The 144,179-nt window shown below is 35.8% G+C and overlaps 1 protein-coding gene and 1 long non-coding RNA gene across 7 annotated transcripts in view; both read left to right on the top strand.

The window, feature by feature from the left end:
• Nucleotides 1-51,193: 51,193 nt before the first annotated feature.
• LOC110661564 (phosphatase IMPL1, chloroplastic) lies at nucleotides 51,194-130,736 on the top strand. 6 transcript variants are annotated; one of them, XM_021820223.2, is made up of 10 exons: nucleotides 51,209-51,663; nucleotides 52,105-52,172; nucleotides 53,537-53,670; nucleotides 95,449-95,537; nucleotides 97,281-97,338; nucleotides 97,435-97,469; nucleotides 102,259-102,357; nucleotides 102,479-102,592; nucleotides 129,347-129,448; nucleotides 130,347-130,736. In XM_021820223.2, the coding sequence occupies exons 1-10, from the start codon at nucleotides 51,337-51,339 to the stop codon at nucleotides 130,443-130,445; spliced, it is 1,125 nt and encodes a 374-aa protein (XP_021675915.2). In that variant the 5' UTR covers nucleotides 51,209-51,336; the 3' UTR covers nucleotides 130,446-130,736. The 6 variants fall into 6 exon arrangements, with proteins under 6 accessions (XP_057986001.1, XP_021675915.2, XP_021675914.2 ...); XM_021820222.2 differs by having other exon boundaries at nucleotides 97,435-97,487; XM_058130018.1 differs by lacking the exons at nucleotides 95,449-95,537; nucleotides 97,281-97,338; nucleotides 97,435-97,469; ... (2 more) ...; nucleotides 129,347-129,448; nucleotides 130,347-130,736 and adding an exon at nucleotides 84,939-85,993 and having other exon boundaries at nucleotides 51,194-51,663.
• Nucleotides 130,737-142,227: 11,491 nt separating this feature from the next.
• The window catches only part of LOC131170430 (uncharacterized), a 2,210-nt gene continuing 258 nt past the window's right edge, over nucleotides 142,228-144,179 (top strand). The window contains exon 1 of the long non-coding RNA XR_009141180.1: nucleotides 142,228-143,579. This is a non-coding gene — a long non-coding RNA (uncharacterized LOC131170430). The remainder of the gene's footprint in view (nucleotides 143,580-144,179) is intronic.

The raw sequence follows: 144,179 nt of genomic DNA, 5'->3' as shown, positions 1-144,179 counted from the left end.
GCTAGCTATATAATGAGAACTCATCCATACTCACCTCAGACTAGGAAGTCAAAGAGGGAGGAACATAATCATACTCACCCCAGACTAATAAGTCAAAGAGGGAGGAATAATCACACTCACCCCATTAATGGAGGAGGAACATATTATCAATGTCATGCCAATTGTGAGTCAAAACAATTCCAAACATTTTATTCAAATGATCCGTAAGAATCCAATCAATTTCCAAAGTTATAATTTCATTCACAAAATGGCAACACAATTCGTAATTCACTTCAATTTCCACAAAAACCATTTACAGTGCTTTTCAATCAATAAGTATCCATCAAATACCATTCAAACAATTTTCACGATTTCAAACCATTCACAATGTTTTTCAATCAATAAGTGTCCACCAAACACATTTCCACAATTTAAAACAATGATATGCAAATAGTCAATATTTATTTCCATTGAAAATAATTCAAAAGAAAGCGATTGTTGTGCACAAACCTCGATGACTGTCCCACGATCCTGGACTCGGTGTTTCCTTCCCTTTTCTGAGTCTTTGGTAGCGAAACACAATTTGAAGTGTTTTGATTACTAATTTAAACTGTCTCTATCGATGGTGTTTGGTAAATAATGCACTGAACTCAATTATTCACTTAATCACCTAATATACCGACCCTCGTTGCGTTTTAGGTAAATTAGGTTTTAGTGTCGTTAATATGTCACATTCGATAAGATTTTAGGTTTGGTATGTTTTACCAAAGTCATTTCCTTGCTTAGTGCATTTTAATGCAAATTGCTAGATTCCGGGACACTGGTTTGACCTAACCGGACGATCTAGTTCCCTCGATTTTCGGGTCTCGGTCGAAACTACAAACTTGTAGATTTAGGTCTTATGGACCGCGGTGCAAAATTTCAGGTCAATCCGAGTTAAGTAGACCGAGTTATGGTCATTACACTCTTGCTGGTCAAATGGTACCATTTTAGGTCAATTTTAGGTCAAATTGGTCAATTCTGGTTCGGCCAGTTTTTGGACCCGAACTTGTGCAAGTTGTTTGACTTGCTTATGGTCATTTCTGGGCTTTGGTGTCTTCATAAGACTTGTAGGTATGGGTCTTAACTATTCTTGGTCAAAATTTCAGGTCAATTGGACCTGGTTTGAGTGAGTTATGGCCTAAACACTCACTGCTGCCCAATTGGTCATTTTTCAGGTCCTAATTGCACCTAATCCGAATTGGTCAAATTTTTAGGTCACCTTGCAAGCAGAATTTTGGCATGGTTTCTCAATGAAAGTTGGCACATTTTGTGCCTAGTTTCACCCAAATTGGTCTCATACCAATTGAGGTTACACATTCAAGGTTATAGGCCAAAATATACACTGCCCTCACTATGCATTACACACCCAAACTTCAAACACACACTTACCTTTGCAAGGTTCACTTCCATACCCTATCAAACTGTTTTGGCACATTACCAACAACATTTCCTACATTACATTAGCATTATTTTGGGCAGATTCCAATCACCATCAACACACCAATTATCATTCACAATCACAATTCCTAAGTACCATTACAAACACACCTAAACATTACAAACTTTACATACACTTTACAACATTAATTTACATACATAACATCCATCCTTCTAGGTCAATATGCTGCCCACACTTCCTTCAATATACACCATTTCTCAAGTGTCCACAAGCTGCCACAAATCACTCATCAACATCACATTGCCGTACCATATGCTAATACCCATCAAAGTGCATAATTCACCATATATACATGCATTAAATCATTAGGTTACTAAATCACCATGAACAACATTATTTCTCAACAATTATATGCACAATTTCCTCATAAAAAACGTGACCATGGCTGTCCAAAATGACAACAACAATAACCCTTCAAACTCAAAATTTTCCTTCACCAAACTAACACCCATAACATGAACATAAACTTTAACAAAGGATTTCTCAAAAATACAAACTTACCTTTATTTGTAACTTGCTAAACCTTCACCAAACTTCTCAAAATTGGTATCAATATCTTCCTTGTGATGTGTAGACAAAGTTTAATGAAGGACACTAAGAGAATGGAGTTGAAAATGGAGGATGGATCAAGCTTTGCCCAAAACGGCCATGGAGGTTTTGTGTTCTTCAATTCGGCATTCTTGAGAGAATATGAGGAAAATGGAATTTCAGATGGTGAGTGGACCATATCAGCCACATTTCAATATTAAATTAATCCTATAGTGGTCCACTAAGAAGAATTAAATCATATATTAAGTTAACTTTCCCATAATCCACATTTAACCCATGATTTCCACTATTTATTTTAGGTACCACCAAATTAATTTTTCATTTTATTTTCTAAGTGTAATACTAATTATTTTTAATGGACATTTAGGTCAAAAGACACTTCGGGATGTCAAATGACCATAATGCCCCTGTTCGGGTGGCTTTCCCGATTTTTCGGTAACACCGTATTTTATCTGTTTTTCGATTTCTCACTTTTCTTTGTACTAATTATTTAATTTTTTCTTTGATATTTCTAATGATATTTATTCTTCAACAAGGGTCTATTTATGTCCCAAAAATGTTTTCCAGGGTTCCATGATCCGAGGCGATCCAACGGTCCACGTGACTTCCCAAGTCTGATCACCCATCGTTAGGTTTCCCGGCTCGTTTAACTTGATCACATTTCTTTGCAATCATTTTTCCTTTGTTTTTCTTGTACTTTCTTTTCTTTTATTTCATTATTTTATGTCTCCTCACTCTCATTGAAGTGTGGTTCTAGGCATCTTAGCTGTCCGGACAACACTGGTCACTGGAGCAGCAGAACGCACTACCGAACTTAGGGGTGTTACATGAAATTTTACCAGAAATTAGATAAGATATAGACCTAAAACTTTCATGAAGAAACCATCCCAAATTATGCCATTAACCTAGTCAAATTATTGAGCAAAGTGGAGTTACTGTACCTGCAATTCTGCAGAATTGCCATTGAGCAGTAAAGTTCCAATGGCTATAACTCTCTCTAGAAAACTCTGATTTAGGCGATTCTTAAACCGATGGAAACCTAAGACATAGTATAACATTTCATATGAAGAAAGTTAGACCAAATTATGAACTTAACTTGATCAAATTACTGAACAAAATTGGACCAAAAATCTGCCAGAACCAAAATCTCAGCGTGAACAGTGCACGTGAACAGTAATTATATTTTGGCCATTACTTGAGCTAAAAAACTCCGATTGGAGTGATCCAAAAAAGAGAATACACTTAAGACAATAAGGAACACTTTCTATGAAGGAAGTTTTGCCAAATTCTAACAGTAGATTGACCAATGGAACAGTGCAACTTCGGAGCACCAAAACCGAAAATTGGCAATTTTGCCAAAATGACTTAAGCTTTGAGAAAATGACCAAAACCAACAAGTTTAATGGCCAAAATGTGGTATGTGGGTGAAGTTGGAGTTCCCATACCTATTAAGCCTTAAAAAGTCAACAATTTGACTTGAATAGTGTAGTGAATAGTAACCCGAAACACAAAAATTTCAAGAACGTCGAAATTAGCACGTTAGAGCTAGGTATAAGTGAAGTTAAATTTATTTTCGGATTTATGTTAAATTATGGTACTGAAACACTATAAAATTGTGTGTTTCAGTGGAAAAGAATACCGGGACAGAACCCGAGGAGTCGAGTTAAGGCCAAAAGACGACTCATTTGAGGTTTGTGCACAACATCACTATGCTTTAAAATGTGTTGATAAAGTGAATGAAATATGTATTTTACATTTGCTTTGAATTATTGAGAATTTATTTGTGACATTAGTTATGATGTTTTGACTTAAATTGTTGGAAGTTGTTGTGTATATTTGAAATGACAATGTTTAACAAATTATTAAGATAAGTTTTGAAACCACAGTATCATGACCATATATTTGAACACCTCACTAACACGATTAGTGGGGGTAATTAGTTTCGAATTTTGATTCCTTCTCTGGAGAAGTGTTAAGGTGTGCCAGTAGAAGAGGATGTGAATGGATATCCATATATTTGAGCTAGCTAGCCTTGTGATGTGATTTCTCTTTAGCCTCTGGCTATTGAGATTCTATTTGTTTCGAATGGCATGATCTAACTGTGGGATTTATGAAACGTGTTTTGATACTTTGAAATGAACTTAGTTTGCATTAAAACCTCATAATTCATGTTTTGTGTTTAATGCTCATGTTTAACCAAATTTTTGAATAAGTGTGATTTATATTTTTCATAAAGATTATTTTAGTATGTTGTGCACCACTGAGTCCTAATACTCAGCGATAGCTTCTATTCTTTGTCAGAATCTGAGAGACTAGAGGAAGCGTGTGAAATTTCTTGAGGTGTGAGGAGTCATCAGCTTGAAGTCTTCGGGTATAATTTATACCCTAACTATAATTATTTCTTTTGATGTATATATTGCACATAAATGTATGGACATGTAAATGGGTTTTGAGCAGCTGTACAAAAATTTGTATGAAGTTGGTAATAAAGTTTAGTTGTATTTCTTTTGATGTAAATTTTATAAGAATGTATATAAATTATTTTGTCCCTAATGAAAAATGAGTACAACTATTTTATTTAATTTGAATGAAATGGATTGCTAATATTTTGATGACCATTGGATAGTGGATTTGAAATTTGAAAGTTGATAAACGTGTTGAGAAATTGATTGGGATTGAGTATGAAATTGGAGTAGTGGTTGAGAAAAATTTTTAGAAGTGCTTTTTACAGGTATTTGAAGAACGGTTTCTCAAAATACAGAGGAAACTCTGTCAAAATTTTTATAGAAATTGCGGAAAATTAAAATGGACAAAAATTTTTACTAGTATTTAAACTTGAATAAATGGTTTTTAATTCCTACCAAAATGCTCACCACTTCCAAAATGTAAGAAAATTATTTTAAAATCCCTTGTAGGGTACTTAATGAGTTATCGGTAGGTGAAGTTCGGTAGTTCATTAAGTATTCTACAGGATCATGTTATGCCTTATGGAGGAGTAAGGTGTGACATGTTTTAGTGGTATCAGAGCAAATTTTTGAAGTATGTTTTAACCTATGAATTTGTGTCTTTTCTTTGTTAAGTACAACTGCTCAATGTCCATAATTGTTACATACAGTGCATTACATCATGAATATGAACTAACGGAGGGAAATCTCCATGTGTTACTTGTTCAGGAGCTACCCTAACTTCAGACTGAAATGGAAGAAGGGGATCGCTCAGTTGAGCAGTCTGTTGAAGCTGAGGCACAAGGGGAAGCCACAGCTTTACCGAATGTTAGTGGGTCAGCAGCACCAGCCCCACAAATGCCGCAGTTCCCTGCACAGTTTGCACAGCAGATGGCTGCGATGTTTCAACAAATGGCTGGGGGTATGCCTGCTCAAGCTCCACCCCAACCACCTATGGCACAACCACTGCCTCCAGCCAGACAATATGATAAATTACTGAAGCATGGGGCTGCAGAATTTAAGAGTACAGTGGACCCTTTAGAGGTAGAGCAATGGCTTGAAAGAATGGACAGAGTATTTAAAAGCTACATTGCCAAGATGAACTGAAGTTTGAGTACTCTGTGTCGCTATTGCAAGGGGATGCGTATGATTGGTGGAAGACCATCCCCCACAGCTTGGCTGAACCACCAGTGTTGACCTGGGATGACTTCATCAGAGAATTCAGACAGAAATACATCCCAGATGTTAGTAGTATGCCCTAAAGCATATCATTTAGTATGTATCTTGTACATATTTTTATTAATAAAAGGCATTTCCACTTTTCCGTTTACATAATATATTTATGTGTAATAGAAAATCTCCATTGATATTTTGTTAGAAATATTATTCTTAAGTTGTTAAGAATATGAGTGACAATATTTCTAGCACAAAGTATCATAAATAGGTTCACAATCGAGGATACTTCATAATAAGGACATGACTTATCCAGAAAGATTGTATTCATGTTTGTTCCCAAGTTATTTATATGAGATAAAAATAAGATGGAATGGTGAGTCTCATGCCATATAACAAATATGATAGGTACTTATAAATGATAAGTAGGCCGAACCAGTGACACTTATGACAAGCACATGGAGTTTACTCTTGTCAATGTTTTGTCATAAATCATATCAGTGCATATAATCTTTAGACCTGAGATAGCACAGTTATCTTGTATATAGGTAGTTTGAGTTTGATACTGCTTTCATACTTGTACTGTGTATGGGTATATGGGCATGTGTTAGCTCCTACTAGTTATATATGGAGGTAGGTGTTGATCAAGATGGAATCTGTTCCTCTAAGTAAATAGAGATAAAATCCTATGTTCATTTAATTGTTCTTGATGTTTCAAGTTCCTGGCCAGGACAGATAGATTTATTCAGAAAGGAGTTTCTGATGAGAAAATCTTTTTAATCAAGAACTGGAATTAAAAGAGAACATAATATTCATAGCAAATGGAGTTTGACATAAACCATGACTCGGCTTGAGTTGGGATTTTGTAATGAGAGAGATTCTAGTGCATGGTAACATATGATTATAGGTTCATTTAAGGTAAACCTTATTACTAATTGGGTGGCCATGGCATGCTATGCTAGGTGTTAACCATGGTCTATGAGATTCATAAAATGATTTAGAGAAATCATTTATGGTAAGAAAGAGTTCTGATGATATTAAGAGTTGATATCATGTCTCATTGCCAATTAGTGATGAGCCTAGTAAGTCACACACATACACAAGTTATCACCTATTTAAATATGATTTAATTAATTAATTAAAGAGTTTAATTGATTAATTAAACAGGTTTGGTTTGCAATTAGATTGCAAAGTCCCTAGCATGACTTGAAACCAAATCTAGATTATTGGATGTATAATATAAGTTAAATTTATATTTAAAGTGTTTAAATATGAATTTAATTAATGAGAAATTAATTAATAGAGATTAATTAATTAATTTATATTTGATATAAATTAATTAGAAGAAGAAAATAATTATTTTGGGTTAAGAACTCAAAATTAAGACACAGGGGCATTTTGGTCATTTTGCAGTGTGACACATGGCACCATGAGATGGTGACACATGGCATAACACATAAGCTTGCCAAATGTTTTTTAATCATGTAAGATGATTAAAATCAAGATTAAATATAGGTTTGACACTTGGCACAATGTGATTGGGTCACTTAAACCTAGAGCTAATCAAAGGGTGACATGTGGCAAGGGTTTAATGTGTTAACCTAGCTATTTAAGTGTTGTTATGAAAAGAAAAGCAACTAGCAGCCACTCCTCTCCTTTGTCACGCCACTTTGAGGGTTTTCATCTATTCTTCTTCATCTCTCATCAATTCAAAGAGATTAGCCATCAATCTCTTGAATTAAGAACACTAGAAATTGTTTCTAGTGTCCTGTTTACATCTTTAATCTCTTAAAAGGTAGAACTTGATTTTCTAATTAATAGAAAAAGCTTTAGAAGCTATTCAAGGGCTGCCATAGGTGTACTTGGTGTGGACAAGCTAGAGGGACAATATCTGGTGTCCTGAAGACGAATCTCAAAGGCGCAGACATTTGCGATTGCATCAAGAGGTTAGTATAATCGTTCTTGATTTAATCTAGGGTTCTAAAATTAATCTGATTAATTTTAAAATCTTAAATGGCAAATACAGATCCAAAAACATATTAAAAGAGTTTTAATATGTTGTTTATCATTGAAATCAAATAGATAAAAATAAATCTTGCATGATGCATGTGACCCTAGGTGAAAATTTTTGAATTCAATGGTATAAACTTGTGTTTTTTACGCTTCCGTTCCTTCAATTGGTATCAGAGCCACTATATTTGCCATTTAGATTGATGTTTATATGATTTAATTGTGTGTTTGATCATGAGATCAAAAGTTTATTGCTGGTTGCAAAGTCAAGGTGGCGGCACAAATGATGAACACCATGGTGCGCATGGTTGATGCATCACAATGGTGTGCAAAGGTAAATGGATGGTGAATGTGCAATTGTTGTACGATCTAAGATCCATTTTATGTCTAATTAAATTGTTTAATTAGAATTTTAATCACACAATTAAATTATGATTCAAATCAGATTTTTAAAAATTGTTTGAATGTGATTCAAATCTGAATTTTAAAAGTTGTTTGAATGTGATTCAAATCTGAATTTTTAAAGTTGTTTGAATCATATTTAAATCTGATTTTTTAAAATTAATTGAATAAAATTCAGATCTGATTTTTTAAAAAAGGTTTGAATGTGATTCAAATCTGATTTTTTAAAAAATGTTTGAATGTGATTCAAATCTGAATTTTTAAAGTTGTTTGAATGTGATTCAAATCTGAATTTTTAAATTTGTTTGAATGAGATTCAAATCTGAATTTTTAAATTTATTTGAATCATATTCAAATCTGGATTTTTAAGTTGAATATGAGATATTCAATTTAATTTAAGTATGTATGTTTTATTTAATTGTTAAATAGTGATATGCATGATGGATGATCATGGACTATAAAAGACCAATGTGATTGGATTTATTTCTTTTATGTTTCTTTGGGATTGTAAATTAATTAATTTATTTTAATTTATTTTGGGCATGTATTATTAAGTTTGTAATAATTTTTGGGTTGTAATTTTATTTATTTAAGTTCTTGTAAATTCGCCTTGGTATGCCAAGGATTACTATGTAATATTGGATTGCAAGAAATTCAAGGAGGTCAAGAGCATTGGTGGGACCAGTGGGAGGAATTCAAGATCAAGTGTTGATTATGTACTCCTTCAGCAACTCTTGTAAAATGAATGAATGAAATGCACCTAGGAATGCCCTGATTCAATTCTTGGTGGCTCAGAATTGAATCCCTTAGAAAGTCCATGATCATACCATATTTACTGCTTATCCATGAATGCATGAGATGTATGGGAATGTATGCAATTATATGATATATGCATGCTAAATGGATAATGTGCAAAGTGAGACCTTAATAGTAATTAGAATGACCATAAAATCTTCTAAACAAATGATTAAGTTGGATATGCTATAATTAAAGTAATTATAACATAGGCCCTCCATTGGGGTAATTATTTTAAGAAATTTTAAATAGTTGCATGAGATGCAATTAATTTAAGAGATTTTCTTAAGAATAATTGTTAAGCATGAGATGTTGTAAATATATAAATGGTTTGGTGGCCAATATTGGATGTACCTGAGGACATTAAAATTATTTGCATAATTACTGGCTCAATGGGATCAACTTAACTAATGCAAGATAAGTCCATAATTGATGTACCTGAGATTTTGAGCATTAGGGGCTAGGTAAATGATTGAACCTCACATGAGTTGTGATGGGCAAAGAGTTGCTCACTTATAGTTTATTGTAATTCCAATAATGGATGTACCTGAGGATGATCAATAGAATTATAAGAATTCAATCACCCACTAGAAATCCATCCAACTAGGATTTCCGTTTTCTACTTTGGAAGTGTAGGATTCGCTAAGTTAGTGGGAGGACCAATTTGATTAAAAGACCATAATCATTTTGGTTAATTGCATGATACATTTACTAATTAATCTGGTTATTTTCTGCAGTTAATTTTCTGATAAAAATGAGCACAAAACAACCACCACCATCCAATATCCTTGCAAGCATACTTGATCACAATAGGTTGACAGGACCTAATCTGTCTGATTGGCTAAGAAATTTGAAACTTGTCCTGAACCTTGAACATATAGGATATGTTCTAGATTCAAATGTTCCTGGTCCCTTACCTCCAGAGGCCACACAAGAGGAACATGATACTCTGGACAAGTGGAAGGAGCATGATATGAGAGCTAAGTGTTACATGCTTGCTTCCATGAGTAAGGAGTTACAAAAGCAACATGAGAACATGCAGAGTGCGAGTGAGATCCTCCTTCACCTACAAGAGTTGTATGGTGAGCACAGCAGGAATGCTAGGTATGAGATATCTAGACAGCTATTCCGTATGAGGATGTCTGAGGGACAGAATGTTGGGGATCATGTCCACAAGATGATTCAGCTGATTGAGCAGTTGGAACATCTTGACTTCAACATGGATTTCCAACTACAGACGGATTTGATCCTTCAGTCCCTTCTTGAGTCTTTTGGGAATTTTGTGACAAATTTCCATATGACTAAACAGGAATGCACCTTAGCTGGTTTACTCAACATGCTGGTTATTGCCCAAAAGAATATGCCAGGCAATAAAGGAAAAGAGGTAGCTTTGGTTGCATCTTCTTTTGCTGGAAAGTCCAACAAGAAGAAGGGCAATAAGAAAAAGAAACTTGATTCTGGTCCTTCCAATAAAATAGATAAACAGAAATTGAAGACCAAAGCTGACAAAGGCAAAGGAAAGTGTTTCCACTGCCAATAGGAAAGTGTTTCCATTGCCAACAGGAAAGTGTTTCCATTGCCAGTAAGAAAGTGTTTCCACTGGCTAGAGTATAGCAATCTAAAAGAATGCAATGCCATGGTGAAAACCAACTCAAGTTCAAAATATATTTGGCACTTAAGGTTATGTCATGTTGCAGAAGATAGGATTGCAAAATTGGAGAAAATGGGGATTCTATCCTCATTGGGCTCTGAGCCTACTCCAACTTGTGAATCTTGCCTTTAGGGCAAAATGACTAGATCACCCTTTGTTGGACAGGGACTAAGAGCTGAAAATATTTTGGAGCTAATACATAGTGATGTATGTGGTCCATTTAAAGAAATGGCTAGAGGGGGCTTTCATTATTTTATTACCTTTACTGATGATAAATCAAGATTTTGGTATTTGTATTTGATGAAATACAAACATGAATCCTTTGAAAAGTTTAAGGAATTTAAATCTAAAGTAGAAAATCAAATAGGAAAGAGTATTAAAGCTCTTCGATCAGATCGTGGAGGTGAATATTTGAATACTGAATTTGATGAATACTTGAGAGAGCATGGAATTGTTTCTCAGCTGACTCCTCCAAGAACGCCACAGCTAAATGGTGTATCTGAAAGGAGAAATCGTACCCTATTGGATATGGCACGTAGTATGATGAGCTATACTGATATGCCAATCTCCTTTTGGGGATTTGCATTAGAATCAGCTTTGTATATTCTGAATAGGATTCCATCAAAATCAGTTTCTTCCACACCTTATGAGATATGGTGTGACACTCCTTACCCGACTACAGTGTAGCCGAGCAAGTTATGCTACTCAGTGTGCCGGAGCACTCTATTTTATCTTAATTCATTTTTATCATAGTTTTGAAAATAACTTGTGAAATATAATTCATTTATTGAAATTGTAATTTATTTGAGGTTCCGAGAATTTTATAGAAAATCCGGCAAAGTACCGGCTAAAAATGGAGAAAACAGTTCTTCGGAACCTGTGAAAAACACTTCCTATGATCTTATTCAATCATCTCATCACTCTCAAACTTCAATATCAAAATCTCAACATTTTTCACCATTCATTTCTCAATCATTCATCTCATGTGATATCATGTATAAATCACAGATAAACATTCACTTTTACATTCATTAATACGATTTTTCATTATTTACATGAACCTCAAAATACATTCCATAAGTTCAAATACATATGAGAAAATAGAAATTAGTTACAAAATGTCAAAATGAAACCTAGTGTCCTACCAATGCACTGTGGATGGTGAGGTGACACGGACACTATGCAAAACTGTGAATGGCCTTACCCAATCTGTGGTCTACCGGGCCCTCTGTCCAACTCTTCAGTACCTACGCGTTGCAAAAGCGACGCGCTAAGCATAAAGCTTAGTGGTGCCAATAATACAAGAAAATATAATATGCAAATAAAAATAATAATTTCCTTGCTATTGTGTTCATAAGAAATGAATAATTACTAACTTATTGTTTAGTCGAGGGCTAATCATGTTTTATGATATTAACTTCTTCATGCATTTCGTTAATTATTTTCTTCATGATCTTGAGTTTCTTTGTATTCTATCATAATCATTCCTGATATTTAATTTTCGTATTTTCTTAACAATCAGTTCAATTACAATTATACTTTTCCATGCCCAAGTAACCTATACAAATTGACCGGACTGGATAACGGGTCGTTGGCACTGGACACCGCGGTGCCTCGGGCCGTCATACCATGGGACGCAGAACGTCAACCACGTATGCAGTCAGTATGGCTAAAAAGCCATGATATCACATGATCGGGCATAAAAGCCATGAATACGGGCATAAAAGCCATGAATACGGGCATAAAGCCATGAATACAGGCATAAAGCCTTTCGCAGTACTGCTAAAACAATACCCTATTGGCATGCCAAACTATCCAAACCAATCTTGTTAGGAATACTAGGGCATTTAATACTTTAAAATGTTCATATATTGTGCTTTATGACTTCATTATTTCATGATAAATTTCAATCATAATTCATACATTCATTTGATCATTTATATGATCACAATTCACATCAATTATTCTTTTATACCATTGTACTCAAAATACTTCTCCTCTTTACAATAATGAGAACTAATGTCTCATTCATACATTAATATGGTTTATTTATCCATTCATTATGTTATTCATATTGATCACAATTCTAAACAATGGTTCACATGTACCATTGTATTCAAAACATTTTTCCTTTCTCATTTATACATTCAAGAATCTACTTATGTAATTACAAATTTTATATTTCAAGTTGAGTTACTAATATTTTATGAATTCCATTTGTGATGGGCATATATGCCCTAACTATCTATTCACATCAATTAGGTGACTTATTTTTCATGTTTCAAGTAATCCATGAATATTTCATGGATTTCAAATTTATGGCCTAAATTTCTTTTTAACAATTTTGACTAGGATGCATAGTCCACATTTGTCATACAATTCTAAGCATTTAAGCTTAGAATTGGTTCTAGGTCTTCATCTTAATTTACTAATCATTTTGATTACTATTCACCTTACTAGTCAACCAAAATGTTGACCTTTTTATACTTAATGGATATATTAATTCTAATTACACCAAGGTCCCACATTTTGAGTTTTACATTTACTAGTATTAATTGCCAATTGCAATTTAAAGTCCCCTAGATGCATTTCTAATTTCAAATTTTGAATTTCAAGTTTTGGTGTCACTATTCACCTCATTGGTCAACAAAAATGTTGACTTTTGCATAGACAATAGGTACATTGGTTTTAACACTCGATGTACCACATTTTGAATTTAAAAATTGTTGGAATCAATTACCAAATCCATTTCAAAGCTTATTTCAAGTTTTCATGTCACTATTCACTTCATTAGTCAACTAAAATGTTGACTTTTGCATAGAAAATATGTACATTGACTTTGGCACTTCCAACATACTACATTTTTCATTTAAAACTTGTTGGTTTTGGTCACTTTCTCAAAGCTTAGGTCATTTTGGCAAAATTGCCAATTTTCGCTTTGGTGCTCAAGTTGCACTGTTTCATTGGTCGATTTACTGTTGGAATTTGACAAAACTTCCTTCATAGAAAATGTTCCTTATTTTGTCTAGTTGAATTTCTTTTTTTGAATCACTCCATTTGGAGTTTTGTAGCTCAAGTTATGGCCAAAATAAGTTTACTGTTCACGTGTCTTCGTTCTGCTGAAATTTTGGGTTTTGGCAGATTTTGGTCCAACTTTGGTCAGTAATTTGACCAAGTTAAGTTCATAATTTGGTCTAACTTTCTTCATATGAAATGTTCTACCATGCCTTAGGTTTCCATCGGTTTAAGAATCGCCTAAATCCGAGTTTTCTAGAGAGAGTTATAGCCATCCAAACATTACTGCTCAAATGAAAATTCTGGAAATCTCAGTACAGTAAACTTCACTTTGCTCAATGATTTGATTAGGTTATGGTCATAATTTGGGGTAGGTTTCTTCATGAAAGTTGTTTGTCTATGTCTTAACTTATTGCTGTAAAAATTTCAGATCAATTGACCATTTCTACAGTGAGTTATGACCAAATGAACAGTTACTGTTCATTTGGTCATTCTGCAGGGGCTGTTTGCAGGGTATCCGGATTGGGGCCAACTTTTGGTCCTCTTGCTTTGGTCTTTTGGGCATGGTTTCTTCAGCAAAAATGTGCCTTTATAAGCCTAGTTTCATGTCCAATTGGCCAAACACCAATTGGACCAACACAGCCCAAGCTATGGCAGTCCAAGTGGACTGAAATTTCAGCTCACAAGGCAGCATGCTCCTTCACTTTGCCATGCTACATTTCAGTCCAATTTATGGCCAACTTACCTAAAATGGTCACTAATTGACCATTAAAATGTTCTCTAACAATTTCCTAAGCCAAGTCAAATTTTCACTTCTCAAACCCTAATTTCAAATTTCAAAACTTAATCAATTAAATTTCTATCACTTCTCATGCATATAACCTCATCAATCATCATCACTAATCATGTATATATGCAGGAATTCATCAAACCCCATAAGGTTCCCAAGGTTGCTGAATTAGGGATGTTTAATTCCTTAACTAATTCTTTGAATTTCTTGAATTTCTCACTTAATTTGGCATGTATACTACACCTAAAATTGAAAGAAAAGGTTTTAGTGCACTAACCTTGAATGGAGCCACTTCTAAGACTTCAAAACTTCACTTTCTTCCTTTCTTTTTGCTGTCCAAAACTTGCTCTAGGTGTGAGGACCAAGTTTTATGAAGGCATATAGGGGTTTTATGGTGTAATTAGCTAGGTTTTGGAGCTTGGGTGAGTGCATCAATGGAGGGAGATGGGGAGAGGTCACGTTTGAGGAAGAAGAAGAAGAAGATGACAAGAATTTCTGGTCCTCTTTGACTCTTTTAAGTGTTTTAAAAATGCTTATTTGAATGCAATTGGTGGAGACTTGTAAGTGACATCATAAAGATGTCATAAATTGCTTTTTATGGATTTTTCTTTCCTTTTCTTTTCTAATCATTTTCAATTCAATTTTTAACAATATTTATTCACATTTTATGTCATATTAATTATTTACTCGACTGGACAAGTCGGCCAAAAATCACCTTTGAAGGCGAAATGACCAAAATGCCCTCCGTTTGACTTAACGGGTCAAAATTGTCTGTACTGATTGAAAAATTTTTCTAAATATTTTCTTGGCATTCTAATGCCATAGGAACCTCAATGACCCTTCTCTGGAGTCCCAAAAATTATTTTATAAATTTTTCCCCGGGTCTAGGGCTCCTCGTTGCGAGAACCGCAACTTCACTCTGGTTGCCCATCGCTTGGGCACCGGCTCGTTTAACTTGGTTGTATTTTATTTCTAAAATTTTTACTATATTTTTCTTATTAATATTTGAGTTAATTATGGTTTCTCACTTTAGTTTAAATATTTTTCCAGAAGTTCTAGGTATCTGACCGACAGGTCACCGACGATGAAGCGTAATGGAATTGCTACCGGGAGGATGTTACAACTCTTCCCCTCTTATTTAAATTTCGTCCTCGAAATTTACTCAATGTAATTAGCCAAGGAGCTAATACCTTTTTATTTATTCATCTTTCTGTGTTATCTTACTTCACTTTCTCCTTAGTCTCAATCCTATCCTCAAACAGTTATGTACTCATCCTTTTTCATCTTAAATACAGTCTCCTTCTCATCTCCATTCACTATCTCATTGTCTCTTCACTCTCTTATTCCATACCCTAACCTAAAATAAACAGGAAATACAAATCTGCAATAGTGTCACCTCGACTCTTATGAATGCAATGCATGATATGCAATCTATCTAGGTCCAGAAACGCCTAAACCGCGCTCTGATACCACTAAATGTGACACCTCTTACCCGACTACAGTGTAGCCGAGCAAGTTATGCCACTCAGTGTGCCGGAGCACTCTATTTTATCTTAATTCATTTTTATCATAGTTTTGAAAATAACTTGTGAAATATAATTCATTTATTGAAATTGTAATTTATTTGAGGTTCCGAGAATTTTGTAGAAAATCCGGCAAAGTACCGGCTAAAAATGGAGAAAACAGTTCTTCGGAACCTGTGAAAAACACTTCCTATGATCTTATTCAATCATCTCATCACTCTCAAACTTCAATATCAAAATCTCAACATTTTTCACCATTCATTTCTCAATCATTCATCTCATGTGATATCAAAAAGCTGGATATCCAAAAATCTCAAAATCTCAAGATTTTATTGGAGACTGATAAATTGGGGTTGTCCAGCTTATATCAAAAAGCTGAACACTGATAAATTGGAGACCAGATCAGAAAAAGGTCGATTTGTTAGATATCCAAAAAATAGTTTTGGATATTATTTTTATTTGCCTACTTCATAAAAGGTTATGATAAGTAGAGATGCCACATTTCTTGAACAACAGTTTGTTCAAGAAGGAGGCAAAGGAAGGCAAATAGAGTTAGAATTGGAGAATTCTGACCAACCAACAGATCAGATGGATATAGATCCATCTAGTCAACCAATACCCGTTGATGAAACATCTACAGCTCTTCCTCATAGAACAACCAGGGTATCTCACCCACCAGTGAGATATGGTTTTCTTCATAAAGAAGAACAAGAGTTGTCTACTCATGAAGAAGTAGATCATGGAGATGATCCACTTACCTATGAAGAAGCTATATCAGATATAGACTCTTCAAAATGGATTGATGCTATGAAATCCGAGATTGATTCCATGTATAAGAATCAAGTTTGGGATCTTGTTGACCCACCTGAAGGTATTATACCTATAGGGAACAAATGGGTTTTCAAGAAGAAAATTGGTTCTGATGGAAAGGTAGAGACCTATAAGGCAAGGCTAGTAGCGAAAGGGTTTCACCAAAGGCAAGGAATCGACTATGAGGAGACTTTCTCGCCTGTTGCCATGCTTAAATCAATTAGGATTTTATTAGCAATAGCTGCGTACTATGATTATGAGATTTGGCCGATGGATGTCAAAACAGCTTTTCTCAATGGATACATTGAAGAAAACATTTTCATGGAACAACCTAGGGGATTAAAATCCCAAGATGGTTCCAAGGTATGCAAGCTAAAGCGATCCATTTATGGGTTTAAACAAGCTTCGAGGAGTTGGAACATCCATTTTGATGAAGCCATTAAATCCTTTGGTTTTATCAAAAATGAGGATGAGCCATGTGTATATAAGAAGGTTAGTGACAGTGCTATCACTTTCCTTGTCTTATATGTGGATGACATACTGTTGATGGGTAATGACACAGGTATGTTGACGACTATAAAGGTATGGCTGTCAAATACATTCTCCATGAAAGACTTAGGGGAGGCAACCTATATTCTTGGGATTCACATCTATAGAGATAGAGCGAAAAGAATAATTGATTTATCCCAAAGTCTATACTTGGAAAAGGTGTTAAAGAGGTTTAACATGCTTGATTCCAAGAGAGGATTGTTACCAGTGAGACATGGTATCCATCTTTCTAAAGAGATGTCTCCAAAGACACCTGAAGAAAGAGATAAGATGGCCAGGATTCCATGTGCTTCGGCTATTGGAAGTTTAATGTATGCAATGTTGTGTACTTGGCCGGATATCGCATATGCTGTTAGTTTGACTAGCAGGTATCAATCCAATCCAGGTTTGGAACACTGGATAGCTATCAAGAATATTCTTAAGTACTTGAGAAGAACTAAGGTTATACTGATTTAATAATATCCAGTGTTCTATCATCAAGAATATTCTTGATTTATGGAGATGGAGACTTGCAATTGGATGGTTATACTGATTCTGATTTCCAATCAGATATCGATGATAGAAAGTCTACCTCTGGATATGTGTTCATTTGTAATGGAGGTGCAGTCAGTTGGAAGAGTTCCAAGCGAGCACATTGCAGATTCCACTACTGAGGTCGAGTATATTCTTTGCATCGAGATCTTTGCAAAGGAAGTCGCTTGGATAAAGAAGTTTGTGATAGAACTTACAGTAGTTCCTTCCATTGAGTCAGCGGTTCCACTACTGCCGTGACAACAATGGAGCGATCATCTGAGCTAAGGAACTAAGGTCTCACCCAAAATCCAAACACATAGAAAGGCACTACCACATTATCGGAGAAATAGTTGGGCGGCGATATAACCATGCAGAAAAATAACATCAATTGAAAAATCCAACTGACCCATTCACTAAGCCTATGTCACAGACTCAATTAGACCGACATCTTAAGAAGATAGGTCTAAGGTATTGTAATGAATGGCTCTAGTGCTAGTGGGAGATTGTTAGTAGTATGCCCTAGAGCATATCATTTAGTATGTATCTTGTACATATTTTTATTAATAAAAGGCATTTCCACTTTTCCGTTTACATAATATATTTATGTGTAATAGAAAATGTCCATTGATATTTTGTTAGAAATATTATTCTTAAGTTGTTAAGAATATGAGTGACAATATTTCTAGCACAAAGTATCATAAATAGGTTCACAATCGAGGATACTTCATAATAAGGACATGACTTATCCAGAAAGATTGTATTCATGTTTGTTCCCAAGTTATTTATATGAGATAAAAATAAGATGGAATGGTGAGTCTCATGCCATATAACAAATATGATAGGCACTTATAAATGATAAGTAGGCCGAACCAGTGACACTTATGACAAGCACATGGAGTTTACTCTTGTCAATGTTTTGTCATAAATCATATCAGTGCATATAATCTTTAGACCTGAGATAGCACAGTTATCTTGTATATAGGTAGTTTGAGTTTGATACTGCTTTCATACTTGTACTGTGTATGGGTATATGGGCATGTGTTGGCTCCTACTAGTTATATATGGAGGTAGGTGTTGATCAAGATGGAATCTGTTCCTCTAAGTAAATAGAGATAAAATCCTATGTTCATTTAATTGTTCTTGATGTTTCAAGTTCCTGGTCAGGACAGATAGATTTATTCAGAAAGGAGTTTATGATGAGAAAATCTTTTTAATCAAGAACTGGAATTAAAAGAGAACATAATATTCATAGCAAATGGAGTTTGACATAAACCATGACTCCAGCTTGAGTTGGGATTTTGTAACAGAGAGATTCTAGTGCATGGTAACATATGATTATAGGTTCATTTAAGGTAAACCTTATTACTAATTGGGTGGCCATGGCATGCTATGCTAGGTGTTAACCATGGTCTATGAGGTTTATAAAATGATTTAGAGAAATCATTTATGGTAAGAAAGAGTTCTGATGATATTAAGAGTTGATATCATGTCTCATTGCCAATTAGTGATGAGCCTAGTAAGTCACACACATACACAAGTTATCACCTATTTAAATATGATTTAATTAATTAATTAAAGAGTTTAATTGATTAATTAAATAGGTTTGGTTTGCAATTAGATTGCAAAGTCCCTAGCATGACTTGAAACCAAATCTAGATTATTGGATGTATAATATAAGTTAAATTTATATTTAAAGTGTTTAAATATGAATTTAATTAATGAGAAATTAATTAATAGAGATTAATTAATTAATTTATATTTGATATAAATTAATTAGAAGAAGAAAATAATTATTTTGGGTTAAGAACTCAAAATTAAGACACAGGGGCATTTTGGTCATTTTGCAGTGTGACACATGGCATAATACAAAAGCTTGCCAAATGTTTTTTAATCATGTAAGATGATTAAAATCAAGATTAAATATAGGTTTGACACTTGGCACAATGTGATTGGGTCACTTAAACCTAGAGCTAATCAAAGGGTGACATGTGGCAAGGGTTTAATGTGTTAACCTAGCTATTTAAGTGTTGTTATGAAAAGAAAAGCAACTAGCAGCCACTCCTCTCCTTTGTCACGCCACTTTGATGGTTTTCATCTATTCTTCTTTATCTCTCATCAATTCAAAGAGATTAGCCATCAATCTCTTGAATTAAGAACACTAGAAATTGTTTCTAGTGTCCTGTTTACATCTTTAATCTCTTAAAAGGCAGAACTTGATTTTCTAATTAATAGAAAAAGCTTTAGAAGCTATTCAAGGGCTGCCATAGGTGTTCTTGGTGTGGACAAGCTAGAGGGACAATATCCGTGTCTGAAGACGAATCTCAAAGCGCAGACATTGCAGAGGCATCAAGAGGTTAGTATAATCGTTCTTGATTTAATCTAGGGTTCTAAAATTAATCTGATTAATTTTAAAATCTTAAATGGCAAATACAGATCCAAAAACATATTAAAAGAGTTTTAATATGTTGTTTATCATTGAAATCAAATAGATAAAAATAAATCTTGCATGATGCATGTGACCCTAGGTGAAAATTTTTGAATTCAATGGTATAAACTTGTGTTTTTCACGCTTCCGTTCCTTCACCAGATGCATATGTTGACTAGAAATTGCAAGAATTTTGTAGTCTGAAACAAGGGAACCGATCGGTGGCAGAGTATGAGAGGGAATTCTCCCGCCTGAGTCACTATGCGGGGAGTCTCCTTACTACCAGTAAGGCAAGATGTAAGAGATTTGATACGGGTTTGAAGCCCAGCATAAGGATGCAAGTTGTGGGATTCCGACACAGCAACTTTTCAGAGCTCATGTCTCAAGCACTTAAGTTGGAAAGAATAGAATCAGAAGCAACCCCAGTGAAAGAAAAATCAGAGAAAGCTGAGAAATCAGACAAAGACAAGGGGGAAAAGTGCAGAGAGCCGAGTTACGGTGGGACTTCTAGGAAAAGAAAAGTTTAGTGGACCCAGCGGGTCGAGGTGGAAAGATTTGGTAGGGCCGATTCTGCAGGCGAGACCCCTAGGTCCAGTCGGATCGGCGAGGGTTCACATTATGCCCGCCCCTGCGAGACTTGTGGCAAGATTCATGGGGGGGAGTGCTACTGGGCCACTGGAGCCTGCTTTAACTGCGGTGGCAAGGGCCATATAGCTAAAGACTGTACTATGCTCCGAGATATAGTCCAGCTCCTACTACTACCGAGAGATCTATTCAGAGTCCTGCTCTCAGAGGTTCACAGTCAGTTGGCAGAGGATGAGGTAGAGGTAGAGGCACTACTTGACGATCGAGGCACGATTGGTCGATCAGGACAAGGAAGTACTTCAACCAGAATCTACACAATGAGACAGCGAGAAGAGGCTGAGACTTCTGATGTGGAAACTGGTACATTCTCTATCTCTGATCAAGAAGTATTTGTGTTGTTTGATCCGGGTTCAACCCATTCATATGTTAGTACTAGCATAGTTAGTTCACTTACTGTTCCATGTGTGCAAATGGATTTTGAAGTGCTAGTAACTAGTCCGTTAGGACAAGAGGTCCGGGTCAACAGAATTTATAGAGACTGTCCTTTGGTGATCCAAGGACATATTTTCCTGTCAGACTTGATTGAAATGCCCTTCAGAGAGTATGATATTATCTTGGGCATGGATTGGTTAGCCAGGCATCATGCTATGATTGACTGTAGACTGAAGACAGTCACTTTTGGTCTCCCTTTGTACGGTGATGTGGTAATACATGGGGAGAGGCATTTACTGCCATCAAACATCATTTCGGCTGCACTAGCCAGAAGAATGATCAGAAAGGGGTGTGAAGCATACTTGGCACATGTGATAGACACCCAAATGGGTAGTCCAGCACTAAGGGACATCCCTACTGTATGTGATTTTTCGGATGTGTTTCCTGATGAATTGCCAGGATTACCTCCAGAAAGAGAGGTGCAGTTTGAGATTGATGTTATGCTTGGTGTGGACCCAATCTCCATAACACCATATAGAATGGCACCTGCAGAATTAAAAGAGTTGAAAGTGCAGTTGCAAGAATTACTTGACAAGGGCTTTATACGCCCTATTGTGTCACCTTGGGGAGCACCAGTGTTGTTTGTAAAGAAGAAAGATGGCACTCTCCGTTTGTGTATTGATTATCGGCAGTTGAATAAGGTGACAATAAAGAATAGATATCCATTGCCCCGCATTGATGACTTGTTTGATCAGTTAAGGGGTACAGCTGTGTTCTCCAAAATTGACCTGAGATTAGGTTATTATCAGCTGAAAGTACAAGAGCAGAGTATTCCTAAAACTACCTTCAGAACCCGCTATGGCCATTATGAATTCCTAGTCATGCCATTCAGGTTAACTAATGCTCCGGCTGCTTTTATGGATCTGATGAACATTATCTTCAGACCATACCTCGACCAGTTTGTTGTGGTATTCATAGATGATATATTGGTCTATTCGAGGAATGCAGAAGAGCATGATAGACATTTACGGATTGTACTATAGACTTTGAGAGAGAAACAGCTATATGCTAAATTGTCGAAGTGTGAATTTTGGCTGAAGGAGATATCCTTTTTGGGGCATGTAGTATCAGAAGAGGTATTAAAGTAGATCCAAGTAAGATTGAAGCTGTCCTTAATTGGAGGCCACCCAGAAATGTCACAGAGATTCGTAGTTTTCTGGGTTTAGCTGGATACTACCGTAGATTTGTGAAGGGATTCTCCATGTTGGCATCTCCATTGACCAAGCTGCTTAAAAAAGATGTAAAATTTCAGTGGACGGATAAATGCCAACAGAGTTTTGATGAATTGAAGAGATGTTTGACTGAAGCTCCAGTCCTGACTTTACCTACTCTAGGTAAAGAATATACAGTATATAGTGATGCTTCTCACAATGGGTTAGGCTGTGTATTGATGCAAGATCAAAATGTCATTGCCTATGCATCACGCTAGCTAAAACCGCATGAGAGGAATTATCCGACACATGACTTGGAGCTTGCAGCTATAGTGTTTGCTCTTAAGATCTGGAGACATTATTTGTATGGGGAAAAGTGTTACATTTATATAGATCATAAGAGTTTGAAGTATTTGGGCACCCAGAAAGAGCTGAATTTGAGACAGAGGAGATGGTTAGAGTTGATAGAAGACTATAATTGTCTGATAGACTATCAGCCAGGGAAAGCTAATGTTGTGGCTGATGCCTTAAGTCGCAAGACTATGGCAAGTCTACGGATTACTCCTTTGTCTTTGGTACATGAGTTGAGATCATTGCATGCCAGCTTAGAGATTAATGATGATGGGCAGACAGCAGTTGCATGGCATGTACAGCCAGTGCTGATTGATCAGATTAGAATGGCTGCTCAGAATGATCAGAAGTATCAGAAGCTGTTGGAAGAAGTTAGGCGGGGAAAAAAACCAGAATTCTCAATCAGAGATGATGGTCTACTGCTACACCAGGACAGAATATGTGTTCCTAATGATGTTGAATTGAGGAAGATCATTTTGAAGGAAGCACATGAGTCTCCTTTTGCCATGCACCCTGGTGGTACAAAAATGTATAGAGGGCTAAGGGAGCATTACTGGTGGATGGGTATGAAAAGAGATATGGCAGAGTTTGTATCTAAATGCCTAACTTGTCAGCAAGTAAAGGCAGAGCATCAAGTACCTGCTGGGTTATTACATCCACTACCAGTACCAGAGTGGAAATGGGAGAGAATAACGATGGATTTTGTGATGGGACTTCTGAGGACACAGAAGAGTCATGATGCAGTTTGGGTCATTGTCGACAGACTAACTAAGTATGCTCATTTTCTGCCAGTCCGGATGGATTACAGTTTAGAAAGATTGGCCAAGTTATACATCAATGAGATTGTGAGACTGCATGGAGTGCCAGTATCCATCGTGTCAGATAGAGATCCTAGGTTCACTTCTAGATTCTGAGGTAGTCTTCAGAGAGCCCTTGGAACTAGATTGAACTTCAGTATGGCATTCCACCCACAGATAGATGGCCAATCTGAAAGGTTAATTCAGATCTTGGAGGACATGCTACGGGTTTGTGTGATTGAGTTTGAGGGTAGTTGGGATACACACTTGCCTTTGATTGAGTTTGCTTACAACAACAGCTACCAATCAAGCATTGGGATGCCTCCATATGAAGCTTTGTATGGCAGGAAATGTAGAACCCCATTGTGTTGGGATGACATGGGTGAAAGAAAGATGATTGGACCCGAAATCGTTCAGCAAACTGAAGAGAAAATCAGGGTGATTAGAGGTCGACTTAAGACTGCATCAGACCGTCAGAAGTCCTACATTGATTTAAAAAGAAGGGATATTCAGTATGCAGTGGGTGAAAAAGTATTCCTCAAGGTTTCTCCTTGGAAAAGAATTATGAGATTCGGCAGAAAGGGGAAACTGAGTCCTCGTTTCATTGGGCCATATGAGGTATTGGAAAGAGTGGGTCCTTTGGCATATCGGTTGGCACTACCTCCAGAGTTGGAGAAGATACATAATGTCTTCCATGTGTCCATGTTGATGAGGTATCGATCAGACCCATCTCATGTACTACCAGTAGAGAAAATTGAAGTGAATCCAGACCTCACATATGAAGAAGAGCCCATACAAATTCTGGCTTATGAGGTGAAGTAGCTACGGAACAAGCAGATACCGTTGGTAAAAGTGCTGTGGAACCATCATTCGGGCCAGGATGCTACTTGGGAACGAGAGGAGGACATGAGGAGACAGCACCCACAGCTGTTCAAAGATTGATTCCAGGTAAAATTTCGAGATGAAATTTATTTAAGGGGGGGAGAATTGTAACACCCCCGTTTGCATAGCCTGGTAGATTTCACTGTTCCAGTGACCGGTGTCGGTCCGGACAATTAAGGGGATTAGAACCACACTTAAGACAACTTGAGAAGCCATAAACACAAATAATTAGTAATGTTTAATTAGTTAACTATAAATAAGAAAAACAGAATAGAAGAAGTTAAACGAGCCGAGAGTCATAGCGATGAGTGACCTCTTCGGGAACGATTGCGAAGTCGTTTTAAACTCAAATTTCGAACCGTAAAAAGTGACACTGCGGTCCTTAAGACCCTTATGAACACAGTGGAAAAGAGAAAATCACGAAAAATAACTATTAAGCCAGTCAAATAATTAGGTCAGGGAGCCGGAAGAAATATGGAATTATTTACAAACCGGGATGAACCGGCGAGGGGCAATTTGGTCAATTGACCAGGAGTGACTCGACCTAATCACAAATAAAAATGGAGAAAAAAAAATTTTGGAATCGAGAATTAAATTAAAGAACTAATAGAAAAAAATAAATAGAAAAAAAAAAAAGAAAGAAGTTAGAAAAGTCAAAGGTGATGACATCATGAATGATGTCATAAAAGATTAATTAACTTATTTTATTAATTTGGGATTTACCCCTCTGTAAGGCATAACATGATCCCGTAGTATACCTAATGAATTACCAACTCCGTCTACTGATAACCCATTAAATACACTACAAGGGATTTTAAAAACTTTTCTTACTTCTTTTACAGTGGTGAGCACTAATTACAGGTATTAAAAACCTTTTTGAATTGTAGTGATAGAACTAACATATTTGAATTATTTGGAATTTCTGTAAAAATTTTGGCAGAGTGCCATCTGTATTTTGGATAAAACAGTTCTTGAAAAACACTGTAAAAGCACTTCAATATTTTTCCAAATCTCAACTTCAACATATTTCTCAACACAACATATTTATCAACTCAAATCCACAGTGATTTTTCAAAGACTGAGATAAAAGAAATATAATACAATTTTTACAAGTCAAAATAACTCATAATTTACTTTACAACTTCAATGTACAATTTCAATTTACAACTGCTTAAAACCTAAAACAATATGTACATACAGTGGTCATACATTACAGTACAAAATGCAAAATGTTGGTATACTCATTATACCCGGTAATCTCTGGCTGGAGGTACTAGCAGCCTAGTCTGTTGCCCTGTCTGTCTATCTACCTGCGACAGCAATAAAAAGCTATCACTGAGACAATGTCTCAGTGGTGCACAACATTAACCAAATACAATTTAAATCACAATTCATAAATCATATAAATAGTGGATACTTAAAACCATAGTTAATTTCAAGACAGTAATTGTCAACAAGAATTTAAACTCCATTTCTCAATATCACAATAAATTTTAATAAGTCAGATCATGGTTGATTTCAAAAGATAGTATATGTCAATAAGAGTTTAAATTCATTTCACAATCTCACAGTACATATCAATAAATCAAACACAGCTTAAATCATGTTCCAAGGTTCAATTCGTCCCAAAAGCCGATGGCTAATGAGGTATTCAATTTGTCCCAAAAGTTGATGACTAATGAGGAATAACATAGCTAGCTAGCAAAAATATGAGTACTCATCTAATTCGTCCTCAACAGGCACACACCTCAACACTTCAGCCAGAGAGGGAATTCAATTCGTCCCACTAGACAAGCTAGCGAGGAATACAATCAATATACATGATAGTTGTGGTTTCAAACCATTTCCAATACTTTTCAATCAATAAGTATCCATCAATATCATTCAAATAATTTTTCACAGTTTCAAATCATTTCCAATGCTTTTCAAGCAATAAATATCCATTCAAACACATTTCCACAATTTAAAACAATAATGTACAATTAGTCATAATTCATTTCAATTGAAAAATTCAAAAGAAATAGTTGTTGTGCACAAACCTCTAATAACTGTCTCCTGGTCTGGACTCAGTGTTTCCTTCCCTTTCCCTGAGTCTTTACTAACTGAGAAACACAATTTGAAGTGTTTCAGTACTAAATTAAATTGTCTCTATCGATAATGCTTGATAAGTAATTCACTGAAAGCTATTATTTGCTTAATCACCTAATATATTGACCCTGTGACACCCCTTACCCGACTACAGTGTAGCCGAGCAAGTTATGCCACTCAGTGTGCCGAGCACTCTATTTTATCTTAATTAATTTATATCATGCTTTTGAATATAATTTGTGAAATATAATTTATTTAAGCCATTTATCGAAATTATAATTTATTTGAGGTTAGAATTTTATAGAAAATCCTAAGTGATCTGACTAAAAATAGAGAAAACAGTTCTTCGGAACCTGTGAAAAACACTTCCTATGATCATATTCAATCATCTCATCACTCTCAAACTTCAATATCAAAATCTCAACATTTTTCACCATTCATTTCTCAATCATTCATCTCATGTGATAATCATGTACAAGTCACAGTTATGTATTCACTTTTCCTTTCACAAACACAATTTTCTTAACAATTCATCTATTTGTCATTCATTCATTTCACATCATCATTAGACTCAAATCATAAATAAATTCTCACATGTGATTTATAATCACAATTTACTAGTACTTACATTAATACAAAATTATATTACATTTGTTTCAAATACACATGATAAAATAAGAGTTTAATTACAAAATTTGCAAAAACCTCAAAATACAAAATGGGACCTAGTGTCCTACCAATGCACTGTGGATGGTGAGGTCACACGGACACTATGCAGAACTGTGAACTGCCTTACCGAATCAGTGGTCTCTGGGCCTCTGTCCAAATCTTGATTACCTCACGCGTTGCAAATGCGACGGGCTAAGCATAAAGCTTAGTGGTGCCAATAATACAAGAAAATATAATATGCAAATAAAAATAATAATTTCCTTGCTATTGTGTTCACAAGAGATGAATAATTACTAACTTATTGTTTAGTCGAGGGCTAATCATGTTTTATGATATTAACTTCTTCATGCATTTCGTTAATTATTTTCTTCATGATCTTGAGCTTCTTTGTATTTTTGTAATCGTTCCTGATACTTAATTTTCGTATTTTCTTTAATAATCAGTTCAATCACGCTTATACTTTTCCATGCCCAAGTAACCTATCTTGGACGATTGGATCGATAACTGATCGTTGGCCTTTGGACACGCGGTGCCTCGGGCGTCATACCATGGGGCCTTGAGCGTCAACCATGTATGCGATCGATATGGCTAAAAAGCCATGATATCACATAATCGGGCATAAAAGCCATGAATACGGGCATAAAAGCCATGAATACGGGCATAAAGCCATGAACAAAGGCATAAAGCCTTTCGCAGTACTGCTAAAACAATACCCTATTGGCATGCCAAACTATCCAAACCAATCACATTAGGCCTACTAGGGCATTTTGCATTTTTAAGTTTCACATTTTTGAATTTCAAGTTTTGGTTTCACTATTCACTTCATTAGTCAAACAAAAAGTTGACTTTTGCATAGAAAGTAGGTACATTGGCTTTGGCACTTCAAACATACCACATTTTTTATTTAAAACTTGTTGGAAGTGATCACCATTACCATTTCTAGGCTTAAACCAAGGGAAACAAAATTTTCAGTTTTTGAAGCTTAAATTTACTATTCCATTAAGCACTGTTACAGTGGGAATTTGAGGAAATGGTAAACATGAAAGTTGTTCCTTATTTTGTCTAGTTGAATTTCCTTTTTTGAATCACTCCATTTGGAGTTTTGTAGCTCAAGTTATGGACAAAATAAGTTTCTTTGTTCACGTGTCTTGCTCATGCTGCAATTTTGGGTTTTGGCAGATTTTGGTCCAACTTTGGTCAGTAGTTTGATCAAGTTAAGTTCATAATTTGGTCTAACTTTCTTCATATGAAATGTTCTACCATGCCTTAGGTTTCCATCGGTTCAAGAATCGCCTAAATCCAAGTTTTCTAGAGAGAGTTATAGTCCTCCAAACATTACTGCTCAAATGAAAATCTGCAGAGTTGCAGGTTTGATAACTCAACTTTGCCCAATAATTTGAATGGGTTAATGGCATAATTTGGGGTGATGTTCTTCATGAAAGTTGTTTGTCTATATCCTATCTTGTTGTTGTAAAAATTTCAGGTCAATTGACCATATCTACAGTGAGTTATGGCCAAATGAACAGTTACTGTTCATTTGGTCATTTCTGCAGGTGCTGGTTGCAGGGTATCCGGAATGGGGCCAACTTTTGGTCCTCTTGCTTTGGTCTTTTGGGCATGATTTCTTCAGAAAAAATGTGCCATTACAAGCCTAGTTTCATGTCCAATTGGCCAAACACCAATTGGACCAACACAGCTCAAGATATGGCAGTCCAAGTGGACTGAAATTTGATCACCTCTTGCACTCATGGGGCAGCCTGCCCATTCCACTTTGCCATGCAATAATTCACTCCTAATTATGGTCAACTTACCTCAAATGGTCACTAATTGACTATTAGAATGTTCTTTAAAAATTTCATAAGCAAAGTCAAATTTTCACTCCTAAACCCTAGCTCAAAGTCATGGTTTTCACAATTTCTTTAGTTAACTCTTTCATTCTTGTATATATATATGTATACACTTTAAACATAATCTCCAATTCACTCTAAGTCCATTAATACAATCAAAATCATTCCTTCCTAGGGCTGCCGAAAATTCATAGGGTCCATGTACATAGATTCCATTCATTTAATTCACAAAACCTTACTCACTTTAAGTCTTTAACATGAATTAAAAGAGATTTAAGTGTAAATAGGCACTAACCTTGAATAGGGCAGAATTTCAAACTACCCAAACTCCTTCTTTCTTCTTCTTTTGGCTGCCTAGAGGTTACTCAAGTTGCTAGGTTAATTTTTTGTGAAGCTAGGTTATGATTTTGTTGGGTAGAAATGGGTGAATCAAGCTTTGAAAAGCTTGAATATACTTAGCTATGGAAGAAGAGGTTCACGTCCAAATGAAGAAGAAGAACCAGAAAATTTGTTTCTTTATTTGTCATTTTTCTCTTTTTAATTTGGCTTGTTGGGTTGTGATTGGTGGAAGCCTTCCAAATGACATCATGTGATGTCATATTTAGGTTTTTCTTTCATTTTCTTTTCTTCTTTTCTCTACTCATTTTCACTTTAATTTTTTTTAGTAATATTTATTCATATTTTATGTCATATTAATTATTTACTTAACTGGACAAGTTGGCCAAAAATCACCTCTGAAGGCGAAATGACCAAAATGCCCTCCGTTTGGCTTAACGGGTCAAAATTAGGTCTGGATTGAAAAATTTTTCTAAATATTTTCTTGGCATTCTAATGCCATGGGAACCTCAATAACCCTTCTCTGGAGTCCCAAAAATTATTTTATGAATTTTTTTCCGGGTCTAGGGCTCCTCGTTGCGAGAATCGCAACTTACCTCTGGTTACCCATCGCTTGGGCACCGGCTCGTTTAACTTGGTTGTATTTTATTTCTAAAATTTTTTCTAAATTTTTCTTATTAATATTTGAGCTAATTATGGTCCCTCACTTTGATTTAAATATTTTTTCGGACGTTTAAGGTGTCAGGACCGACACCGATCAGGAGCGATGGGAATGTACGGAGTGGCTACCGGGAGGGTGTTACAGACCCTCGATGCATTCTAGGTAAATTAGGTTTTAGTGTTACTAATATGTCACATTCGATAGTGTTTTAGGGTTGGTACACATTACCAATTTCATTTCCTTGTTTAGTGCATTTTATTGCAAATTGCTGGATTCCGGGATACTAGTTTGACCTAGCCGGACGACCTAGTTCTCTCGGTTTTCGGGTTTCGGTCAAAACTACAAACTTGTAGATCTATGTCTTACGGAACTCGAGGCAAAGTTTTAGGTCATTCTGAGTTATGTAGACCAAGTTATGGTCATTTTACTATTGCTGGTCAAATGGCATCAAATTAGGTCATTTTAGGTCAATTTTGGTCAACTTTGGTTCGGCCAGTTTTTGGACCTGAACTTGTGCAAGCTGTTTGACTTGCTTATGGTCATTTTTGGGCTTTGGTGTCTTCATAAGACTTGTAGATATGGGTCTTAACTATTCATGGTTAAAATTTCAGGTCAATTGGACCTGTTTTGAGTGAGTTATGGCCTAAACACTAACTGCTGCCCAATTGGTAAATTTTCAGGTCTCAATTGTACTTAATCCGGATTTGGTCATTTTTCAAGCTACCTTGCAAGCAGAATTTTGGTATGTTTTCTCAATGAAAGTTGGCACATTTTGTGCCTAGTTTCACCTCCAATTGGTCTCATACCAATTGGAGTTATATATTTAGAGTTATAGGCTAAAATGTACACTGCCCTTAAATACATTGCATAAACATGTATAAATTACACATTTGCCTTGCTACAAGTCCACTTCTCTTACCAATTCTGTAACACCCTAGGCAAATCCCACATCGACAAAACATGGGAGAGATGCTGGGTTCATAAGATGGAGGTTCCTAACCTCTAGTAATGCGTTTTAAAACCGTGCGGGCTTCAGCCTAGAGCGGACAATATCACTAGTGGGCCGGGCCATTACATTTATGGTATCAGAGCCGCTCCGCGTGCAACCTTGAACGATGGTGGGGCAAACCTCAGCGAGGACGCTGAGTCCCATAAGGGGGGTGGATTGTAACACCCTAGGCAAATCCCACATCGACAAAACACGGGAGAGATGCTGGGTTTATAAGTTGGTGGTTCGTAACCCCTATTGACGCGTTTTAAAACCGTGAGGGCTTTGGCCCAGAGCGGACAATATCACTAGTGGGCCGGGCCAGGGTTACGAACCACCAACTTATAAACCCAGCATCTCTCCCGTGTTTTGTCGATGTGGGATTTGCCTAGGGTGTTACAAATTCTGTTTTGGTACATTACCAAAACCATTTACTACTTCACATTAAGATCATTTTGGGCAGAATACAAACATCCTCAATACACCAAATATAACTCTAATTCATAAAGTCCAAATACAACTACATATACACATAAACATTTCTAATTCTTACATACACTTTACACAACCAATTTACATACATATTCATCAATCCTCAATATCACAATTTATCCAATATCTCCATGAATTCAAACATTCATTAAGGAGTCCCAAAGCTGCCGAATTGCTCCACCTTGCCAAAGTTTCACATAACTTCCTCCACTTCAATTTCAAATGCACAATTACCACATATACATGGGAATAACTTACTAGGACATTAAATCACCCTACTCAACATGAATCCACATCAAATATATGTAAGAATACTTCATCAAATATAGAACTCCATGGCTGTCCAAAATTGGACATATCAAGAACTCCTCAAAACTTAAAAATTCCTTCACAAAGCACACACCCATAACATGTATACAAAGTTTAATAAAGAAATATTCAAAAACTCAAACTTACCTATTGTTGGGACTTGCTTAATCTTCACTAAAACTTCTTAATATTGGTATCTACTTCTTCCTTGTGAAGTGGGGATAATTTTTAATGAAGCTAGGTGTGGGAAAAGGAGGCTTGATCATGGGATTGCTAAGCTTTGAAGGTGGGCGGCCATGGGAGCTTCTCACTCCATTTCGGCATGGGTGAACAATTGAAGAAGATGACATTTGAGTGGGAGTAATCTGCCCACTTATGATTAAATTTAATCCATATTATAATTCTTAGTGGTCTACTTACTCAAATTAATCATATAATAAGCTTAAAGTGCTAATTACACAATTTTCACTCCACTTTTGGCTATTTGCATTAGGTACCACTAAACTAATTTTTCATTTTATTTTCTAAGTGTAATATTATTTATTTTTAATGGATATTTAGGTCAAAAGACAATTCGGGATGTCAAATGACCATAATGCACCTGTTCGGGTTGCATTCCCGATTTTTCGGTAACACCGGGTTTTGTATGTTTTTCGATTTCTCACTTTTCCTTGTACTAATAATTTAATTTTTCTTTGATATTTCTAATGATATTTATACTTCAATTGATGTCTCTTTAAGTCCTAAAAATATTTTCCAGGGTTCCCCGCGGTCCAGGGCTAGTCAACGATCCATGCCTTGACTTCCCGGTGCGGTCACCCATCGCTAGGGTTCTCGGCTCGCTTAACTTGGTTACATTTCTTTACTATTATTTTTCCTTTGTTTTTCTTGTATTTTCTTTTCTTGTATTTCACTATTTTATGTCTCCTCACACATAACAAAGTGTAGTTCTAGGCATCCTAGCTGTCCGGACAACACTGGTCACCGAAACAGTAGAACGCACTACCGAACATAGGGGTGTTACATTCAAAAGGGATAAGAATAAAGAAAATAAAAGAAAAACAAAAATTATTTTAGCTTCCTTCTTCCTTGTTGTGCCGCCCCACCTTCTTCCTCTCTTCTCCATGAAAGTTTCTTCCATTAAGCTTACACTTAAACTTAATTTGCTCCACTTAATCTTCATAAATCCCCTAAAAACCTTGTTAGAACTTGCAATCTCAACTTAAGCACAAGGATTACAAGAAGAAAGAGGAGTTAAAGATAGGGTTTGGAGGATTTAAGAAAGGTTAGTGTGCTAACTTTCAATTTTCTACTTCAAATGCATGTTTAGGTATTTAAGTGAGCTTAGGACTTGATTAAATGAAACAAATATGGGGAAGGACCATTGCTGAAATTTCGTCCAGCTTAGAGGGAGTATGATTTTGTATGGCTTGAGGGTTTTGATTGAGTTTAGGAACCTTACTTAGTTGATTGATTAGCATTAAAACCATTAGATGTAGTTAATTGCATGAAATGTATGAGTTAGGGTTTGAATGCTAGGGTTTGTGAACCAAATTTTTGAGAAAGGCTTAAATGATGACTTTGGTCAATTATGAGATGAAAAATGGTCAACAATGACCAAAAGAGATGTGTGGGAATTGTTGGAATGAAAACCAAATTCGTAGGTCAAATGGTCATGCTGCTGGCAGCATGACCAAACCTACTTTGAAGGACCAAAACGGGAATTTTACAAGCCTAATTGATATGCCACCAATTGGAGATGAAAATAGACATAAAATAGCACAATTTTCATTAAGGAACCATGGCCAAAAACTGACTAAAACGTAGTGAACCAATTGACCAAAATGAAATGAGAGCAGGCTGCCACTGCACCAAACTGACCAAATGAATAGTAACTGTTCATTTGGTCATAACTAGAGCTAGGAAGGTCAAATTCACCTGAAATTTTACCAAAAATTAGATAAGATATAGACCTAAAACTTTCGTGAAGAACACCATCCCAAATTATGCCATTAACCTAGTCAAATTATTGAGCAAAGTGGAGTTACTGTACCTGCAATTCTGCAGAATTGCCATTGAACAGTAAAGTTCCAATGGCTATAACTCTCCCTAGAAAACTCCGATTTAGGCGATTCTTAAACCGATAGAAACATAAGACATAGTAGAACATTTCATATTAAGAAAGTTAGACCAAATTATGAACTTAACTTGATCAAATTACTGAACAAAGTTGGACCAAAAATCTGCCAGAACCAAAATCTCAGTGTGAACAGTGCACGTGAACAGTAATTATATTTTGGCCATAACTTGAGCTACAAAACTCCGATTGGGGTGATCCAAAAATGAGAATACACTTAAGACAATAAGGAACACTTTCTATGAAGGAAGTTTTGCCAAATTCCAACAGTAGATTGACCAATGGAACAGTGCAACTTCGGAGCACCAAAACCGAAAATTGGCAATTTTGCCAAAATGACTTAAGCTTTGAGAAAATGACCAAAACCAACAAGTTTAATGGCCAAAATGTGGTATGTGGGTGAAGTTGGAGTTTCCATACCTATTAAGCCTTAAAAAGTCAACAATTTGACTTAAATAGTGTAGTGAATAGTAACCTGAAACACAAAAATTTCAAGAACGTCGAAATTAGCACGTTAGAGCTAGGTATAAGTGAAGTTAAATTTATTTTTGGATTTATGTTAAATTATGGTACTGAAACACTATAAAATTGTGTGTTTCAGTGGAAAAGAATACCGGGACAGAACCCGAGGAGTCGAGTTAAGGCCAAAAGGCGACTCATTTGAGGTTTGTGCACAACATCACTATGCTTTAAAATGTGTTGATAAAGTGAATGAAATATGTATTTTACATTTGCTTTGAATTATTGAGAATTTATTTGTGACATTAGTTATGATGTTTTGACTTAAATTGTTGGAAGTTATTGTGTATATTTGAAATGATAATGTTTAACAAATTGTTAAGATAAGTTTTGAAACCACAGTATCATGACCATATATTTGAACACCTCACTAACACGATTAGTGGGGGTAATTAGTTTCGAATTTTGATTCCTTCTCTGGAGAAGTGTTGAGGTGTGCCAGTAGAAGAGGATGTGAATGGATATCCATATATTTGAGCTAGCTAGCCTTGTGATGTGATTTCTCTTTAGCCTCTGGCTATTGAGATTCTATTTATTTCGAATGGCATGATCTAACTGTGGGATTTATGAAACGTGTTTTGATACTTTGAAATGAACTTGGTTTGCATTAAAACCTCATAATTCATGTTTTGTGTTTAATGCTCATGTTTAACCAAATTTTTGAATAAGTGTGATTTATATTTTTCATAAAGATTATTTTAGTATGTTGTGCACCACTGAGTCCTAGTACTCAGCGATAGCTTATTCTTTGTCGTGAGATCAGAGACTAGAGGAAGCAGTGGTATTTCTTTGAGGTGTGAGGAGTCATCAGCTTGAAGTCTTTGGGTATAATTTATACCCTAACTGTAATTATTTCTTTTGATGTATATATTGCACATAAATGTATGGACATGTAAATGGGTTTTGAGCAGCTGTACAAAAATTTGTATGAAGTTGGTAATAAAGTTTAGTTGTATTTCTTTTGATGTAAATTTTATAAGAATGTATATAAATTATTTTGTCCCTAATGAAAAATGAGTACAACTATTTTATTTAATTTGAATGAAATGGATTGCTAATATTTTTATGATCATTGGATAGTGGATTTGAAATTTGAAAGTTGATAAATGTGTTGAGAAATTGATTGGGATTGAGTATGAAATTGGAGTAGTGGTTGAGAAAAATTTTTAGAAGTGCTTTTTACAGGTATTTGAAGAACGGTTTTCTCAAAATACAGAGGAAACTCTGTCAAAATTTTTATAGAAATTACGGAAAATTAAAATGGACAAAAATTTTTACTAGTATTTAAACTTGAATAAATGGTTTTTAATTCCTACCAAAATGCTCACCGCTTCCAAAATGTAAGAAAATTATTTTAAAATCCCTTGTAGGCTACTTAATGAGTTATCGGTAGGTGAAGTTCGGTAGTTCATTAAGTATTCTACGGGATCATGTTATGCCTTACGGAGGAGTAAGGTGTGACAAATCCGGCAGCCATGATTCAAATGGCTATAACTTGAGCTAAAAAACTTCAAATAGAGTGATTCAAAAAGGAGAATGAAGTTAAGACAATAGGGAACATTTTCTATGAAGAAAGTTTTGCCAAATTCTAACAGAAAAATGACCAATGGAACAGTGAAACATATGACACCAAAACTAAAAATTTGTAAATTTGCCAAAAAGACTTAAAATTTGAGAAAACAACCAAAACCAATAAATTTAGTAACCAAAATGTGGTATTTGAGTGAAGTTGGATTTCCCATACCTATTAAGCCTTAGAAAGTCAACAAATTGACTTGAATAGTGTAGTGTAGTGAATAATAACTCCGAAACACAAATTTTGAAGAACGTTAAGTTTAACATATATAAGCTAGATAAAAGTGAATTTGAATTTATTTTGGATTTATGATAAGTTATGACACTGAAACACTGTAAAACTGTGTGTTTCTGTGGAAAAGAATACCGGGAAAGAACTCGAGACATCGAGTCAAGGCCGAGAGGCGACTCGTATAAGGTTTGTGTATAACTAACTATTTTGTTACTTTTCACTTCTAAATTGATTTGAACAAGTTTATTTTATGATTTATAATTTTGTTGTGTTGAGGATTTTAATTTGTTGAATGAAATTGTATAAATTAAATGTAAATTTTTTTTTATACATGTAAGAATTTATTGCATGGTTTTAGGGATTGTAAGTTTTAAGTTTGATGTGCTGCCAACCTTGAGCATGAATTTATGATGATTAAATATGTTAATGATTTGTAAATACTTTGTAAACAGAAATTGTTTTGAATATGATTTGAAGCCACAGTTGACATGGCAAAATATGTTGTGAATTCTCATTAGCTTGTCTAGTGAGATATCTCCTCCACTAGATGGGGCGAGTTCCTTCCTCTCTGGCTTACCAGTTGGGGAAGAGTTTGAATGAGTACTCATTTATACTAGCTAGTCATTGTTCCTCCCTTTTAGCCTCGGTTATTGGGAGAGTGTGAAATGTCATGGTGTACAACACGGCATCTATTTGAATTTTGGGCCATGGGTTCAATTGTGTGAATTGTTGTCAACGCCCTTTAAATTATGCATAGTTTGATAAGTTGTGATTGAGAAAAATATTGGGAGTGTCTTTATTTTCAGGTTTTGAAGAACTGTTTTCTCAAAATACAGATGGCACTCTACCAAAATTTTTATAAAAATTACGGAGATTTTAAATATTTAGAAATTTAATTTATGTTTGGACTTTAAATAAAGGTTTTTAAAATCTGAAAAAAAAAAAATTTACCCACCAATTTAAAAATGAACAAAAATTATTTTAAAATCCCTTGTAGTATATTTAATGGGTTACCGGTAGGCGAAGTACGGTAATTTATTAGGTGTACTACGGGAGCATGTTACATCTTATTATGAAGAGTAGGTTGTGACATATTTTAGTGGTATCAGAGCAAAGGTTTTAAAGTAAATTTTGAACTGTGAATTTGAAATATTTTTTTATAAGTATAACTGCTCGAATGTTTGATACATATAGTACATTTACATCGTAAATATGAACTACCGGGGAGAAATCTCCTTGTGTTGGTTGTACAGGAAATAAAAAAAAATCCTGTGAATAGATATGGACAAGGGGGATAAAACGGTAGAGTAGTCTGATACAACTAACGTACAAGAAGAGGCCCCTGTTTTGCAGACCGTTGGAGGTCCAACTACACCAGTCCCTCCTATACAAATTACTGCACAAATGGCCCAGCAGATGGCCATGTTCTTGCAGTAAATGGCTGATAATCTGTCAGCCTAGGCCCAAGTACAAACCCAACTCCCTCAAGAGCAGCATGAAAAAGAGAAAAGTGGGAAACCCATCGGTCAAATTTCGAGTAGTAATTTGGGAAAGAGAAAAGATTTTGAGGGACCCCGAGCTCCTAAGTATGACAGAGGCGGATCTTCAAGGCAGAAGTAATCAAGAACCATTCGTCAAAGAACCAGAAGTTCCTACCCTATCCGTATCTGTGACATTTGTGGAAAATTTCATAGGGGTATTTGCCATAGGGTCACTGGAGCTTGCTTCAATTGTGATGGAATTGGATATTTCGCCCGTGATTGTACTAGCGCACGTCGATTTATGCCACATACTATACCAGAGGAATCAGTTCAAGATTCTGATTTTAGAGGCTCATTAATAGTTAGTAGGGGCAGAGGTAGAAGTAGAGACAACACTTCGAGTAATCCTCGAACAATAAACCAACCCGAGCAGAGGAATACATTAGAAAGAGGGAACGCCATGCATCGAGAGGAAGAAGCAAAGGCTTCAGATGTAGTTGCCGGTATATTCTTAACTTATGAAAGGAATAATTATGTACTATTTGATTCCGGCTCTACTTTTTTATATGCTAATGCTAAAATTATATATTCTACTGCTATTCCCTTGCATGGAGATAAATTTTGATGTGTTTGTAATTAGTCTTTTAGGATAAGAATTGCGATAATAAGCGTGATTGGAATTAATTTTGGAAAAGTTTCTAGTGAGAGACATCTTCTAGACTACGATAAATTATAAAGTTAATTAGTAAGCCCAATTAGGTAAGGCAAGAGGATCAAAAAGTAAGTTATAGCAATATATCTGCCCTAGATGGAAGTAAAGGTACTATTGTTGATAGATGTCAGTAAGTACCATAATCAAAATAAGTTTAAGATATTAGTGAATTTGAAAGAAATAAGACATAGGGAAGTTTAATCTATTGGGATGTATCGTAATAACTATGCAATATTCTTGATGTTTGTGCTGTAAGCTGCAGATTACAATACTGACTTGAGATTTATTGTGTAGAGCTACGTACTACCCAATAGTACATAAAGATAAGAATAGTTATAAATTACTTTCGCTCTGGTACAAATATACCAGAATAGAGTTTTATTACTAGAACTGAGTTTGAAAATCCTAATTCGGGATTTAAAACTCTATAATTAGAATATCAAAAGATCATGCTTGCAAGGTAGTGAGAGTTAAAGACTCCGTTACCCTAGCATGAATTACAGTACATCAAGAATTGTTATGGGACTAGAGATTTTAGCATGGTAAAAATTTAAAAATAACACTTATAGGGCTAAGTCATCCAGTCTCCGATATGGGATTTATAGTTGTTCTAGTATTGTAATGGATCTTTTGCTCAAAGTTTAGTATGGAACAATATTCTATTTGTGTAGCAGTAAAACACAAAATATAATTTTGTTCCCCTAGAAGAGATAGGATGCTATGGATGACAATTATAACTTATAAAACAGTTAAGAAATGATATTCTACTGATAATAATAATTCGATAGGAACTAGTTGGCCAGGTATTCTTTAGGAAGAGCACAATTTTATTGTGCGGATCATAAGGAATAGATTAGAATTAAAGCGAAACTTTTGAATAGCATGGGAAACAGGAGAGTCCGGTAGACTCCCTTCTTAAGATTAAAGAATTGTTTATGGTTGAAAAAAAAAAGGGTGATGATCGCAAACCAGCGGAAAATAAGCTATAAAATATTGATAGATAAAAGAGTTGTGGAAGTAAAAATTAGAATAGTTAGTACGAATGTAATAAAGAAACGTTATGAATAGTAGTTAAAGTGTTGACTAGAATGGTCAGAGGACCAAATCAAAGTAATATTGAAGTATAGTGGATTTATTAGGGATGATAAGAGGTGCTAAATCATGACTCGACAGTCAAGTTAAGGAAGAAGATAAGATTGAGGAATAAAATAATTAAAGTTAAGCTGTGAAAAAAAAAATAGAACAGTAAGAAATGAGAAAAACACTAGATGAGGAATTGCCACTAAGGCAAACAACTTACTTAAGACACGTAACGATATCCTGAACTATTTTATCAAGAAGGAAATAAGTTAAACAAAAGCAAACAAGATAGTGCAAAATTGCACATAGGCCTTGGTCATAAATGGAGCTGGTAAGATAATGGTTATAGACCTATGGCCAAGAAAGAGATAAGCAGTTCACATATGACCAACAAGGTCATTTAAAAAAAAAAGACTACAAAGGAAAATAATTGCTAAAACAATAGCTAGAAAAGACTAAAATATTATAAACTAAACTGAAGGTTGCATCAAATGATCAAGAGATTTGATAAGAAAAGAGTAAAACTAAGTTCTCACCCATAGGATCATACGAGGTCCTAGAAAGAGTGGATCCACTAGCACACAGATTTGCTTACCTCTAAAATTGAAATGAATTTGAATCTAACTTATGGCAGAAGCTCATAAGAAACTTGGCACACGAGGTGAACAATCGATGAGTAAATAGTATTGGTTAAAGTGCTAAGAAACCATCATTCAGGCTAGGAAGCTACTTAGGAGCGTGAATAGGACATGAGGAGACAGCACCCACAAGTGTTCAGAGACTGATACTAGGTAAAATTTCGAGGGCGAAATTATTTTAAGGGGGAGAGAATTATAACACCCCTATTTGCATAGCTTGGTATATTTCACTAGTCCGGTGACCGGTGTCGGTCCGGATAATTAAGGGGATTAAAACCACACTTAAGACAACTAGATAAGTCATAAACACAAATAATTAGTAATTATCAATTAGTTAAGTATAAATAAGAAAAACAGAACATAAGGAGTTAAATGAGCCGAGAGTCACAGCGATGGGTGACCTTCTCAAGAAGGACTGCGAAGTCGATTTAAACTCAAATTTCAAACCGTAAAATGTGACGCGGCGGTCCTTAGGACTATTATGAACACATTGGAAAAGAGAAAATCACAAAAAAGAATTGTTAAGCCAGTCAAATAATTAGGTTAGAGAGCCGAAAAAAATATTAAATTATTTGCAAACCGGGTTGAACTGGCGAGAGGTAATTTGGTCAATTGGCCCCTAGAGCTGACTCCTGACCTAACTGTCAAATAAAATCGGAGAAAAGAAAATTTCAGAATCGGAAATTAAATTAAAGAACTAATAGAAAAATAAAAAAAATAAAAAAATAAAAAAGAAAAAGTAAAAAGTGATGACATCATGCATGACCTCATGCATGATGCAATAAATATTATAATTAAAATTTAATTAATTTAATTTATGGTCTTCCTAAAGGATAAATTCATAAAAGAAAAAGAAAAGAAAAAAAAAAGCTTCATCTTCTTCAAAAACGTCCCCATCTCTCTCTCACTTTTCTCTCCCAAGGTTCCTCCATTAACAAGCTTTTAAAGCTTGAAAAACTTAGTTCTTCCCCACAAATTTCAACCCTAAACCCTAAAAAGCTTCTAAGTTACCCTAGAAAAGAAGATTAAAGAAGAATAGGAAGGAAGAAAGTGAAGGAATTGAGAAGTTGAAATTCAAAGTAAAGGTTAGTGCTCTAACTCTTCACTTCCTAGGTTTGATTCATGTATATGTAATAAAATAGTTTGGAAATTATGAGAAAATGGAAACAAATCAAAAGAAAACATAGTTGAGGGACCAAATGTAAATTTCGTCCAGCCATGGTACCTTGAAGTTTTGATATGTTCAATTTAGTTTAGACATGAATTTGACATTGATTAAAGTTGAATATGTGATTAGTGTAGTAAATTGGGTATGAATTAATCAATTGCATGAATTAGGGTTTTGACACCTAGGGTTTGGAAGACAAAAATGTGAGAAATTATTAAATGATGTGTTTGACCTAGTTTGAGGTGAGAAATGGTTATTTAAGACCAATTGGAGTATGTTAGAAGTGTTGGAACCAATTGCAAATTTGGGTTGCTTAGGGTCATGCTGCAAACAGCAGGACCAAGGTCCCTTTGAGGGATCAAAACTGAAAATTTATAAGTCCAATTGGTGTTAGGCTAATGTGGAATGAAAATAGACACAAAATGACACATTTTTCATTTAGGAATCAAGCCCAAAAAGTGACCAAAACCTAGTGAATAAATTGACCAAATCCGGACTTATGCAGTCTGACCTGTACAAAAATGACCAAATGAAACTGTTCATTTGGCCATAACTTGGGCTAGCCAGGTCTAAATGACCTGAAATTTTACCAGCGGACAACTGAGATATAGACCTAAAACTTTCATGAAGAACATAAACCCAAATTATGCACTTAACTAAGTCATTTGGCCACCCAAAGTTGGTGACTTAAAACTGCCAGAACGAGTTTGGTGCCCAGAAATCTGGGTTAAGTCCAATCCGGCAGCCATGATTCAAATGACTATAACTTGAGCTAAAAAACTCCAAATGAAGTGATTCAAAAAGGAGAATAAATTTAAGACAATAGGGAACATTTTCTATGAAGAAAGTTTTGCCAAATTCTAACAGAAAAATGACCAATGAAACAGTGCAACATAGGACACTAAAACTAAAAATTTACAAATTTGCCTAAAAGACTTAGAATTTGAGAAAATAACCAAAACAAACAAATTTAGTAACAAAAATGTGGTATTTGAGTGAAGTTGGAATTTCCATACCTATTAAGCCTTAGAAAGTCAATAAATTGACTTGAATAGTATAGTGAATAGTAACTCCGAAACACAAATTTTGAAGAATGTCAAGTTTAATATATATAAGCTAGATAAAAGTGAATTTGAATTTATTTTGGATTTATGATAAGTTATGATACTGAAACACTGTGAAACTTTGTGTTTCGGTGGAAAAAAATACCGGGAAAGAACCCGAGACATCGAGTCAAGGCCGAGAGACGACTCGTATAAGGTTTGTGCACAACTAACTATTTTGTTACTTTTCACTTCTAAATTGATTTGAACAAGTTTATTTTATGATTTATAATTTTGTTGTGTTGAGGATTTTAATTTATTGAATGAAATTGTATAAATTAAATGTAAATTTTTTTTTATGCATGTAAGGATTTATTGCATGGTTTTGAGGATTGTAAATATTAAGCTTGATGTATTACCAATTTTGAGCATGAATTTATGATGATTAAATATGTTAATGATTTGTAAATACTTTGTAAACAGAAATTGTTTTGAATATGATTTGAAACCACAGTTGACATGGCAAAATATGTTGTGAATTCTCATTAGCTTGTCTAGTGAGATATCTCTTCCACTAGATGGGGCGAGTTCCTTCCTCTCTGGCTTGCCAGTTGGGGAAGAGTTTGAATGATTACTCATATATACTAGCTAGTCTTTGTTCCTTCCTTTTAGCCTCGGTTATTGGGAGAGTGTGAAATGTCGTGGTGCACAACATGACATCTATTTGAATTTTGGGTCATGGATTCAACTGTGTGAATTGTTGGCAACGCCCTTTAAATTATGCATAGTTTGATAAATTGTGGTTGAAATAAATAATTTGTCAGTAATTCAAAATATTTTTGTATTATTTCGGGATTTAAAAGAAATGTAGATAAATAGTTACTATTTGATCAAAATGTTATTCAAATGAATAATTTGCATGAATGAAAATATTGATTTCTGAATGTTATGAATTTTGAAGAAATTAGAAATTTTAAATTTTTATTTATTATGAATTGTCAAGCATAACTTGTATTAAATTTTAAATTATTAGTTTATGCACCACTAAGTTCACCACTCAGCGATAGTTTTGTATGCTGTCGCAGGTGAAAGAAAATATAAAGCAGCTGAGCAAGATTACTAAAAGGCATAGTGAGACTTTCTTCGGGTATATCATAAGTATACCCTTGTACTTTAGATTTTGATGTAATTTTGTAATTGTATGTATGAAATTTACTTTGAGTAGTTGTACCAACTCTTTTGTAATATATTTTTGGATTGTAATGAAAAATAAATTATTATAAGGTTATCTTGAGATTTTATGTATTTATAAAGTTTTGCACTACTAAATTTTTAATAATCCCATGAATGTAAATATTCATTTTGTTATCTTAATGAGATATTTCAATGTTTGATTTAATTTAAACTGTGTATTGAGTTGCTTGTATTGATTTGTGAAATGAGATTGAACAATGGAGTTGTGATTTAAAAAAATATTGGGAGTGTCTTTATTTTCATGTTTTGAAGAACTGTTTTCTCAAAATATAGACGACACTCTACCAAAATTTTTGTAAAAATTGCTGAGATTTTAAATATCTAAAAATTTAATTTATGTTTGGACTTTAAATAAAGGTTTTTAAAATCTAAAAAAAAAAATTTACCCACCAATTTAAAAATGAACGAAAATTGTTTTAAAATCCCTTGTAGTATATTTAATGGGTTCTGGGTAAATCTGATAATTTATTAGGTGTACTAGGGGAGCATGTTACATCTTACGAGGAGTAGGGTGTGACATTTTAATTGATTTTGTTCTAAATATTTTATATGATTAAATGAAGTTATTTTCCTTATATATTATATTTATCAAGTATTGAATTTAATTCAATGATTATTGAATTTAATTCAATGGTTATTGAAATTATTATAGTATGTATGAATTTAGCTTTGTGATATGGTATTTCAACAAGTATTAAGCATTGTTATGGATTGAATAAATTATATTTTGGAAAATTTTGATAGAATATGTTTTGAATTGTGATGGGCAATTCGCATGGAAAAATACAAACTTATGTTTTGAATTGTGACGAGCATAAAAATTATTGGATATTGAAATTGCCTTTGAATCGAATTGTGTTATAATTTATGCTCACAAAAAGGACAAAGAGATTCATGATATTATTTTGTATCTCACTATAGATGCTTGACTAGGTTATTACCCGTCTCTCTCATTTATTGAAGAGATAATGGAGTTAGCTTTGTTTTGATTACCATGGTACGTGCACAGACTTAGATTCTCCTCTTATTAGAGGTTAGATATAAGTTTTTATGTTATGGCCCTTTCGGAAGTTTCATTATTGTGATGTGTACTATGCACGATGATTCGACCTCCCCGACCATAGGGAGTTAGAATCCGATTCAATCTCCCCGACCATAGAGAGTTAGAATCACCCCGAAGATGGCCCTTGCGAATTAGTCTTGCATAGTTAGTGAAATAAAGAATGGCTTTTGAATAGTAAAGAATTTTGATTTCAAATGGGATATATGCATACTTGATTTTATTGAAATTAATATTTATTTCCATAAATTGCTGGAATTACTTTAATTGTTCAATTGTTATTTGACAAATTAAAATTCTTGATCAAGGCTATTTTAACAAATAATTATATTATTGGCAATGATTATTTTGACCTTTGAAATTTTTATGAAGTTCAAGATTTTTGAATTATTTATTATAATTTTGTCAGCATATATATGGTATTAGATTTTAAATTATAGTTGTGTACCACTGAGTTCAGTACTCAGCGATAGCTTTATATACTGTCGCAGGTGAAAAAAGTATAGAGCAGTTGAGTAAGCTTCTTTGAAGACACATTCAGATCAGCTCCAAGTATATCATAGGTATACCCATGTACATAAGTTTCATGTATGCATGTAATAATATGTATGTAAATTATTTGAGCAGTTGTATAAAAACTCTTATAAAATATTTTGGTATGTAATTAAATGTAAATTATTTTAATGTAAATTTGAGATTTCACTTATCTGTATAATTTTGTAATATTAATTTTTGAGTCTTGTAATCAATGAAATGTTTCTTTTATGATGAGGTTGGTTTGAAAATAAATTGATTTGATTATTGAGATTGAATTATGAGATGAAATGAAGTTTATTGGAGTTGTATTTGAGAAATCATATTGGAAGTGTGTTTCTTTGCAGGTTTTGAAGAACTATTTTCTCAAAATACAGCCGGTACTCTGCCCAAATTTTAAAATTTTTTTTATTATACCAGATTTTAATCGATGATTTAAATTTCACCAAAATTGATTTAAAATCCCTTGTAGTATATTTAATGGGTTATCGGTAGGCGAAGTACGGTGATTCATTAGGTGTACTACGAGATCATGTTACATCTTATGGAGGAGTAGGGTGTGACACCTCGACTCCTAAATAAGGGCTCATGCATGTTATGTACACTATATCTTTCTATCTATCTATGCCTAGGAACGCCTAAACCTTTGCTCTGATACCAATAAATGTAACACCCCTCACCCGTCTATAGTGTAGTCGAGCAAGGTGTGCTACATTCGGTCCTGGAGCACCCTATCCTGTCTTATCATGTACAATATTAATTTAATGGTCTATTTAAAATATTATCTTATGTCTAACTTTTTTTTTATCTCATTTCATTTTTGTGGAGACCCAGACAGAGTCTCCTCTATTTTATTAGTGCATGGCGGGTTTCCTCATTTAACTGTTAAAAACCAATTATGTCCACTCATTACATCATTTCTCATGTCAATTATTCATATACCACATCATACCATTACTCATATAATTTTCAAGAAAATAAATTTGCATTTCATTCATATAACATTACTTATAATAATGTACAATTATATATATATATATATATATATATATATATATATATATATATATATATATATATATATATATCCAAAATATAATTACATATCTTAACCTGATTTACAACATCTACTTATGTACAGTAATCCAAAATACAAAATTTAAATACACATGAGCCCTACCCAAAATGAACTGGTGAGATGACACCGACCCTATAGCAGATCTAATCCTCTCCTACTACTGTTGCAGCTGCTGGTGCTCTCCTGTACATATGCGATGGAAAAACTAACGCGCTGAGTATTTCTGCTCAGTGGTGCAATAATTTGTAATAAAATAACTAAGAATTGAAATAATGATCTCATATATCATCTTATAAAGATGTGTAGGATTTCATGAAATTAAAATCTTTTACATATTTCTAAAACTTTAGGAGCAATTACTTAATCAGGGTCTTTTTAGTTCATTTGTTCCATTCTCAGTCCTATTATGTTTATCTGTGCCCAAGTAATATATGACAGACTATAAAGACTGGATACACGGGAGTATACTAGTTAGACAGCCGTATGTCTAACATGTATACAACGGTCATATCAAGCACAAGGCCAGCGGGCAGGCATAATAAAAATTGGTACTATGGCTATCAGGCAGGCATAAAGCCAGTAGAACAGTCATCTTAGACATATATTGTCTGTCAATGATTATCCCTGTTGGCAGTACTGCAATATGAAGTTCCTAATTGGTATACCAGTCGATCCAAGCTGTATAAATGAGTCTAGGTGTACTTTGGATAGAATAGTATTATTAAGTATTTATAATTTCATTAATTCATGTTATTTTTATGTTTAACAATTTATTCTAATTCATTTTATCTCATATGCCTAGTTATTTTATGGACTTTTCTTTAGGTCCAGATTTGGTGCAATGTCTTTACATGGCAAATTGACTAGGATGTGGCCACTGTCTGGCCACACTCCCTTCATAGAATTTGTTTCTCTATGTCTTGTCTTTATTTTCCTTTTTGAATCATATTAATTATAGTTTTAGAACTCAAGTTATGGTTAAATGACCATAACTTGTTCACTGTCTCTTTTTGGGTCGAGAGTTAGGCAGATTCTAGAGTCTGTCTTAGTCTAATTAATTAGAACTATTACAGTTTTTTTGGGCTTAAAGTTCTTCATAGAAGTTGTTACCCTATGTCTTATAGTCACTTAGAAATTTTAATTACAATTTTTCAAGATTTTTAGAATTAATTATGATCAAATCACTGGCCTGGACTCATGTGCCCTGTGTCTTCAGGGTCCATGTTTAGGTCAGTAGCTTTGACCTCCATTTTAGGGTTTTTATGTTTATAGTTTGAAGACCATGTCTGAAACAAAGTTAGAGCCCTATTTCTTAGGGTTCCAGATCAGTATGGCTCATCCTAATTGGAGTTTTCTAATGGTAGATATGACTAATTGAGTGTTCTGGGGTCAAGTGTAGTTTGGTCAAACTCCAGGTTTTGATATGCTAAATTTTACTAACCATTTAACCTAGTTCCTTTGGGTTCTGGGTTTTGGTCAAAGGAAAAATATTGTAGACCTATGTCGTATAAAAATTTTTCCATTGGTTTCATTGCATTTGGATTTTTATCGACCAAGTTATTGCCATTTTGCCAAAACTAGTCGGGTGGTCTATGTCCAGGAAATTCTGGGCAAAATCTATTCTGGTCAGTTTAGTGACCTAACTTAGCTCAGAAATTTCATTTAGTTAGAGACATTTCTGGGCTAGGTGTTTTGAATGAAAGTTGTAATCCTATGTTTAATCTTTCCAATGGTATAAAATTCAGGTTATTTGGACCTGTTTAGAGGGAGTTATAGCTAAATGAACACGTACTATTCATTTGGTCATTTTTCTAGGTTCAGTGTTTGGATATCCAGATTGAGATAGTAAATTGACCAAGATTTTGACAGAATTTGGGCAGGGTTTCTTCATGAAAAATGGGGTATTTTGAGTCTAGTTTTACTTTCAATTAGCCTCACACCAATTGGAGTCACACAACTTCAGTTATAACTCAAACAAGACACTAGACTCATAGGTCTGAATTTCCTGCATAAGAGAAGCACTCCCAATATTCCATCCTCCTTACTCCCAACTATAACTCATCATTCATAACACTTCAAATGATTAACAACCAGTCTTAACAAGATTAATCTCAAGCCATAAGACCAAGGTACCAAAATTAATTCAAACCCTAACTCAAAATTTCTTAACAATCCTTTTTAATTTCTTTCAATTTTTACTTCCTTATCAAGCTTAACATAGTTTAAAAAGAAAGAAAGAATTACCTAGCACTAACCTTGTTTGAGTCAATTTCCAAGCTCTCCAAATCTTCAATTTCCTCTTTTCTTTTTGCTACCTTTAGCTTGCCCAAGGTGAAAGACTAAATTTTAATGAATGAAGCTATGGGTTTTGTGGAAGGAATTCAAGATTACGAAGAGAGAGATAGAAGAAAGGTTAATGGAGGTAAAGAGAAGGAAGAGGATGGCTGGAAGATTGCAGAATGTTCTTTCCATTTTACCTCATTTTTATCTCTTTTAATTAGGTTTATAAATGTGTGTTATAATATGATTGATGGAGGCCTTTTTAATGACATCATAATGATGTCATAATTCAAAGTTTAATAAATTTTTTTCTTTTTCTTTTTCACTTATTTTTAATTTAATTTTCAGTAATATTTATTCATATTTTATGTCATATAAATTATTTACTTAATTAGACAAGTTGGCCAAAAATTATCTCTGAAGACTAAATGACCAAAATGCCCTCCGTTTGGCTTAAGGAGCTAAAACTGTCTGTACCGATCTTAAAAATTCTCCTAACATTTTCTTGATATTCTAATGCTACTTAGGGCTCTGTAACTCTTCTCTAGCATCTCAGAAAATATCTCACGGGATTTTCCTCGGGTTTAGGGTTACTAGCTATCTTCATAGCAACTTCTCATTGGTCCCCAATCGCTAGGGCACCGGCTCATTTAACTTTATTGTATTTCATTTCTAAAATTTTTTCTTAATTTTTCTTAGTCTTTGTTTAGTCAATTTATGCCTCCTCACTCTAGTTGGAGTGTAGTTCCAGTCATCCTGACTGTTCGGATAGATATCAGTCGTTTGAACAGTAGAATGTACGGACTACCTAAAGTGAGGCCGTTACATTTTTTATGAAGATAATACTGCATGATAAATCAGTTAAAGAAATGATACATTAAATGTGACAGGACAAAACATATTTTTCCAGAGTTCTTCTTTACTCCTGATCTTCAAAAGAATGATAAAATTAATGTTCAACAAATTCACTTAAGAGATAATCTTGTTGATTTGCTCATAAAGCACTTCTAACTGCAAGTTTCAAAAAATTGGTGAACAAGATTGGGATGCAAAGATTTTAAGATTTCAAGTGACATCTTCATGAGGAGGAGTTAATATGCACTGTACTCCTTTTCTTTTTCACTGTAATTTTTTTCTACTGGATTTTTCCAGTAAACGTTTTTAATGAGACAATATTTATTGTATATTCTATAAAAGAATAATGCATTTTTTCCCTTCACTAGATTTTTTTCTAACTAGGTTTTTTCCTTATAGGATTTTAATGAGACATGTTCTTTATGAAATGGATGTCTGAGGGGAAGTATTATAAATCCATATTTATGATAGATGTTCATTTGCATTTCTAATGAATCTATTTATCTTCTCTATAAATATATTTAATAAATTATTTAATATTATATCTCTTAGAATATAATTTATATACTATAAATAGGATTTTTTTAATTCTAAGGTGATTATCTTTTTAAATTTATTTTTTATTCATATAATGAAATTTTTTCTATTTTCTTTTTATACATGTTCTTATCTTTTATTATTATTATTTTATAACTAAATTCTCTCCATTCTCTCTCTCTCTATATATATATATATTCTTATTTTTTATTATGCTTATTTTATAACAGTTTTGGTTTTATTTAATTTTTTTTAGGTAGAAGAGTTTTTTTTAACATTATTATTATTATTATTATTATTATTATTATTATTATTATTAACTCGTGAGATTTCAGGAAGCACGTGACTCTAAGTACGGTTGGTGAACAAAAGAAAAAAAAAAAGTTAGGGCTCTATCATTGCTTTTGAATTGAAGTTTCATCGAGTAACTGATTCATCCATTGATCATTTCTGATCCAGTCACAGTCAAAATGGATGGGCGCATCAGCCTAGGGCCGTGACAGAACTGCTCTCAGCTGAGCAATTTAGAAAATTGAGGCTCTAGCACTTTATCTCTTTTACTAAATAAATAATTATTTATTTGATAATTGCTATTAATAAATTCTTATGAAATTATAAATTCAATCTTATATAAAAAAATTTAATAAATATTAAATTAAATATTTATATTTAAATTTTATATTTAAATTTATTATTTTTATTATATATATTTTAATTAATTTTAAATAAATAATAATATAAATATTTAATTAATTTTTTAAAAAACAGTTAATTTAATACTTATAAATTTTTGCATATAAAGTAAAGTTTATATTAAATATATTTTTAAATACATTATTTAATTTCTCGTTCTCTTTTTCTTAATTAGCTATTAAAAAAGTTAAAGACCTAAAATGCTTGTGGAGTTTTAAAAATATCTCACTAATAAATAAATTATTTAAGTAACATTTTTCAAGCAATTTTTTAAAAATAATTTCAAAGAAAATTTTCAAAGAAAATTTATTGACGAAAGGGTTATCTTTTATAATTTTACTGTATTTCAAATATTTAACTTTATTGATAATTAATTTAATTTGTAAATAAATCAACGAATATATATATATATATATATATATATATATATATATATATATATATATATATATATACATATTTGTCGAAATCGAATTAATATCTGAGTAAATAGTTATTCAACCTTTTATTTTTTCCCGTTAGACATGTTAGGCATATATATTGACAAGCTGATACATAGCGACACTCATAGGATGCTTTAGACACCAAGACAAAAAGCCTGTGGCACCAAACTCACTGCAACTCAACACCAAACAGAGTCTTAGACGAGGCCCTGAAAATCGTCTTCCTCTATTTGCTTTCAAATGGGCAGATCGCTAGTATTTTCAACAAACATCCCTCTTAGATTTTCTCACTTACCCAGATCAGTTTCATCTTTTCATCACCTAAAAAAGTGTGTTTCACAGAGATTCAGTGAAAATTGCCAATGTGCCATGGTGAATGGCGGAATTCGCTTCAAGGCGGCACCAACAAGAAGGAATTTATCTGCAAAGAATTTACCTACAAAGGCAGTGTTATCTGAGCTTCCTAATCAAAGGCAGTATCCCAAAGTGGCTGCCAATTCAGCTGGACCCATACCACCTAGCCAGCTCATTCAAGTGGTTGAGACTGCTGCTAAGACCGGTGCTGAGGTTTGGTTTTATAGTTCTGTTCTTTGAACTGTGAGATAAAACCCTGATGATATTCTTTTTGATTCTTTCTTGTGTCTGCTATTTTCATTCGATTGTTTCAATTTTTCTAAAGCATGAGTTTCAGGCTGAAAATAAAAAGAAGAATTATATTCAATTTTTCAAAGTTTAAGTATTTTGGTTTTTTGAAAGGACAAAAATAAAGAATTAACCTGCTTTGCACAAATATGAGCTATACATGTACTAATATGTGTAATTTGAAGTAAGTTGATTTCTTGCATGACTATGTTATCAATTCTTGGAATTAAACTGTTTTGGTTTTGTGGCTTATTCTGCCACAGTTATTTTAAGGCAACTTCTGAACTAGAATGTCATATTTGTAATTTTTAATGCCTCCTTGTGGTTGCCAAAAGCCCCCTTTTTTTTTTTTTTACCTCAATCCAGGTGGTGATGGAAGCAGTCAATAAGCCTCGAAATATCTCATATAAAGGACTTACTGACTTGGTGACTGAGTAAGGACTCATCAAAGTTTTCTGATCTCACTCATAATTTGCAGCAAACAATGTTGCAATCTTAAAGAGCAAAGTGTAGAAATTTTATGAGATAGAAGATAACTAAAGATTTCTGTTTATTGGTCACATATAATTATAAATCTTAGTTTCTGCTTGGATTAATTGCACATGCATCTGTGATAAACTTGCCTATTTGCGTTTACGAATCATAACTGTAATTGGACTGATATGGTTGCTTTATGCTATACATACAGTGCTTTTATTTATTTGTAAATGCTAAGCATTTTAATTTCAAAACCCCTATTAATTTCTAAGAATTAAAGTTGTCTATGCATTTTCTACAGATAAAAATTTTATACTTTAGAGCATTCCTTTCTTATTTGTTTGCTAATAGGTTTCTGGAAACACATTGTAGCTGTTGATTGTGCATTCTATTGGAACAATGAGAGAATTTTGAGTCAACTTCAAAACTTTTACAATAATTTTTTTTTTAATTTTTTACACTATGCATGCTTTTCTTTTTTCAATCAAATTCTTGTATTTTGTTGAGAATTCAATTGACCGAGAATGATAAGAAGGGGGATTCTAAATAGGGGGCCTATACTACATTTAAGGTTTTGCTTGGGATAACTGTTATTTTTACTTTTAGTAAAAACACCCCTTTGCTATAAATTTTCTTTGAGGGCTTTTGGGATTTTTTGTGGCCAAAGCATTCTAGAAGCACCTTAGAAGTAGTTTTTGATGACCTTTGGCCAAAACATCTAAGGGGTTACTTTTGCAAAATATGTTTAGATAATGTTAAATTGGCTTATAAGTAATCTCAGTGTACTCGTCTTAGCTAATCCTTAGTTATAGACAATAATGTGGGTAGCTATTTGGATCCATTTATTCCATTCTATTTTATTTAGGATCAATTTATTTGTATTTTGGTGTGATGCTAAATCATTTTTTTCCACTTTTAAACAATGTCTTGCTTTTCTTTTCTTATGTATCTTTCCTAAGGATAGCAATTTATGTTGGAGTTAATGTTTGTTCTAATAGTTGTGTCACATTTGTTTTTGGAAATTTTCATCCATGAAAGCAACCAATTTTCTGTGCAAGTTTTCTTTTCTTTAGTTTATCAATTGTAGCCTGTGACTATATGTGAATTATAGTCTTAAAATATGATGCACATAATGGCTGCTGGCTATTTGGTTGTATTGTTAGATGTGTTAGAACAGGTGAGATTCACTGCTGTACAAGCTAAGAAACCATTCTCTTAAAAAAATTTCAATTAGATTACTCATTGTTTGTGTTCTTAATCATTCAGATACTGGAGCTAAATCCAGACAAGATTCACTAAGTTAATACAAATTTACTTGCAGCACAGACAAAATGAGTGAGGCTGCAATATTGGAAGTCGTTAGAAAGAATTTTGCAGATCACCTTATTCTTGGTGAGGAGGGAGGTGTCATAGGAGATACATTATCTGATTATCTCTGGTGCATTGATCCTCTAGGTTTGCCTCTTCCAACCATACTTTCCTTATTCTTCTTGTCCTTTTTGCTTTTCTTTATATATATATATATATATATATATAATTTTTTTTTTCAATCGGGTTATGAGGCATATCAAGATTTTATCCTCGATTCTTAATATTAACTCTTAGTCTGGTAATAAATTGTATTGTTATTTGTAGTTTTGCCTTTATGATTAAGAGGTATGCATCTTCCTCCTTGTCGCTTGTTCACTTTGGGCTTTTCTCCAAAGCCTTCAAGTTGAAGGGTGAAGGACCATTCAGAGAGAAGTGGTTTTCTTACACCTGTCTGCTACAACTTACTGTGATGTTTATTTTTGGTTATCAGAACCTATAAAATTCTAATAATTTATGCTCTTTGATTCTAGAAATAATTAGCATGAGCTGTAGAAATAGTATGTGTAGATCCATCTGCTGCAGCTTATTTATAGGTGTATACTTCATTATGGAATGCCTGGAATAATCTTTCTTCTTCTTTTCTGCTTCTGCTTCTTTTCTTTTATTCAAGTTGTATATCAATGATTGGCTATGAAAATTAAGATAAAGCAACCATTCATGCATTTATGATGAGTAAAGTTTCGCTTGCAAGCACTCTTTACTCACTTGAAGGTCTGTTTCCTTAGTCCACAGCAAAATGAAGGCTATTTTGGGTGGGACCCAGTTCAAGACTTAACCTTTTCTTATTAATTGTTATTTCCATTTGTTGGGAATTTCTTAATACATTCTACTCATTCTATAATTTGATCACTACAAAATTATTAAACCAAAACATATTGAACGTTACCTATCTCATCATGCTATCAAACTTTGTGTTCTTGTCTCAAATTCCAGATTTTGCTAAGATGTTGGATCCGGTTAAGGTAGCACTTAGCAGCAGCAATAATTCTTAAAGTTGTGAGTTGAATAACAGCAGTAGCCATTTACTAATGAAAGCCAACATTATTTAGTTGTTGCTGGTGGACCTGAGTTGTTAAGAACTGAAGTTGGTTACAGTTAATTGACCTGTTTGTTGATACGCTAGTTTAGTTCTTTGTGATGTAACTTATAACTGATAGGAAAGGATGGCATTGCAGTTATATAAACAGAGCTTTATCCATTCTTGAAAGAATAAAAAGTATCATCCCTTAAGCATTTTCAAAATGACGAGTAAATCCTAGTATCGTATACCATCAATTTAGTATTATGTCCTTATAAAACAAAATGTCAATGACCAGTTTATCTTGTGAAAGTAAAATTGACATAAAGGCCAAATCTGTACCGTCAAAGTGCAAGTTTTATTTTGTGGCCAAAGCTAAGGTCTGACTAGTAATGAAACATTGTTGTTTTGTTTTCTCTTTTGAACTATTTTATTTTCTAACAAAATATTAGAATTAAAAAAAAAAAAAAACTTCTTTCCCAACATTGAGTTGTGAAACAATAAGGTGAACCAGTTTCCAAGTTTCTCTACTCTTCAGAATTCCTATCTGACAATTTACTTTAGAGTCTCTTCATAGAGTCAATAATGGCTGTTATTTTTTACTTTGTGTGATGGTCCATAATGATCTTCTACTTCTTGTTTTCTTGGTTGCTTTGATGCTCTAAATGAAACTAATGAATTCCCTTCATATTTTCTTAATCTTATGAATTTTGTTTTGTCTAACCATAATGGTCTTCTACTTCCCTTTTCTTGGTTGCTTTAATGGTCTAAATGAAACTAATGAATTTCCTTCACAGTTTCTTAATCTTCTAGACAAGGGGTGTGCACGGTTTTTGGTTCTACCGAACCGAACTAAAAAGAATCGAAAAAAAAAAAAAAAAGAATTGAACCGTATCACCCCAAACTTATTTTACTATTTTGGTTTGGTTTTGGTTCTTAATCAATAACTAAACCAAAACCATACTGGATCGAAGAACCTATTTTATACATATATTTTTCTAAGATTTTTTTAGATATATTATGTTATTTCAATATGATGGTGGCTTTAGTGTAACACAAAAGTTACTCTCTTTGTGACCTGGAGATCACAAGTTTGAACCACGTGAATAGCTTAGATGCAAAGCATTGGTAAGGCTGCGTGCGTCGACCCTCTTTAGAGCTCATAAGCTTGATATATTTCATGCATTGGTTCATCCTTTATTATATTATTTCAATATAATTATATATATTTATATGCAATTAAGATTGTAAAATATGTGTCTGTGCAATTGCATATATATACATAGAATGATTATAATTATGGACTATATAAAACTTAATACTATTTTTCATTCTTCCATCTTTTCTTAAGAATTTTTGTTATAAAGGTATTAGATCACCATATGGTACTTAATTATTAATTCGTTAATGTATTATATGATATACTTTGTAGTACTTAATTATATTGTTTTTAATTATACATGTACTTTCTAGTCAAAGACTATATAATTAAGGAATAGCTAAAAGGTATATTAAATAATATACTTGTAGTTAATAATTATATATGTATGCAATTGATTTCATTATAGCTAATTAAGCTATGCAAGGATAAATTGTAAGTTGTCTAAAAACACATCTGATTTCCCTTATTTGTATGCTAATAATTACAAATTAATAAATTTTGTTGAGAACAGTAAATTTGGAGGAAAAATAATTTTTCTTCTTATTGTATAACCATATACAAGGTTCCCTATTTATATAGGGTGAGTTACAAATACAAAAGGAAACTAAATAAAGACCTAGCTAATTGCAGGATACCTAGCTAATTTCAAGGATGCCTAGCTAATTACAAGGATTCTAAATACATAAGTTTCCTATAATTACTGATACACCTATAATTACTGATACACCCAATAATTATATGAATTCTAACACTCCCCCTCAAGTTGGTCCATAGATATCACACATGCCAAACTTGTAAACTAAAGTATGAAAAACTTTGCTGCTGAGACCCTTGGTGAACACATCAGCTAGTTGCTCTTTTGAAGCTATATACTCAATAGTTAACGAGCCATCTACTACCTTTTCTTTTACGAAGTGTCGATCAATTTTTACGTGTTTGGTTCTATCATGCTGAACATGATTGTGGACAATATTAATAGCAGCTTTATTATCATAAAACAAGGATGAGCTATTTGTTTCTGACAACTTAAATTTTTTCATCAACTTTTCCAACCATATTAGTTCACAAATTCCCTGTGCCATGGCTCTATACTCAGCTTCTGCACTTGATCTAGCAGTCATACTTTGTTTCTTGCTTCTCCAAGTAACAAGATTTTCTCCAACATATGTACAATATCCCGAGGTTGACCTTCTGTCATCAAGAGAACCTGCCCAATTTGCATCTGTAAAAACTTCTATCTGTAAATGACCATGTTTAGAGAAAAGCATACTTTTCTCGGGCATAGACATCATATATCTGATAATACGCAACACAGCCTCCCAATGAGATATCCGAGGGTCGTGCATATACTGGCTTACTAGGCTTACTGCATAGGCTATATCTGGCCTAGTATGTGAGAGATAAATTAACCTCCCAACCAACCTTTGATATCTCTCCATGTCAACTAACTCACCAACACCAGCTTGTAACTTATGGTTAGTTTCTGTTATGGAAAGTCAATCACTATATTATTTCTTTTTATATTCTGTATTCTGTATTCCTATTTAGGATTTCTTATTTAGGATTTCTTCCTAATTAGTAGAACACAAGTATAGGAATCAATTGTATATATATACCCATGTACAGATTAATTAAAATTAAGGAGAATCATCTCTTTCTACATGGTATCAGAGCAGGTCATCTATCTAGGGTGACTATTTGTTCTCACCACCCAGCTCAGGAGAGACTTTGGCCGCCGACCGGCCGTTTCGACTCCGATCAACATCGCCGGCGTCGCCTCAACCCCCTCATTCCACCATTGTGTGAAGGACTTCTGAGGTTTGGCTCTCAGATCCTATTTCGGTATTTGATTGATTTGTGATTTTGGGTTATTTTGCTACTGTAAGCACTTTGGATTAGCATTTCGGTTAGTTTTCTTTGTCTCAACAAATGGAAGACAATAAGAATGTTATTTATGATGTGATTCTAGTGATGACTAAGATCACGGAACACAAACTTAATGATTCGAATTACCTGGAGTGGAGTAAGACTGTTAGGGTCTATTTGCGTAGCATTGATAAGGATGATCACCTTACTAAAGATCCACCTATGGATGATACATGACAAACTTGGCTAAGGGAGGATGTTCGGTTGTTTTTGCAGCTTCGGAACTCGATTCACAGTGAGGTAATTAGTTTAATTAATCACTATGAATTTGTTAAGGAATTGATAGATTACTTAGATTTTCTGTATTATCTCCTGTATTTATGATGTTTGTAAGGAATTCTACCGTGCTGAGAAAGAGGATAAGTCTCTCACGGCTTATTTTATGGATTTTAAACGGGTATATGAGGAATTTAATGTACTGTTGTGTTTTAATCCTGATGTGAAAGTTCAGTAGGCCCAACGAGAGCAACTGGCTGTTATGAGTTTTCTTGTAGGCCTTCCTTTAGAATATGAGACTGCTAAATCTTAGATTCTCTCTAGTTCTGAGATTTCCTCTTTACATGAAACGTTCACACGAGTCCTTCGTACAGAGAGTACCCAATCTTCACAGCCTGCCAATAGTGCTCTTATTAGCCGTAATCCAAATGGACAACAGGGTAATAGAAGAGGAAGTAGAGGAGGAATTACAGGCAACAGAAGTAATCAGCGTAATGGAGAGGCTAGTTATAATCAGGACTCAAAAGGAGTCATTTGTTATTATTGCCATGAGCCTAGCCATACAAAATATAATTGTCCGCAACTTCAGAGGAAAAATCAGCGATCACAGATGACAAATATGGCAGCAGAGGATTCTACAGTATCTTCCTCTGAGAAAACTATTTTGGTATCTGCAGAGGATTTTGCACAGTTTTCCCAGTATCAGGCATCTCTAAAGCCTATCAGTTCCCCTGTCACTGCGATCGCTGAGTCAGGTAAATCCACTACATGCCTTGTGTCTTCCTCATCCAAATGGGTTATTGATTCTAGTGCGATAGATCACATGACAGGTAATTTTAGTCTTCTATTTGCTTTTCAGTCTAATCTCACTTCCTCCTCTACTGTTACTTTAGCTGATGATTCTACTTCTTGTGTCATGGGTTCTGGAACTGCGAACCCGATTTCGTCAATTTCTTTGTCATCTGTTTTATGTCTATCAAAATTCTCTTTTAATCTACTTTCTGTTAGTAAACTTACTCGTACTATAAATTGTTCTGTTTTCTTTTTTCTTGACCAGTGTTTGTTTCAGGATCTTACGACGAAGCAGATTATTGGTAGAGGACGTGAGTCAGGTGGTCTCTACATTCTGGAAAATCATGTACTGCGGTCGCTTGTTTGCTCCAGTACCTTAACACCTCTTGAAGCTCATTGTAGATTGGGCCATCCTTCTTTGTCTACCATGAAGAAGCTATGTCCTCAGTTTCAATCTTTATCAGTACTAGAATGTGAGTCGTGTCAGTTTGCAAAACATCATTGTTTGCTTTCTGTATCTAGAGTCAATAAACGGGCTTCATCCCTTTTTGAGTTAGTTCATTCTGATATTTGGGGTCCTTATTCTGTTACTTCTAAAACTGGATTTCGTTATTTTGTTACTTTTGTTGATGATTACTCTCGTGTTACTTGGTTATATTTAATGAAGAATCATTCTGAGTTGTTTTCTATCTTTTGTGCCTTTTGTAATGAAATCAAAACTCAATTTAATATTTCTGTGCGCATATTAAGAAGTGACAATGCCAAAGAATACTTTTCAGCAAAATATCAGTCTTATATGACACAAAATGACATTCTTCATCAGTCTTTCTGTGTGGATACCCCATTCCAAAATGGCGTGGCTGAAAGAATAAATTGGCATCTTCTTGAGGTAATTCGTGCTCTTCTTTTTCAGATGAAAGTTTCTAAACACTTTTGGGCGGATAGAGTTTCTACGGCATATTTTTTGATCAATCATATGCCGTCTTCTGTCCTTAATGGGGATATTCATTATACTGCTATGTTTCCTACAAAATTTTTATTCCCTGTTGAACCCCGTATTTTTTGTTGTACCTGTTTTGTGCGTGATGTTCGTCCACAGGTTACTAAATTGGATCCAAAGTCTCTCAAATGTGTCTTCCTTGGGTACTCCCGGTTGGTTACAAAAAGGGTACCGCTGTTTCTCTCCTACTCTTAATCGTTATCTTGTTTATGCAGATGTTACATTTTTTGAGTCCACCCCATTTTTTCTCAATCATCTGTGTATGAGAGTCAGGGGGAGGAGGATGATCTCTTAATATATACTGTCCAACTAATGTCTAGTCCTCTCTCATAGCCTGTTCCTTCTGTCTTTAGATCTACTCGATCTCCCGTTGTTTATTCCAAGAGATTGGAGATTCCTGACTCAGATCCTCCACCAGCTACTTTGTTGGGAGATCCTGTACCTCATACTGATCATGATTCTGATATAGACTTACCCATTGCTCTTCATAAAGGTAAACGTTCATGTACTTACCCTATCTCTTCTTTTGTTTCTTATAATCAATTGTGTTCTTGTTTTCAGTGTTTTGTTACTTCTTTAGACTCTGTTCCAATCCCTAATACTGTTGGTGAGACACTGTCTCATCCTGGCTGGTGTGCTACTATGAAGAGAAAATGGAGGCTTTAGATGCTAATGGTACATGGAAAATATTGTCTTTGTCCACTGGTAAGAAAGCTATTGGTTGCAAATGGGTATTTACAGTAAAGGTAAATCCTGATGGTTCTGTGGCTAGGTTAAAAGCACGCCTTGTAGCAAAAGGATATGCTCAGACATATGAAGTTGATTGCTTTGACACTTTTTCTCCTGTAGCTAAACTTACTTCTGTTCTTTTGTTTATCTCTTTAGCAGCTACATATGATTGGCCCTTGCACCAATTGGATATCAAAAATGCTTTCCTTCACGATGATCTTCAGGAGGAGGTATATATGGAGCAACCACCTGGGTTTGTTGCTCAGGGGGAATTGAGTAAAGTTTGTAGACTTCGGAAGTCTTTTTACAGCTTGAAACAAAGTCCTAGGGCCTGATTTGGGAGATTCAGTGAAGCAGTACAAGAATTTGGTATGCAAAAGAGTAAGTATGATCATTTAGTATTTTATAGGCAATCTGAGGCTGGTCTAATTCTCCTGGTAGTCTATGTGGATGACATTGTCATCACTAGGAGTGACTCTGCAGGTATTTCATCTCTTAAAACCTTCCTCCAAACCCAGTTTCAGACTAAAAACTTGGGATTGTTAAAGTATTTCTTGGGTATTGAAGTTATGAGAAGTAAGAAGGGTATTTTCTTATCTCAAAGAAAATATGTCCTCGATTTATTGACAGAGACAGGAAAATTAGGTGCTAAGTCTTGTAGTGCACTAATAACTCCAAATTTACAACTATTAGCAGGGGATAGTGAGTTGTTTGAAGATCCAAAGAGATACAGGAGATTGGTAGGAAAATTGAACTACCTTACAGTTACTCGTCCTGACATTGCTTATGCCGTTAGTGTGGTAAGTCAGTTTATGTCTTCCCCATCTGTTGCTTATTGGGAAGCCTTGGGATAAATCTTGTATTATCTGAAGGGTGCTCCAGGAAGAGGTTTGTTATATGGTAATCATGGGCATTTGAATGTTGAATGTTTTTCAGATGCTGACTGGGCTGGATCTAAGGTTGACAGGAGGTCAACTACTGGATATTGCGTTTTTGTTGGAGGAAATTTGGTGTCTTGGAGAAGCAAGGAGCAGAGTGTAGTTTTTCGATCTAGTGCTGAATCCGAATACAGAGCCATGGCACAATCAGTATGTGAGGTAATATGGATACTTCAATTACTAGATGAGATAGGTTTTAAGACCTCACTGACTGCGAAATTGTGGTGTGATAATCAATCTGCTCTCCATATTGCTTCTAATCCGGTGTTTCATGAGCGGACCAAATATATTGAGATTGATTGTCACTTTGTTCGTGAAAATATTCAACAACAGATCATCTCAACAGGACACATCAAAACTGGAGAGCAGTTAGGAGATATTTTTACAAAAGCTCTGAATGGAGCTAGGATTGACTACATTTGTAACAAGTTGGGCATGATTAACATTTATGCTCCAACTTGAGGGGGAGTGTTATGGAAAGTCAATCACTGTATTATTTCTCTGTATATTCTGTATTTCTATTTAGGATTTCTTATTTAGAATTTCTTCCTAATTAGTAAAACACAATTATAGGAATCAATTGTATATATATATACACATGTACAGATTAATTAAAATTAAAGAGAATCATCTCTTTCTACATTTTCAATAGGAGTGTCTACGGGTTTACACCCTAACATGCCAGTTTCTTTTAACAAATCCAGGATGTATTTTCTTTGGGAGATAAAAATCCCTTTATCAGATCTAGCAACTTCAATTCCAAGAAAATACCACAGCTTTCCCAAATCCTTAATTTTAAACTCTTGGGCTAAGAGAGTTTTCAATCGACCAATTTTCTCCCTATTGTCTCCTGTCACAACTATATCATCCACATAGATAATAAGAAAAGTGATCTTACCTCTAAAATGTCTTATGAATAAGGTATGATTAGCATTGCTTTGATGATAGCCAAAGGAAATCATTGCTTTACTGAATCTATCAAACCACGCCCTTGGTGACTCTTTCAAACCATATAAGGCTTTCTTCAACCTGTAAACCTTCCTTTTACTCTTAACATCATCAAAACCTGGAGGAATTTCCATATAGACTTCTTATTCCAGATTTCCATGTAAAAAGGCATTTTTAACATCAAACTGTTGAAGATCCCACTCAAGATTGGCTGCATAGGATAGCAACACTTTGATGGTATTCATCTTTGCAACAGATGCAAATGTCTCTTCATAATTAACTCCATAAGTCTGTGTATAGCCCTTTGCTACTAGTCTAGCCTTGTATCTTTCAATTGATCCATTTGCCATGTGTTTTTACTGTGAAAACCCATTTACGTCCCATTGGTTTCTTTTCTAATGAAGAGTCAACAAGATCCCATGTTCCATTTTTTGCCAAGCTTTCATCTCTTCAACCATAGCTGCCTTCCAGTGTGGATCAAGGTATGCCTCCTTCCAATCTTGTGGTATCGATACAGAAGAAACAGACAATAAAAAGGCTCTATAGGAGGGAGACAAAGAGTCATAGGACACAAATTTGGAAATAGGATATTTAGTATAAGATCTAACTGCTTTTCTGATGGCAATGGGAATATCAAGATCCTTAGTAGAAGAATTAGGGCTAGAGTCTGGATTATTAAGAATCAAAGGAAACTCACTGTCACACGTTACCCCTCTGTAAGGCATAACATGATCCCGTAGTATACCTAATGAATTACCGACTCCATCTACCGATAACCCATTAAATACACAATAAAGGATTTTAAAACAATTTTCTTACTTTTTGAAAGTTGTGAGCTTTTATAGCAGATACTAAAAACATTTACTTGAAGTTTAAAGACTAGTTAAAATTTTTGTCCATTTTTATTTTTACGCAAATTTTTGAAAAAATTTCGGCAGAGTGCCTTCTATACTCAACTTAACTCAAACTTAGTCTTTATCCCAAAAATTTGGGGTCGGCTATATGGATTCGCTTTTTCCACTCTGAACGATTTTGGGTTAAATCCTCAGAAATGTGTAATGCTTCTAGGTCATGTTGTACTACTATCCTCCAAGTCAATTTAGGTCTACCCCTTTTTTTCTTTCTATCCTCTAACCTAATGTGCTCTACTTGTCTAACTGGAGCCTCCGTATGTTTACGCTTCACATGACCAAACCACATCAATCTCCCTTCTCTCAACTTATCTTCAATTGGCACCACTCCTACCTTTTCTCTAATACTCTCATTACGGACTTTATCTAGTCTAGTATGGCCACTCATCCACCTTAATATTCTCATCTCTGCAACTCTTATCTTAGATGCATATGACTCTTTCAGTGCTCAACACTCACTACCATATAACATAGCCGATCGTATGGCTGTACGGTAAAATTTTCCTTTCATTTTATTGGGAATCTTACGATTACATAAAACTCCCGTGGCACGTCTCCACTTCAACCATCCGGCTTTAATCCTATGACTAACATCCTCCTCACATCCCCCATCTACTTGATGGACTGAGCCTAGATATTTAAAGTGATTACTTTGGAACAGTACCACTCCATTTAAACTAACTCCTTCCCTATCACCAGTTTGGCCTTCACTGAACTTGCAATGAATGTATTCTGTCTTCGTTCTACTTAACTTAAAACCCTTTGACTCTAGAGTACTTCTCCAAAGTTCTAGTTTTCTATTGACTCCTTCTCATGTCTCATCTATCAGAACAATATCATCTGCAAACATCATACATCAAGGAATACTCTCTTGTATATGTTTCGTCAGTTCATCTAAAACTAATGTAAAAAGATAATGGCTTATGGCTGATCCTTGGTGTAATCCAATTGAGATCGGAAAATCTCTTGTGTCCCCTTCCACTATGCGCACAATAGTAGTTGTTCCTTCATACATATCTCTCAATACTTGTATGTACCTAATAGATACCCTTTTTTGTTCTAACACATTTCAATAATTCATTTCATCAAAATTAACTACTACCACAATACAAATTAACATTATTTCTCCCAATTCCATAATTCAAAATAATTCTCAATTCAATTATCTTCAAAAATAATACTAAATAACTTCATTCATATTCTATTAAAGAAAAATCAATTTACATTCATCAACCTAAAATTTACATTAGAAAATCCAAAATAATATTATTACAAAATCTATAGAACTGCTTAAGATCAGTTTATATATGTACATACAATTACATACACCAAAATAAGCATTACAATCAGGATATAAAATTATACCCGACAAAATCTCAAGGATGTAGCTCCGAAATCCTCAGCAGCTCACTCTGCTCATTCACTAGTCTCTCTATCTGCAACAGCAATAAACAGCCATCGCTGAGTACTATGACTCAGTGGTGCACAACATACTAAAATGACATTTTATGCATAATTCAAATCACATTTATTCAAATATAGTACTGAACAATGAAAAGTAGATACAAAAGACAATTTATAATTTTGTTCAAAACATTCTCAAAACAAGTTTCATAAAAACACACAGTTATATCATCTCATCATAACAATGTTCATCTCAATAGCCGGAGGCTTATGATGAATCATAAGGCTAGCTAGCTCAATCTATGGGTACCCATTCAATTTCTTCTTTTACTAGCACACACCTCAACACTTTAGCCAGAGAGGGAATCAAAATTCAAAACTAATTCCTCCCACTAGTCATGCTAGTGAGGCATTCAAATATATGGTCATGGCACTATGGTTTCAAAATTGTCTTAGCAATTTACTAAACATTTATTGCTAAATCAAACACATACAATTAAACTTTACAACAATTTAGGTCAACACAATTTGTTCATTTCAATCACAAAGTTGCAATCAAAATAAATCATAATTCATTTTATACAATTGCAAAAGAAATTTAAAGACAAATTTTATGTTGTGCATAAACCTTATGCGAGTCGCCTCTTGGCCTTGACTCGATGCCTCAGGTTCTTTCCCGGTATTCTTTTCGACTGAAACACACAATTTTACAGTGTTTTAGTATCACAATTTATCATAAATCAAAAAAGAAATTCAAATCTATTTATTTCTAGCTTTAATATGTTTAACTTGATGTTCTTTAAAATTTGCACTTCGGGGTTACTATTCACAACACTTTTCAAGTCAAATTGTTGACTTTCTCATGCTTAATAGGTATAGGGATTTCAATTTCACCCACATACCACATTTTGGTTACCTAATTTGTTGGTTTTGGTTGTTTCCTCAAATTTTAAATCTCTTAGGTGAAATTTCCAAATTTCAGATTTGGTGTCCTGTTTTGCACTGTTCCATTGATCATGTTGCCGTTGAAATTTGGCTAAGTTTTCTTTATAGAAGTTGTTCCTTATTGTCTTAACTTTATTTTCCTTTTTGAATCACTCAATTTGGAGTTTTGTAGCCAAAGATACGACTATTTGAATAGGGCTGGTCGGATTTAGTGTTACCCAGAATTCTGGGCATTTTCTGGATACTAGCAGTTTTGGTGTGCTGACTGCAGGTGACTTTTTGGGTAGGTTATGATCAAAATTTAGGTTTGTTTTCTTCATAAAAGTTGTAGGGCTATGTCTTAGCTTTCCATCGGTATAAGATTCAGGTCATTTGGACCTTTCTAGACAAAGTTATGGTCATTTAAGTAACTATTGTTTATTTGGTCATTTTTGTACAGGGCAGTGTGCCCAAATCCGGATTTGGCCTAATTTTTCACTATCCTAATGTCATTTTCTGGGCATGGTTCTCAAATGAAAATGTATCATTTTATGTCTATTTTCATTCTCAATTGACCTCACACCAATTGGGCTGGAAAATTCTAGTTTTGGTCCCTGAAAAGGACCTATGTCAAGCTGTCAGCATACTGACCCTAACCAATCCAAATTGAAACTTGGTTCTAGCAATTCACACACACCACAAATGATCACAATTTACCATTTTCAACCTCCATTAAGGCCATTTACATCATTTGACCATTTCCTAAATTTTTTTCTAAATTTTCAAGAGGTTAAGAACACTAATTCCCCATTTAACACAATTCATAAAATCAAAGGTTATAATTTATATCTATACACTCATTCAAGTATTCTAACATGTTTAATTCACATAAACATCATCAAAACCCTAAGGGACTAGGGCTGGCCGAAATTCATGGGGTCCCTTTCTTGCATAATTCTTTCAATTATTCATTAATTTTCAACTTAATTCAAGTACTTGAGCATGAAAATGGAGAAAGAATTGAAAGAAAAACACTAACATTTTCTTTGAATTCCAATTCTTCAAATCCTTCACTTTCTCCTTTCCTTTTCTTCTTCACTCTTCTTGTCTAGGTTAATTTAGAAGCTTACTAGGGTTTAGGGTTAGATTTTGTGAGAGAAAATCAAGTTATTCAAGTTTGAATAACTCTTAAATGGTGGACACAAATGGAGATGAGGGTGAGAAGGAGGTTCGGCCGGCTTGGGTGAGGGAAGAAGATATTTTCTTTTTAATTTTATGTGTTTTTATCTTTAAACTGACTTAGTCAAAGAATTTAAATAAATTAAAAATCAATTTGATGTCATGCATGATGTCATCGTGATGAGGTCATTAATTTATTTTCTTTTCTTTTCTTTTTCTCTTGTTTTTTTTTCATACTTTTTTTAATTTAATTCTATATTTCAAAATTTTCATTTCTCCGATTTTATTGGACAGTTAGGTCATGAGTCGCCTCTAGGGGTGAATTGACCAATTTGCCCCTCGCCGGTCTAATCCGGTTTGCAAGTTATTCGATATTTCTTCCTGATCCCTGATCTAATTATTTGACTTGCTTAAAAATTCTTTTTTTCGTGATTTTCTCTTTTCCACTGTGTTCGCAATAGTCCTAAGGACCGCGGTATCACATTTTTCAGTTCGAAATTTGAGTTAAGACTGACTTCGCAGTCACTTCCCGGGAAGGTCACCTATAGTTGTGACTCCGGCTCATTTAACTTTTTTTGTTCTGTTTTTCTTCTTTATACTTAACTATTTGGCAATTACTAATTATTTGCGTTCATGGCTTATCTAGGTGTCTTAGATGTGATTCTAATCCCCTTAATTGTTCGGACCGACACCAATCATCGGAATAGTAAAATGTACCAGGCTATGCAAATAGGGGTGTTACAATTCTCCCCCCCCCCTTTAAAATAAATTTCGTCTTGAAATTTTACTTGGTATCAGTCTCTGAACAGCTGTGGATGCTGTCTCCTCATGTCCTCCTCTCGTTCTCAAGTAGCCTCTTGGCCTGAATGATGGTTCCATAGTATTTGCACTAACGGTGTTTGCTTGTTCCGTAGCTATTTCACCTCATATGCCAGAATCTCTATGAGTTCTTCCTCATATGTGAGGTCTGGATTCACTTCAATTTCTTCCACTGGTAGTACATGAGATGGGTCAGATCTATACCTCCTCAACATCAATACATAAAAGACGTTATATATCTTCTCCAACTCTGGAGGTAGTGCCAAACGATATGCCAAAGGACCCACTTTCTCCAGAACCTCATATGGCCCGATGAAACGAGGACTCAGTTTTCCTTTCCTATCAAATCTCATAATTTTCTTTCAAGGGGAAACCTTGAGGAATACTTTGTCACCCACTGCATATTCAATATCCCTTCTCTTTAGATCAATATAGGACTTCTGACGATCTGATGTAGCCTTGAGTAGGTCTCTGATCAATCTGATTTTCTCCTCAGTCTGCTGAACAATTTCAGGCCTAATCATTTTTCTTTTACCCACTTCATCCCAACACAATGGGGTTCTATATTTTCTGTCATACAAAGCTTCATATGGAGGCATTCCAATGCTTGATTAGTAGCTGTTGTTGTAAGCAAATTCAATCAAAGGCAAGTGTGTCCCAACTGCCCTCAAACTCAATCACACAAGCCCGTAGCATATCCTCCAAGATCTGAATTACTCTCTCAGACTGGTCATCTATCTATGGTGGAATGCCGTGCTGAAGTTCAATCTAGTTCCTAGGGTTCTATGAAGACTACCCCAGAATCTAGAAGTGAACTTAGGATCTCTGTCTGATACGATGGATACTGGCACTCAATGCAGTCTTGCTATCTCATCAATGTATAACTTGGCCAATCTTTCTAAACTGTAGTCCATCCGGACAGGCAGAAAATGAGTAAACTTGGTCAGTCTGTCAACAATGACCCATACTGCATCATGGCTCTTCTGTGTCCTCGGAAGTCCCATTACAAAATCCATCGTTAATCTCTCCCATTTCCATTCCGGTATTGGTAGTGGATGTAACAAACCAGCTGTTACTTGATGCTCTGCATTTACTTGTTGACAAGTTAGGCATTTGGAAACAAATTTTGCTACATCTCTTTTCATATCCATCCACAAGTAGTGCTCTTTCAGCCCTTTATACATTTTTGTGCCACTAGGGTGTGTAGCAAAAGGAGACTCATGTGCTTACTTCAAAATGATTTATCTTAAGTCAACGTCATTAGGAACGCACATTCTGTCCTGGTATAGCAATAGGCCGTCATCTCTCACTGAGAATTCTGGTTTCTTGTCCTGTCTGACTTCTTCTAACAGCTTTTGATCATTCTGAGCAGCCATTCTGATCTGATTAATTAACATTGGCTGTACATGCCATGCAATTGCTGTCTGCCCCTCATCATTAATCTCTAAGCTGGCATGCAATACTCTCAACTCATGTACCATAGACAAAGGAGAAACCCGTAGACTTGCCATAGTCTTACGACATAAGGCGTCAGCCACCACATTAGCTTTCCCTGGCTGATAGTCTATCAGACAATCATAGTCTTTTATCAACTCTAACCATCTTCTCTGTCTCAAATTCAACTCCTTCTGAGTGTTTAGATACTTCAAACTCTTATGATCTGTGTAGATGTAGAACTTCTCCCCATACAAATAGTGTCTCCAGATCTTAAGAGCGAACACAATAGCTGCTAGCTCCAAGTCATGTGTTGGATAATTTCTTCATGCGATTTCAGCTGGCGTGATGCATAGATAATGACATTCTGCTCTTGCATCAGTACACAGCCTAACCCATTGTTAGAAGCATAGCTGTAAACTGTGTATTCTTTACCGGGGGTAGATAAAGTAAGGACTGGAGCTTCAGTCAAACATTTCTTCAACTCATCAATACTCTGCTGGTATTTGTTAGTCCACTGAAATTTTACATCTTTTCGAAGTAATTTGGTAAATGGAAATGCCAACACGGAGAACCCTTTCACAAATCGGCGGTAGTATCCAGCTAAACCCAGAAAACTGCGAATTTCAGTGATATTTCTGGGTGGCTTCCAATTAAGGACAGCTTCTATCTTACTTGGATCTACCTTGATGCCCTCTGCCGATACTATGTGTCCCAAGAAGGATATTTTTTTCCGCCAAAATTCACACTTCGACAACTTGGTGTATAGCTGTTTTTCCCTCAAAGTCTGCAGTACAATCCGCAGATATCTATCATGCTTCTCTGCACTCCTCGAGTAGACCAATATATCATCTATGAATACCACAACAAACTGGTCGAGGTATGGTCTGAAATAGTGTTCATCAGATCCATAAAAGCAGCCGGAACATTAGTTAACCCGAATGGCATGACCAAGAACTCATAATGGCCATAGCGGGTTCTAAAGACAGTTTTAGGGATACTCTGTTCTTGCACCTTCAGCTGATAATAATCAGATCTCAGGTCAATTTTGAAGAGCACAGCTGCACCCCTCAACTGATCAAACAAGTCATCGATGCGGGGCAGAGGATATCTATTCTTTATTGTCACCTTATTCAGCTGCTGATAGTCAATACATAAATGGAGAGTGCCATCTTTTTTCTTAACAAACAACATTGGCGCTTCCCAAGGTGATACACTAGGGCGGATAAAGCCTTTGTCAAGCAGTTTTTGCAACTGTATTTTCAATTCTTTCAGTTTTGCTGGTGCCATTCTATATGGTGTTGTGGAGATTGGGTCCACACCAGGCATAACATCAATCTCAAACTGCACCTCTCTTTCCGGAGGTAGTCCTGGCAACTCATCAGGGAATACATCCGGAAAGTCACATACAGTAGGGATGTCTCTCAATACTGGACTTCCCATTTGGGTGTCTATCATATGTACCAAAGTATGCTTTACACCCCTTTCTGATCATCCTTCTGGCTAGTGCAGCCGAAATAATGTTTGATGGCAGTAACTGTTTTTTCCCATGTATTACCACATCACCATACAGAGGGAGACCAAAAGTGACTGTCTTGAGTCTACAGTCAATCATGGCGTGATGCCTTGCTAACCAATCCATGTCTAAGATGATATCATAATCTCTGAAGGACATTTCAATCAAATCTGACAGAAAAATATGTCCTTGGATCACCAAAGGACAATCTCTATACATTCTATTGACTTTGACCTCTTGTCTTAATGGACTTGTTACTAGCACTTCAAAACTCATCTTAACACAAGGAACAGCAAGAGAACTAACTATGCTAGCACTAACATACGAATGGGTTGAACCCGGATCAAACAACACAAAGACATCCTGATCAGAGATAGAGAAAGTACCGGGTACAATATCGGAAGTCTCAGCCTCTTTCCGCTGTCTCATCGTGTAAACTCTGACCGGAGCACTCCCTTGTGCCGATCGTTATGATGCCACTGATTGCCGTAAGCATTGCCTCTACTTCGCCTCTTCCTCTCGCTAACCGTTGTGAACCTCGATAGCGCGTAACTCAATAGACCCTTCGCAGAGTAGGAGCCGCCCAAATCTCAGTGCATGGTGTAGTCCTTAGCGAGATGGCTCGTGCCTCCATAGTTAAAATAAGCTCCTGTAGCCCAATAGCATTCTCCCCCATGAGTCTTGCCATAAGTCTCATAGGGGCGGGGAGGATATGAACCCCTGGTCGACTGCTGACCAGACTTAGGGGGTCTCTATCTAGAGAATCTACCCCCTTTCTGAACCTTCCACCTCTGCCTGATTCCCTAAATTTCTTTCTTTTCCAGTATTGCCACTGGAACTTTGCTTAACCGATTTTTCACCTTTATCTTTCTTTGATTTCTCAATCTTCTCATATTTCTCTTTCACTGGTATCGCTTCTAATTCAATTCTTTCTACTTCCAGTGCTTGAGACATTAGTTCAGAGAAGTTACTGCATTTAAAGCCGACCACTTGTACTCTTAAACTAGGCTTGAGGCTGGTTTCAAACCTCTTGCACCTTTCTCTGCTGGTAAACAGTAGACTCCCAGCATAGTGGCGTAAGTGGGAGAACTCCCTCTCATACTCTGTCACTAATCTGTTGCCTTGTTTCAGACTAAAAAATTCTTGTAATTTTTGATTCACATATGCATCTGGGATATATTTCTGTCTGAATTCTCTGATGAAGTCGTCCCAGGTCAATACTGGTGGTTCTGCCATGCTGTGGGGGATGGTCTTCCACCAGTCATACGCATCCCCTGTAGCAAAGACACTGAATATTCAAACTTCAATTCATCTGGGTAGTGCAGTTTTTTGAATACTCTGTCCATTCTCTCCAGCCACTGCTCTGCCTCTAGAGGGTCTACTGTACCTTTGAATTCTGTAGCTCTGGAGCCTGAGGTTGCACCACAGGAGTCTGAAGTGGAGCTTGAGCAGGCATACCCCCAGCCATCTGTTGAAACATTGTAGCCATTTGCTGGGCGAACTTTGCTGGAAACTGTGGCATTTGTGGGGCTGGTGTCACTGACCCACTAACATTTTGGAGAGCTGGTGCTTCCCCTTGGGCCTCAGCCTCTACTGACTGCTCAACTGAGCGATCCCCTTTTTCTATTTCAGTTTGGAGTTAGGATATCTCCTGAACAAATAACACAAAGAGATTTTCCTCCATTAGTTCATATTTATGATGTAATGTACTGTATGTAATAAATAAGGACATTGAACAATTGTACTTATCAAAGAAAAGACACAAATTCACAAGTCAAAACGTACTTCAAAAATTCGCTCTGATACCACTAAAACATGTCACACCTTACCCCTTTGTAAAGCATAACATGATCCCGTAGTATACCTAATGAATTACCGACTCCGTCTATCGATCACCTATTAAATACACTACAAAGGATTTTAAAATAATTTTCTTACTTTTTGAAAGTGGTGAGCTTTTATAGCAGGTATTAAAAACATTTACTTGAAGTTTAAAGACTAGTTAAAATTTTGTCCATTTTTATTTTTATGCAAATTCTGGAAAAATTTTGGCAGAGTTCCGTCTATATTTGGGAAAAACAGTTATTCAAATACCTGTAAAACACTTCCAATAATTCATTTCATCAAAATCAATTACTACCACAACACAAATCAACATCATTTCTACCAATTCCATAATTCAAAACAATTCTCAATTCAATTATCCTAAAAAATAATACTAAATAACTTCATTCATATTCCATTAAAGAAAAATCAATTTACATTCATCAACTCAATTTACATTAGAAAATCCAAAATAATATTATTACAAAATTTATACAACTGCTCAAGACCAGTTTATACATGTACATGCAATTATATACACCAAAATAAACATTACAATCAAGGTATAAAATTATACCTGACAAAATCTCAAGGATGTAGCTTCGAGATCCTCAACAGCTCACTCTGCTGCTCCACTAGTCTCTCTATCTGCGACAACAATAAACAGCCATCGCTGAGTACTATAACTCAGTGGTGCACAACATACTAAAATGACATTTTATGCATAATTCAAATCATATTTATTCAAATATAGTACTGAATAATGAAAAGTAGATACAAAAGACAATTTATAATTTTATTCAAAACAGTCTCAAAACGAGTATAATAAAAACACACAGTTATATCATGCCATCAGAACAATGTTCATCTCAATAGCCGGAGGCTTATGGAGAATCACAAGGCTAGTTAGCTTAATCTATGAGTACCCATTCAATTTCTTTCTCTACTGGCACACACCTCAACACTTCAGCCAGAGAGGGAATCAAAATTCAAAACTAATTCCTCTCACTTGTCATGCTAGTAAGGCATTCAAATATATGGTCATGACACTGTGGTTTCAAAACAATCTTAGCAATTTACTAAACATTTATTGCCAAATCAAATACATACAATTAAACTTTACAACAATTTAGATCAACACAATTTGTTCATTTCAATCACAAAGTTGCAATCAAAATAAATCATAATTCATTTTATACAATTGCAAAAGAAATTTAAAGAGAAATTTTATGTTGTGCACAAACCTTATGCGAGTCGCCTCTTGGCCTTGACTCGATGCTTCGGGTTCTTTCCCGGTATTCTTTTCGACTGAAACACAATTTTATAGTGTTTCGGTATCACAATTTATCATAAATCCAAAAAGAAATTCAAATCTATTTATTTCTAGCTTTAATATGCTTAACTTGACGTTCTTTAAAATTTGCACTTCGGGGTTACTATTCACATTTCAAGTCAAATTATTGACTTTCTCATGCTTAATAGGTATAGGGATTTCAATTTCACTCACATACCATATTTTGGTTACCTAATTTGTTGGTTTTGGTTGTTTCCTCAAATTTTAAGTCTCTTAGGTGAAATTTCCAAATTTCAGATTTGGTGTCCTGTTTTGCACTGTTTCATTGATCAAGTTGCTGTTAAAATTTGGCTAAGTTTTCTTCATAGAAGTTGTTCCTTATTGTCTTAACTTTATTTTCCTTTTTGAATCACTCCATTTGGAGTTTTGTAGCCCAATATATGACTATTTGAATAGGGCTGGCCAGATTTGGTGTTACCCAGAATTCTGGGCATTTTCTGCATATTGGTAGTTTTGGTGTGCTGACTGCAGGTGACTTTTTGGATAGGTTATGGTCAAAATTTGGGTTTGTTTTCTTCATGAAAGTTATAGAGTTATATCTCCGCTTTCCATCGGTATAAGATTCAGGTCATTTGAACATTTCTATACCAAGTTATGGTCATTTAAGTAACTACTGTTCATTTTGTCATTTTTGTATAGGGCAGTGTGCCCAAATCCGGATTTGGCCTAATTGTTCACTATCCTAATGTCATTTTCTGAGCATGGTTCGTAAATGAAAAATGTACCATTTTATGTCTATTTTCATTCCCAATTGACCTCACACCAATTGGGTTGTTAAATTTTCAGTTTTGGTCCCTGAAAGGGACCTAGGTCAAGCTGTCAGCATACTGACCCTAACCAATCCGAATTGAAACTTGGTTCTAGCAATTCACACACACCACAAATGGTCACAATTGACCATTTTCAACCTCCATTAAAGCCATTTACATCATTTGATCATTTTCTAAATTTTTTTCCAAATTTTAATTCTCCATTTAAATCAATTCATAAAATCAAAGGTTATAATTTATATCTATACACTCATTCAAGCATTATAACATGTTTAATTAACATAAACATCATCAAAACCCTAAGGGACTAGGGCTGGCCGAAATTCATGGGGTCCCTTTCTTATATAATTCTTTCAATTATTCATCAATTTTCAACTTAATTCAAGTACTTAAGCATGAAAATGGTGAAAGAATTGAAAGAAAAACACTAACCTTTTCTTTGAATTCCAATTCTTCAAATTCTTCACTTTCTCCCTTCCTTTTCTTCTTCACTCTTCTTGTCTAGGTTAATTTAGAAGCTTACTAGGGTTTAGAGTTAGATTTTGTGAGAGAAAATCAAGTTATTCAAGTTTGAATAACTCTTAAATGGTAGACACAAATGGAGATAAGAGTAAGAAGGAGGTTCGGCCAGCTTGGGTGAGGGAAGAAGATGGGATTTTCTTTTTAATTTTATGTGTTTTTATCATTAAATTGACTTAGTCAAAGAATTTAAATAAATTAAAAATCAATTTGATATCATGTATGATGTCATTTTGATGAGGTCATTAATTTATTTTCTTTTCTTTTCTTTTTCTGTTTTTTTTCCCATACTTCTTTAATTTAATTCTACGTTTTAAAATTTTCTTTTCTTCGATTTTATTGCACAGTTAGGTCATGAGTCACCTCTTGGGGTGAATTGACCAATTTGCCCCTCGCTGGTCTGATCCGGTTTGCAAGTTATTCGATATTTCTTTCGGATCCCTGACCTAATTATTTAACCTGCTTAAAAATTCTTTTTTCGTGATTTTCTCTTTTCTACTGTGTTCGTAATAGTTCTAAGAATCGCGGCATCACATTTTTCGGTTTGAAATTTGAGTTTAGACTGACCTCGCAGTCACTTTCTGGGAAGGTCACTCATCGCTGTGACTCCTGGCTCATTTAACCTTTTTTGTTATGTTTTTCTTCTTTATACTTAAATATTTGGCAATTACCAATTATTTACGGTCAGAGCTTATCTAGGTGTCGTTGATGTGATTCTAATCACTTTAAATATGTCCGGACCGATACCGGTCACCAGAACAGTCAAATGTACTAGGCTATGCAAATAGGGGTGTTATACTCACCTTCTTCTAAATGTTCAGGAATTGAATCTAGGACATCAGGTTGATCAGTGGTATCATGCTCAACCCCTATATCATCATCAACACTCATATCTACCTTTTTCCGTCGAGTATACCTTAGCAAATCCTCTCTATCCAATCTCCCTGAGGTTTTTGGTTTGGGTGGTTGGTCTTGGTTAGGAACATCACTGATAGGTAAAGAAAAAGGTAGGAAAATATCAAAAGATACCTCTTCCTTCCTATGCTGCCCCTGAAGAGGTAACTGTGTGAAAAAATAAGATTCAGACTCTCTAAAAGTAACATTCATGCTTACAAAGTATTTTCTTGATGGTGGATGATAACACTTATATCCCTTTTTGATTCCAGAATAACCAACAAACACACATTTAAGAGCTTTAGGCTCTAATTTGCTCACATTATTCTTAAGAACAAAACAAGCACACCCAAAGATTTTTGGAGGAACAGTATAGGAATTGGTACCCTGTAAAACCTCTAAAGGACTCTTAAAGTTTGTCGCAAGGTATTTTGCGGTCGTCTGGACGAAAGCTCTTCACTGAAGTGGGAAAAGTGAGGAGTCGCCACTTTAATTTTGAGATAAATTAAAGAAAACCATAACCGAAAATAAATTAAAAGTAACCACTTCGAAAACAGAGATTCTAGGTTCGGAGTCGATATACGGGTGGGGAAGGTGTTAGGCACCTCGCCTCGTCCCTCAATGAGGGTAAACAGATTTAGTGTTATGCACTTTCGTAAATTAAAAGGGTAATTAGGGGATTGGGATAGTGATGATGTTAATCTTTTGTGCAAAAATGAGGAATATTTGATTTTTCACTTATCTTGGGTTGCCCAGAAACACAAGTTCGTGAGATTTCCCTTTAGTAAATAAGTGTTTGAGTGAAATTGTCTTGCGTATTGGGGTCATATCATTTAGTTTGAATTTTGTTAAGAGAGCTCGGGCAGGGAACTTCTCGCGATCTCTAGATATATTTTATTAAGAGTTTTGAGTGGGAGATTTCGGATAAGAACTCTCCTCCGATCTCCCTGTTTTAATTTAGGCGAGAATCAGGTAAGAACTCTCCCCCGATTTCTTAGGGTGTTTGGTTTAAAATTTGATGAAGGATTTCGGATAAGAACTTTTCTCCGATCTCCGTGTTTTGTTTGAATGAGGATCAGGTAAGAACTCTCCCCCGACCTCTTAAAGTGTTCGGCTTAAAGTTTTAATGAAGGATCTCGGATAAGAACTCTCCTCCGATCTCCGTGTTTTGTTTGAATGAGGATCAGGTAAGAACTCTCCCCCGACCTCTTAAAGTGTTCGTGACATAAGACCAAACTTTTCACCGATCTCGTATATGACTACCTTGTCCGAACTCTTTGGCTGGCTACATCCGATTCCTCTCGGTTATTAATCTGGGGTCCAACTTTATTTTGGTTCCCGCTCTATTATGCTATTTCCTAGACTTGTTTAGTAGCCCGACCTCATAACTTTTCCTCAGATTCCCTTTTCATTCTTTGGTTATTTTATTTATTCAAAGAGATTTTCACGTTAAGATACTGCTACCAACATTTTACTAAATTGCCTACAAGTTACCCGTAACCAGAACGCCTATGTTCGAAGGAAGTAATAACTAAGAACAAATAAATAATGTGAACTGATGAATAGAAAAAGCAAATTCAAGAGAATAACTATTGGCCTGAAGGATCTACGTGGGGATTTTTAGTATAACTAAGCTTAATGAAAATTTTGAGAATAAAAACAGAGAGAGTAAAACACGAGCGTTCGGCAAGGTGACAATCTAGATACTTACCTATGTGAGGTCGAGGCTATCAAACTGACTTTGAAGATCACAAATATTGTTGCGTTGAAAGCTGGTGATATAAGGACTAATGCTTACTTCGAGCTTGCAAAAACTAGGTTAAAATGCAGTTGAACCGAAGCGATGAAAACTGGGTCAGAATGAGATCAAGCTAAAAGAATAATGTGTTGATGTTGGAGTGATGAAGACGTGATTGAACGGAAATGGTGTAGTAGAGTGATGAACAAACTGAAAATGAAGGATTTCAGGGTTCGAAAACTCTCTATCAATGGAGATACTCGAGAAAATTAGTTTTTGAAGTTTCTCAATTTTCATGCAAGCTTAGAATGGCAAAGCAGCAAGACTGAATTAAATTTCAGAGCCTTTTCACTATAATCACCACCATCCTTTTTTGTCCGTCTCTTCTACAGTATTGCATGCAGGTATCTATAGGGAACGGGCGCTACTAATGAAAGGTCTGGATTTCAAAGGACATGATCTGATATCCGAGAATTAAAGAGAATCAAAATAGATGACTGGAATCCTATCCAGAATATCCGTCCTTTCTCTTCCTAATCCAATGGCTCAATATCCTGCCTTACAAGATGGATCCGAGGGCTGGGAATAAAAGGCGTCGGACCTGTCGTTTGTTTTTGATCCAAGGGCTCCGAGTTCGTCCTTGCAAGTTGTAGAAAGAGATGATTCTCGTTGATTTCAATTAATCTGTACATGGGTATATATATACAATTGATTCCTATAATTGTGTTCTACTAATTAGGAAGAAATCCTAAATAAGAAATCCTAAATAGGAATACAGAATACAGAATATACAGAGAAATAATATAGTGATTGACTTTCCGTAACACTCCCCCTCAAGTTGGAGCATAGATGTTAATCATGCCCAACTTGTTACAAATGTAGTCAATCCTAGCTCTATTTAGAGTTTTTGTGAAAATATCTCCTAACTGCTCTCCAGTTTTGATGTGTCCTGTTGAGATGATCTGTTGTTGAATCTTTTCACGAATAAAATGACAATCAATCTCAATATGTTTGGTCCGCTCATGAAACACCGGATTAGAAGCAATATGAAGAGCAGCTTGATTATCACACCACAATTTCGCAGGCAGGGACGTCTTAAAACCTGTCTCATCTAGTAATTGAAGTATCCACATTACCTCACATACTGATTGTGCCATGGCTCTGTATTCGGATTCAGCACTAGATCGAGAAAATACACTCTGCTTCTTGCTTCTCCAAGACACCAAATTTCCTTCAATAAAAACACAATATCCAGTAGTTGACCTTCTGTCAACTTTAGATCCAGCCCAGTCGGCATCTGAAAAACATTCAATATTCAAATGCCCATGATTACCATATAGCAAACCTCTTCTGAGCGCCTTGGATAACATAAGATTTGTTCCAAGGCTTCCCAATGAGCAACAGTTGGGGCAGACATAAACTGACTTACCACACTAACGGCATAAGCAATGTCAGGACGAGTGACTGTAAGGTGGTTAAATTTTCCTACCAATCTCCTGTATCTCTCTGGATCTTCAAACAACTCACTATCCCCTGCTAACAGTTGTAAAGTTGGAGTCATTGGTGCGCTACAAGGCTTAGCACCTAATTTTCCTGTCTCTGTCAATAGATCGAGGACATATTTTCTTTGAGACAAGAAAATACCCTTCTTACTTCTCATAACTTCGATACCCAAGAAATACTTTAACAATCCCAAGTCTTTGGTCTGAAACTGAGTTTGGAGGAAGGTTTTAAGAGATGAAATACCTGCAGAGTCACTCCCAGTGATGACAATGTCAACCACATAGATTACCAAGAGAATTAGACCAGCCTCAGATTGCCTATAAAATACTGAGTGATCACATTTACTCTTTTGCATACCAAATTCCTGTACTGCTTCACTGAATCTCCCAAACCATGCCCTAGGACTTTGTTTCAGGCCATAAAGAGACTTCCGAAGCCTACAAACTTTACCCAACTCCCCCTGAGCAACAACCCAGGTGGTTGCTCCATTTACACCTCCTCCTGAAGATCACCATGAAGGAAAGAATTCTTGATATCCAATTGATGCAGGGGCCAATCATATGTAGCTGCTAAAGAGATAAATAAGCGAATAGAAGTAAGTTTAGCTACAGGAGAAAAAGTATCAGAGTAATCAACCCTATATGTCTGAGCATATCCTTTTGCTACAAAAGATAGAAAACAACTCAGAACGATTCTTCATTAAATATAACCAGGTAACACGAGAGTAATCATCAACAAAAGTAACAAAATAACGAAATCTAGTTTTAGAAGTAACAGAACAAGGACCCCAAACATCAGAATGAACTAACTCAAAAGGGGATGAAACCCGTTTATTGACTCTAGACACAGAAGGCAAACGATGATGTTTTGCAAACTGACACGACTCACATTCAAGTACTGATAAAGACTGAAATTGAGGACACAGCTTCTTCATGGTAGACAAAGAAGGATGACCCAATCTACAATGAGCTTCAAGAGGTGTTAAGGTACTGGAGCAAACAAGCGACCGCGGTACATGATTTTCCAGAATGTAGAGACCACCTGACTCGCGTCCTCTACCAATAATCTGCTTCGTCGTAAGATCCTGAAACAAACACTGGTCAGGAAAAAAAGAAACAGAATAATTTAAGGTACGAGTAAGTTTACTAACAGAAAGTAGATTAAAAGAGAATTTTGGTAGACACAAAACAGAAGACAAAGAAATTGACGAAGTCGGGTTCGCAGTTCCAGAACCCATGACACAAGAAGTAGAACCATCAGCTAAAGTAACAGTGTTGGAAGTGAGATTAGACTGAAAAGCAGATAGAAGACTAGAATTACCTGTCATGTGATCTGTCGCACCAGAATCAATAACCCATTTGGATGAGGAAGACACAAGGCATGTAGTGGATTTACCTGACTCAGCGATCGCAGTGACAGGGGAACTGGTAGGCTTTAGAGATGCCTGATACTGGGAAAATTGTGCAAAATCATCTGCAGATACCAAAATAGTTTTCTCAGAGGAAGATACTGTAGAATTCTCTGCTGCCATATTTGCCATCTGTGATCGCTGATTTTTCTTCTGAAGTTGCGGACAATTATATTTTGTATCGCCAGGCTCGTGGCAATAATAACAAATGACTCCTCTTGAATCCTGATTAGAACTAGCCTCTCCATTACGCTGATTACTTCTGTTGCCTGTAATTCCTCCTCTACTTCCTTTTTTATTACCCTGTTGTCCATTTGGATTACGGCTAATAAGAGCACTCTTGTGTCAGTGAAGATTGAGTACTCTGCACGAAGGACCCGTGTGAACGTTTCATGCAAAGAGGAAATTTCAAATCGAGAGAATCGAGATTTAGCGATCTCATACTCTGAAGGAAGGCTGCAAGAAAACTCATAACGCCATTACTCGTTGGGCTCTGAACTTTCACATCAGGACTAAAAGGCAACAATACATTAAGTTCCTCATATACCCGTTTAAAATCCATAAAATAAGCCGTGAGAGACTTATCATCTTTCTCAGCACGGTAGAATGCCTTACAAACATCATAAATACGGGAGATATTCCCTTTACCAGAATACAGAAAATCTAAGTAATCTATCAAATCCTTAACAAATTCACAGTGATTAATTAAACTAATTACCTCACTATGAATCGAGTTCCGAAGCTGCAAAAACAACAGAGCATCCTCCCTTAGCCAAGTTTGTCGTGTATCATCTGTGGGTGGATCTTTAGTAAGGTGATCATCCTTATCAATGCTACGCAAATAGGCCCTAAAAGTCTTACTCCACTCCAGGTAATTCGAACCATTAAGTTTGTGTTCCGTGATCTTAGTCATCACCGGAATCACATCAGAAATAACATTCTTATTGTCTGCCATTTGTTGAGACAAAGAAAACTAACCGAAACGCTAATCCAAAGTGCTTATAGCAGCAAAATAATCCAAAATCACAAATCAAGCAAATACCGAAATAGGATCTGAGAGCCAAACCTCAGAAGTCCTTTAATGGTGTACTGGATCAGGCAACAGCACACAGTGGTGGAATGAGGGGGTTGAGACGTCGCCGGTGATGTTGATTCGGGGTTGAAACGGCCGATCGGCGGCTAAGGTCTCTTCTGAGCTGGGTAGTGAGAATAAATAGTCACCCTAGATTGATGACCTGCTCTGATACCATGTAGAAAGAGATGATTCTCGTTGATTTCAATTAATCTGTACATGGGTATATATATACAATTGATTCCTATAATTGTGTTCTACTAATTAGGAAGAAATCCTAAATAAGAAATCCTAAATAGGAATACAGAATACAGAATATACAGAGAAATAATATAGTGATTGACTTTCCGTAACACAAGTATAATCAACGGTGGGGATTGTGATGTACAGAACTGTCATAACTGTTTTTGGCGTCTGTCAGCAATGTGGGCGATTCTGCAAATGAGGCGTGCGGTGAAGATTTGATCACGTCTGCAACGCTTTAACTACCTCGGCTCTGATTATGTAGAGAGTTATTGGAAGTCATTTCATCTTCTTCATGCTTTCCGATCTCTTATTCTTTTCGATCTCTCTATTATGACCCTTTTTCAATCTCTCATATCGAGCCCCTCTGCCCGAACTCTCTCCTTCTAGAACTTTCTTCTTTATCCAACCTGCCTTAGTCAAAGCATTTAATTATTAGGTTACTGATGCATCCGCTTCGGTTTCTGTATGCAATAAATGCTCAGGCCCTATATATATATGTCTCAGCCTGGAAAACTCTTCCACATTTCATTTCTCCTCCTTCCATTTTTCATTTCTCCTGTTCTAGTTTCTCCGGTAATCATTCCGGCTATGGTGACCGCTTTTGATCTTTTTCCGACTATTCTCTTTGCTCCTCGATTGAAAATTTATGATCCTGGTGATCGGAGAATCATGAGAACCACATCTGATGACAGTGAGAGAACCGGACTAATTTACCGATCAAGATAAAAAATGTCGATCGTGTCAATCTCGAATCGGTCTACCGATATAATCGGCGAACCGATTTCGAGTGAGAGGATTGCTAATTTCCATCTTAATATCGGTGACTGCCTCTTGAAGTTCATTTGGCTCCTCACCACATCGGGCGTCCTGACTGCAGCTCGGTTTTGGTCGATGACATCGACGATGACTTCACTCACCATCATGAGAGTCATAGTCACTCCATCTGAGCTGCACATCTATCCAATGCCTATGGCTGGCTTTCTGATTAAACACATCTTTTGATTCAGCCACAAGGCTAGGCTTTGACATAGGTCCTTACTAGATAGGATGTAGTGCCGATCTTTAGAGATCACTCAAATGATGTAATCTGACCTTTAAAGGTTCTCTTGATGATGTAATCCAATCTCTTGGAGATCGTCCAAACAATGTAATCTAACCTTTTGGAAATGAAATGAAATTTTATTTGAAGTTCATCATTTAATTATCGCATTGGTTAATTTCCGGTCATAGGATTAAAGTCGGATGGTTGAAGTGGAGACATGCCACGGGAGTTTTATGTGATCGTAAGATTCCCAATAAGTTGAAAGGAAAATTTTACCGTACAGCCATACGACCGGCTATGTTATATGGTAGTGAGTGTTGGGCACTGAAAGAGTCGTGTGCGTCTAAGATAAGAGTTGCAGAGATGAGAATGTTAAGGTGGATGAGTGGCCATACTAGACTAGATAAAGTCCGTAATGAGAGTATTAGAGAAAAGATAGGAGTGGCGCCAATTGAAGATAAGTTGAGAGAAGGGAGATTGAGGTGGTTTGATCATGTGAAGCATAGAAATACGGAGGCTCTAGTTAGACAAGTAGAGCACATTAGGTTAGAGGATAGAAAGAAAAAAAGGGGTAGACCTAAATTGACTTGGAGGAGAGTAGTACAACATGACCTAGAAGCATTACACCTTTCTGAGGATTTAACCCAAAATCGTTTAGAGTGGAGAAAGCGAATCTATATAGCCGACCCCAAATTTTTGGGATAAAGGCTTAGTTGAGTTGAGTTGAGTTGTATTGGTTAATTTCCGATCTCTGATGTGCATATCCGATCTGATCTTTAACTGAATCGTCATTAGCCGATCTGTAGCCCTGAAAATTCGCACAATCCGATAACCCTAACTAGCCAATCTCATTTTATTTAATTTTATTATTGTGTTTCTGGAACCTTCCTGCGACGTGTCAAGAAAGCGAGTCGATTCCGCTAACCGAAGCGCCGCTTGGGACTTCGTGAGCATTGAATGCTCAGACGGGTATAAATAGGGGGGAGGTTCAGTCAGTTGCTCTCTTATGTCATTTTCAGCACTTTGCAAGCGACTCCAAAATTCTCTCCTTTTTTCAAGCTTTTCCGATACTGATCACATTCCGGTATGGGTTTTGATCTTTTCTTAGTTAAACTTCTTTGGTTTCTTTGAAGATGAGAGGCGCCGAGGGTCAGAGAGCTGCGACTCCGTCTTCTGTCCACGTTTCGTGGACCTCGGAAGAGGGCGACATGATTAGATCAGGTAGTCAAGCCAGCAGAGCTCTCGTCCCGGTAACTAGTTCGGGTGGCAGACCAAGGCGAGGAGCATGTTTGAGAAGAGACAACTTGTCAATTGATGAGTTACCTTCAGTTTTGAGAGAGCGATCTCCAATCTATAAGCCAGGAGTACAATCTGCGGATTGACTCCTTTGAACTGATCAAATGCCATGGCGATCATCGGGCCGACCATTTCTCTTATGAGGGCGATCTCATCATGGTGTATGAAGAGCAACTGAAGGCCGGGCTCTGTTTTTCCTTGGACGAATTTTACAAAGCCGTCCTAAAATTCCATCAAGTCTCGGTAGCCCAAGTGCATCCGAACTCCTAGCGGACTCTAATAGCCTTCCAGGGCCTCTGCCGAGCTAAGGGACTGGAACCCACAACCAAAGTCTTTGCCGAGCTGCGTAGGCTCGCCCGAAGGAAGGATGATGAGTTCTGGTTCGTTCACGCTAAGCCCCATTGTTCTCTCTTTACCGATCTTCCTTCTTCATTGAAGAATTGGAAGAACCGGTTCTTCATTTTGAGGAGCAAGATTCGGAACGGCTTTGAGGGGATCCCACGGAGTTGGCAACACCGGGTCGCTCCGATCCCAAAAATGATCACTTTAAATAAGGACAAAGACGCCGTGGTGAAAGAGTTAAAGTCTCAGGCGTCCAATCAGAAATTCTCTTGCTTAGACGAAGTGATGGCCGAACTGAAGTATTGGATGATGCAGCTGATCACTGAAGAAGAATATGAGCTTCAGCTCTCTGACCTCGGCCCTGGTACACTACTCATATCTCTGGTCTCTGAATCTTAGCAAACTCACTGACTTTCTTTTTCGTGCAGGTATGGCGGGCGGTGATGCTTCCAAGGAGAGCCGCAAACGAAAGAGGGAGGTCTCCAGAAAAGTGAGGGCGATGAAGGGGGCCGCCACTGCCGATGCTCAGACCCTTCATTGTGAATCAATAGAGGTGCCAAGCTCTCCAACCCGACCTCAGGAGCAACCGATCCCTGAGATAGAAGTCATCGCCCCAGCTCCTCAACAAATCGAGCTTCCACCTCCCCCTCCTCCTCCTCCTCCTCCGAGCTCTTCCAACATAGAAGGGGAGTCATCTGGTCCCACGGTCAGGACACTTTCCCGGGGCGCACAACTTCTAATCCAATCATTGGAAAGGAACCGTTCTACTAGGGGGAATCCCGACATAGCCAAAGTCATGGGAGCTTCCATTTGCTTCCAAGAAGATCGGAACAGATTGGCGGAGGAGAGCTTGGATGATATCTTAGCTCAGACAATGAGCTTAGGCTTAGAGGCCATCACAAACCAGCATATTCTCAGAGAGAAACCCCATGGTTTGAAGAAAGAGATCCTTAAGGCGGTCCAAGATGCCTCTGTTGCACAAGCTCAGCTCTCCTCTGCTAACGAGTACATTGCCAGAATGGAGGATCAGATGAAGCGTTATGAGGAGAGGATCGTTGAGGCGGAACGGGAACTCGAAGACTCTCGAGCTGGTTGGTCTGCCGATCTCGCTCGTTATGCTGAAGACCTTCAGGCGAAGGAGGAAGAGCTCCGAGCCAAGGATGAGGAGCTTCAAGCTAAGGAAGAGGAGAGCACTACGAAGGAGGCCGAGGCTTATGTGAACGCCCATAATGACCTTATGGCCGAGCTGAAGAAACGACATCCTGAAGAGGACTTCTCCTGGATGAACGAGCTCGCCCCATAGGCCGAAGACGAGAGCGACGAGGAGCCGAAGACGAGAGCGACGAGGAGCCAGAGAGAGAGAGAGAGAGAGGATGAGCGAAATGTTAATGTAGAACAGGCTGGGGGTGACCCTCCAGCCGAATGACTTGTACTTTTATTTTGAGATGAAATGAAATCCCTTCTGTTCAATTTCTTGATGAGATCGGAAAGTATCCAAATTGCATGAGTGCTTGATTGTTTGAACGTATTAGGACACAAGACTTAAAAGCAATCATTAATCTAAGTATAAGAGGTCGGAAAAACATTGTAACAATGAGATCGGCCTAAGCCGAGACCAAACACCGGATAAAACTTTAGATCATTAAAATTGGAAACTTGATTTGAATACTTAAGATCGGAAACACCATTAAGTCGGACTGAAATCTTAACTTTATTAAATGATTTTCCACAATATTTATGGAGAGATCGGAAATAAGACTGGATAGCACGGAGACTTGATATTGGTTTGATCACCTTTGACGAGAGATCGGAAATGAGATTAGACGACATGGAGACTTGATATTGGTGTGATCTCCTTTGTCGAGAGATCGGAAAGCATTCGACTGGATGCGGGATCGGTTTATTTCCCGATCGAGTCACTTGTAACCGAAGAATGTCAGTTGGGGTCAATTTTTAAAGTTCATTGACTTCGGTGATCGGCCAAAATATGGTGTCGACAAAGTTTAATGTCTTCAGGGGCATTCTATTGATTAGATATGTTGTTGACAAGACAACATCACCCCAATAAGGTTTAGGAACATTCATAGTGAACATAAGAGACCTAGCCACCTCAAGAAAATGTCTATTCTTTCTTTCAGACACCCCATTCTGTTCACTAGTGTTAACACAACTAGTTTGATGCAAAATACCAGAAGACTCCATATAGGCACTAAAAGCACTATTAACATATTCTGTCCCATTATCTGTTCTGAAAATTTTAACCTTTACATCAAATTGAGTGCAAATCATTTTATGAAATTGTTGAAAATAAGTAAACACCTCACTTTTTGCTTTCATCAGATATACCCGAGTTAATCTGGTGCAGCAATCAATAAAGGTAACAAATCATCGACAACCAAATAAAGAAACAGTTTGGGTAGGTCTCCACACATCAGAATGAATAGTCTTAAAAGGAACTAAGGTTTTATTATTAATTGAAGGATAAGAATGTCTTGTGTGTTTAGCAAGTTCACAAGCATCGTAAACAAGTAATTTAGATTTGCACTTTTTAAACAAAACAAGATATAATCGTTCTAAAACCTAAAAAGAAGGATGTCCTAAACGTTTATGCCATTGAATAATCTCATCATTAGTAGTCATAGAGTGTCCTAGCAAAGCTTTGCCTGGAAACCCACGTTTGTCATCTAAAAAATATAGGCCATCTTGCATTCTACCATTGCCAATCGTCCGTCCTCTTTTCAGTTCCTGAAAAACACAGTGTGTAGGAAAAAATTCAATTTTGCAATTAAGGGCTTGAGTAAGAGCACTGACAGACAATAAATTTATAGGAAAACTAGAAACATGAAGAACTGAAGTAAGGTTAAGTGTAGGAGTGCAAGCAACAGAACTTGTACCGGAAATAGTAGTTACAGATCCGTCCGCTATACGGACTTTTTCTTTTCTTGAGCATGGAAAGTAAGTCAAAACTTTGTTTAAAGAGTCTGTCATATGTTTGTTTGCTCCTGAATCTATGACCCAAAATGATTTATCAAGATTGGCAAGAAGAGATATACCTGACTTGACAAAGTTAGAGGAGGTAGCAGTGGTTGATTTAGACTCCAGTTGTGACAACAAACGTTTCAGGGTCAGAATTTCTGAACTTGAAAAACTCTTATTATCAGAAACTTTTTCAAATGATTCCACTATCTCAAAAACATGTGCTTGAAGTTTGGAAGAACCCATCCTTTTTCCTCCGCGCCCTTTAGTTGGACGACCATGTAATTTCCAACAATGTTCCTTCGTATGTCTTGACTTGCCACAATAATCACAATGTAAATGATCCTTATCGGATGCTTGTGGTTGTTCTTTAGAGGAAGCAGCTATTAGTCCCGCTTTGTCAACTGGTAAAGAATAAACCATAGCATTTCTGCGACTTTCTTCTTGCTATACGTAGGAGTAAGTCTGCCTTTAGGAAGGCATGGGCTCCTTACCAAGAACCTGAATCCGTATTTGATCATACTCTATATTTAGTCCAACAAAAAAGTCATAGATCCGTTCTTTCTCAATCAATTTTTGAAATTTAACAGCATCTGTAGGATATGTAGCTTGAAAGTCCTGATAGTAATGTAGTTCCTACCACAAACCAGTCAATTCAGCATAATACTGAGCAATAATCATCTCACCTTGTTTCATACCATGAACCTTGTTTCTCGGCTCATAAACCTATGCATCATTCCCAACTTGAGAATAGGTTTGGGAAACAGCATTCCAAATGGTAGCTGCACTATCTAGCAGTAGATACCCATGAGCTATATGTGGTTGCATAGAATTGATCAGCCATGACATGATAAGAGAATTTTCTGACTCCCACTGATTGCAGGTAGAAGTCGAAGTATCTGGTTTTTTCTTATCTCCGGTAAGATACCCCTGTAGTCCTCTAGCCTGAATGAACAAAAGACAAGACCTTGACCAAGCAAGATAGTGGGTTCCATCAAGCTTCACAGGACTAATTTGCAGAGAGGGATTATCACTTACAAAATTAGTTTTTGAATCTACTGTCTTTCCATTAGCTATATTTAACAAAGAACAAGGGAAAATACATAGCAAGGAGTGATGGGTTGGACAGAGTCGCAGTATAGGGGCGAGGTTGTCGGAAGGAGATTCGGTCGGAAAAGGTCGCAGGAAAGGGCTCCACGCGTAGTGTGGGAGATGCCGGGGACTGTAGAAAGAGATGATTCTCATTAATTTCAATTAATCTGTACATGGGTATATATATACAATTAATTCCTATTATTGTGTTCTACTAATTAGGAAGAAATTCTAAATAAGAAATCCTAAATAGGAATACAGAATACAGAATATACAGAGAAATAATATAGTGATTGACTTTCCATAACATAGTGATTGACTTTCCATAACACTCCCTCTCAAGTTGGAGTATAGATGTTAATCATGCCCAACTTGTTACAAATGTAGTCAATCCTAGCTCCATTCAGAGCTTTTGTGAAAATATCTCCTAACTGCACTCCAGTTTTGATGTGTCCTGTTGAGATGATCTGTTGTTGAATCTTTTCACGAATAAAGTGACAATCAATCTCAATATGTTTGGTCCGCTCATGAAACACCGGATTAGAAGCAATATGAAGAGCAGCTTGATTATCACATCACAATTTTGCAGGCAGGGAGGTCTTAAAACCTGTCTCATCTAATAATTGAAGTATCTACATTACCTCACATACTGATTGTGCCATGACTCTGTATTCGGATTCAGCACTAGATCGAGAAACTACACTCTGCTTCTTGCTTCTCCAAGACACCAAATTTCCTCCAATAAAAACGCAATATCCAGTAGTTGACCTCCTGTCAACCTTAGATCCAGCCCAGTTGGCATCTGAAAAATATTCAACATTCAAATGCCCATGATTACCATATAGCAAACCTCTTCCTGGAGCGCCCTTCAGATAACACAAGATTTATTCTAAGGCTTCCTAATGAGCAACAGTTGGGGAAGACATAAACTGACTTACCACACTAATGGCATAAGAAATGTCAGGACGAGTGACTGTAAGGTAGTTCAATTTTCCTACCAATCTCCTGTATCTCTCTGGATCTTCAAACAACTCACTATCCCCTGCTAACAGTTGTAAAATTGGAGTCATTGGTGCGCTACAAGGCTTAGCACCTAATTTTCCTGTCTCTATCAATAGATCGAGGACATATTTTTTTGAGACAAGAAAATATCATTCTTACTTCTCATAACTTCGACACCCAAGAAATACTTTAACAATCCCAAGTCTTTGGTCTGAAACTGAGTTTGGAGGAAGGTTTTAAGAGATGAAATACCTGCAGAGGCACTCCCAGTGATGACAATGTCATCCACATAGACTACCAAGAGAATTAGACCAGCCTCAGATTGCCTATAAAATACTGAGTGATCACACTTACTCTTTTGCATACCAAATTCCTGTACTACTTCACTGAATCTCCTAAACTATGCCCTAGGACTTTATTTTAAGCCATAAAGAGACTTCCGAAGCCTACAAACTTTACCCAACTCCCCCTGAGAAACAAACCCAGGTGGTTGCTCCATATACACCTCCTCCTGAAGATTACCATGAAGGAAAGCATTCTTGATATCCAATTGATGCAGGGGCCAATCATATGTAGCTGCTAAAAAGATAAACAAGCGAATAGAAGTAAGTTTAGCTACAGGAGAAAAAGTATCAGAGTAATCAACCCCATATGTCTGAGCATATCCTTTTGCTACAAGTCGTGTTTTTAACCTAGCCACAGAACCATCAGGATTTACCTTTACTGTAAATACCCATTTGCAACTAATAGCTTTCTTACTAGTGGGCAAGGGCAATAGTTCCCATGTACCATTAGCATCTAAAGCCTCAATTTCCTCTTTCATAGCATCACACCAGCCAGGATGAGACAGTGCCTCATCAACAGTATTAGGGATAGGAACTGAGTCTAAAGAAGTAACAAAACACCGAGAACAAGAAGACAATTGATTATAAGAAACAAAAGAAGAGATAGGATAAGTACATGAACGTTTACCTTTACGAAGAGCAATGGGTAAGTCTAGATCAGAATCATGATCGGTGGAGAGTGCAGGATCTCCCAACGAAGTAGGCGGTGGAGGATCGAGTCGGGAATCTCAATCTCTGGAATAAACATGAACAACGGGAGGTCGAGTAGGTCTAGAGACGGAAGAGCAGTGTGGGAGAGGACTAGACATTGGTTGGACAGTATATATTAAGAGATCATCCTCCTCCCCCTGACTCTCATACACAGATGATGGAGGAAAAAATGAAGTGGACTAAAAAAATGTGACATCTGCAGAAACAAGATAATGATTAAGAGTAGGAGAGAAACAACGGTACCCTTTTTGGAGCCGGGCGTACCCAAGGAAGACACATTTGAGAGATTTTGGATTCAATTTAGTAACCTGTGGACGAACATCACGCACAAAACAGGTACAACAAAAAATACGGTGTTCAATAGGGAACAAAGATTTTGTAGGAAACAAAGTAGTATATGGAATATCCCCATTAAGGACAGAAGACAGCATACGATTGATCAAAAAACATGCCGTAGAAACTGCATCCGCCCAAAAGTGTTTAGGTACTTTCATCTGAAAAAGAAAAGCACGAGTTACCTCAAGAAGATGACGATTTTTTCTTTCAGCCACGCCATTTTGGGATGGGGTATCCACACAGGAAGACTGATGAAGAATGCCATTTTGTGTCATATAAGGCTGAAATTGTGCTGAAAAATATTCTTTGGCATTGCCACTTCTTAATATGCGCACAGAAATATTAAATTGAGTTTTGATTTCATTACAAAAGGCGCAAAAGATAGAAAACAACTCAGAACGATTTTTCATTAAATATAACCAGGTAACACGAGAGTAATCATCAACAAAAGTAACAAAATAACGAAATCCAGTTTTAGATGTAACAGAACAAGGACTCTAAACATCAGAATGAACTAACTCAAAAGGGGATGAAGCCCGTTTATTGACTCTAGACACAGAAGGCAAACGATGATGTTTTGCAAACTGACACGACTCACATTTTAATACTGATAAAGACTGAAATTGAGGACACAGCTTCTTCATGGTAGACAAAGAAGGATGACCCAATCTACAATGAGCTTCAAGAGGTGTTAAGGTACTGGAGCAAACAAGCGACCGCGGTATATGATTTTCCAGAATGTAGAGACTACCTGACTCGCGTCCTCTACTAATAATCTGCTTTGTCGTAAGATCCTGAAACAAACACTGGTCAAGAAAAAAGGAAACAGAATAATTTAAGGTACGAGTAAGTTTACTAACAGAAAGTAGATTAAAAGAGAATTTTGGTAGACACAAAACAGAAGACAAAGAAATTGACGAAGTCGGGTTCGCAGTTCCAGAACCCATGACACAAGAAGTAGAACCATCAACTAAAGTAATAGTAGAGGAAGTGAGGTTAGACTGAAAAGCAGATAGAAGACTAGAATTACCTGTCATGTAATCTGTCGCACCATAATCAATAACCCATTTGGATGAAGAAGACACAAGGCATGTAGTGGATTTACCTGACTCAGCGATCGCAGTCACAGGGAAACTGGTAGGCTTTAGAGATGCCTGATACTGGGAAAATTGTGCAAAATCCTCTGTAGATACCAAAATAGTTTTCTCAGAGGAAGATACTGTAGAATTCTCTGCTGCCATATTTGCCATCTGTGATCGCTGATTTTTCTTCTGAAGTTGCGGACAATTATATTTTGTATCGCCAGGCTCGTGGCAATAATAACAAATGACTCCTCTTGAGTCCTGATTAGAACTAGCCTCTCCATTACGCTGATTACTTCTGTTGCTTGTAATTCCTCCTCTAGTTCCTCTTCTATTACCCTATTGTCCATTTGGATTACTGCTAATAAGAGCACTATTGGCAGGCTGTGAAGATTGAGTACTTTCTGTACGAAGGACCCGTGTGAACGTTTTATGCAAAGAGGAAATTTCAGAACTGGAGAGAATCTGAGATTTAGCAGTCTCATACTCTGAAGGAAGGCCTGCAAGAAAACTCATAACAACTAGTTACTCCCGTTGGGCCTACTGAACTTTCACATCAGGACTAAAAGGCAACAATACATTAAGTTCCTCATATACCCGTTTAAAGTCCATAAAATAAGCTGTGAGAGACTTATCCTCTTTCTCAGCACGATAGAATGCCTTACAAACATCATAAATATGGGAGATATTCCCTTTACTAGAATACAGAAAATCTAAGTAATCCATCAATTCCTTAACAAATTTATAGTGATTAATTAAACTAATTACTTCACTATGAATTGAGTTCCGAAGCTGCAAAAACAACTGAGCATCCTCCCTTAGCCAAGTTTGTCGTGTATCATCAGTGGGTGGATCTTTAGTAAGGTGATCATCCTTATCAATGCTATGCAAATAGACCCTAACAGTCTTACTCCACTCCAAATAATTCGAACCATTAAGTTTGTGTTCCGTGATCTTAGTCATCACCGGAATCACATCAGAAATAACATTCTTATTGTCTGCCATTTGTTGAGACAAAGAAAACTAATCGAAACGCTAATCCAAAGTGCTTATAGCAGCAAAATAACCCAAAATCACAAATCAAGCAAATACCGAAATAGGATCTGAGAGCTAAACCTCAGAAGTCCTTTAATGGTATACTGGATCAGGCAACAGCACACAGTGGTGGAATGAGGGGGTTGAGGCGACGCCGGCGATGTTGATCGGGGTTGAAACGGCCGGTCGGCGGCCAAGGTCTCTCTTGAGCTGGGTAGTGAGAACAAATAGTTATCCTAAATTGATGACCTGCTCTGATACCATGTAGAAAGAGACGATTCTCATTGATTTCAATTAATCTGTGCATGGGTATATATATACAATTGATTCCTATAATTGTGTTCTACTAATTAGAAAGAAATCTTAAATAAAAAATCCTAAATAGGAATACATAATACAGAATATACAGAGAAATAATATAGTGATTGACTTTCCATAACATAGTGATTGACTTTCCATAACAGGGACAAACAAGGCACTTGTATTCACGCACGTGGTCAGACGGCGGCGATTACTCGGGGAAGGTGCTGATCGACAAGTGGGCTGTCGTTTGAGGGGGGTGGTGACGTCCAACTCTCGTCGTGGGCGGCGCTCTAAGTACTGACCTTTATAAAACCCTAGACCCGGTACTGTTCAGAGAAATTTATGCCAAAAAAAGTGGCTCTGCTCTAATACCATATTGAGAATAGTAAATTTGTAGGAAAAATAATTTTTCTTCTTATTGTATAACCATATACAAGGTTCCCTATTTATATAGGGTGAGTTACAAACACAAAAGGAAACTAAATAAAGACCTAGCTAATTACAGGGATACCTAGCTAATTATAGGGATTATAATTACATAAGTTTCCTATAATTACTGATACACCCAATAATTACATGGATTCTAACAAATTTGAATTGATGAAAATTATGTTTGACTGTAATTGGTTTTTTTATTATAGTAGTAAATGTGAGATTATTTGGGAATTAATGTTAGTATTCAATTTCACTAAATACAATCCCACTGCTTGACTTAAGATCACATTATAATTAGAATGTCAGTATTCAAAATTAAGTTCGATTATAATTAGTTTTGACTTTACGTGGCAGCAATTACATAATTTTTTTTAGAAATTGAGACCCGCATGAGAACCGGATTGTACAAAATTGAATCTGAACCAAAGCATCAAAGAACTGAATAGAACTGGAACTGAAAATTCAATTTTGTTTGGTTTGGTTCCAATTCATGGAACCATACTGAACCATGCACACCCCTACTTCTAGAGTCCAAAGATCTCGTTATAAAATTTCTAAGGAGGAAATTTTTCTACTCAAAGCATGAAACATAAAGTGGACTAATTTTTGAGATTCTCTTTGCATAACTGATGTTCTAGCATTCATTACCTCCTTTACCATCTATTATTCCAAATTTAACAACTTGAATTTCCAAATTTGAGAAACCCTAAAGAGCTTTGAAATGTAACAAAGCATCGAAGTTCCCATATATGTTCCTTCGTCAAAAATCTCAAGGACATATATCTTCCACCCAAACCAAAACCCTTAACAGCATCAATGTCTCTTCCTTTCAATTATTCAAAAATTGTTCATGACTCCACTCAAATTTCAAATCCTCAAATTGCTCCTCTCTCCTTATTTCTTTTGAGCTCCCACCTCCCAGATGGAGGTGCTTTAGGTCAAGTCAGACTGCAAGTGAACATGTAAATCAACAAGTGGAGGGAAGGAAAATTAGAAAGCAGGAAATAGTAAGTTGATTAAATGAAAGGAAGGAAATGTTGGAATTTACACTAAGTTGGGTAGAGAGGAAGGAAAGCAGGATGGAAAATGAATCTAGTCAATAATATGAAATAAATACATTAACTGGAGGAAATTTATCTTAACTTGTATACAGTCATGTAAAATAGCACCTGTGGGAGAATGGAGAAGAACTAACCTTATTACTTGATAGGCATTTTAAAATCATGCAACAATGCAAGTGGCACTATGTCATTTCAACAGATATGCTCTAACTGTATTGTCAACTTCCTCCTAAAACTTTTAGTAAGAATGGTTGTTCTTAGGTGCTTCTTTGCCATTTGCTTTCCCTGAATTCTTATCCACATACTAAATTTACAAAGTCTAAAGTGGCAGACATGCTATCTTTATTTATTTGGATGTGTATATCTGAGTTTTTGCGAGTGCTCAATGGCACATGCATTTTAGTTGCATGACCTTTTTTTCTTGTGTGTTGGAAAGAGGGAGGAAGAGGAGGGGGGGGGGGGGGGGGGGGGGGGGGGGGGGCCGGTGGTTGTTGTTTCTTCCAAGGGTGCTTTATCTATTTGTATGTGACCATGTATATCATTGGATTGCTATTTATGCAGATGGAACAACAAATTTTGCACATGGTTATCCTAGCTTTGCTGTTTCTGTGGGAGTTCTGTTTCGAGGAAATCCTGCTGCTGCTGCCGTGGTACTGATATACATATTGTGCCTTTGCTGAATTTAATAATCCAAAAGTTTGGCTACAATTTCCCATTCTTTTTCATTTCATCAGACTTGGTACAACATAGAATAACTGGATATGTAGCAACATAGAAAATTTATTAGAAGAGAAAAAGCAAGCAGCAAGAGCCTAAAACGGGAAAAAAGTAGAGATAGAACAGGAGTTGCAATTCTGTAATGTGGCAATTTCACATGCAGCTTCTGGTTTAGATTGTTTGTTAAAGGTTATGCATTTTACATATGTTTTTCTAACAGGAAAATTTTTGTATGTGGTTAGAGTAGTGTGATGAAATCAGTTGACTAAGAATCACTATATGCCTAGTTTATTCCTTGTTAGAGTTAGTGAATAAATACATTTTCTCATATGTTTCCAATCAAGTCAATCTGTGATGGACTTTGTGGAGTCTTATTCCTAGTGCTGAACATGTACAACTCTTTATGTGGGTGGTTGCCTTGGCTCCTTTGTTTAAAAAGTAGCCTTCTGTGTGGTTGGATATCAAAAACTCTTTCTTTAAAATTAAATACCGTAAAACATGGGACTGAATATGATTCTTATGTTGAAAAGGCAAATAGAAACAGAGCAGGGCATATGCTTGTTGAAGCCAAATTTTCTCCTTGAGTGCTTCTGTTGAAAATACTATATTCCATCTTTAAATTTTATCACTGAAACAATTCTACAAGAAAGGTGAGACAGGCTTTAAATTGGAGGCAAATGTCAATTGCATGACAATGATTGTCTACAAGAGAGCTTTGAATGGATGCTTTTAATAGAATTTAGGGCATGGATTTCCATCTGAAAGGAAAAGGAGAAAAAGAAGTTGGTTATTTTTCGTTCATTTAGATGCATTATGGAGATTCAACAACTTGTTTGACTTGAATGTACCGAGAAAAAAAAAATCAATTGCAAAAGGCTGCCCACTATTATAATGTAGACATGAGATGAGAATGGTTCTTTCTGTTTGTTTTAAAATTTATTATTATGTTAGTTATTTCATGTTAATCTCATTTTTTCCGTGTCTGAAATTGTAATTTTCTTTTGTTTTGAAAACAAAGAAGATTTTGTCATTTCATGCAATATGTACTGAAGAGTGCTTGAGCTGTGTTTGTGGCGTAATGCATCTAACTGGCATGACTGTTCATTAGGTTTGAAATTTATAGTGGCAATTAAATATCACAGTAATTGAAATATAAATGGCAGCAGTTATAGCTTGTGGTTCCTTTCATGGGTGAAAAACATCCAGAATATTTTAAATAGCTGCAGTCCTCTTCAATGAGCATTTATAGTGCCTAGTGATTGAAGATTTTATTTTGATGAATATTTGCTAAATGAAGACTGCTTCCTCTTGTTTCAACATAGTTCATTTTTTTCACGCTTCAACATAGTTCATGTTGCCTGACATTTGAGATCATACAAGCGATACTAATCATCCAATGTAAAAATAGGAAATCATAATGTGTCAAGAAGCTATTTTGCATGAAATTTAATCTTTCTACATAAATCCAGTTGATTAGGATAAAGTTCCATGCTCTAGAAACCATACATACACCTTTCGATGCATATGTATCCTTGCATTTTGTTTAAAAGATGTTAGATGAAAACTTGTTTGATTCATTTTCAATATCTGAAAAGAGAAAAAGATGAACAAGCTACTTAACATTGAACAACAAGCAAAGAAAAAGATAAATTTAGATGTGGTTTTTCTATTTTTAGGTAGAGTTTGTTGGGGGCTCTATGGCATGGAATACACGTATATTTTCTGCAACTGCTGGTAAGAAATTCCTATTTAATGTAGTTATGTCTTTCATTTTAGTTGCTTTGCTATGTTATTTGTTATCCCTGGTTTGAACTACTTTTCATTTTTTAGGTGGGGGAGCATTTTGTAATGGCCACAAAATTCATGTGAGTCAAACTGATAAGGTGAAGGATCATATTTTTCACCCATAAGCTTTTAGAAATGTTACTAAATTGTAGTATAAGTAGACTTTACCCAGTGCTGTTCTGCTTAAAATATCGTCTGATGAGGCATGTTTTATGACATCTTGACTTCCTTAGAGAGGAGACTCATTCTTTCAGAGTTGTTCACAATAGCGCTCCCGGGCCACCCCCCCTCCCCCCCCAAACCCTCTCCATCATATCATTCCTCATCTTTTTTCTAGAATTGCTATCAAGCAAAAGGTAAATGGATAAGAAACAAACAAAATAAAGTGAGAATGCGTGAGACCCTGAGGCTAGAATCCTTTTAAAGTTGGACTCACATACATAATGACTCTTCCTCAAGAGACTTTAAAAGAGTCACCACTTTACTTAAAGGAAAATAAAACAAACATTAAATAACTCCAATTTATTGTCTAATGATTTATGAAAATTGATAATGTGCAACTCATGACTGGTATAAGGACTATGCTCGGGATGGAAAGGTGTTAGGGACCATCTTGAGTTGTGATTCTCCAACAAAATGGTTAAAGAATTCTTTATTGACCTCAACCATGACAATTGTATCACACATAATAGAATTAGATCATCCATAGTTATGATCAAATTAAAGTAAACAAGAATTTCCATCCTGACTTAAAATTGGGATTCTAGGGATACCACAATTATAAAATATAATAAAATGTTTAAATTTAGTAGTAATCAAACCGAAAACAAACTTAAAAGAATTTTTTATATGAAATACATAAGCAAAACAAAAGAAATAATCAAGAATAATTATAAGAAAAAAAAATAAATTTAGAAAATGTTGATTTGACGATAGGATAATAGGCCAACATGCTTACACATTTCAATTGAATAAAGAATCAAAATCCCTATACTTCTTTGGCCTCCTTGTGAAGGGTTTTTTCGAAAGCTAAGAATGAAAACATTTTTGGAAGGCAAAATTCTTTTTAAGTGCTTGATGAACTGGAACTTGAGAGGAATTTAACTGATTTCAACTTCGTTTTTGAAACACCAGGTTTAAGCAAACAATGTGGGACAAAGTGATCAAGAAGAATTTTTTTTTAACAGTCCTCCTCCACATAAGCCTGTGAGAAATGACCCAAAGGAAAGGGAACTTGGTTCTTATACCATGTTAAATGTCCAAGCCCAACCTTAAAACCTAGGTGCTAAGGTTAGAGAGGCTAACAAGTTATATAGAGGTCCCAAGGTCTATAAGCTGGCGATGTGGGACAACGAGGCCAAAAAGAATTTTTTGGTTAACAAGGAGCTTAGAAAGCAGCTAGAGTTAGCTTGCAAGTCTTAAGTTTGGATGACCCGTATATAGTTGGAAATTTAGGCTATTTAGTTTACGTTGCACTTGACATCACTAAAAAATTCATTTTGTAGCTCCATATGTAAGCAAAACAATGGACTGAGGTTAGTTTTGACCTGATTACCTAGGGCATATTTGGTAATTCAATTTTGGAGGTGCCTTTTTTCCTCATCTTTTATCAGATTTGGACTTATAACCTGAATCTTTAGACATCTAGTTTACTATGGTTCAAATCTCATACTATGGGCCATAATGAATTTGATCACAATTTGGTTAGTGCTACTTCCTTAACACTATAATAGTGCTTGAAATACATCACAATGGCGGATGATTGATGGAGTCGCCACCTAAGAAATAGTTGAAGGAAGTGCCATATACCTCTCACAAAGTTCCACTATCTTTCATAACTATAAGCCTAATGAACTGTGTTCAGAATAGTGGGTATGAAGAATGAAAGAAGTTAGGCACACTTTTCACCCGAGTTTAGTAGTTGCCGTCAATGCAACCAAATTGGCCTCCACTTCATCATATTATTAGTCCTGTCTTAATGGTTTGTTGTTAATCCTTTTAATCATACAAATGCATTTAAATAAATTGTGCGTGCATAATCATACAAGACAACCATAAGGCATAAACAAAAAAGAATCATAAAATATGTCAATAATGAAAATTGAATAATTACTATCCTATATGCCACATTTCTATCTATTTTAGTTAGCCTTGATTACGTTCTTTTTTTAATTATTATGTTTCTAAATTAATTTACATGTGAAGTCATTTTACGAATGTAACATATTCGGCGTAAGGATTCTAATCATATTAGGCTTCTATGTGCGTTAGACATTCGTTTGAAATATGATTTTGCCCGAAGCATATTTCTTCCTAAAACCCAAAACTAAGCCCATTATTGAATTTTGACACAGTCAAACCCTATCCATATTCACTGTTTGGGCCTAAAACCCAAAAGTGTCCAATTAATCCAATATTTAGAGGGAGCAAAGCCCTAACTTTGGTTGATAAAAAATCCTAAATGATAGCCCCAAAATTAGCCTCCAGTATCCCCCTCAAAATGATATTTTATCCTTGGTGATCCATTGCTCATTTTGGAAAATATTTTTTTCCTTTTCAACCATTTCTATCTCTTCTAAATTAGTTATTAGGTGTTTCAAGAATTATTGCTCATATTCATTCTTGTGATATTACGGATTTTTATCATTAGACTCCTTTCACCATCAAATCATGTGCAGACATAATGTTGTCTGGTGCAAAAATAGATGTCTACACTCAACTGCTCACTAAAACATGCAAGCAAGCATTTTTAGCCAAATGCATGTTATCACAAAACAAGCAAGTTTGCGCATAAGCAAACATCAACAAAATAAGCAAAATACAAGAATTCAAATCATTGTCTTTGTATGACTACTCCACCTATTAAATAAAATGCAAATTTTATGAATTACTTTTCTAATGACACAATACTCATAATTTTAATTCCAAACATATTTTGAGCAACAACCCTACAATGATAGTTTAAGCACAAACAAGTCCAAATCATTTTGGTTTTACACTTTAAGTTCCTTATGTTAGGAATTAATAATATATAAATGCAGTGGAAAGATAATTTAACATTAGTAATTCCTGTTAGGATAACATCTAAAAGATTATAGTGCAAAGATAAATTAATCATACATTGTGTACCTAATATCAAATATGTGAGTTACATATATACTATAATGAGCAAAAAATTGGTTGGATTGTCACAAACCACTAACCGTCCATAAGTTTTGTCTCTAACAGTAATTCACACGAATTGTAGTATAGAAAATCTACCAAAACTATTTTGGGAGAGAGGAGAGAATAAGAGAGAGAGTGCTAGCTTTTTCAACTGAATCATTATCATCAATTATGGGCTATCTGGCACCGCTATCTGTAGTATGCCCTAAATTTAAATCCAAACTAAATTAGGATTTTAATTAATTAGTCAACACACAAATCCTAATTAGATTAGGACTTTAATTTTGCTATAGTGCATAAATACTAACACCTTCTAGGTTTCAAATTTTTTTGGTGGTGTAGAAATAAAGTGTCTTCATATGTGCCTTATCGACAATTTTTGCATTAGAAAATAACATCAATGTTGAACTAAACATACCATTTTTATACACTTTTAAAATAAAGTAAAATTCTCATCATTCTTTTTTATCTTTCAAAATGAAAGTTTGACAATCGGGGTGTAAAACTTTTTCAAAACAAGATACTGTAACCTAGATATGAAACACTTTTGGCCATTCATGCTGCAAAATTTTCAAAATATGATAGTAAACCTATATTGTGAAAACCTTTGGGCACTCGAGATGCAAGAGTGAATTGAGGGTCACTCGATGCACAAAAAGAATGGAGCATTTGAGGTGCAAAACTTTCAAAACATGGCACTAGAACTCTACTATGAAAAATTTTGGATATCTGGGATGCGAACATATGACATAAAGCATTATGCTTATGAATATGGCTTATGCCAAAGATGATCTAAACCATAATGACCTATGCCCTATGACCTATATATGTATGCTCATGAAGGTGACCTATGCCTAAGATGATCTATACAATTATGCTGATGAGTGGTGATCCGTACAAATATGCTCATGAATGTGATCTGTGCCTAAGATCTACTTTCCAGTGCACTTGACCTTAATAAAAATTCATTTTGTAGCTCAAGATATAAGCAAAACAATGGATTATGGTCACTTTTGACTTGATCGCCCAAGGTAGATTTGTTACTTCTACTTTGGAGGCTCTATTTTTTCTTATATTTTATTGGATTTGGACCTGTAACCTATTTTTGAAAATTTGAGATGCCTAGTTTATATGGTTCAAATCTCGCTAAAAAGTTATTAGCCAAATGCATGTTAACATAGAAACAATCAAGGTTGCTTATAACCAAACATGAACAAAGCAAGCAAAATACAAGCATACAAAACACCGTGTTTCCATGACAAATTAACCTATGAAATGAATTGCAAATTTTATGAATTTTACATCAATGGAAAGCTTAAGAAGTTTACTTTCCAATGAAATATTACTCATATTTTAATTCCTAACATATTTTGAGAAACAACCCTGCAAAGATAGAGAAGTCATGCATTGCTTCCTAAGATCTTTGGAAATTAAGCACAAATGGGTTATGGGTCCAAATGACTTTGGTTTGAAACTTGAAGCTCCTTTTAGATTCGAAATCATTTAGGGGTGGAAAATGGGTTGACTGCATGCTGCTATCTTTAAGGTTTCCCTTTTTTTTTGTAATTGGGTTTCCCGTTGAGCAATAGGGGATTAAAGAATGCTGATTATATGATCAAAGTAGATTATAACTATAAAGTTGCTCGATGGTTTTTGAAAATTGTGTCTTCTCATTTAGCATTTGCTCACCTTATTGCTTTTTAGGTGGAGCAATCTCTTCTTGTGACTGGCTTCGGTTATGATCATGATGACGCATGGACTACTAATATTGAATTATTCAAGGAATATACTGATGTTAGCAGGGTACTGTTTACTTTTTCCCCTTTAAAATTTCCATTTGTCTAATTAGATATTTTATAACTGAGTTGCATAAAATATTTTATTTTCTCCTCTCTCTCTCTCTCTCTCCAATTGTACTGTGTAGGGTGTGAGAAGGCTTGGTGCTGCTGCAGTTGACATGTGCCATGTAGCATTAGGGATTGTAGAAGCATATTGGGAATACCGTCTAAAACCATGGGATATGGCTGCTGGTGTTTTGGTATGGTTCTTTATCTTGATATATGCTTTTGCTTAATATGCAGTTACACTCCTCTTTTCTTTTGGAAATATGACCTTGTAGCATGTTACTTTTTTACCCCCCTAATTGGAAGAATATTTTATGAAGGCATAATGACATGGAAAGTTTTGAATCTACTCATTTTTTTAGTTTTACATTTTTTCTTTTAATTTTATCAAATTGGTTCATAAGTTACTAATTTTGTTTCATTTGTATTTTTAATGGGGTTGGGATGCGTGCCCATGGTGATATTGTGTTAAGATGAATTTACTATTTGGATAAAAAATTTACTGATTTTGATGACCTTGATCTTTCACAAAAGTGCACTAGGGAAAAAGACACTAATAAACTTGTAACCTTCAATCTTATTGCATATGAGGTAAAAACACTCCTTTAAAACCCTTAAAAACAAAACAAGTTGAAGACAAAAAAAAAAAAAGAAGTTTTATTCTTGAAGATCCAAGCATTTCTCTTCAACCAAATACTTTAAATGACAACAATAATGCCATAATCTTTGAGCATCTTTCCTCTTTGATGTCACTTGACATACCTAATTTTCCTTAGAAATACCAAGTAAAAACATGCATGAAGGTAGTATCCCCTTTGGTTTGATATTGTGAAAAGATAGAAGAGGATTTTTTGTGAAGAAAAGCTTGATAATTTCCCTAAAGTATGATTGGGAATTTATTATAGAATACAAAATAGAACTCCGCCTAAGTAGTCTGCGCTTAGCCGGTTCCAAGCCCAGGTAAAGGAGAAGGGTTGCGGTAGGTGACAACCAGCGTAAAAATTTTGTCACACCTTATGATATGGATTCAAATGATATAAACGTTGGGGTGTCATCTACTTAAGACGCGTTACATCAAAGCCCGGGTGTAGTGAGAAATATACAAAAGTGTAGGGTGTTCACCGAAAGCGACGCTCCATGCCAGCGCCTGTGGTGTTAAATGAGCAAGGGTTCCTATATCATGGACTGGTGTGGGTAAAGAAGTTAGTCCATAGGACAGATAGTAGAACAAATAGTGAAACAGAACACAAGATAGACATAGAGAACAATAGAAGATATCATAAAAAAAGGAGATCAATTAGGAAGGAACAGGATAGGGGGAGAATCAGAGTTGGTACTTGGAATGTTGGATCACTTATAAGAAAATTAATGGAGCTTGTGGATACCTTGGAAAGGGGAAGGGTGAATATTACTTGTATTCAGGAGACTAAATGGGTAGGAGAGAAAAGCAAGGAAGTGAGTAATTCAGGGTACAAACTGTGGTTTACTGGAAAAGAGAAAAACAAGAACGGAGTGGGCATAATCATATACATGATATTGAAAGATGCTGTAATAGCTGTGAAAAGAGTAGGAAATAGAATTATACTAGTAAAGCTAGTACTAAAAGGAGAAACAATAAATGTAGTTAGTGCTTATGCCCCACAAATAGGACTAGATAGTGAGAGTAAACAAAAGTTTTGGGAAGATATGGATGATCTAATGCAAAGCATACCGAATGAAGAGAATGTTTTCATCGGTGGAGATTTGAATGGACATGTGGGAAGTGATAGGCAAGGTTATGAGAATGTTTATGGAGGTTTTGATTTTGACAGCCGAATAAGGAGGAAAAAAGCATCCTGGATTTTGCTATGGCATACGATCTAATACTAGCAAATACCTACTTTATAAAAAGAGAATCACATTTAGTGACTTTCAATAGTGGACAACATAGAAGCCAAATTGACTTCCTCTTAACCAGGAAGACTGAAGGAACAGAAGCGTGAAAAACACAAGTTTATACCATTGAATTCAAAAATTTTTACCTAGGGTCACATGCATAATGCAAGATTTATTTTTATCTATTTGATTTCAATGATAAATAACATATTAAAACTCTTTTAATATGTTTTTGGATCTGTATTTGCCATTTAAGATTTTAAAATTAATCAGATTAATTTTAAAATCCTAGATTAAATCAAGAACAAACACACTAACCTCTTGATGCACTGTAGTATTTTTGCGCTTTTGAGATGCGTCTTCAGGACACCAGATGTTGTCCCTCTAGCTTGTCTATACCAAGAACATCTATGGCAGCCCTTGAACAGCTTCTAAAGCTTTTTCTATGAATTAGAAAATTAAGTTCTGCCTTTTAAGGGATTAAAGATGTAAACAGGACACTAGAAACGATTTCTAGTATTTTTAATTCAAGAGATTATTAGTTAATCTCTTTGAATTGATGAGAGATGAAGAAGATGAAAGGGAGAGGTGCTTTGGGGCAGCCACAATGAAATAAATAGCAGCTAGGTATTTTTCTTTTCATCCTTTTCCTTATATAGCTAGGTCACCACTTAAAACCCTTGTCACATGTCACCTTCTGATTAGCTCTAGGTTTAATTGACCCAATCACATTGTGCCAAGTATCAAACCTATATTTAATCTTAATTTTAATAATCTTACATGATTAAAAGACATTTGGCAAGCTTATGTGTAATGCCATGTGTCACCATCTCATGGTGCCACATGTCACCCTGTGAAATGATCAAAATGCCCGTGTCTTAATTTTGAGTTCTCAACTCAAAATAACTATTTCTCTTCTTCTAATTAATTTATATCAAATATAAATTAATTAATTAATCTCTATTAATTAATTTCTCATTAATTAAATTCATATTTAAACACTTTAAATATAAATTTAACGTATACTATACATCCAATAATTTAGATTTGGTTTCAAGTCATGCTAGGGACTTTGCAATCTAATTGCAAACCAAACCTATTTAATTAATCAATTAAACTCTTTAATTAATTAATTAATTAAATCATATTTAATTAGGTGATAACTTGTGTATGTGTGTGACTTACTAAGCTCATCACTAATTGGCAATGAGATATGATATCAACTCTTAATATCATCAGAACTCTTTCTTACCATAAATGATTTCTCTAAATCATTTTATGGACCTCATAGACCATGGTTAACACCTAGCATAGCATGCCATGGCCACCCAATCAGTAATAAGGTTTACCTTAAATGAACCTATAATCATATGTTACCATGCACTAGAATCTCTCTGTTACAAAATCCCAACTCAAGCTGGAGTCATGGTTTATGTCAAACTCCATTTGCTATGAATATTATGTTCTCTTTTAATTCCAGTTCTTGATTAAAAGATTTTCTCATCAGAAACTCTTTTCTGATTAAATCTATCTGTCCTAGCCAGGAACTTGAAACATCAAGAACAATTAAATGAACATAGGATTTTATCTCTATTTACTTAGAGGAACAGATTCTATTTTGATTAACACCTACCTCCATATATAACTAGTAGAAGCCAACACATGCCCATATACCCATACATAGTACAAGTATGAAAGCAGTATTAAACTCAAACCACCTATATACAAGATAACTGTGCTATCTCAGGTCTAAAGATTATATGCACTGATATGATTTATGACAATGCATTGACAAGAGTAAACTCCATGTTTTTATCATAAGTGTCACTAGTTCGGCCTACTTATCATGTATAAGTGCCTATCATGTTTGTTATATGGCATGAGACTCACCATTCCATCTTATTTATATCTCATATAAATAACTTGGGAACAAACATGAATACAATCTTTCTGGATAAGTCATGACCTTATTATGAAGTATCCTCGATTGTGAACCTATTTATGATAATTTGTGCTAGAAATATTGTCACTTATATTTTTAATAAGAATAAAATTTCTAACAAAATATCAATGGACCTTTTCTATTACACATAAATATATTTTGTAAACGGAAAAGTGGAAATACTTTTTATTAATAAAAACATGTACAAGATACATACTGAATGATATGCTCTAGGGCATACTACTAACAATCTCCTACTAGCACTAGAGCCATTCATTAGAATATCTTAGACCCATCTTTTCAAGATATCGGTCTAGCTGAGTCTGTGACATAGGCTTAGTGAATGGATCAGCTGAATTTTCAGCTGATGTTATTTTCTGCATGGCTACATCGTCTCGTCCAACCATTTCTCTGATAATGTGGTAGCACCTTTCTATGTGTTTGGATTTTTGGTGAGACCTTGGTTCCTTAGCCTGTATGACTGCTCCATTGTTGTCACAGTGTAGTGGAACTGCTGACTCAATGGAAGGAACTACTGTAAGTTCTGTCACGAACTTCTTTATCCAAACAGCATCCTTTGCAGCATCTGATGCAGCAATATACTCAGCCTCGGTAGTGGAATCTGCAGTCGTGCTCTGTTTGGAACTCTTCCAACTGACTTCACCTCCATTACAAATGAACACAAATCCAGAGGTAGACTTTCTATCGTCGATATCTGATTGGAAATCAGAATCAGTATAACCATCCAATTGCAAGTCTCTACCTCCATAGATCAAGAATAAATCCTTAGTTCTTCTCAAGTACTTAAGGATATTCTTGACAGCTATCCAGTGTTTCAAACCTGGATTGGATTGATACTTGCTAGTCAAACTAACAACATATGCGATATCCGGCCTAGTACACAATATCGCATACATTAAACTTCCAATAACCAAAACATATGGAATCTTGGCCATTTTATCTCTTTCTTCAGGTGTCTTTGGAGACATCTCTTTAGAAAGATGGATACCATGTCTCACTGGTAACAATCCTCTCTTGGAATCAAGCATATTAAACCTTTTTAACACATTTTCCAAGTATAGACTTTGGGATAAACCAATTATTCTTTCGCTCTATCTCTATAGATGCGAATCCCAAGAATATTGGTTGTCTCCCTAAGTCTTTCATGGAGAATGTATTTGACAACCATACCTTTACAGTTGTAAACATACCTGTGTCATTACCTATCAACAGTATGTCATCGACATATAAGACAAGGAAAGTGATAGCACTATCACTAACCTTCTTATATACACATGGCTCATCCTCATTTTTGATAAAACCAAAGGATTTAATGGCTTCATCAAAACGAATGTTCCAACTCCTCAAAGCTTGTTTCAACCCATAAATAGATCGTTTTACCTTGCATACCTTGGAACCATCTTGGGATTCAAAACCCCTAGGTTGTTCCATGAAAATGTTTTCTTCAATATATCCATTGAGAAAAGCTGTTTTGACATCCATCTGCCAAATCTCATAATCATAGTATGCAGCTATTGCTAATAGAATCCTAATTGATTTAAGCATGGCAACGGGCGAGAAAGTCTCCTCATGGTCGATTCCTTGCCTTTGGCGAAACCCTTTCGCTAATAGCCTTACCTTATAAGTATCTAGCTTTCCATCAAAACCAATTTTCTTTTAAAAACCCATTTGTTCCCTATAGGTATAATACCTTCAGGTGGGTCAACAAGATCCCAAACTTGATTCTTATACATGGAATCAATCTCGGATTTCATAGCATCAATCCATTTTGAAGAGTCTATATCTGATATAACTTCTTCATAGGTGAGTGGATCATCTCCATGATCTACTTCTTCATGAGTAGAGAATTCTTGTTCTTCTTCATTAAGGAAACCATATCTCACTGGTGGGTGAGATACCCTGGTTGTTCTATGAGGAACAGCTGTAGATGTTTCATCAACGGGTGTAGGTTGACTAGATGGATCTATATCCATCTGATCTGTTGGTTGGTTAGAATTCTCCAATTCTAACTCTATTTGCCTTCCTTTGCCTCCTTCTTGAACAAACTGTTGTTCAAGAAATGTGGCATCTCTACTTATCACAACCTTTTGTGAAGTAGGCAAATAAAAATAATATCCAAAACTATCTTCTGGATATCCAACAAATCGATATTTTTCTGACATGGTTTCCAATTTATCAGTGTTCAACTTTTTGATATAAGCTGGACAACCCCAAATCTTAACATTCTTAAGACTTGGTTTTCTTCCATGCCATATCTCATAAGGTGTGGAAGAAACTGATTTTGATGGAATCCTATTCAGAATATACAAAGCTGATTCTAATGCAAAAGAAGATTGGCATATCAGTATAGCTCATCATACTACGTACCATATCCAATAGGGTACGATTTCTCCTTTCAGATACACCATTCAGTTGTGGCGTTTCTGGAAGAGTCAGCTGGGAAACAATGCCGTGCTCTCTCAAGTATTCATCAAATTCAGTACTCAAATATTCACCTCCACGATCTGATCGAAGAGCTTTAATACTCTTTCCTGTTTGATTTTCTACTTCCGATTTAAATTCTTTGAACTTTTCAAAGGATTCATGTTTGTATTTTATCAAATACAAATACCCAAACATTGATTTATCATCAGTAAAGGTAATAAAGTAATGAAAACCGCCTCCAGCCATTTCCTTAAATAGACCACATACATCACTATGTATTAGATCCAAAATATTTTCAGCTCTTAGCCCTTGTCCAACAAAGGGTGATCTAGTCATTTTGCCCTGAAGACAAGATTCACAAGTTGGAGTAGGATCAGAGCCCAATGAGGATAAAATTCCTATTTTCTCCAGTTTTCTAATCCTATCTTCTGCAACATGACATAACCTTAAGTATCAAATATATTTTGAACTTGAGTTGATTTTCACTATGGCATTGCATTCTTTTAGATTGCTATACTCTGGGCAGTTCCTATTTCAGTGCCCATCCTTCTGGCAGTGGAAACACTTTCCTTTGCCTTCATCAGCTTTAGTCTTTTTTTTTTTTTTTTTCTGTTTAGCTATTTTCTTGGAAGGACCAGGAATCTGAGATTTCTTTTTTTTATTGCCCTTCTTCTTGTTGGATTTTCTAGTAGAAGAAGATACAATCAAAGCTACCTCTTTTTCTTTGTTGCCTGACATATTCTTTTGGGCAATAGCCAGCATGTTGAGTAAACCAGCTAAGGTGTATTCCTGTTTAGTCATATGAAAATTTATCACAAAATTCCCAAAAGACTCAGGAAGGGACTGAAGGATCAAATCCGTCTGTAGTTGGAAATCCATGTTGAAGTCAAGATGTTCCAACTGCTCAATCAGCTGAATCATCTTGTGGGCATGATCCCCAACATTCTGTCCCTCAGACATCCTCATGCGGAACAGCTGCCTAGATATCTTATACCTAGCATTCCTGCTGTGCTCACCATATAACTCTTGTAGGTGAAGGAGGATCTCACTCGCACTTTGCATGTTCTCATGCTGCTTCTGTAACTCATTACTCATGGAAGCAAGCATGTAATAGTTAGCTCTCATATCATGTTCCTTCCACTTGTCCAAAGTTTTATGTTCCTTTGGAGTGGCCTCTGGAGGTAAGGAATCAGGAACATTTGAATCTAGAACATACCCTATATGTTCAAGGTTCAGGACAAGTTTCAAATTTCTTAGCAAATCAGAGAGATTAGGTCCTGTCAACCTATTGCGATCAAGTATGCTTGTAAGGATATTGGATGGTGGTGGTTGTTATGTGCTCATTATTATCAGAAAATTAACTGTAGAAAATAACCAGATTAATTAGTAAATGTATCAAGTAATTAACCAAAATGATTATGGTCTTTTAATTAAATTGGTCCTCCCACTAACTTAGCGAATCCTACACTTCCAAAGTAGAAAACGGAAATCCTAGTTGGATGGATTTCCAGTGGGTGATTGAATTCTTATAATTCTATTGATCATCCTCAAGTACATCCATTATTGGAATTACAATAAATTATAAGTGAGCAACTCCTTGCCCATCATATCTCATGTGAGGTTCAATCCTTTACCTAGCCCCTAATGCTCAAAATCTCAGGTACATCCATTATTGACTTATCTTGCATTAGTTAAGTTGATCCCATTGAGCCAGTAATTATGCAAATAATTTTAATGTCCTCAGGTACATCCAATATTGGCCACCAAACCATTTACATATTTACAACATCTCATGCTTAACAATTATTCTTATGAAAATCTCTTAAATTAATTGCATCTTATACAACTATTTAAAATTTCTTAAAATAATTGTCTCAATGGAGGGCCCATGTTATAATTACTTTAATTATAGTATTTCCAACTTAATCATTTATTTGGAAGATTTTATGGTCATCCTAATTACTATTAAGGTCTCACTTTGCACATGATCCATTTAGCATGCATATATCATATAATTTCATACATTCCCATACATCTAATGCATTCATGGATAAGCAGTAAATATGATATGATCATGGAATTTCTAAGAGATTCAATTCTGAGCCACCAAGAATTGAATCAGGGCATTCCTAGGTGCATTTCATTCATTCATTTTACAAGAGTTGCTGAAGGAGTACATAATTAACACTTGATCTTGAATTCCTCCCACTGGTCCCACCAATGCTCTTGACCTCCTTGAACTTCTTGCAGTCCAATTACATAGTAATCCTTGGCATACCAAGGCGAATTTACAAAAACTAAATAAATGAAATTACAACCCAAAAATTATTACAACCTTAATAATACATGTCCAAAATAAATTAAAATAAATTAATTAATTTACAATTCCAAAGAAACATAAAGAATTAAATCCAATCACATTGGTCTTTTATAGTCCATGATCATCCATCATGCATATCACTATTTAACAATTAAATAAAACATACATACTTAAATTAAATTGAATATCTCATATTCAAGTTAAAAAACTAGATTTGAATATGATTCAAATAAATTTAAAAATTCAGATTTGAATCACATTCAAACAACCTTAAAAATTCAGATTTGAATCACACTCAAACAATTTTTTAAAAATCAGATTTGAATCACATTCAAATAATTTTTAAAAATTCAGATTTGAATATTATTCAAATAACTTTAAAAAATCAGATTTAAATATGATTTAAACAACTTTAAAAATTCAGATTTGAATCACATTCAAACAATTTTTAAAATTCTGATTTGAATCAAAATTTAATTGTGTGATTGAAATTCTAATTAAACAATTTAATTAGGTATAGGATGAACTTTTAGATCATACAACAATTGCAAATTAAAAAGCGAAACCTTGAGCCACCCATGAAGCCACAAACCTTGCGCACCATGAAGGTGTTCTTTTGCATGCCGCCACACTTCCATTGCAACCAGCAATGGATAAATCATCTCATGATCAAAACGCACAATTAAATCATATAATCAACAATCTAAATGGCAAATATAGTGGCTCTGATACCAATTGAAAGAACGAAAGCGTGAAAAACACAAGTTTATACCATTGAATTCAAAAATTTTCACCTAGGGTCACATGCATCATGCAAGATTTATTTTTATCTATTTGATTTCAATGATAAACAACATATTTGTAGAAAGAGATGTAGAAAGAGATGATTCTCATTGATTTCAATTAATCTGTACATGGGTATTTATATACAATTGATTCCTATAATTGTGTTATACTAATTAGGAAGAAATCCTAAATAAGAAATCCTAAATAGGAATACGTAATACGTAATATACACAGAAATAATATAATGATTGACTTTCCATAACACTCCCCCTCAAGTTGGAGCATAGATGTTAATCATGCCCAACTTGTTACAAATGTAGTCAATCCTAGCTCCATTCAGAGCTTTTGTGAAAATATCTCCTAACTGCTCTCCAGTTTTGATATGTCCTTTTGAGATGATCTGTTGTTGAATCTTTTCACGAACAAAGTGACAATCAATCTCAATATGTTTGGTCCGCTCATGAAATACCGGATTAGAAGCAATATGGAGAGCAGCTTAATTATCACACCACAATTTCGCAGGTTGGGGGTCTTAAAACTGTCTCATCTAGTAATTGAAATATCCACATTACCTCACATACCGATTGTGCCATGGCTCAGATTCGGATTCAGCACTAGATCGAGAAACTACACTCGCTTCTTGCTTTTCCAAGACACCAAATTTCCTCCAACAAAAACGCAATATCCAGAGTTGACCTCCTATCAACCTTAGATCCAAATTTCGGCATCCGAAAAACATTCAACATTCAAATGCCCATGATTACCATATAACAAACCTCTTCCCGAGCTCCCTTCAGATAGCACAAGATTTGTCCCAAGGCTTCCCAATGAGCAACAGCTTGGGGAAGACATAAACCGACTTACCACACTAACGGCATAAGCAATGTCGGGACGAGTGACATGAAGGTAGTTCAATTTTCCTACCAATTTCTGTATCTCTCGGATCTTCAAACAACTCACTATCCCCTGCTATGCTTGTAAATTTGGAGTCATTGGTGCACTACAAGGCTTAGCACCTAATTTTCCTGTCATCAATAGATCGATGACATATTTTCTTTGAGACAAGAAAATACCCTTCTTACTTCTCATAACTTCAATACCCAAAAATACTTTAATAATCCCAAGTCTTTGGTCCAAACTGGTTTGGAAGAAGGTTTTAAGAGATGAAATACTGCAGAGTCACTCCCGTGATGATAATGTCATCCACATAGACTACTGGAGAATTAGACCAGCCTCGATTGCTTATAAAATACCGAGTGATCACACTTACTCTTTTGCATACCAAATTCTGCATCGCTTCACCGAATCTCCCAAACCAGGCCCTAGGACTTTGTTTCAAGCCATAAAGAGACTTAAGCCTACAAACTTTACCCAACTCCCGAGCAACAAACCCGGTGGTTGCTCCATATACACCTCCTCTGAAGATCACCATGAAGGAAAGCATTCTTGATATCCAATTGGTGCGAGGCCAATCATATGTAGTCTGCTAAAGAGATAAACAAGCGAATGTATAAGTTTAGCTACAGGAGAAAAAGTGTCGAGTAATCAATCCCATATGTCCGAGCATATCCTTTTGCTACAAGGCGTGCTTTTAACCTAGCCACGTAACCATCGTGATTTACCTTCATCAGAATACCCATTTGCAACCAATAGCTTTCTTACCGGTGGGCAAAGGCAACAGCTCCCATGTACCATTAGCATCTAAAGCCTCCATTTCTTCTTTCATAGCAAGACACCACCAGATGAGACAAAGGCCTCACCAACAAGATAGGGATAGGAACAGAGTCTAAAGAAGTAACAAAACACCGAGAACAAGAAGACAATTGATTATAAGAAACAAAAGAAGAGATAGGGTAAGTACATGAACGTTTACCTTTACGAAGAGCAATGGGTAAATCTAGATCGTAATCATGATCGATGAGGTACAGGATCTCCCAACGAAGTAGCCGGTGGAGGATCTGAGTCAATAATCTCCAATCTCTGGAATAAACATGAACAACGGAGGCCGAGTAGGTCTAGAGACGTAAGAAACAGTGTGAGAGAGGACTAGACATTGATTGGGCAAGATATATTAAGATATCATCCTCCTCCCCGACTCTCATACACGGATGATTGAGAAAAAATGGAGTGGACTCAAAAAATGTTACATCTGCAGAAAAAAGATAACGATTAAGAGTAGGAGAGAAACAATGGTACCCTTTTGAATCCGGAGTACCCAAGGAAGACACATTTGAGAGACTTTGGATCCAATTTAGTAACTCATGACGAACATCACGTACAAAACAAGTACAACCAAAAATACGGGTTCAACAGAAACAAAGATTTTGTAGGAATAAAGCAAGATAAGGAATATCCCCATTAAGGACGTAAGACGGCATACGATTGATCAAAAACATGTCAGAAACTGCATCCGCCCAAAAGTGTTTAGGAACTTTCATCTGAAAAAAAAGAGCACGAGTTACCTCAAGAAGATGCCGATTTTTTCTTTCGGCCACGCCATTTTGGGATGGGGTATCCACACAGGAAGACTGATGAAGAATGTCATTTTGTGTCATGTAAGACTGAAATTGTGCTGAAAAATATTCTTTAGCATTGTCACTTCTTAATATGCGCATTTAAATATTAAATTGAGTTTTGATTTCATTACAAAAGGCACAAAAGATAGAAAACAACTCACAACGATTCTTCATTAAATATAACCAGGTAACACGAGAGTAATCATCAACAAAAGTAACGAAATAACGAAATCCAGTTTTAGAAGTAATGCAACAAGGACCCCAAACATCGAATGAACTAACTCAAAAGGGATGAAGCCCGTTTATTGACTCTAGACACGTAAGGCAAACGATGATGTTTTGCAACCGACACGACTCACATTCTAGTCTCGATAAAGATCAAATCGAGGACACAACTTCTTCATGGTAGACAAAGAAGGATGACCCAATCTACAATGAGCTTCAAGAGGTGTTACAGATCTGGAGCAAACAAGCGACCGCGTACATGATTTTCCGAATGTAGAGACCACGACTCACGCCCTCTACCAATAATGCGCTTCGTAAGATCCTCGAAACAAACACCGATCGTAAAAAGGAAATAGAACAATTTAAGGTACGAGTAAGTTTACTAATGTAAAGTAGATTAAAAGAGAAATTTGGTAGACACAAAACAGATGACAAAGAAATTGACGGTCGGATTCGCAGCCTAACCCATGACACAAGAAGTAGAACCATCACTAAAGTAACAGAGAGGAAGTGGGATTAGACCGAAAGCGGATAGAAGACTAGAATTACTGTCATGTGATCTGCTGCACCGTAATCAATAACCCATTTGGATGAGGAAGACACAAGGCTTGTAGTGGATTTACCCGACTCGTGATCGCAGTTGATAGGGAACCGTAGGCTTTAGAGATGCTCGACATCGGGAAAATCAGTGCAAAATCCTCTGCAGATACCAAAACAGTTTTCTCGAGAGGAAGATACCGTAGAATCCTCTGCCGCCATATTTGCCATCCGTGATCGCCGATTTTTCCTCCAAGTTGCGGACAATTATATTTTGTATGGCTGTGCTCATGACAATAATAACAAATGACTCCTCTTGAGTCCTGATTAGAACTAGCCTCTCCATTACGCTGACATTACATTGCTGTAATTCCTCCTCTACTTCCTCTTCTATTACCCTCGTTGTCCATTTGGATTACGGCTAATAAGAGCACTACCGCAGTCGTGAAGATTGGGTACTTTCTGCATCAAGGACCCGTGTGAATGTTTCATGCAAAGAGGAAATCTCAATCGAAAGAATCTGAGATTTAGCAGTCTCATACTCTGAAGGAAGGCCTGCAAGAAAACTCATAACAGCCAGTTGCTCCCGTTGGGCCTGCTGAACTTTCACATCAGAACTAAAAGGCAACAATACATTAAGTTTCTCATATACCCGTTTAAAATCCATAAAATAAGCCGTGAGAGACTTATTCTCTTTTTCAGCACGGTAGAATATCTTACAAACATCATAAATACGGGAGATATTCCCTTTACCAGAATACAGAAAATCTAAGTAATCCATCAATTCTTTAACAAATTCACAGTGATTAATTAAACTAATTACCTCACTGTGAATCGAGTTCCGAAGCTGCAAAAACAACCGAGCGTCCTCCCTTAGCCAAGTTTGTTGTGTATCATCAGTAGGTGGATCTTTAGTAAGGTGATCATCCTTATCAATGCTACGCAAATAGACCCTAACAGTCTTACTCCACTCCAGGTAATTTGAACCATTAAGTTTGTGTTCCGTGATCTTAGTCATCATCGGAATCACATCAGAAATAACATTCTTATTGTCTGCCATTTGTTGAGACAAAGAAAACTAACCGAAACGCTAATCCAAAGTGCTGACAGCAACAAAATAATCCAAAATCACAAATCAAGTAAATACCGAAATAGGATCTGAGAGCCAAACCTCAGAAGTCCTTTAATGGTGTACTGAATCAGGCAACAGCACACAGTGGTGGAATGAGGGGATTGAGGCGACGCTGGCAATATTGATCGGAATCGAACGCGGCCGGCCATGCCAAGGTCTCTCTTGAGCTGGGTGGTGAGAACAAATAGTCACCCTAGATGGCCTGCTCTGATACCATGTAGAAAGAGATGTAGAAAGAGATGATTCTCATTGATTTCAATTAATCTGTACATGGGTATTTATATACAATTGATTCCTATAATTGTGTTATACTAATTAGGAAGAAATCCTAAATAAGAAATCCTAAATAGGAATACAGAATACAGAATATACACAGAAATAATATAATGATTGACTTTCCATAACAATATTAAAACTCTTTTAATATGTTTTTGGATCTGTATTTGCCATTTAAGATTTTAAAATTAATCAGATTAATTTTAGAATCATAGATTAAATCAAGAACAAACACACTAACCTCTTGATGCATTGCAGTGTATTTGTGTTTTTGAGATGCGTTTTCAGGACATCAGATGTTGTCCCTCTAGTTTATCCACACCAAGAACACCTATGACAGCCCTTGAACAGCTTCTAAAGCTTTTTCTATGAATTAGAAAATTAAGTTTCGCCTTTTAAGGGATTAAAGATGTAAACAAGACTAGAAACAATTTCTAGTATTTTTTAATTCAAGAGATTGTTAGTTAATCTCTTTGAATTGATGAGAGATGAAGAAGATGAAATGGAGAGGTGCTTTGGGGCAGTCACAATGAAATAAATAGCAGCTAGGTATTTTTCTTTTCATCCTTTTCCTTATATAGCTAGGTCACCACTTAAAACTCTTGTCACATGTCACCTTCTGATTGGCTCTAGGTTTAATTGACCCAATCACATTGTGCCAAGTGTCAAACCTATATTTAATCTTAATTTTAATAATCTTACATGATTAAAAGACATTTGGCAAGCTTATGTGTAATGCCCTGTGAAATGACCAAAATGCCCCTATGTCTTAATTTTGAGTTCTCAATCCAAAATAACTATTTCTCTTCTTCTAATCAATTTATATCAAATATAAATTAATTAATTAATATCTATTAATTAATTTCTCATTAATTAAATTCATATTTAAACACTTTAAATATAAATTTAACGTATACTATACATCCAATAACTTAGATTTGGTTTCAAGTCATGCTAGGGACTTTGCAATCTAATTACAAAGCAAACCTATTTAATTAATCAATTAAACTCTTTAATTAATTAATTAAATCATATTTAATTAGGTGATAACTTATGTATGTGTGTGACTTACTAGGCTCATCACTAATTGGCAATGAGATATGATATCAACTCTTAATATCATCAGAACTCTTTCTTACCATAAATGATTTTTCTAAATCATTTTATGGACCTCATAGACCATGGTTAACACCTAGCATAGCATGCCATGGCCACCCAATCAGTAATAAGGTTTACCTTAAATGAACCTATAATCATATGTTACCATGCACTAGAATCTCTCTGTTACAAAATCCCAACTCAAGCTGGAGTCATGGTTTATGTCAAACTCCATTTGCTATGTATATTATGTTCTGTTTTTTTTGCTGTTCTTGATTAAAAGATTTTCTCATCAGAAACTCTTTTCTGATTAAATCTATCTGTCCTGGCCAGGAACTTGAAACATCAAGAACAATTAAATGAACATATGATTTTATCTCTATTTACTTAGAGGAACAGATTCCATTTTGATTAACACCTACCTCCATATATAACTAGTAGAAGCCAACACATGCCCATATACCCATAGTACAAGTATGAAAGTAGTATCAAACTCAAACCACCTATATACAAGATAACTGTGCTATCTCAGGTCTAAAGATTATATGCATTGATATGATTTATAACAATGCATTGACAAGAGTAAACTCCATGTGCTTATCATAAGTGTCACTGGTTCGGCCTACTTATCATGTATAAGTGCCTATCATGTTTGTTATATGGCATGAGACTCACCATTCCATCTTATTTATATCTCATATAAATAACTTGGGAACAAACATGAATACAATCTTTCTGGATAAGTCATGTCTTTATTATGAAGTATCCTCGATTGTGAACCTATTTATGATACTTTGTGCTAGAAATACTATCACTCATATTCTTAACAACTTAAAAATAGAATTTCTAACAAAATATCAATGGACCTTTTCTATTACACATAAATATATTATGTAAACGGAAAAGTGAAAATGCCTTTTATTAATAAAAACATGTACAAGATGCATACTAAATGATATACTCTAGGGCATACTACAAACAAAGACAAATAGAGCTCTATGCAAGGATTGCAAGGTTATTCCGAGAGATGATTCTCCTTAATTTCAATTAGTGGTCTTGGATGTTGTAGAAAGAGATGATTATCCTTAATTTCAATTAATCTGTACATGGGAATATATATGCAATTGATTCCTATAATTGTGTTCTACTAATAGGAAGAGATCATAAATAGGAATATAGAATATACAGAGAAATAATATTTCATCTCTTAAAACCTTTTTCCAAAACCAGTTTCAGACCAAAGACTTGGGATTGTTAAAGTATTTCTTGGGTATTGAAGTTATGAGAAGTAAGAAGGGTATTTTCTTGTCCCAAAGAAAATATGTCATTGATTTATTGACAGAGACAGAAAAATTAGGTGCTAAGCCTTGTAGTGCACCAATGACTCCAAATTTACAACTGTTAACAGGGGATAGTGAGTTGTTTGAAGATCCAGAGAGATACAAGAGATTGGTAGAAAAATTGAACCACCTTACAGTCACTCGTCTTGACATTGCTTATGCCGTTAGTGTGGTAAGTCAATTTATGTCTTCCCCAACTGTTGCTTATTGGAAAGTCTTGGGACAAATCTTGTGTTATCTGAAGGGCACTCTAGGAAGTGGTTTGTTATATGGTAATCATGGGCATTTGAATCTTGAATGTTTTTCAGATGCTGACTGGGCTGGATCTAAGGTTGACAGGAGGTCAACTACTAGATATTGCTTTTTTTTTAGAGGAAATTTGGTATCTTGGAGAAGCAAGAAGCAGAGTGTAGTTTCTCGATCTAGTGCTGAATCCGAATACAGAGCCATAGCACAATCAGTATGTGAGGTAATGTGGATACTTCAATTACTAGATGAGACAAGCTTTAAGACCTCCCTGCCTGCGAAATTGTCGTGTGATAATCAAGCTGCTCTCCATATTGCTTCTAATCCGGTGTTTCATGAGCGGACCAAACATATCGAGATTGATTGTCACTTTGTTCGTGAAAAGATTCAACAACAGATCATCTTAATAGGACACATCAAAACCGGAGAGCAGTTAGGAGATATTTTCACAAAAGCTCTGAATGGAGCTAAAATTGACTACATTTATAACAAGTTGGGCATGATTAACATCTATGCTCCAACTTGAGGGGGAGTGTTATGGAAAGTCAATCATTATATTTTTCTGTATATTATGTATTCTGTATTCCTATTTAGAATTTCTTCCTAATTAGTAGAACACAATTATAGGAATCAATTGTATATATATACCCATGTACAGATTAATTAAAATTAAGGAGAATCATGATCAGTATGAGGTACAGGATCTCTCAACGAAGTAGCTGGTGGAGGTTCTGAGTCAGGAATCTCTAATCTCCTAGAATAAATATGAACAACGTGAGGTCGAGTAGGTCTAGAGACAGAAGGAACAGGTTGTGGGAGAGGACTAGACATTGGTTGGACAGTATATATTAAGAGATCATCCTCCTCTCCCTGAATATCATATACAGATGATTGAGGAAAGAATGGAGTGGACTCAAAAAATGTGACATCTGCAGAAACAAGATAACGATTAAGAGTAGGAGAGAAACAATGGTACCCTTTTTGGAGCCGGGAGTACCTAAGGAAGACACATTTGAGAGACTTCGGATCCAATTTAGTAACCTGTGGACGAACATCACGCACAAAACAGGTACAATAAAAAACACGGAGTTCAATAGGGAACAAAGATTTTATAGGAAACAAAGCAGCATAAGTAATATCCTCATTAAGGACAGAAGACGGCATACGATTGATAAAAAAATATGCCGTAGAAACTGTATCTACCCGAAAGTACTTAGGAACTTTCATATGAAAAAGAAGAGCAAGAAGATGACGATTTTTTCTTTTGGCCAAGCTATTTTGGGATGGGGTATCAACACAGGAAGACTGATAAAGAATGTCATTTTGTATCATATAAGACTTGAAATTGTGCAGAAAAATATTCTTTGGCATTGTCACTTCTTAATATGCGCACAAAAATTTTAAATTAAGTTTTGATTTCATTACAAAAGGCACAAAAGATAGAAAACAACTTAGAACGATTATTCATTAAATATAACAAGGTAATACGAGAGTAATCATCAACAAAAATAACAAAATAACGAAATCCAGGTTTAGAAATAACAGAATAAGGACCCCAAACATCAGAATGAAATAACTTATAAGGGGATGAAGCTCGTTTATCGACTCTAGACACAGAAGGCAAACGATGATGTTTTGCAAACTGACATGACTCACATTCTAGTACTGATAAAGACTGAAACTGATGACACAGCTTCTTCATGGTAGACAAAGAAGGATGACCCAATCTACAATGAGTTTCAAGAGGTGTTAAGGTACTAGAGCAAACAAGCGACCGCGGTACATGATTTTTTAGAATGTAGAGACTACCTAACTCACGTCCTCTACAAATAATATGTTTCGTCGTAAGATTCTGAAACAAACACTGGTCAGGAAAAAAGGAAACAGAATAATTTAAGGTACGAGTAAGTTTACTAACAGAAAGTAGATTAAAAGAGAATTTTGGTAGACACAAAACAGATGACAAAGAAATTGACAAAGTCGGATTCGCAGTTCCAGAACCCATGACACAAGAAGTAGAACCATCAGCTAAAGTAACAGTAGAGGAAGTGAGATTAGACTAAAAAAGCAGATAGAAGACTAAATTACCTGTCATGTAATCTGTTGCATCAGAATCAATAACCCATTTGGATGAGGAAGACACAAGGCATGAAGTGGATTTACCTGACTCAGCGATCGCAGTGATAGGGGAATTGGTGGGCTTTAGGGATGCCTGATACTGGGAAAACTGTGTAAAATCCTCTGCAGATACCAAAACAGTTTTCTCAGAGGAAGATACTGTAGAATCCTTTGCTGCCATATTTGCCATCTGTGATCGATGATTTTTCCTTTGAAGTTGCGGACAATTATATTTTGTATGGCCAGTTTCATTGCAATAATAACAAATGACTCTTCTTGAGTCCTGATTAGAACTAGCCTCCCCATTTTGTTGATTACCTCTGTTGCCTGTAATTCCTCCTCTACTTCCTCTTTTATTATTCTGTTGTCCATTTGGATTACGGCTAATAAGAGCACTATTGGCAGGCTGTGAAGATTAAGTACTTTCTGTACGAAGGATCCGTGTGAATGTTTCATGCAAAGAGGAAATCTCATAACTGGAGAGAATCTGAGATTTAGCAGTCTCATACTTTGAAGGAAGGTCTGCAAGAAAACTCACAATAGCCAGTTGCTCTCATTGGGCCTGCTGAAGTTTCACAACAGAACTAAAAGGCAACAATGCATTAAGTTCCTCATATACCCGTTTAAAATCCATAAAATAAGCCGTGAGAGACTTATCATCTTTCTCAGCACGGTAGAATGCCTTACAAACATCATAAATATAGGAGATATTCCCTTTATCTGAATACAGAAAATCTAAATAATCCATCAATTCCTTAATAAATTCACAGTGATTAATTAAATTAATTACCTCACTGTGAATCGATTTCCAAGGCTGCAAAAACAACCGAGCATCCTCCCTTAGTCAAGTTTGCCGTGTATCATCAGTAGGTGAGTCTTTAGTAAGGTGATCATCCTTATCAATGCTACGCAAATAGACCCCAACAGTCTTACTCCACTCTAGGTAATTCGAACCATTAAGTTTGTGTTCCGTGATCTTAGTCATCACCGGAATCACATAAAAAATAACATTTTTATTGTCTGTCATTTGTTTAGACAAAGAAAACTAACCGAAACGCTAATCCAAAGTGCTTACAGCCGCAAAATAACCAAAAATTACAAATCAAGCAAATATCGAAATAGAATCTGAGAGCCAAACCTCAGAAGTCCTTTAATAGTGTACTGGATCAGACAAGGTGAAATGAGGGGGTTGAGGCAATGCAGGTGATGCTGATCGAAGTTGAAACGGCCGGCGAACGCACCTCCACGCACCGGTGAGTGAAGAAACGGCAAGAACCTGAGTTTGGAGCGTTAGCCTCACACGTTTGGATTTTGGTAACCGGATAAGTGGGGATGGCTGGTCGGCGGCCAAGGTCTCTCCTGAGCTGGGTAGTGAAAACAAATAGTCGCCTTAGATAAATGAACTGCTCTGATACCATGTAGAAAGAGATGATTCTCCATAATTTCAATTAATCTGTACATGGGTATATATATACAATTGATTCCTATAATTGTGTTCTATTAATTAGGAAGAAATCCTAAATAGGAATACAGAATACAGAATATATAGAGAAATAATATAATGATTGACTTTCCATATGGTGTCTACATCCCAAGTGGCATGATTTGCGAATGGCTACCCCCTCTCTATTTATACCCGCTAGTGCATTAAATGCTGCATCGATAAGCGAGATCTGACCAGTGCCCTGAGAAAATTCCAGAAGCGCGGAAAAGAGATCCGATAAAGGAGATCGGTTTATGAGTTCGTTTGGCGGGATTAGATCAACACAATTAAAAGGGATCGAAAAATAATGCAATAATAAAACAAAATAAATATTCAAATAAAATTTCATTTCCAAAAAATCATATTACATTATTTGGGCGATCTCTCTAGATCAGCAATTGCAAGTATCCCTACACTACATTCTACCAAAATCAGACTACTTCCGAACTCAAAATGTAGCACGATGGGCTTATGTCAAAGTCTAGTCTTGTGGCTGAATCAAAGATATGTTTGATCAGAAAGCCAGCCACAAATATTGGATAGATGTGCAACTCAGATAGGGTGACTATGACTCTCATGATATTGAGCGGAGTCATCGCCGATGTCATTGACCAGAACCGAGCTGTAGTTGGGACGCCCGACATGGTTGGGAGCAAATGAACTTCAAGAGGCGGTCACCGACATCAAGAATGAAATTAGCAGTCCTCTTGTCTAAGATTGGTCTACCGATCATATCAGTAGACTGATTCGAGATCGACACGGTCGTCACTTTCGACCTTGATTGGTAAATTAGTCTAGTTCTCTCACTGTCATTAGATGACGTTCTCATAGCTCTCTGATCGCCGGGGTCATAAATCTTCAAGCGAGGGGCGAAGGAAACAGTCGGAAAAAGATCAAAATGGCCATCATAATTAGAATTATCGTCGGAAAAGCTAGAATTGGGGAAGTGGTGCATTGGAAATAAACTGGAGAAGAAAAAGTGAAGTGCGAAGGTGATTTCCTATTGCTGCATATATATAGGGCCCTGGCATTTATTGCGGAACTCGAAGCGGGCTCATCGATAATCGAAGAATTTATTGCTTTGACTGATACAGGTCAGATTGAGTAGGAGGTTGGAAAATAGAGAGATTGGGAAGTAAAAAGGACTGGATGCAAAAGAAGATAAAGATCAGAATAACAATCTTAAGATGTGTCAGTCATAATAAGATCGGAATAACAATCTTAAGATGGGTCAGTCACAATAAGATCGGAAAAAACAAGGGACAACCTATAGAGATCGGAGAACTCAGGGGGGTTAAATAACTTCCGGTCAGGACCTTCAATTAACTCCCTTCACTGTCAGATCCGAGTTAGTTAAAGCATTGGAGGCATGATCTGATCCTCATCACACATCTCATTTGCAAGGACGCCCTCTTAGCCGCTAGACGCCAAACGGTTAAAGCAACCCTGTACATCTCGATTTACACCGTTGATTATAATTGTAAGGATGGATTTGGAGCCCTCAGATCAAAAGCAGATGACAGATTCGACGCCTTTTGTTCCCAGTCTTTGGATCTATTTTGTAAGGCGAGACCCTTGACCGTTGGATTAAGGGATGAAAGGACATATATTCTTAACGGAATCTTGACCCTCTACTTTGATTCTTTTTAATTCTCAGACATCAGATTATGTCCTTTTGAATCTAAGCCTTCGGTCTCCTCCTGATAAGATCCTGACCCTTCATTTTGAATACCCATTTCCTATAAATACCTGCATGCAATACTGTAGAAAGGAGGAGGTGGTGATTATTGTGGAAAGACTCTGAACTTTGATTCAGTCTCACTGCTTGTCATTCGAAGCTCTCAAAGTTTTGAGAAACTTTAGAAACTAGTTTTCTGAAGTATTTCATTTTAAAGAGCTCTAAATCCTGTGATTTTCATTTTCAGTACCTGTGCACTACCCTGTGAACCCAACTTCACTCCGCCTCATTCCCATCACTTTAGTATCTGTGCATTACCCTTCAAGCTCAACTTCATTCCCATTACCTAGGGTAAGCTCAAGTTCTTCGGCCGTCTGCCTTCAGCTCTCTAAGATTTGTTGATACCGGAGTTGGTTCGCCTGTCTCCCCAACTTTTTGCACGTAAGCGTCTAAACTGTTATTTTGTTGAATATCCTTAGTTTGTTTCTCAAGTTTTTTTTTTACATATCCAGTCACACGAGAAGGAGTCAATAGGAAGCTAGAACTTTGGAGAAGTACTCTAGAGTCAAAGGGTTTTAAGTTAAGTAGAACGAAGACAGAATACATGCATTGCAAGTTCAGTGAAGGCCAAACTAGTGATAGGGAAGGAGTTAGTTTGAATGGAGTGGCACTGTCTCAAAGTAATCACTTTAAATATCTAGGCTCAGTCCTTCAAGTAGATGGGGGATGTGAGGAGGATGTTAGTCATAGGATTAAAGCCGGATGGTTGAAGTGGAGACGTGCCACGGGAGTTTTATGTGATCGTAAGATTCCCAATAAATTAAAAGGAAAATTTTACCGCATGACCATACGACCGGCTATGCTATATGGTAGTGAGTGTTGGGCACTGAAAGAGTCGTATGCATCTAAGATAAGAGTTGCAGAGATGAGAATGTTAAGGTGGATGAGTGGCCATACTAGACTAGATAAAGTCCGTAATGAAAGTATTAGAGAAAAGGTAGGAGTGGTGCCAATTGAAGATAAGTTGAGAGAAGGGAGATTGAGGTGGTTTGGTCATGTGAAGCGTAGACATACGGAGGCTCCAGTTAGACAAGTAGAGCACATTAGGCTAGAGGATAGAAAGAAAAAAAGGGGTAGACCTAAATTGACTTGGAGGAGAGTAGTACAGCATGACTTAGAAGCATTACACATTTCTGAGGATTTAACCCAAAATCGTTCAGAGTGGAAAAAGCGAATCCATATAGCCGACCCCAAATTTTTGGGATAAAGGCTTAGTTGAGTTGAGTTGAGTTGTATCCAGTCACACTAAATCTCAAAATAGGTTGTCTTAGCCCGTAGTTATTTCCTTTGTCTTTTTTTTTATTCATTCGTAAATTTCATTTATCATCACCTCGTTTTCATTCCTTTCGAAAGTAAATGTTTAAGTAATTGGCGACTCGTAAATACTCTAAAGAGTATAGGCAGAAGTACTTTAACAAATAAATGAAAACAATAGGAAAATGAACGTAACTCCTACGGTCATAAAAAGATCACAATAGGCTAGAGGGGCCGAAATGGAAAATAAGCTATAAGATCGGGGCTTGGAATAAGCTTAGACGATAAGACAAGAGATCGGAAATCAAGACGAAGTTCGGACCTCAGGCAGGCAACCAAAAAAGGGATGGAGTCTGAAACCAAAGAGTTCGGATAAAGCAATCATGCGGAAGATCGGGAAGGATTTCAGCCTAACGTCCGCCATCTAGTTATAAAATCCTGTAGGCTAGGAAAAGCTTTTCACAAGGGTTTCCTATGTCTTCGGTATTTCTTTCCCACATAAAAGGGATCAAGAAAGACCCTTTACCTTAATCCCTAGTTCGAAATTCTTATAAAATGTTGTTCTTATAAATATATTAAGAGATCGGGAGAGAGTTCTTACCCGAATTCAGCCAAATTTTTAACGCCATATATTAAGAGATCGAGAGAGATTCCTTACCCGAACTCAGCCTAATTTTTAACGCAATTTATTAAGAGATCGGGGGAGAGTTCTTACCCGAATTCTCAGCCAAAATTTTAACAAAATATATTAAGAGATCGGGGGAGAGTCCTTACCCGAATCCTTAGCTTAAATTTTAACAGAATACATTAAGAGATCGACAGAGAGTTATTACCCGAATTCTCAGCCAAAATTTTAACAAAATATATTAAGAGATCGGGAGAGAGTTCTTACCCGAGCTCTCAACTTAAATTCTTAATACACTAAGGGATTGGCGGAAGAGTTCTTCCAAAGTATCCCGAATATTATGTTGAGGCCTTATGGAGAGTTCTCCTTGAGGCACTCATATTTATAGGGCAAAAATTCCCCTCAAAAATATCACAACTTCAGTATTTATATTAATCCTCAAAATACCTATTACACAATACCTATTTACTGAAGGATCATCTCATCTACTTATGTTCTTGGACAACCCGTAATAGTGAAATATCAAACATTCCTTTTATCTGTACAAAGGATTAACATCATCATTCTAACCCCCAAATTATCAATTTCAATTTATAAAGTGCACAACGTTAAATCTGTTTACCCTCGTTGAGGGACGAGGTGAGGTGCCTAACACCTTCCCCACCCATATACGGACCCCGAACCTAGAATCTCTGTTTCGAAGTGATTTTTAATCTTATAAATGATTTCCTTTAATTTCCCTCAAAATTAAAGCAGCGACTCTTCACTTTTCCCACTTCGGTGAGAACCGATCAGCGACCGCAAAATCCTTGCGACATTGGGTTTTTTTATATCTTCCTGATTTGTTCCAAGTTTCAATCCATAGTATGAGAGCAAGAACTGTTTATTTCTAGAATAATTCAGCATGTTTGGAAAGGGAGATTCATCGAACACAAGTGTGTTCATACTACTTTTCTCTTCTATTTTTAGTTTTTCAACTATAACTACTATTAAGTTACAAGTAATAATTATGTCTTTGGCTGCATTAGTAGAATTATGGTTTATAGGATAGGGATATGATGACCATCTAGTAAAAATGTCACTGATATTGCTCTAACGAATCAAACAAGTTGGGCCAAGATTGATGCTTAATTATGTAGTTTTTAATGGCACTCATTAGATCCCAAATTATTCACTTTTTTTAAGTCCTTTAAAACCTTTTCGCAAGGTTTGAACTAAGTTTAAAATGTAGTACATTAATGATGTGCAACGAATTTATAATGCAATGTTAGACATAGTCAATTTACAAGAAAATTATCAGGATATGGCTAGTTATTTGGAACAAGTAGAGATACCGAAAAATGAATTTAACTCTCTCATGCCTTTACTAATAACATTACTGCCCAGGAGGAATAGTGGGACAAGTTTTTCATGGTTTTGGCATTGATTGGACTTTGATCTGACCTTAGTTGTGTGAAACCAAATATTGACTAGTCCAGTTATTCCTACTTTAGAGGATGTGTCTAGTGGACTCCTACACATCTCTGTTAGTAAAAAATAACTCAATAGAAATTGAGTCCTCAATATTGGCTGTGTAGAATGGAAATCAACAAGGCCAAGTTGGCTATCGAAAAGCAAGGGAAAGAAGTCTCATTGCATCTACTGTGATAAAGGTGGTCACACATAGGATGCCTGTTGAGCACTTCATGGTCGATCAGCACGTCCTGATCCGTTTAACAATATTGGTCAATCAGTTGTTCATATGGCCCAATCTTATTGAGATGATTTGCTTCCTCTACTTGTTGTAAAAGATCAGACGCCAGATTCAATCACCTTAATTGAATCAGATTACAAGGAGTATCTACAGTATCAAGCAACTAAGCAACAATCCTCTTCATCCAACATATCTCACTTTGATAATTCCTTTGCCTATCTAACCAAGCCTTTACCTACTGCTCTATGGATTCTAGACTCTGGTGTCTCTGACCACATATTTGGTAATAATAACTTTTTCTCCACTCTTGTTTCTCCTACAACACCATCTAAAGTCACATTACTTAATGGTTCATGAACTCTAGTTAAAGGAATAGGAGAAGTAAATCTTCTTCTTTAACTACAATCTTATTCATCCTTGAATGCCCATATAATCTAATTTCCATTAGCAAATTGACTAAAATCCTTAATTTTTCTGCAGCCTTTATCGTTGACTTTGTTATTGTGAGGACCAGAGTGTGGGGAAGATGATTGGTGCAGGACATGAGTCACAAGCACTGTGCCATTCTCTCTACTCCAAATTCTCTGGTCGCTTTTGCTTCCACCAATTATGCTGATCTTGTTCACAATCATTTGAGTCATTCAAGTCTTGCCAAGCTAAAAAAAATAATTCATAGTCTTTCTACATTGTCATTCTTAGAATGTGAGTCGTGTCAACTTAGGAAACAAACTCGTGCTTCCTTTCCCAAGCAAGTCAATGATAGGGCTACCTCTATGTTTGACATTGGTCATTCATATATTTGGGGTAGAAGTTGTGTCAATATAACTTTGGGGGATTTCACTATTTTGTTACGTTTATTGATGGTTATTGTTGTTGCACTTTGTTATTTTTAATGAAGAATCATTTTGAGTTATTTTCTATCTTTCAAAATTTTTGTGCTGAAATTCATAATCAATTTGGTGTGTAATTAGCTGCTGTAAATGTGTATTATAATTAGGTTACTGTAAATCAATGTAGAATATGTATTTTCCTATTTTTAGTTTTCTTCTTATTTTGTAACCTTCGTGTCTGTATAAATTCACAATCAAGCTTGAGGGAATACTGAATAATCAAGCTTTTAGCTCCTTCATCAGCTCTCTCTTTCTTCTTTCTTTCTAATCTGTTTCAATAGGCATGAGCCAATTTGCATGGAGGGTTAGAAATTTGAAAATATTTCCAGTTATGAGCTTTATAGTGATGTTTCAATCATTGATTTTTTTTTCTTCTATTTATTAATGTATTTTTTCCTTTGTCAAGCAGATGGTTGAAGAAGCTGGTGGGACAGTTACTCGAATGGATGGTGGAAAATTCTGTGCATTCGATAGATCTCTCTTGGTATCTAATGGTGTGATGCATATGAAGGTAGAGACTTGCTGCTTCCTTTGTTGAAAAAATGACTGTTTTGTTCATCCTCTATGTTCCCTTTTCTCAAGTATAGACAACCAGCATGAAAATACTTTGGCATTTATAATCTCATTGGCTATTCATTTGCTCAATTTACAGAACAATACTTAGAAATGATTAATTGTTGTGCTTCTACAAAAAGGCTGTTAACCATTATGGTCCCTTCTATGCAATTATGATGTACAGCCTTGAATCCTTAACGTTTTAGCCATGGTGTTCAATACAACTTTTCAATTGTATCATACAATTGCATGTTGTGAGGGGTATGTCCTTCCTTCCACAAGCCATTGCTTCTAGAATTTGGTGAAAGGAAAATCCAGTGTAGGGGGAAGCATATACAAAGTAGAATAATCGATTCCATATCTTTTAGTGTTTTGGATGTTTAAATTGTTCTGTGGTCAGAAGGACACAAATTCTACCCATTCTTGTTTATCAGGTAGTCCTAGGTACTTGTGTTATCTTTCCTAGGTTTGTGTCACTGTTTGGAATAAAAATGGAGGATTTGAAATTAGTGTTGGAGTTTGGAAAACTTGACAAAATAGGGTATAAAGATATAGTGCATATCTGTTTCGCTTTCAAATGGCTATCTTATATGGAAGTGCTTCCCTCAAAAATTTGGGGGAACGGCTTTGTGTACAAGATGCTTAAGCCTATATTTTTCATATGCATGTAATGTGAAAATTAAGTATAATGGAGCTTAAATATAATCTAATGTAATTTAATGGTTGTCTTTCATTAAATGATGTGATGTATAAATAATAGATGTCTATTCAGAAGTGTAAATCATGACTAATGTTGCTTTACTGTGCTGTTCTTGTCTGAACTAAATAGTATATTTATTCTCTTCAAAATGCAGCTGTTGGAGAGGATTGCACCTGCAACTGAGAAACTGAAAGCCAAGGGAATTGATTTCTCACTGTGGTATAAGCCAGAAAATTATCGCACAGATTTTTGAAATGCTCTTAGTTCAAGCTTTCTGTGCCAGCTAGCAGTAGCAGGTGCCTTAGATATTACCCTCAGTTGTTACTATTTTCTATAGTGTTCTCATGGTATGTGCTCTTAATTTGTTATCACTTGATATCCGCTATTAGACATATCACAATGCAACATCTTTCTGGGTTTCATTCATGTATCTTCATTAAGTACTGCTACTAGTTACTTCTCTAGTATTCGATATTGTAAACAAAGCTGTTGACTAGTTTGATTGAAACGAACTTTAAATGGTTAATAACAAATTCTTATGGAATTCTCTGTCCTTTTGTTTAAAAACTAAAATTTTACAAGAATTTAATTCTTTGATTTCTTTTTAGTCAATTTTCATGTTTCGAACGAAAGAATTCAATTCTTTTTAACTTGAAAAGAAAAAAAATTCACTTTAAAAGAAACAAAAATCAACTATATAAGAATTCAATTGAATTCTTTTCTCGTAAATAATTTATTTCAAACGAAGCTTGTATGATATCAGATGAAAAGTTGAATGATTCGATTGAGGCAAATTAAAATTTAGTTGCTTAAATGAACTTTAGGTAACATTTCTGTAACTATTAGTGCAATTTACCTTTGATATACTTTTAAAGGTAAATTAAATTGACTGATGTATACATCTTGCAGAACATTGTTTTGCCTTTTCCCTCTGCATTTTTCATTCATTATCTTAGCATTTTCTTGATGGTTTGGATTCATAGTTTATTTTCAATGTTTTTGTACTCATATTTGTGGTGAATTTCGTTTGTTTAGCATATTCTATGTTTTTAACACATTCAAAGTTATGCTTTCTTACCTGGTTGAGTAATGATAATTATGTTTTTTCCAAAAAAAAAAAAAAAATTCATAGTTTATTTATGGTAAAGTTCGTTTCAATTGATTTTGGCATTGAATTGATTAGTTGACAGTAAATTCATAGTATAAATTCATAGTATCCATTTGAATTCTATTCTGAAGTAAATAAAAACCCAATTAAGGAAATTTGGTTACTTAAATTACCTATATTACTAAGGGGTAAGGTGGCCATTAGGTTAGTTCTCGGTTGAAACCGGTGGTTTCGATTTAAGGTTGCGGGGGGACTGGAGTTGGACCGCTGGGTCTCCCTCAATTCTAATTCTGGTTTGATTCTAATTTTGATCAAGTCTAGCTGCTGATTTTTTTTTTTTTCAGTTTTGTTTTAAGGAAGAAAATTTCAATTTCAGTCCGAAATTGGACTTAACAGGCCAGTTTTGGTCTGGTTCCAATTCTGAGTTGAACCAGTCTGGTTTTAGCCAAACTGAACCGTGGCTGGTCTACTAAGGGAAACTGTAGAAGATCTATTATAACGGAATTGAATTTTTGCCGAATGAACTATTTCTTTTAGTCAGATTTTGCATTTTTGAAAAGTAAATTGAATCTTTGAAAAAAAAAAAAGTAAATTGAATCTACCTGCTGAAATAGTTCCGGACGTGAGAATTGAGCCAAATAAATTGAATTGAGCTGTTTTCTGCAATATTAACTAGTTATTGTTTTAAATTTGGACTATTTTCCTTATAGAGACACTGATATTAATTAACATTGAAGCATCGTATTTTGCATTTGGTGGAAAAAATAAATTAGATGTCATACATCGAGACGTTTAGAATTTGTTATAACGTATGGATAGATGTGGTGAAAAGGTCGAGGTAGTGAATATAAAATTAAAAAAAAAAAAAACAGTTTAAGTGGGGGGCCGTGGCCTCCTCTAGCCAAAAAGGAGTTCCGCCATTGTATATGTACTTCGACACATATACATGCATATACATCTAAGTAATTCATATTGTTAAGAGTCAAAACCAAATCAAATATGACGAATTCTTGGTTTTAGTTTGATTCTGTTTGGTTCTTTAATATTTTGTATAACACCCCTTACCTGTCTATAGTGTACCCGAGCAAGGTAGGCTACACGGCGTGCGAGAGCACCTAGTCTGTGATTATTTCATTACCTGAACTCAATTTGATTTTTAAGAAGTCTTTTATGTAATATTCATATCATGCTGATACTATTTTCATACTTTGATAAAATCAGTATTTCAAAAATAATAATAAAAATTTGACAATGTGCCGTCTGTATTTCGGACAAACTGTCCTTCCAAACCTGTTGAAAAACAGTTTAATATGATAATATCAAAATCTCAGATATTTCACAGTTTCTATTTCTCAGTAAAGTCAATAGACTTTTACAGTCATTAAATAGTTCCACAATACAATCCATAATAATTTAAATATATCCAGAAAATCTCCATGTTATTTAATTTGTACAAGATATTATAAACTTTAGAGCTTTCATAATATTACAAAATACAAGGTGAAATTTAAAAAATACAACAAAGTACAAAATACAAGATATCCTAAGTCCTAACATGTATGCAATGCAGTGCAGATGACTCTGGACTCATGTGCAGATCTGATGTCTAGCTCGGTCGTAGGTCTGCTGGGCTCCCCAACTGTGTCTCCGATACCTACGTGTTACAAAAGCAACGCGCTAAGTAATTTTGCTTAGTGGTGTCAAATATAAAGAAATATACACTAAAATAAAGTAAATAAAATGTTTACGAATATTTGGTGGTGTTGTATGTCAGTAGACTGGATTTAGCTATTTGAATTTAATAGTACTTGAATTACTGGCCGTGTAGCCTATATACTAACCAGACTGGATATGTGACACCCCTTACCTGTCTACAGTGTAGCCGAGCAAGTTATGTCACTCAGTGTGCCGGAGCACCAATTTATGTTTCTATTACAATTTATCCCTTTTAATTCATTTATTTTCAATTTTTAATAAATCTGGATTTTTCCGTAAATTTTATAGAAAATCTGGCAGAGTGCTGGCTATAAATTGGAAAAACAGTTTTTCTGAATCTGTTTAAAAACACTTCCAATATAATTTCCAAATCCAAACTCCGTTATACACATTCAAATCAATCTCAAAATCTCAATCTCAAATCACAATATTATTTTCAAAACTTTTCTGTTCACTTCATCACTTGAAGCGTATTCATAAATATTTCTCAACATTTCATTTATCAACATACATTATATAGAAAATTTCGATAACATGAAATTTCATATAATTACATTATTACATAATTACAAGAGTTGATAGTTACAATCCAAAAACTAATACATAATACAAAATGCAAAATACAAAATATTAGCCAAAATCTTAATGTCCTACCATATGCAGTGTAGGATGTGAGGTGACTCTGGACCCTAGATGCAGCTCTGAAGGCTCACCCTGTCTGATGTCTGCTGGGCTCCCTAGCTAGGTCTTCAGTACCTGCGCGTGGCAAAATCGACGCGCTAAGCAATTCTACTTAATGGTGACAATATAAAATAAAATAAAATATAATAAAAATAAGTATGCAGAATGTATGTTTTTATTTTTTGGTAGACTTAATTTTTGGTATTTATTGCAGTATTATTCGATTAAAATTTGATAAAAATTTATTTTCATTGCCCGAGTAAACCATACTAGTTGACTGGACTGGATAAACGGGTAAACTGGCACTGGGTACTAAGTACCTCGGACCATCACACTATTGATCACATTATGTCACCTGGTGTGCAACAGAACAGCTAATAAGCTGTAATAATTATAAGGGTTAAATCCCAAGTATATCAACTCAAATAACATAGCCAAAGGCTATTATGTCACATAATGGCATGGAAAGCCATGAAACACAGAATGGCATGAAGTCATATACAGTACTGCTAACAGAACCCTATTGGCATGCCAACCTATCCAAACCAATCACATTAGGCCTACTTAGGCATTTAACACTTTTAATTTATGTAATTCTTTGAAAATGAAATTTTATGGCTACTATTTATTTCATTAGTCAACTAAAATGTTGACTTTTGCATTGACAATAGGTATATTAGTTTAAATATCATCAACGTACCACATTTTTTATTTTAAACTTATTGGTATTGGTTGCCAATATCATTTCTAAGCTTAATGCTAATTGGACAGAATTTTTAGTTTTCATGCTTTGGGTTTACTGTTCCATTAGTCATTTTTGCAGTGGGAATTTGGCAAACTGATCAACATAAAAGTTGTTCTTTATTTTGTCTAGTTGCATTTCCTTTTTTGAATCATTCCATTTGGAGTTTTGAACTCTAGTTATGGCCCAAAAACCACAACTGGCCGGATTGAAATTTTGTCCGCAATTCGGGTGACCAAATCTGATGTTAGGAACAAGGATCGCAACTTACCTTTTGATTATGTTCTGGTCATAATTTGGGTTAGGTTTCTTCATGAAAGTTGTTGGTCTATATCTCAGCTTGTTGCTGATAAAATTTCAGGTCAATTGGACCTTTCTACACTAACTTATGGCCAAATGACCAAACACTGTTCATTTGGTCATTTTGCCCAGGCAGACTGTAGGTCATCTCTGAAGACGAAATGACTAAAATGCCTTTCGTTTGGCTTAACGAGCCAAAATTGTCTATACCGATTGAAAAATTTTTCTAAGCATTTTCTTGGCATTCTAATGTCATAAGAACCTCAATGACCCTTCTCTGGAGTCCCAATAATTATTTTATAATTTTTCCCTGGGTCTAGGGCTCCTAGTTGCGAGAACTGCAACTTCTCACTAGGTTACCCATCGCTAGGGCACCGGCTCATTTAACTTGCTTGTATTTTATTTCTAAATTTTTTTTCAAATTTTTCTTATTAATATTTGAGTTAATTATGGTTCCTCACTTTAGTTTAAATATTTTTCCGGACGTTTTAGCTATCCGAACCGACACTGGTCACTGAAACAGTAGACTATACGGACTAGCTAAAGTGAGGATGTTACAACTCTTCCCCTCTAATAAAAATTTCGTCGGACTAGCTAAAGTGAAGATGTTACAACTCTTCCCCTCTAATAAAAATTTCGTCCTCGAAATTTACCTGATGCAAATAGTTGAGGGAACTGTTGCCTCATCATCTCTTCACTTTTCCAAGTTTCCTCTTCAGCGTTGTGGTGCCTCCAAAGCACTTTTACCAGTGGAATTTGTTTATTCCTCAGTTCCTTCACTTCCCGAGCTAGGATCTGTTTAGATTCTTCTGCATATGTCAAGTCCGGTTGGATTTTAATCTCTTCCATGGAAATGACATGTGAAGGGTCTGAGCGATATCTCCTTAGCATAGAAACATGAAATACATTGTGTATTTTATCCAGTTCTGGTGGTAAAGCTAGCCGATAGGCCACTGGTCCCACACGTTCAATGACTTCATATGGGCCAATGAACCAAGGGCTTAACTTACCCTTTCTTCCAAACCTCAATACTTTCTTCCACGGTGAGACTTTGAGAAACACTTTATCTCCAATTGCATATTCTATCTCTTTTATCTTCAAGTCGGCATAAGATTTCTATCTATATGAGGCAACCTTCAGGTTAGCTTTGATTATCTTCACTTTCTCCTCAGTCTATTTCACCAGGTCTGGTCCTACTAGCTTATCTTCACCCAATTCAGTTCAACACACGGGGTTCTAAATTTCCTCCCATAGAGTGCTTCATACGGAGCCATTTGAATGCTAGCTTGGTAGCTATTGTTATATGCGGATTCTGCCAGTGGGAGATATCTATCCCAACTCCCCTCAAACTTAATGACACAGCTCCTTAGCATATCCTCCAAGATCTATCACATAATTCACATTGTTACTATCATTTCAACTTATTAACTATGAAAATTTAATTAGTTCTTAGGTTTACCTGAATTACTCGTTCTGACTATCCATCCGTCTGAGGATGAAAAGCCGTGCTAAAATAGAGTTGTGTGCCCAAGGCTTCTTGTAACTTTTTCCAGAATCTTGATGTAAACCTTGGGTCTCGATCAGATATGATGGAAAGTGGGATTCCATGCAGTCTAACTATCTCACTGATATATAATTCTGCTAGCTTCTCTAGTGAGTAGTCAGTCCTAACTGGCAGAAAATGTGCTGACTTCGTTAATCTATCCACTATCACCCACACTGCATCATGCTTCTTCTGGGTGAGAGGTAGACCACTAACAAAATCCATAATAATCCGGTCCCATTTCCATTCAGGTATGCGTATAGGCTGTAGCAATCCTGATGGAACTTGATTTTCTGCTTTAACTTGCTGACATGTCAAACACTTAGTCACCTAGTCAGCTATATCCCTTTTCATACTAGGCCACCAATAATGAGGCTTCAAATCATTATACATTTTTGTGCTTCCCAGGTGCATAGCATAAACACTAGTGTGTGCTTCTTTCGGAATACTAGTCTTCAGTTCCCCATCATTTGGCACACACACTCTTTCTCTATAGTGCAGACACCCATCTGCTTTCACCTCATATTCAGTTTCCCTTCTCTCTGGAATTTTACCCACAATGGTATTAATTTTTCATCTGCCCTCTGTCCATCTTGTATCTGCTGTAGTAGGGTTGGCCTCACTTGCAACTTAGCCAAAATATCTCCATCTTGAGCTAAGGACAGACAGGCATTTAGTGATCTTAAAGCTGTGATGGACTTCCTACTTAAAGCATTAGAAACTACATTTGCCTTCCCAGGATGATAATCTATCACACAATCATAGTCCTTTAGGAACTCAATCCATCACCTCTGTCTGAGGTTGAGCTCCTTCTGGGTTGGCAAGTATTTCAGACTTTTGTGGTCTGTGTAAATGTAGCACTTTTCACCATGCAAGTATGCCTCCATATCTTCAGTGCGAAGATAATTGCTGCAAGTTCTAGATCATGGGTAGGGTAATTCTATTCATGTGGCCTTAGCTGCCTGGAAGCATAGGCGACCGCCTTCCCTTCTTGCATCAATACACACCCTAACCCATTATGAGAGGCATCACTGTAGACCACAAAGTCTTTTCCCGAAACTGGCTGTGTTAACACTGGTGCTTCCGTCAACATAGCTTTCAGCCTCTTGAAACTAGCTTGGCACTTGTCGTTCCAGCCAAATTTCACATTTTTGTGCAATAACTTAGTCATTGGAGCAGCTATAAGAGAAAATCCCTTCACAAATCTTCTGTAATACCTAGCTAGCCCCAAGAAACTTCTGACCTCAGTTGTATTTCTGGGAGGCTTCCATTCCATCACTGCTTCTATCTTTTTGGGATCCACTCTAATCCCCTCTACTGATACTATGTGTCTAAGGAAAGAGATTTCACTCATCCAGAAGTCACACTTAGACAACTTAGCATACAACATCTTTTCTCGCAGGGTTTGCAGAACAATTCTCAAATGTTCATCATGTTCTTCCCTGGTCTTGGAATACACCAGAATATCATCAATAAAGACCACTACAAACTGATCTAAGTATGGATGGAAGATACAGTTCATAAGGTCCATAAATGCTGCTGGTGCATTTGTTAACCCAAACGGCATCATTAGAAATTCATTGTGCCCATACCGGGTTCTGAATGCAGTTTTTGACACATCTGCATCCTTTACCCTCAACTGATGATACCCTGATCTGAGATCAATTTTTGAAAATACACCGGCTCCCTTCAACTGATCAAATAGATCGTCAATTCTGGGCAACGGATATTTATTCTTCACAGTTACTTTGTTCAACTGCCGGTGATCAATACACAATCTCAAAGTTCCATCCTTCTTCTTCACAAACAGCACCGGAGCTCCTCATGGTGACACACTGGGGCGTATAAACCCCTTATCGAGTAACTCCTGCTAATGAATTTTCAACTCCTTCAATTCAGTGGGTGCCATTCTATAAGAAGCAATAGAAATTGGTGTTGTACCCGACATTACCTCAATAGCAAACTCGACTTCCCTTTCTGGTGGTAAACCAGGCAACTCTTCAGGAAATACATCTGGGAAGTCTCTTACTGTGGGTATATCACAAAAGTTTGGGTTAGCTTGCCTAGTATCAACCACATGTGCTAGGTAACCTTCACAGCCTTTTCTCATCAATCTTCTTGCAACTGTGGCTGGGATAACATTGGACAGGAAATCTGTCCTTTCACCCACAACAGTAATCTCAATACCCTTAGAAGTTTTCAAAGAAATCCTTTTCAGTTTATAATCAACTATTGCCTGATGACATGACAACTAGTCCATTCCCAAAATCACATTAAACTCATGGAAGGGAAATTCAATTAGGTCTGCCGAGAATTCATACTCCTGAATCCTCAACGGGCAACCTTTATACGCCTTATTCACTACCACACTGTGGCATAGTGGATTTGTGACTAGAATGTCTTGATCACTCTCCTCTACTGGAACTCCCCTCTCTATGGGTAGTTTGATGCAAATGTAGGAATGAGTGGATCCTGGATCCACCAATGCATGCACAAAAGTGTTGTAGAGGGAAAACTTACCCCTAATAACATCCGGGGCATCTTGCTCCTCCAGAGCTCTGATGGCATAGGCCCTGGCAGGTATTCTAGTATCTGGCCTCTCAGCTGACTCGGATGCAGGCCTCAGTGATGGACCAGCTGCCTCAGGTTTATCGGGCTTCCTACCCCTTTGTGGTGCAGGAGCAGGTCTGTCAGTTTGTGTTGAAGCGACTGTAGTAGTCCTCTTTGGACAATTCTTGATCTGATGTTCTGTCGATCCACACCGTAAGCATGCACCGGTCACTCGCCAATAATCCCCCTTATGCCACTTCTGACAGTACTGATAGGTAAAAGATGCTGGGGCTGGTCCCCTAAACACCGTCCTTGGAGAGCTGCCCACTAATGGTGTGGACTAGCCTCTCCTAGGTGTGAACTGTGGTCTGGGCCCCTGAGACTGGCCATGACCCTGTGGTGGTCCTGAACTCTGAGCAGGAGGATCCTTACTCTTCTTACTGGGAGCAAAAAATGCACTAGACTGACCCGGACCCCTCTTCTGCTGTCTTTCCCTTCTATTTTATTCATTTATTCGGACCCTTTCCACTTTTGATCAGCATCTACCAATTTAGCAAAATCTGTGATCTCCAATGCTGTGATCATGACTTTGATATTATCATTGAGCCCTTCTTCAAACCGTCCGCACCTCTCTGCCTCTTTAGGGACTATCTCCCTCCCATATCGACTCAGTCTGACAAACTCACGTTCATATTCCACCACTGACAATTGCCTCTGTCTCAAACTGATAAATTCCCTTATTTGCTCTTCTAAATACACTTTGCTCACATATTTCTTCCTGAACTCTGTGAGGAAGAATTCCCAGGTGATCTATTCAGGTTGCACCTCACTGGTTACTGTGTCCCACCACTGATATGAATCATCCTGAAGTAGGGTCACAACACCCACCAGGTTCTGCTCGGGGGTGCAGTTTAGCTGTTTCAACACTCTGATGGTTCTATTCAACCAGTTTTCTGTGGCCATGGGATCATCCTCCCTCTTCCCAAAGAAGTTCGCAGCCCCATGCTTTCTCAGTTTCTCTAGATGAGATTTCTGTGGTACTAGTGGAGGTTGTGGCTGTGGTTGTGGTGGTGGAATTGCCCTCATCATTTGCCGGTAAAATTCAGTCATTTGCTAAAATAGTGCAAACTGAGGTTGGGCAGGTGCCTCACTTTGGTGGAGCGATTCTCCCTGCCCTCAGTTCATACAGGTGGAGCACGACTCTCCACCTCTTCCTCAACTGCTCTTTGTGAAGCAGGATCCATTTCCTATTCAAATAAGAAAACAAATAGATCTGCATCAGTGTCACCTCAACACTTACAAATGCAATGCAATGGTATGCACTCTATCTTAGCCCAGAAACGCCTAAACCGATGCTTTGATACCACTAAATGTGACACCCCTTACCCGTTTAGAGTGTAACTCAGCAAGTTATGCCACTCAGTGTGCCGGAGCACCAATTCATGTTTCTATTACAATTTATCCCTTTTAATTCATTTATTTTCAATTTTTGATAAATATGGATTTTTCGCAAATTTTATAGAAAATCCGGCAGAGTTTTGGCTATAAATTGGAAAAACAGTTCTTCTGAACCTGTTTAAAAACACTTCCAATATAATTTCCAAATCCAAACTCCGTTATATACATTCAAATCAATCTCAAAATCTCAATCTCAAATCACAATATTATTTTCAAAACTTTTCTGTTCACTTCATCACTTGAAGCGTATTCATAAATATTTCTCAATATTTTATTTATCAACATAAATTATATAGAAAATTTCGATAACATGAAATTTCATATAATTACATTATTACATAATTACAAGAGTTGATAGTTACAATCCCAAAACTAATACATAATACAAAATGCAAAATACAAAATGCTACCCAAAATCCTAATGTCCTATCATATGTAGTGCAGATGTGAGGTGACTTTGGACTCCGGATGCAGCTCTGAAGGCTCACCTTGACTGATTTCTGCTGGGCTCCCCAGCTAGGTCTCTAGTACCTGCGCGTGGAAAAAGCGACGCGCTAAGCAATTCTACTTAGTGGTGACAATATAAAATAAAATAAAATATAATAAAAATAAGCATGCAGAATGTATGTTTTCATCTTTGGGTAGACTTTATTTTTGGTATTTATTGCAGTATTATTCGATTAAAATTTGATAAAAATTTATTATCATTGCCCGAGTAAACCATACTAGTTGACTGGACTGGATAAACAGGTAAACTGGCACTGGGTACTAAGTACCTCAGACCATCACACCATTGGTCACAATGTGTCTCCCAGTGTCCAACAGAACAGCTAATAAGCTGTAATAATTATCAGGGTTAAAACCCAAGTATATCAACTCAAAAAGTAACACCCCTATTTGTATAGCCTAGTATATTTCACTGTTTCGGTGACCGGTGTCGGTCCGAACAATTAAGGGAATTAGAACCATACTTAAGACAACTAGAGAAACCATAAACACTAATAATTAGTAATGTTCAATTAGTTAAGTATAAATAAGAAAAACAGAACATAAGAAGTTAAAAGAGCCGAGAGTCACAGCGATGGGTGACCTCCTCGGGAACGACTGCGAAGTCGTTTTAAACTCAAATTTCGAACCGTAAAAAGTGACGCCACAGTCCTTAGGACCCTTATGAACACAGTGGAAAAGAGAAAATCACGAAAAAGAACTGTTAAGCCAGTCAAATAATTAGGTCAGGGAGCCGGAAGAAATATGGAATTATTTACAAACCGGGTTGAACCGGCGAGGGGTAATTTGGTCAATTGACCTCGAGAGCTGACTCCTGACCTAACTGTCAAATAAAATCGAAGAAAAGAAAATTTCCGAATTGAGAATTAAATTAAAGAACTAATAGAAAAAAATAAAAAAAAAGAGAGGAAAATCAAAAAGTAAAAAGGTGATGACATCATGCATGACCTCATGCATGATGTCATAACTAAATTAATTAAATATTAAATAAATTGGAATTTATGGTCTTCTTAAAGACAAAATACTTAAAAGAAAAAGAAAAAAAAACTTATTACTTCTTCATTCCCGTCCACAAACACTCTCTCTCTCTTTTCTCCTTTGTTTCTCCATAGCCATGAAAAATCAAGCTTTTAAAGCTTGAATCAACCCCATAAACCCCACAAATTTCTTATGTAAATCTTATTGTTGGATCTTGACAAGCTTATTGAGAACAAAAAGAAAGAAGAAATTAGAAGAATTGGAGCTTTTGGAAAAACTTCAATTGAAGTAAGTTGACCCAACCTTTTCTTTAAGTAAAAATGTTTGAATTAGAGTAGAAATGGATAGAATAACATGAAAAATTGAGAAAATTATGTATGAGAACAAAGATGTAAATTTCATCCAGCCATGGGATTGTGAAGTGTTGATATGTTTTAGTTCAAGTAAATGTGTGTACAAGCCTAATTGAGCAAGTAGATGTGATTGGCACACTTTGATTTGATGAATTTTAATAAATTAGAAATTAGGGTTTATGGCACTTAGGGTTTGTGAACCAAATTTTGAAGAAAGGCATAAATGATATCTTTGACCACTTGTGAACTGAAAAATGGTCAATAATGACCAAAGGAAATGTGTGGGAATTATTAGCATGGAAGACAAATTCGTAGGTCAATTGGTCATGCTGCTGGCAGCATGACCAAACCTATTTTGAAGGACCAAAACGGGAATTTTACAAGCCCAATTGATATGCCACCAATTAGGAATGAAAATAGACATAAAAGGGCACAATTTTCATTAAGGAACCATGCCCAAAAACTGACTAAAACTTGGTGAACCAATTGACCAAAGTGAAATGAGAGCAGACTGCCACTGCACCAAACTGACCAAATGAACAGTAACTGTTCATTTGGTTATAATTCAAGCTAGACAAGTCAAATTGACCTGAAATTTTACCAGAAATTAGATAAGATATAGACCTAAAACTTTTATGAAGAATACCATCCCAAATTATGCCATTAACCTAGTCAAATTATTGAGCAAAGTGGAGTTACTGTACCTGCGATTCTGCAGAATTGCCATTGAGCAGTAAAGTTCCAATGGTTATAACTCTCTCTAGAAAACTCCGATTTAGGCGATTCTTGAACCGATGGAAACCTAAGACATAGTAGAAAATTTCATATGAAGAAAGTTAGACCAAATTATGAATTTAACTTGATCAAATTACTGAACAAAGTTGGACCAAAAATCTGCCAGAACCAAAATCTCAGCATGAATAGTGCACGTGAACAGTAACTGTAATTTGGCTATAACTTGAGCTACAAAATTCCGATTGGGGTGATCCAAAAATGAGAATACACCTAAGACAATAAGGAACATTTTCTATGAAGGAATTTTTGCCAAATTCCAACAGTAGATTGACCAATGGAACAGTGCAACTTCGGAGCACCAAAATCGAAAATTGGTAATTTTGCGAAAATGACCTAAGCTTTGAGAAAATGGCCAAAACCAACAAGTTTAGTGACCAAAATGTGGTATGTGGGTGAAGTTGGAATTCCCATACCTATTAAGCCTTAGAAAGTCAACTATTTGACTTGAATAGTGTAGTGAATAGTAACCCGAAACGCAAAATTTAAAGAACGTCAAATTTAGCACGTTAGTGCTAGGTAATTGTGAAGCTAAATTTATTTTGTTTTTTTGTTAAGTTCTAGTACTGAAACATTGTAAAATTGTGTGTTTCAGTTGAAAAGAATATCGGGAAGGAACCCGAGGAACCGAGTCGAGGCTAAGGGACGACTCGCTTGAGGTTTGTGCACAATAAACCCTATTTAAGCATTTTATCCTTGAAAAATTGATTTAGTACGCATTATGAATTTATGAACTTTTGTGTTGCCACCTTGTGATTAAATTGTAACTTTGGAAATTGATTTAATTTTTGTATGTAATATTTGAATGAAATGTTTGAAATGGATTTTGATTCACACTTAGCATGACAGTTACTTATTATTCATCCTCCATTTATGGGGTTGAGATCGTTTATTTTCCTCCCTCTCTGGCTTGCCAGTTGAGGTTGTAGATCGGATGAGTACTCATTAGCTAGCTAGCCATCTCCCTCATTGGTTTCGATTAATGGGGTTGAGATTGCTTTGTCGTGGTGTACAACGCGGCATTGATTGGAAATTTTGTGTCATGGCTTAAGTTGTGTATGACTTTGGCAATACTGTGTTTATGAAATTGTTTGACTAAACTGTTTTTAATAGATTATTTGATAAAATGGTGTTATTATGAACTTTGATCATTATTGAAATGTGATTGAGAAACATTTGAATTGTGTTTAACAATGAATGATTTATTTATTGCATTTTAAATTTTTATTATGCACCACTGAGTATTTTTATACTCAGCG

The sequence above is a fragment of the Hevea brasiliensis genome, chromosome 11, assembly GCF_030052815.1.
Source record: "Hevea brasiliensis isolate MT/VB/25A 57/8 chromosome 11, ASM3005281v1, whole genome shotgun sequence".
Lineage (NCBI taxonomy): Eukaryota > Viridiplantae > Streptophyta > Magnoliopsida > Malpighiales > Euphorbiaceae > Hevea > Hevea brasiliensis.
The sequence above is the reverse complement of the archived record's forward strand: the minus strand, read 5'-3'. Positions and strand labels throughout refer to the sequence as shown.

Bases quoted from the DNA above. Each gene is read 5' to 3' on its own strand.
- LOC110661564 (XM_058130018.1), top strand. From the start codon at position 51,337: ATGGGCAGATCGCTAGTATTTTCAACAAACATCCCTCTTAGATTTTCT. The intron at 51,664-52,104 runs GTTTGGTTTTAT...ACCTCAATCCAG, and splicing joins CTGCTAAGACCGGTGCTGAG to GTGGTGATGGAAGCAGTCAA. The intron at 53,671-84,938 runs GTTTGCCTCTTC...TTTTTCGTGCAG, and splicing joins CTGGTGCATTGATCCTCTAG to GTATGGCGGGCGGTGATGCT.